This window comes from Poecile atricapillus, chromosome 6, assembly GCF_030490865.1.
Source record: "Poecile atricapillus isolate bPoeAtr1 chromosome 6, bPoeAtr1.hap1, whole genome shotgun sequence".
Classification (NCBI taxonomy): Eukaryota; Metazoa; Chordata; class Aves; order Passeriformes; family Paridae; genus Poecile; species Poecile atricapillus.
The window spans coordinates 20,098,192-20,242,370 of NC_081254.1; the positions used below are offsets into that span (position 1 = coordinate 20,098,192).

General features: G+C 41.4%; 6 protein-coding genes across 7 annotated transcripts; 1 reads left to right on the top strand and 5 right to left on the bottom strand.

Moving 5' to 3' along the window:
* Window positions 1-1,214: 1,214 nt before the first annotated feature.
* Window positions 1,215-60,453, bottom strand: ANTXRL (ANTXR like). The gene is made up of 18 exons (XM_058841611.1): window positions 59,908-60,453; window positions 48,589-48,660; window positions 48,387-48,458; window positions 46,181-46,262; window positions 46,045-46,078; window positions 44,067-44,146; window positions 43,886-43,954; window positions 43,607-43,687; window positions 43,443-43,503; window positions 36,787-36,885; window positions 34,441-34,510; window positions 33,315-33,393; window positions 29,346-29,441; window positions 28,665-28,703; window positions 25,405-25,503; window positions 24,211-24,378; window positions 22,958-23,038; window positions 1,215-6,273 (listed from the first exon to the last, which is right to left on the bottom strand). The coding sequence occupies exons 1-18, from the start codon at window positions 60,066-60,068 to the stop codon at window positions 6,043-6,045; spliced, it is 1,674 nt and encodes a 557-aa protein (XP_058697594.1). The 5' UTR covers window positions 60,069-60,453; the 3' UTR covers window positions 1,215-6,042.
* Window positions 60,454-63,851: 3,398 nt separating this feature from the next.
* LOC131580329 (basic proline-rich protein-like) lies at window positions 63,852-71,475 on the bottom strand. The gene is made up of 2 exons (XM_058841388.1): window positions 71,472-71,475; window positions 63,852-64,774 (listed from the first exon to the last, which is right to left on the bottom strand). The coding sequence occupies exons 1-2, from the start codon at window positions 71,473-71,475 to the stop codon at window positions 63,852-63,854; spliced, it is 927 nt and encodes a 308-aa protein (XP_058697371.1).
* Window positions 64,099-82,795, top strand: ZNF488 (zinc finger protein 488). Of its 2 annotated transcripts, none has more exons than XM_058841612.1 (4): window positions 64,099-64,191; window positions 75,159-75,381; window positions 79,250-79,478; window positions 81,451-82,795. In XM_058841612.1, exons 2-4 carry the CDS (start codon window positions 75,166-75,168, stop codon window positions 82,626-82,628), a joined length of 1,623 nt encoding a protein of 540 aa, XP_058697595.1. In that variant the 5' UTR covers window positions 64,099-64,191; window positions 75,159-75,165; the 3' UTR covers window positions 82,629-82,795. The 2 variants fall into 2 exon arrangements, with proteins under 2 accessions (XP_058697595.1, XP_058697596.1); XM_058841613.1 differs by having other exon boundaries at window positions 64,115-64,181; window positions 81,451-82,751.
* A 6,346-nt stretch (window positions 82,796-89,141) lies between these two features.
* On the bottom strand, window positions 89,142-104,227 carry RBP3 (retinol binding protein 3). The gene is made up of 4 exons (XM_058841677.1): window positions 101,180-104,227; window positions 94,236-94,426; window positions 91,299-91,441; window positions 89,142-89,470 (listed from the first exon to the last, which is right to left on the bottom strand). Exons 1-4 carry the CDS (start codon window positions 104,225-104,227, stop codon window positions 89,142-89,144), a joined length of 3,711 nt encoding a protein of 1,236 aa, XP_058697660.1.
* Window positions 104,228-111,690: 7,463 nt separating this feature from the next.
* Window positions 111,691-116,115, bottom strand: GDF2 (growth differentiation factor 2). The gene is made up of 2 exons (XM_058841412.1): window positions 115,425-116,115; window positions 111,691-113,761 (listed from the first exon to the last, which is right to left on the bottom strand). Exons 1-2 carry the CDS (start codon window positions 115,768-115,770, stop codon window positions 112,821-112,823), a joined length of 1,287 nt encoding a protein of 428 aa, XP_058697395.1. The 5' UTR covers window positions 115,771-116,115; the 3' UTR covers window positions 111,691-112,820.
* A 4,595-nt stretch (window positions 116,116-120,710) lies between these two features.
* On the bottom strand, window positions 120,711-132,176 carry GDF10 (growth differentiation factor 10). The gene is made up of 3 exons (XM_058841416.1): window positions 131,791-132,176; window positions 125,908-126,815; window positions 120,711-121,656 (listed from the first exon to the last, which is right to left on the bottom strand). Exons 1-3 carry the CDS (start codon window positions 132,086-132,088, stop codon window positions 121,465-121,467), a joined length of 1,398 nt encoding a protein of 465 aa, XP_058697399.1. The 5' UTR covers window positions 132,089-132,176; the 3' UTR covers window positions 120,711-121,464.
* Between the last annotated feature and the right edge of the window lie 12,003 nt (window positions 132,177-144,179).

Sequence of the window (144,179 nt, forward strand, 5' to 3'; positions counted from 1 at the left end):
TTGTCTCAGGCATGCGTAAATCCAAGCAGCCACAGCTGCAGCCAATGTAGGGTTTTGTTAATGCAGAATAAAAATGCCCAGAGCCTTGGCTGCAGGACCACTTTTGTTTATCTGATCTCTTCCAAGCCTGCTTTTTGAGTAAGAAGCAGATGGAAGAACAAAAAAGAGCGAAGGCCACAAAACCGTACTGGGTGACTATTGTCTTGCCAGCTTGGGGTGCAGAGTGAGAGCAAGCCAGGCTTTTTGTCAGAGCCCCTGCCTCCATGAGGGAATAGCACAGCTCCAGGCTGAGGATTTCAATCCCCATTAGCAGCACAGCCAGTTGGAGCTGCCCAGAGGGAAGTGAATGCCTGGCTCAGCCACCACGCAGCTCCCACTTGCTTTGCTGCAATGAGTTCATGTGGCTACCAAACCCCCAGAATTTGGTGTCCACCGTTTTTTGCAGATGAGGCTCACATGTGCTCAGGGGATTATGTGTGTGAAAAGACCAGCTTCCTTTCCCCTTGCAAACAGGGCTGTGGCTGCCATGCTGGGCACAGAGTGCAGAGCACAGCTCAGCAGCTTTGCAGCAGCCTTGATTACCCATAATTGTGGCCTGCTTGGGTTGGAGATTTTTGTGGCCTACCCCTGTTGACCTTCTTGCTTGCCCTATGTTCACCAGCCCTCTGCCCCCAGTCCTCCATCAGGCTGGAACAGATACAGAGGAAACATTTGAAGCAGGGAGGGATTGAAAATCTGTAGTTCTGTCTGAAGCCTGGTGACTCCAGTGTTTTCAGAGGTGTAGGATTTGCCATGGAATATCTCTTTGTTAAAGTCTTCAGCTCTGGCATTTTATCTTGCATGGATTTTACTTTATGTGTTCTATGACTCCTCTTTTAGATAGCAGCAATTAATTCAGGCTCTGCATCATGTGTTAATAAATGTCTGAGCCCTGACTCCAGTAAAATTTACTTAGCATTCCTACCTGGTTTCAAAAAACAATGGCTTACCTTTGAATCAGACAAAGATCAAAATTCTCAGCCTAGAAACATGAAACTGAGGCACAGAACATACTCTTGTCCCTAACTGAATTAGTAGCAAGTCGAGGGTGGTAATTCTGACAGCCCAACTCCACATTCTTCTCCTGACAATTATGTGGCTGAGCTGATTAGAAAGAAGATACAGAGAAGCTTATCACCTCCTAAAATGACCTGCAATGAAATTCGTTGTAGTGTTTAACCAGTAAGCACTTTTATTGTTGATTCTGAAGCCATTAAAGACTACATTATGTTGGATTACAAGATTTTGGCTACATCTCCCACATTTACATGCAGGCATTACATTTGCAAGGTTTTCTCAGAAAAACAGAGCATATGCCTAAAATGCATAAAGTTACATGATTATAACATGGAAGCAGCATGTCAGTTACAGAAATTTGTACCACATGTACCAGTAAAAAACCCACACCCCCAAGTAAAGCTTCTTTATCCCTCAAAAATCTTCCTGCTTCCTCTGTCCCTCATCTCCACGCCCCAGCTGTGGATCAGCCCACATCCCCACTGTTTCTGAAAACACTACATCTTTCTAAAAAAATGAAAAATTAAAAGATTGAGTACAGTACATTTTTCCCCATAAAAATGAAAACATTTCCTAAAACATTTCTCCCTCACTACCCTTCTCCTCATCTCCCAAATGAAAAATCTATCATAATCTACACATTTGTTCAAGCACTGTTATATGTTAGGAATCTCTATTGCATTATTCAAAGGTATATCAGTAACAAACTTCTAAAAAAGCTAAGATGACCCAAAAATTCCCCTTGCCCCAAAACTACAGAGAACTGAAAATGCTATACTGCATTATCACACTTGCATGCATGTATCCTGAGCCACCTCTATTTATTCACCTTGAGCCCCTTTTAATAAATAACTGTCCAGCAGTAACATCCAGAAGTGTGCTGTCTCCACCAAATTAAACTCTATATTTACAGAAGTAGGGCTGTTTTCTCAGTGAAATGTTTCTTTAAAAAAACCCAAACAAACCACAAAAAAAAAATAGTAACAACAATAAAAACAGCAAATGATTAAAGAGAGAAAGCATATTACTGATCATGTTGTCTGAAGACCAACAGGACTAAAAAGTATTAGGAGCACCAGGTGCACATGCATTTGAACTGGTACAGTTCATGAAATAATGTCATTCATTGTTATGCTTGCCCTTTCACATGAGAAGCTGATTCTTTTCTTTTTTTTTTTTCTATTTAGGACCGTCTGCTCTGCAGGCAATTCCCACAGATGGCAACACATGCACTGGGCCTGAAAGATGGCCATAAATATTCTTTGATCAATGTGGTTCTGTATCAGGTTTAAACACATAGAGTTTCCCTCCCTGCTGCTTTGCACCTTGTATCATTTCACATCTGTACTAAGTGCGAGATTAAGGTCTCCTGAATCCTCATTTTCCTCCAGGATTTGGGGAAGCATTAGATATTCACTTTTTGCAAGTGTCAAATGATGCTGTATATGGGAAAATACATGGGAATCATCCCACATGAGAACATTTCTTAACAGTGTAACTACTATAATCACAATTGACATATACAAGAATGCCAAAACAAACATTGAAACAACAAGCCTATTAGAGGGATTTTGTCCCTTCCTTTATTTTCTTACATTTCTCATCTGACGGACATGAATATTACTGCCTTGGTTTCAGTTGGTCTATTTTGATTTATACCAGGTAAGCATCAAGCTCAACAGATGATAAAATAGCAACTAGCTTCTCCTGCTGTGCTGTTCCAGTGCCTGAGATCACTGCAAATGGATACATTTCTATACAAATAAAAGGCCTTTCTGTAGCCAGCATATTCACAGCTCCCACCTTTGCAAAGGAAATTTCAGTCTTCCTCCTTTACCAGCAAACTAAACCTGCAGTGCTCCTGTCACAGAGGCTGCAGACAAAACTTGAGTTACACACCAAATATTCAATTTTTTTTACAGTGAGAATGCAGGAACCTCCACTTATGCAAAATCTAATTCTCAAACCCATGGTGGTTCCTGCTTTATCATACATGAATCCATTCACCTGGGATTTGGCAAAGCCTAAGCTGTTCCTATTCCTGCTACATTTGAAAATTGTGCAGAATTGTTAGTACATGTTATCTTTGCAAAACTGTCTATCCCAGCAAAGAAGAATATTCTCCTCAACTGCAAACAACAGGCATGTTGGATGTGTGACTGTGAGAAGCCCTGCCTAAGCCAACACCTCACTGACTGGTAGTGAGTCAAATTCCACCAACATTAACATGAGGGCAAACCGCCAACTCTACTCACCCCTCCCAAGATCTGTACAGGTGCAAGACAGACAAAATCTGGCTCCCAGGCTTTTTCATCAGCTAAAGTTAGTTCTGGACCCACCAAGTCACAGCTTCAATCTCACTGCTGCCTGCTGATAAGAGAGTTGGCATCTACAGAGCAGTGGTCTGTCACAACCCCATGAGAAGTTAAAGCTCTAATGCCCTGTTTTGTCCTGGCATGGGAATCAGTTTTATTGTCCTCTGCCATTTCAATTTCTAGTTAGCACTTGCTGGCTAATTATTCATATACAACCAAAGTGAGAAGCCGTTAAGTTCACTGTACATACACATTACAAATGGTCTTGCTAGACCCAGCAAGATAATTTCAGGGTTTCCACATTACCAGCATAATGTCCATCATTGATCTCTGCTTGTGAAGCACCTTCCCCCTGCCCTCTCACTACAGTCATCCAGTTCCTTTCACTGGGGTCAACAGCAGAGATCCACCAGAACTGCAGTGGAAAATAGGACTTGTTTTAGTTTCACCTTTCAACTGAAAGAAACAGAGATAGGTGATGACTCTGTGTCACACTGGCTGCAAAAGGCCTTTCCATTCACAGGAGTGCAACTCTAAAGCCATTTTTGTAGAGCAAGAGGAACCAAACAAAACCCTGCACAGTTCCCACACACAGGCACAGACACACACACACACACACACACTCTTCTTTCCCCTCCAAACAGAAATCTATTCTCATGAACCAAATTATGCAGACCCTATTCAAGTGTCTAAAAAGAATGAGGATAGGGTTGAGTGCATCCTAATTCTCCTTTCTGGTCACAACAAAGTCACAGGTCAGCAAAGTACTTGAGCACAAGGAAGTTTCTCTTGACCTGCAGGACATTTTAACACATGCAGAAGTGCTTTGCTGGCTCTGGCCTAAATTAGGAACAGCTCCAAGGCCAGCTGGCACTCACAACCGTGATTCCACTACCTGCACCAATATACATGAGGTAAGAGCTAAGCTCAAGAGAGCAGAGCAGTGCAAGAGGAGAAAGAGGCTCTGTGGTTCTTCTGAGTTATGTTTGACAGCCTCAGCTGCATACACACGGCATGTCACAGTGATCAGCATAGACTGATGAGAGCTTGGTGGTGTTCTGCAAGCGGGCCTTCCACTGGAAACATTAAGCTTGATTTCTGTTTGTACCAGTACAACTTTATATGCCTGTAACAATGGCATGAAAAGGTCTTAAATCTGGAGCAACTGCATGATACAGTTAGAGTTTTATCTTAGACTTATGTGCCAATAACTACGGTGAAGTGTTACACGCCCACGCAGAGATGGAGAAATATATATATGCTGTGTCATAATGCAACATATCATTATTTCTACAACTATCCAAAAACAGAGCCAGTGCCAAAGCAGACCGCCATAGGCTCCCTCTCCAATACAATAGGCAGTTGTGGAGAAAAAGCAAGCTCAGGTGTTATTTTGATTCACTAGGGAATGCTCTGGGCACAACCCACTCAGGTATTGCTTAGTGAACACTAATAATGGGTTGACCCACAGTCCCGCGTCATAAATTCCCACCTCTGTGTGGGCGCTCACACCGCTTTCTGGTGCCACCCAGAACTGAGGTCATGCGAGAGCAGCCAAGCATATAAAAGAGGGATAAAACTCATCCTCACTCTTCACACCATGCCTCAACTACAGGTAGACTGCAGGGTTACGTATTTGTGGCATCTGAACTGTCTAAAGAAACAGCTGCTGAAAGAGGAATTCATGTTTGAGCCACAAAAGGATTGAATTCTTCTTGGCAGTAAGATCAAAAGGAAATTCATCCAATCAAATAGCAATAGAATCAGTCCCTCAATGCTGCTGATATAAATAACACATTCTGTTTGCTTACTGCAGTGTGTACGCTCAAATTCCATGTATGTTTGCTTTGTTTTGGACTACTCTTTCTATAAATGAAAACTAAATACCAAGTCAAAATATTTTTCTCAAAATTCCTCTGAACATTGGACAAATATTAACCCAAACCTTTTACAAAGTCTGGATTTCTAGATAATCTCACCTTCAGTGGTTGTCCTATGCAACCACATCTAAACATATGCAGAGATGGCAGGTTCAAAACTGAGTTTTCCAGAGGAAAAAAATATCCCTCTTCTATATAGATTATTGAGCTAAATTATTGGCACACAGTCTCATGTTACCTCATTACTGTTACAGGCTTCTTAAAACTTCCATGGAAATTCCACCTGCAGAACCAAAGGCAGAAAGTTATCTCTGCAATTGTTGATCCATATAAACATCTGGATGCAGTACTGTTGGGGAAAGGAAAGCAATTTCCTCAATGAACTATGTTGAGCCAACTTGTAGGTGGCAGCTATCAAAGCCACTGATGCACGAGTACTGGCTAAAGTTATTAATGAATGATCTGACATAACAGGTCAGACAACTGTCCTATCTAAATAGATCTTCAAACGTATACACACAAAAGCTGCTACTGTATCTAGATGATCATTTTGGTTTGTTTCTGTTACCCATAGCTCTGAATCTTTCCACTGAATGTTAGCACGTGTGGTATAAATATATTCATACACTAAAATTGACACTTGGCAATTTTTTTTTCCCTTTTTTTCTTTTTTTTTTCTTCTTTTTGCTGACCAGCAACAAATTCTGATATCTTTAACTGTAAACCAATACTCAATAAATATGCTGTGTTCAGCAAAGAGACATGTTGTGTCGATCAGGTTTTGCTGCACTCTAAGCCATGGGCTGCGGTGGGGGGCGTGAAGGAGGAGGTCCAGGAGGGGCCCGGGACGGAGGTGGTCCAGGAGGTGGCTGCCTGGAAGGAGGTTGCAGAGACACAGGAGAGGAAGGATTCCTTGGAGCATTGTTGAGGGGAGCGTTGTCGCGCCATGGCACCTTCGCTGGTGGGCTGTAAGGGGCAGAGGTTCCGTCCGATTTCACACGGGTGAAGTTTATGCATCTTCCCTAGAGGTGAAGAAAAATTCATTATTCAATAGCAGGTATTCTGGCTCATCAGCAGCAAGTCAAAGGTACTATAAGCAGAGAGGCCAGGCTACATTTCATCCAGTATCACTGACTAGATACTGGGTCCTAGAAATTACATTCAAACCATTTTGTACTAAAGCTCATACCTTCTGTGCTTTTCAGAGCTGCTACCTGTAGAGAATAGCCTAGGACTGGCTTAAACCAAAAGGGACCACACTGGGACTGTGCTCACATGTGCTCTCTGCTCTGCTACTAGAGCAGAGCATGCCTGAAGTGACAGCTCCACCCAAGTCATGCTTGCCTTGCTGGGATACCTGACTGCAAAGTTGTGCTTGAAAAAAAAACTCAGAGAGGATTATACCAGAGCAACAACATTAGCCACAGACACAATCTGTAGCTCTCATTTTCAGTGATCCTAGCCTGGCTGATGTTTGTGCTTTGAGCATTACACTGGGATAGGACGTGTCTTCTGTGCTCCAGCAGAGATGTGGCTCCTCTCAGAAACAACAATGAGGTGTGGGACTTTCACAGAGAGCTCTCCAATGAACGTGATTCCAGGACGGATGCAGGATGCAGGCAGGCAGGATCTGATGGGAGCACTGTGTGTGGAAATTTTTAAACAGGAGTAGCTTGGTTTTAAAAAATATATCAAGCATTGGGGATGTCCTAGTCAACTAGGGGCTAAATGCAAATATGCCAGGGTTTTCTTTAGCCAAAATAAAGCTTTGCATAGGTTCCCACTAACCAAGTTCCAGATAGGAAGAAAAAGAGAGACAGACCCTGAAGACCAGCTAGCCTTTCCTGTGAGAAGCAGCCAGAGGCTCCTAGGTTAGAGGCAAAAGCTACGTGGCAACCTCAGTGAGGCACCTCAGATAGGCTGCATGATGGAACCAGCAAACTAAATTCAGCTCGAGGTTATGAGAACATCCCCATAGCAAATTCAGGAGAAGGATTCCAAATATAGAAAACTTATCTCAAAGCTAAGCAGCTGTAGATCATGATGCTCCCCAGCTACCAATGGCTGTGGCAGCAGGAATACAAAAACCCACACCAGTCACAGATTCTCTTGGCTCAGTGCTGCCTGGCATGAGAAAACTCTGAAGGTGTTTAGAGAACAAGCTGAGTTTCTGTGGCAAACTCAAAAATCACACTTTCCTCAGTAAACAAGGCAAAAGCCATCACAGCAAAACCACAACCGTTTTGTTGAGTGACTTCCAATGCCTACACCTTTGTTCATGAAAACTATTAATCTAAAAAGAGGGGGATTACTTAAGCCTATGGCTTCTCTGAAGAAAGGCAAACAGTTTCAAAAGAAGCTTGTTTAAGGGCCAGAGCTCAGAAGATGATTTTACAAATGTAAAACCCAAAGGATCCCACCCTATCACTTACTTGGAATGAATGGCTCTGGGCTTCCCGAGCTCAGCTGCAGACACGAGTTGTTTTTATGGACATGTTGTTGCCTGCACATGGGACACACTCAGTAGTTCTCTGTCCCAGCTTTCAGCACCACAGTTCACCACTACACTTAAACAGCAGCATCAATGAATAGCATAAAATTCTCTTCCTAAAAGTCCAGGCTTGCTAAGCCAGACTTGGGTTATGAACCATGTTCGTGGCAATACTGTACTGGGGCCAGAGCCTCTGCATGGAGGAAAAAGGCAAAAGCCAAGGTCTTGGTTACTTCTGCAAAGATAAGCCATTGGATCAAGAAAACCAAGTCAATTCTTTGCTCTACTCCACCACAGAACTCAAGTCCTCACCAGCACTGCAGCAAGCAGCCATCCTTGCCAGGTATTTGTGTTTTGCTGTGCTGCTTCTGCTCTGTATTCAGAGCCCACTGGGAAATCCAGCAGTATTTATGACATGGAATGAATGTTACAGATGTATTTAACAGCAGTACATCAAATTCATTTAAGAAAACTCAGCCTTAATAATAAATTAATAATAATAATAATAAAGTTATGAATTTAAAACAGCTAAATAATCACTCAGGTGAAAGAAAAATAAGAAAAAAAAAAGGTCAGAGGTGCTCAGATGAGATGCAGCATATGGGGAGGGAAAAATTTAGGGCAGAACAATCTCCCTCATAGTAAATGCAAAGCTGCAAATCCAACACTAGTGCTTTTGCCTACAAGCCTTTCCTACTCCTCTGTTGTGTCTCTCTCACAAACATCAATTCCAAATATATTCATAGTCTATAATCAAAGGGGATCCCATAAATCTGTTTGCATTACTTTCACTTCAGTTAAAGTGATAGGCGACGTCAAACTGCTGCCAGTTTCTGCCACACTCACTGATTTGTCAGACAGATGGGTAATTTAAAGGCCATGCGCTGCATTGTGTCATGAAAAATACGGTTGAGTTGGGAGAGTCTGACAGATAGAGGCTTGGATGATCGATGTATGTATTGTGACACTTCCCCACAAAAGATTACCAGTGTTAGCCTACAATCTCATATATCAAAGACTTCTGGTGAATACTGGAGCAAATCCTCCTGAGCACTTCAAGTAGCCATTGATAAAATGAGGCCGAGCTCTAAGCCAGTGTCAGAATTAACAGCTGAAAAGGGAAAGGGAAGAACAAATGATAATAAATCATAAGTGGTAGTTTGGACTTACTAAGTGTATTTTGTCAAAGATTTCTAGGTTGAAGAATTAAGCCCTCCACAACTCACAATTTCCTAATAACAGAGTGCCACTGTTATTCTACCTAACATGCACATTCCTCTGGGGTTAGCTTATAAAAAATCCGTGATTTTTCTCAAATAAACATACTAACCACAGGGTTTTTAATATTTTCTGTTTGAAAGAATTAAGTAATTTCCTCTCCAAAGGCTTCTAAAACTGGGAACATGGACAAAAATTAGGTATCCCACACACTTATCTCTGCTCCTCCTGCACAGAAGATTAACAGGGATTAAGAAGCCACTACCACCACTTTAGTAGTGGTAATGATCTATATTTTTCCAGAAGCAGGGAACGCCCCAAGTGTTTCAGGGAAGGTGTCAGAGTTGCAAGGTGCAGCAACACCAGGATGATCTCAGGCACAACAGCTGTGGGTAGCTGCTGTATTGTGTTCCAGGAGGCAGATGATCTGCGTGAGTCCAGTTCTGGCTGGCTGGGGCCCCGCTCCCCAAGCAGCCGCGCTCAGATGGAGCGACCCGCGCCGCGTACCGTCATTCAGGCACCAACTGAAGGTCAGCCATGTGCCATATGGAGCTACGCCCTTCCTTCAGCTCACATCTGCACCTTCTTCCCCATGCACAATTATTTTGCCTCCCCATATGTCCATCCACTTGTTAGGCTCTTGTTATGCTGCTTGCCAAATTGGCTTTTCAAAAAGTACAAATACTGAAGCAGTGGGATCTGCCCTTGTCCCGACTCCAGCTTTTATCCCAGTGTAACAATCACATGTGCAATTCAGGCACTTTGTACTTCTAGGCAAAGTCTCCTCGACCACCTAGGATGTGTTATTGTGTGTGGTTTAAGGGGCGGGGAGGAAGGGAGGAACCTCCTGAAAGCCACTGCATCATGTTGCTGGGCTACCTTCATCACAGTGCTCACTACATCATTCCCCAGCACCCATTTCCCCAAAATCTTTAGCTACTACTCAGCAAGTTTTCAATTGACAGAAATGATTGTTAAAAGAATCCAGGCAATTCAAAGAGTGCCATGGGGAAGTCTGTTCACCCATGATACTAGCAGCACTTCAGCAAAAAGAATTTAAAATATCCAGGCCATCTGCCAGTAGCTGTCCCTTTTCTCTCTTCAGTTTAATACATGCATTGGTGTTTAACAAAATTCAAATCCAGTTTCATCTGTGTGCATGTCAGTATTTGTGTACACAAAAGTATGCCTGTTTCTTATTTTTAGCTACATTAGTTGACCTAATAAAAGACATCCTTCCTGTTATAAGTTTTGCTTGATCTTCCATTCCCTCTTGGTTCGGCTTACAGTCCCAGTGCTACAATTTGGATTTGCAGAGGTGGGTATCTGACTGAAAAAGAGTTAGCTTCACTTAGTTTACTGAATTTTCTTGTCTTTGACCTTATAAGAATATGACACTTGCATTTTAGAATGGATTAAAATAAGTCCTTTAAAATTTGAGCGTGACCATTCAAAACACTAGACCACCAAATTTAAAATGAAGTTGCTTCCAGTAAGGAAGTATGAAATTATTATTTATTATTTTTAAATCTAAGTATTATTTAGGATCCTGAAATACAAAATGAACATAATTTCCTTGGTCTCTGTCTCCAGTTTTGATTATCTATGTCACTGGGATGAGTCTACCAGCTTGCTATGGACCTGGTTCATCAGCATGCAGCTTCACTTCCTAAACATCTCTCGATTGCTCACTACAAAAATGTACCTCTAAATCTTAAAAGGATAGACTCAGATTTTATGCTACTTACAAAACCACAGGATGGAGCATATTATAAAAAGTCATGATCACTTTAGCTAAGTGAAGGCTTTGATCCACACACCCAGAAAACAATGAGATATACACCTTTAAGCTCAGTGACTTCTGAAAAAATTGAATCTTGGCAAAATTAGGGATTACCCTAATGTTCTAATAAAGAACAAGATTGTACTAGCAGAAACACCTACACAGAATAACCTAAACCAGCCAATATAGGAAACTCATTTAGCAAATCTATTTGTCAGAGGTAGATTATGGATACAACACCTGTACAGTGAAAGAGATGAAGCAAGGTGGTACAGAGTCCCCAATATTTGAGTTCCCTGGGCAAGTGTCAGGATTAGCAGCTGGCTCCTCAGGAGCCAGGATCTGTGTGCATCAGCCTTTGCCAAAAGCTTCCTCACACTGCACTGCTTCACGCTGACTGTGCGCTCAACATGTCACGGCTCATTAAAACCTTCATGGATTTCCTGGGAATTGCACTGATTACCCTGCAGCATACAGGCTAGAAATTAGTGAGCTGCTGAAACAGTTTGTCACTTAAAACCCAAGGCTGCCTGGTTTTCAGGAACATACAAGTAACTTTTACTAACTCCTGTTCTTACATTTGGGACTCAGATTATCTTTTTCTTGTGTTGAAAAATAAAGCATTGGAAATGCCAGAGATTCCCATATAATCAGTTTGGTGACTGATCATGATTTCAGGTTAATAAATACGCAATATATAATTATTTTCTAATTATATTATTTAATGATTAAATTATAATCATCAAAAATAATTATATGGTGGTTATTTAATTAATAATTAACAATTATTTTATGAAATTGTCATTAATTTTTATATGTAGCCAGTTTTATATGTAGCCCAAGTAATCAGGGCTCAAATCAAAGCATTAAATATCAAGTTAAAATATTTGTTTCCATGATATACATGATTTGCCCGATATGACTCTCGTATATATATTCCACTTTAATAAGTCCTCTCTTGTAAATAACAATTTTCTGGGAAGCTATTTGGAAGTTCAGCAATGATGCCTATAATGCAAAACTATGAAGAGAGAAGAGAAAATGGGGTTGACTGAAGAGGGTTTTAAAAGTAAGGTCCAGTAAAATGGCAGTGTCCAGCAATGAGAATATAATTTTCTCCCTTTGTGTTGCTCTTAAAAAGGAAAATAAGTTCAGCCCATTCTTTTCCCAGTGTGTTATCTGGCCTCTAAGTAAACTCCTATCACTTTTGCTGCCTCCTTTCTATGATGGAGTTATTGGAGGGGAAGGAAATCACTGCAGTGTGGGCTGTGAATCACTCATCGTAACATTGGGGACCCTGTAATGCCCTTAGGCACATCAGATAAATTCAAATAGAAAATTACAAAATGATAATGCAAGTGCACAAGGATGATCCTAGCAGCAGCAGCAAACTGTTTACAGCACAGCATGAGCAGGGTGATGCTACCAAGAGGTGTAACCTACTGGGCTCACCCAAAGTGCTGCTCATTGCAGAAGGAATTAGACTGAGCTCTAAGGTGTGGGAGGTAACCCAACTTTAAACAGGACACATACCCTGACCCAGGAAGGTCAGTGATATTTAAAAGCAGCTGAGGCACATGACAATACTTCACAGAGTCCACAAAAACATTCTTATAAGTAAATCTCTGCTTTTTCTCTTTTTAGTAACCAAACAAAACCACCCACAAACCCTGGCTCACTGGAGCAGCACCATGGAGACACAGCAAGTTAATCCCTGCCTCACCAACTCTGACTCCCAAGTCCCAAAAGTGAGATCCTGCACATGGGCTGGGAGCTGAGCACATGGTGACAGTGACACACAGCCAAGCAATTCTTTGGGCTGCTGACACATTCAGGACAAAACCTATTGTTTTGGCCGAGGCATGGCTGACACTGCTGCCCAAAAAGCCCCTGTCATAGAGGCAGAGTGGGACCTGCCTTGTTTGTAAATAAGCTGGGAGAAAATATCCTTCAGGAGTTCAGTATGCCTTCAGACAGCCTGGCTCTGGGGGCCAGAGCTGAGAAAATAGGATTTATGGGGTGGGGAAGGGATAAGAGCACAGGAGCTCTTCTTTTGACACTAAATGTGTGATAATCCCATCCAGAGATCCTCCAGGAACTAAGGGAGATAGGTTGCTAGGGCAAACTCACAAACAAACCCACTGCATTCATTGTGCATAACAGCAGCAATAAAAGTCATCTTTCAGGTCACTTCTTGGCCAAAGGAAATGTCAACAGAAACCAAAAGTCTTCATTTTTCAGGTAAAACAAGTATGTCAAAATAAGTTTAATTCAGGCTTGAAACTTGTGTTCATTTCAAATAATCTTTGAGTTTCAGACAGAAAAGGTGATTCAAAACAAAACAAAACAAAAAAAGGTGTTTCAAAACAAAAACTGAAAATATTGACACTTTTCAAGTGTGTATTGTCAACTTCAGCTAATTCTACTCACATGAAAAAACATTTACAGACCGTCTAAAGGAACAGTTTTAAATCAAAATAAAGACAATAATAAGGAAAAGGGTGTTCAATTCTAGTAGGCAATTAAAACAGGAGCTGTTTTGCAGTAAGATTAATAGCTGCAGTATCCCAGGCTACTGTAATTTCTTTTACCACAATACTGAGAGCTGAATACAATCAAGTACTGATAGTTTTCCCAGACACACATCTGCAGACACTATTCCCCAGTTCACAGTCCCAGCTGTGCACAGCGCTGCTTGAAACAAGGATGAGGTTTCTGGAGCAGTCTGTTCAGCTAGGTCAAAGACCAGTGCATGAATACACTGAAGAAAAGGGGGCTACTTCCAATTTACCACTGGAGAAAGTGGACAGTAATGAGGAATCTGAGGGAGGAATAGCTCAGGAAATCAGACTTTTAAGCTAGGACCAATACCTTTCAGCAAAATAAGCTTTGCTGAATACCATCCCCACCCCCCAGCTCTCTCACGCCTGATACCACATTTTCAGCTTAGGCACACAAGGAAAGAGACCACCCCAGTATTGAAGACAGGGCCATTCAAATTATATGCATCACATTCCATTCAGCAGGAAACTGCATGCTGCTTCCAGCCCTGCCTCAGCAAGGAAATGCATCAATGGGCTACAGACATCTCCTGACAGAATGGCCAGAGTCACAAGATATCTTGCAGGAATGCACAAAACATCACATGTCTGGGACCTTGCCGAGGCTGTGGCTGAAGTAACACACAGTGCAGATCCACAGCAAAGCCTGTTGATCCTGAGCCCTAAGAAAGCTGAAGAGACAAAGGGAACAGAAAAGAGTAACACTGGGCATAACCAAAGTTAAGGTCTGTTAGATACACTTTACATTCAGTACCAATCTCAAAATGCTGTCATGCCAGACCAAATCCCACCCAAACCTCAGAAAAATACCTTAACCTAAACCTGCAGTCACATGTGATTTACTGCCTTCCTCTTTCCTGACAGCCTTTATGGATGAGGGTCCCAGAGTGGAGGAAGCGAGGAGAGCCACCGTCAGGTCATGTCATCTACTCAAGGTTATGCAGGGGAAAAAAATGGTATTTACAAGTTCAGGACTTGTGACTCACATCCCTTGCTTTAACCACAGCACCACACATTTCCACACTTGAATGCTGACCAGACTAGAATGTGGTTCAAGAAAAAAAAAACAGTGGTTGGTTTGCAAAAGATTTTCCTCTTTCCTTTGGTGTTTTCAGGGAAGAGGACGTTGCATTTGTCCATCTCCTAGAATGGGGAGGGCTTTGGAGCACAGCAACAAAAGCAACAAACATTTGCTGGATGCAACAGCCTCAGCCTTGAGGTGTTGGTGGCTTGCTGGGAGCAGCAAATTAGGCCACAAAGGACCATAACTGATCTTGCTCAAACTGCAATTAAGTGTCATCATGCTTTCCTGGGTGAATTATTTGACTGTCTCTCAGGAGCAAGCTGAGATTATTGTGTACACAATGTTATTCACCTGACTAGGGTACAGAATAATGATGGAAACTCAGAGATGCTGGTGAAAATGTTTATTATTTTTCCTTGCCTCAGCCAAAAATGGAAGATCCTGGCCCACCACATGGATAGGCTGCCTCTTTGTGTAGAGTCTGGAAACAGATACAACTATCACCAACGCTCCTCTGGGTAACTGGCCCTTAAATGGCTCTACTGCTACCTACAGCATGCAGAGAGTAAATCCACAGTTCCCAGCTTCCCCTGTGCTTATCTTACATGGGTTTTCTTCTTCTGGGATGGGACTAATACAGTTCATTATCAGTTCTGGCATATTGATAAAGCACAGAAAAACTTTTCCCCAAAAGCTCCTATGTTAAATTGAATGTCTTGGGACACAACCCCTTTATTTTAAGAATGAACACACTAGAAAAGCAACTCAAGTATCAAAGTCCTGACATGGAACTCTGTCTCGTTTCAGGTAGGCTGTCCTAACATGATGCAAACAGATCCCTGCTATGTTTCCCCTGTGCAGCTATCAAGTACCAGCTGTGCATCTTGAAATTACTCTTTTCCATGAGCACCTCATTGCCAGCTCTCTCCTAGGAACACTATTACACACCCTGCTCTCACCTCAGCAGAATCCCCCAACGGTAGAAAAACCCCCAAGTACACCTCCTCTCATTTTTCAAAGGTTTGCTCAACTCAGAGTGCCTGGCCACCAGCACTGCAAGAAGGCACACTGCTCTTGTTAGGCCACACTTCGAGGTTTCTGTATATCCCACTCCTTAATAAGCCAATGAAGACTGAGCTGTGGGCTTGGGCAATTAAATTCCCTAGAAGAAACCTGTAAAGGAGGAAGAAAGTAGTGATTTATTCACATGCCAAAAAAAAACCCCAAAACCAACCAACCTGGACCATTTTTAAATGCTGTAGAAACCCAAGTGTTGCCACAGAAAGCACAAGGCATTTGCAGTCCTGTTGCTCCTATCTGTGACTAAAACTGGCACATAAAGCTGGAATGTTCAAAGCAAGATTAGGTTGACCTTAAGACCTAACACATTCATACACATGAGTTGTTCTCTAGTGACTTTTGTTACTTGTATAGTGGGAGACCGTGATTTGGGTTTTTTCCTGGTACCACAACACAAATCACAATAGTTTCTACAAGAACAGAGACATCTGGAACTACAGCTCCTTTGAGAAGAGTAATAAGGCAATACATTTTGAACTTTAGTTATCTTTCCGTACAGTAACTTTAGTGTGAATAATAGATTGAATACATCCTCTTACACAGTATTTTTTATTTCTGCAGCTCCAACATCTTCAGAAGGTCACAGCATTACACATTCTGCATAATTACTAGAAGTATGCAATGTAAGCAGAGAGCTAAGGAAGGCTGGGTAGGTCACTTTCTGCAGTGCTACCCAACTCAAAGACAATAAGGGATGCACAGCTCCCAGCAAATCAACTGAAACAGTCAGATGACATCCAGCATTGATTCAAGGGTGCTGTTGAGAAACAAATGAACATATTGGCTGCAACATACCTGTCCATGTGCAAACTGAGGATCTGTACACGCAGTCCCAGTAAGTAACCACATGTGAATTTGTGCACTTCTTGAAGAAGCTGTGCCATCAGAACTGCCCTGTGGTAGTACTGTAAGGCCCAAGACAGTCTCAAGGCTTCAAATCAGGCCTTTGGACATGCTGTAGGATTGTGGAGCATCAGTGATGCCTGGAAAACTGTGATAGCAACACAAGAGCCTGTTCTCCCCATGCAGACATGCTGGAGTTGCAGTTAACAAGGGAAAAAAGCCACCAGGCCTTATCCCAAAGATATGTTCCCTATAAAAAAACCCTGAGAATCAGACCTGAAGAAGCTGTTCCTCTATCATAAATATCAGATAAATAGCAAAGAGGTACATATGTTTTAAGAGTAGCAGAAGAGTCCCCTTTCCACCTAAGAGAGTCTATTAAGTGCTCAAAGTTCCAGTAGGAACAGGGTCTCAGCCTCCTAGAATTTACTCTTCATCTCACTCACTGTACAACTGCAGTACAATGGAAGGGAAGTAACTTATGTAAGCTACAGCCAGTGCCTTATCCATGAGGCCAATCCTTCCTCACCCTGTTGTGTGCCAAGTAACACCAGCCCTGGGACTTACACTCATCCTTCACAAGAGCCTCTTGTTCCTGAGCATGCCTCTGGCTGCCAAAGACATGGACAGACTACTGGTTTGACCTGGGTGCAGACAGGCAGCATCCATCCCCAAAGTCTGAACTCCTCTTCCACCACAGAAATAACACAATCCTGGCACAAGTGAGAGCTAATGCAGTATATGGGCTTCTTGTAGGACAGGAAGTTCATTAGTCACTGATTACATGTTTCCAGCTGCAGCATTCAACACATCCTGGGAACTGTGCATTAGGACATTGGTCCCACACCAGAGAGAGGAAGCTGTTTTCCCCCATGGCACGACTGCTAAAGCAGGACTGATTCTTAGAGATACCTGCAGTTTTTTAAAAAAAGAAGAAAGTAGCAAAACGAGAGTTAAATATGTCACATTTTCATTGAAAGTGAAAAAGTGAGATCACCGACTGTGGCAAGAAATGTCCTCAACTCTTTAATTTTTCAGCAGCTTATAAAGGTGAAAAGCAAAGGGAGAACAGCCCGAGGACCAGGCAGCAGCTGCTGATGACTGAAGTCTGAGGGAGCTCAGTGCTGCTTTTCCAGCACCCCCAGTAGCTCTGCCCATTGTTACACAGGCGATTACAACACATCTCCAAGTAAGAGGCAGGGAAGCCTATTAAAAGCCATTACTGGGTCTTGAAGAGAAGTAATTAGAATAAGCTCCAATAGCACGGGTCCGTGGGCAGCCACCCTGGCGTGACAGGCGGGTGCTGCCATCACCGTGGGCTGCACTCAAGCTGCTGACCACCTGTAAGTAGCAGCTAGAGAGTAATTATTAGTCATTAATAATCCATAAACTTGGTGTCCCATGATTCATCTAGGGAGTCCTGGCACAACTCTAAACCTCACAGCTGTAACAAAGGGAAATACTGTGTTCTCATGACTGTTTTGTTATTAGGAAACAAGTAATCACTCAAAATTTGAGGGTAATCAGACCTTCTGAGCTTTAACAAACTTATCAGACTAAGAGTGATCACTCTGAAAAGGATGAACAGAATAAGGAACCCATATACTCCTCATTTCAAAGGCTGCTGTTCAAAATTCTAGCTGCTATGTCTTGTTCCAAGTCATACCAGAACTTAAGAGTGAGAACTTGAAAGGATCCAGAAGTTCTGGCTTCTAAAATGACCAGCAGCTCATAGATTGTGACAATTTTGGCTGCAAAGCAGCCTTTTAATCTCAGTTTTATGAAACAGAAAAAAGCAAAAAGGCTTTCTAGAGTTCTGTACAACTCTCCTAGTCCCCTTCCCCAGGAATGGGCTTTACACAGGGTAGTACTACAAAAGCATTTATTTTTTTCTAAGTAAAGTTCCAGGGCTATACAAGGGACTGGTGACAGCAAAATCCAGTCCACGCTCCCTGTTGCAGATGCAAAATTTTCAATGAAAATAATGAGATCAGGTTTTAAGTCTTTAAAGTAAATGATCAATTCTGCCTGAGAGGAAAAATGTTGGGTTTTTAGTCAAGGACTTTGGTAAACCAAGCCTCTAAGAATTTCCTGCATCAATCAGTTCGTGCTGAGAGGCGAAATGGAACGGAATTGCTGAAAGCAGCAACTAAGAGACCATTGGAAAACACCTCCCCTTCCTCTCTGTATTTACTGGGGCTTTCAACATTTAACTGCTGCCATTGGTAACAGCTCACTTTTGAACTATGAGGCCAAGGGAAGAGCTTGAAACTTACATTTTGCAGAGGCTATTAACAATCTGCCCTACCAGCTACTGTGGTTTGTTTGCATGAAATATTTCAAGATAGCCAGACACTAATGTTTCCCAAACTCCAACCTTCACAGCAGCTGCTGCAAACACAGAACCAAGCTCAGGAGGACACCAACAGAGTGATGAGAAAGTCTTCAAGGAAAACTGAGTATCTTGAGCAACATATAGCCCCATCCAGGCCATGTGGACACTGACCATCCTGTGGCTGGATGAGCAGTGGCCCCACCTCAGAGCTGTCAATGCCTTTCTTGAGCCAGAAGAGTGACTGCTGGTCCTCTAAGATTTCTGAGCCAGGGTGGGAAGACTAACAGCCTAGCTCTAGGGGATCCCCCACTGCAGCAGTAGCACAAATGCCTGTGAAAGCTTCACCTTTGCACATTGCAGAAGACCCAGCAACCCACCACAGAGCCACAAGTGCTTTTTCATCACTTCAATCCTCTACTGATGCTGTCTGAGAGCTCAGCAAAACTCCATGCCACAAATAACAGCCTAGCTGCTAATGATGGGGTAGAGTTAAGTGTGTTTATCCCTTGTTGTCCCATCCTGGTGCAACAGAAATTCCTGCTAGAGGTGACCTGAGGAAGTCAAGTGAACAGCATCCTGTGACCCTTCACTGAGGTACTTGCCAAACTAATAAGTTTCAGTGGTGGTGGTGTGATATGACCTTGAATGGAGACAGAAGAGGAGCTGTCTGTTAGAGCCAAGCAAAACACCATGGGCACATGGGAAGGAGCACCAGACCTCATGCTTGGATGGTTTCCTTTAAATAGACAGCTCCAAAAAGCTCCTGTGATTTTCATAAGGATTAATACAGTCCTATTAATACAATCCTGCCTAATACTGATGAATCACCCATCCTGAGATCCATTTCTTGAGAAGTTTATGGCAGACATTGAGCCATAGCAGGGGAACTCTCAGAGCTTCAGCCAGCTCTGCAGCAAGGCTATATATATATATATATATATATATATATATATATATATGTATATATATATATATATATATATATATATGTATGTGCCCAGAGCATGATGCTACCAGCAGCTCAGGTCCCGCAGCATGAGAGGAACAAGGTAAAGAGGCTGGGGACCAACCTATTGCTCCCAGAGACAGAAATCAGTCTGTCTCATCAAGGGGAAGGGCATGCAAACAAGAACTGAGAGAGAAAACAAGGAAGAAACCACAGAAGGAAATGGAAGGCAATGCCTAGGGCAGGAGACCAAGCAGGGCACAGGTAAGGAAAAGAGCAGGATGCAGAATGGCAATGGGACCATGATGAAGGAAGAAAAATAGAGGGATGGACAGCAGACCTGCTCACTCACAGGAAAGGACAACAGAAGCTCTTGCAGCTGTCAGTCTTGTATTACTGCACACATGCTTCAGCCTAAACTCCTAGTTCAAGGTTTTTACATACACTCTGGAATGGGCTTCCATACACGAAGACTCTAAAACATACGAGCAGTGCTATTTTTAACTTCACTTCATGATGTGAATGGGTAAGAAGTCATGATTTAAAAATCTGGGACAGCAGTACTGCTGTTGCTGTATAGTTTGCAGACAGGAAGAGAAGAGGCCTGTGTTGTGGAGAAAGACACTGAACAGCTCTCAAAAAGTGTAACAGACTTCTGCTTCTTTGTGACAAAGCCAGATATGTTGGTGAACACACCAAAACAAACAAAACTATCAAAAAGTTTTTCTACAAGTATTTTTCAGGCTTTTTGTAGGGGGAGAAAAACTCCCAATTCACAGTATTCATTTTCAAGTGATGAAGAAGCTACAATTTCCAAAAGAGTTTATAAAGATTGCTTAAATGTAAAATAAATTATATATATACACATATATAAAAATACTTTTTATCTTCCCTCTGTCCTAAAAGCTTAGTAAAAAAAAGTATTTCTCTCCCTGTCCTGTGGATATTCTCTTCTCCACAATAAGTATTTTCATTATGCAGAAAAAGGTGGTCTGCTATAATTTCGTCCAGTAGGTGCAAAAAGGAACTTATGCCCAAATGAAGCAGACAAAATGGAAAAAGGAAGCTTTTTTTTTAAAGTGGAAATAAACTGTAAAACAGAAATTCAGAAAAATGAAACTTAAGTGAATGTTGTTCCAGTGGGAAACAAACTCTATCTCTGGTAATCCCTGAAAATATAATGGAAATAACATGTTTGATTCTGAGAACTTCAGATTTAGGACTTTTCCAAGTTATGAATCCAAATGTCACTCCCAAAACAGAGTTAAATTGTGTTCCTTTTGCTTTCTAAGCTCTACGTTTTCCTGAACAACAAAGACAGCTATGAAGTGACCTTAAAAGAAAAGAAAAGGTGCACTTAGACCCCACCAAGAACTGCTTCCCCTGCTCCCCCACCCCAATCCCTCAAAACCACAAAAACCAAAGCAATCTCTCTCTCCAAGAGCACCACACAGTCCCTGGTCTCTGGATGGCAGAGTCTGGAAGAACACCACGTACCAAGGCATGGCAGGCTGAACATTCCTGTCTCCCCAACCCCAAGCTGAATGCTCTGACTGCCAGCACAGCTGGGCAAGGAGTGACCTTGTCCTGCCTGGGCTGAGGCGAGCAGAGCTGTGGCTCTGCTATCCAGGGCTCCGAGCTGTCCGTGCTGCTGCTCACTGCCAGCACTGACCTGCTCCCCCAGTTCTTCAGCCACAATGATGAGTGTGCACATGTGAGGATGCTCACATTTGCTTACCTGCACACACAGGTGGATTTACACACATCCCCAATAACCTAACTTACAAGGAGTCAATTGTCTACCGAGAGACTGCTACTAGAGAAGTTACCCAAAGAATAAAAAATAAACTTGTTCCTTTCTGTGCTAGCTTTCTCCATAAAATACAGGCCTGTGATTTTTTTTTTTTAAACAGCAGAAGTCTGTCTAGTTATTTTCTTGTTTCACTTTCAATATTCTTCAGCCTTAGTTCATTTCACAGGCCAGGGAACAGAGATGATTCTATGATTCCACTGGATCTGGCTCAATAGGATTCTTTCCACCCTATTTCCCAGATGTACATTTGATTTTTTTTTTATGTTACCCCTGGTACAATAATCCTTCAGCTTGCTGTTTTACATTGGCTCTTTTCAGCCCCTTGTTCTCCCTGCAGCAGAGCTGGAAGGCAAGGAACTGAGGATCCCTGTTCTGAGCCAGCCCCCTGCATGTTTCTTGACCACGTTGGCTAACAGAGGCTCTGTTGTGCTCTGCACTGATAGAAATGCCCCAGCCAAGGGAGTGAAAGGCAGAGGATAGATTCATATTATACAATGTTAGTGCTATCAAAATACAGCTGGACCTAAAGAGCCTATTCAGAAGCTCTAGATCGTGCTTAAAAAGTAAATAAGGTGTCTCAAGCACAGCTGCCTTGAAAATGCAGCTTTAGTGAAACATTTAAGACCATTTTACAAAGCAGTATATGAAGCTGGGTTTGTTCTCTTGGTTTCCTTATGTGCCAGAAGAAAAATGGAAGAGATGGAACTTTTAATACTGATGCAGCATGCTTGGTTAATGACTAGACAAATGACTTAACAATATTTTGCCAAAAGCACGAAACATGCAACTTACTGCCCTAGCTGATGCAAGTTTGAGCTACTTTTAAAGTCTGTCATTAGGTGTGAAAGCTACCCAGGCAAACAAGCCTGGGCACCTGCACCAGTCCTATCCCCAAAAAGGCACTTTATGGACCCTATTGCTGTAACTCCATAATCCCCTCACCTGAGAGCCAAGGTGATGAAATGTATGGACTCTGCCCTCAGGGGAGAGGAAGATGCTGTTGTGTCTGCTTAGTTCTCATGTTACGAAGAACCATTGCAGAAAGCAAAAGCTTGATGGTGAAACAGCTCAGAGCAGCAGCACTGAATTCTTAGGGAGCTGTTCCCTCAGAATAACAAAATACAGGCAACCATAACAGTGCCAGGCTCACATGGGGAAACAGAGCCCTGAACTAAGCTATTGCCAGTGACCCAGGGACAGCACACAGATATCTTTTGTGGCTCTGAAAAGCACAAACTCCCAGCTTCCTCCCAGGAGGAGTCTACTCCTGACCTACTTTTGGCCAAGAGACTTCATCAAGGCAGGAGATAGTCCTTGCCTATGCATAGGAGATGACTGAGAAATGTGTCTGCACACAACTCAACACCAACTGTTCTCCATTAACTTTGCTATGATTTGCTTTTTCATCATCTGTTCAGTTCACGATCTCTCAACAATCATTGAACTCCATTATTAAATCCAAGAAACATTAAAAATGTTTAGCTTTGTAGGGCAATGCGAAAAGAGACAAGCTTATTAAAAAAAAAAAAAAAAAAAAAGGATGGACTGATTGTGAGGAAAGAGCATTGCTGCTACTAACAGAAGTGGTGCCAGTGCATTTGAGATGCCTTACCTTATCCCCTGGCTGTGGTCTCATAAGAGAGACTTGGTCATATCCTCGTCGAACCAAAGCCCACAGTGCATCAAGTTTACCCTGCAAATATGGGAAAAAAAAAAAATAAAAAAAGAGACTAGATATGACAAAGAAATGTGGTGAAAATAGCATCAGATTAAACAACAGGTGGGCTGGTATAGCTTTTCTGTACTAAGCTGTCTGCACACACACTGGTCCTGCACCCTGGCCCCTGTACACTGTTTATCTGGACAACCAGATGATCCCCAGTGGGGTAACACCCAAGATGCAGAAAGCCAAATACCCAATATGCAGTGAGGATGAGAGTAGATTAATGTGAACAACTCCCTTAAGAAGCACAATTAGACAGGCATTACTTTAAAGCGCTAATCTTACTTTAGGTGTTACAAAAGGCAGAACAAAAATACAGTAGAGATGGGAAGAGAACTGAAGCATGGACAAACACCACAAGAATACCTGCCTAGGAAGGCTTTAAAGTTCACAGATGTTTTTCAGAAACATTCATGCACTGTTTAACTGATCTGTGAGTTAGCAGGGAAGGGAGGAACTCATCCCATAAAGCACTGTTTTGGGACACAGCCATAGATTCCTGGGATGAGCATGGTATGCTGCAGCTTTGACTGTGCTAGCCCTAGAGCTTCCTTCTCTGTAAGCAGAGAAAACAGCTCTTCCCTGCCTTTAGGGTTGTGTGAGGATACATACATTAAAAGACATTGAAAGACCAGATATTATCATGACATGGGAGAATTGAGGAGAAAAATATGGAGAGACTGAGTGACTTGGTCAAAAATCAAATACTACTGTGTTGTGGTTGAACTAGGGGGAAGCAAAGCTGGATCCCAAGCCCTTACCACAATGCAGTCAAAGCAAGAACAGTGTTTTATCTGATCCTTTTCCATGCTGCCTTGAGATGGCAGAAAACAGCATCTGCCCTCCCTAAGGTTTAAGGGATCTGCTGTTGCACCCCAGGCAAGGGTACTTGAAAAACAGCGTGAGATGAGGAAAGGAAGATCTCTGCTCATGCCCTCTACTCTTCTCAAAAAAATATGACAACACAGAGCCAAGTGAAGTACACAATCCAAAACCAGGCCAAGGTGAGGATTACTGGCCACTTTTCTAAACAGGTTCTCTTAGCTCTGCTGGAAGAAAGGCTGTGCTGAAAAAGTGTGATATAGTACTGTGACATGAGAGACTTAAAATAGAGAGGTAAAATGGAGAGTCCAACACATTACCTTGATTGGAGTGTACCATTTTCGCTGGGAAGGTGGTTTTCTCACATGGGGCTTCTTCGGCTTGGGTTCCCATGGCTCATACTCCTGTTCTGGCAATTTAATAATAGCATTTTTGGGTTTCTCCAATTTTGCTCCTTCCTCTGTTGACCCCTTGTCTCCCCAGCGCACCTGATGTCAGGAGAGCACACTGTAAGAAGACACTTCAGCAGTCCCCACCAGCAGGTCATTTCCACATGTATTAATCTGGTTCCCATCTACCATTCTGGTAGACCAAGTGCTACCAGGAATTAAACTTATAAAAGCACCAAACTCCCACTGTAATCAGAAATACACAATTAAGAATGAAATAGTCTCATTCAAAAACTGCTGGAACTACTAGCCTTTGCACATTCTAGTAATCGAAGGTGTTGTGGCAACTCACAGCATGTGGGGCAGATGAGAATCATTAAGATTGGTAAGAGCTCTAAGATGGATTGAGTTAACCCAGCACCACTAAACCATATCTCAGGTGCCACATCCACACACCTTTTCAACACTTCCAGGGATGGTGATTCCATCACTTCCATAGACAGCCTGTTCCAACTCCTAATCATCCTTCCAGTGAAGACATTTTTCCCAATATCTAATATCTTAATATCTGTCTTTGTTGTGTGACATAGCTCAAGCAGAAAAGTGACTCTGCATATAAAAACAATATAGGATCCATGGTGTCATGGTCAGCATACATTCTCAGCATCAAGGATAAAATTCTTCCAAGGAAAATGGTTAAGGATATTAAGACACAACAATTCATCTGCAGTCTTGCAGGAACTTGCTGAGAAGCCTCCCCTGCCATAGAAACCAGGCACTGCATAGACAGTACCCTCAAATATAAAACCAATGGAGCTTTGCCTGAATTTCCTCTGACAAGACAACCGGTTACAACTGCACCAAAGGGTTTGACTGGTGAGATTAAAACTTCTTTTGGTGTTTATCTCATTTTTTTCTCTGGCTCATAATGCTAGATTCATTTAATTATTCATGCAAATTATAGCAGCTTGATGCCTGTCACTTGGACAGCAGGTGCGAATTAAGTAGACAAGCCCTGATTAAATCTCAGCCTCTGGTTCTCTTCAAAAATCACATGAAAACGTAGTGGTACAATTTTCAGTTATTTGTGATGGGATTTATAACATTAAAGAATAAGCCAAATACCTCCATCCTCTTAATCCCACCAACACCTCGACCTCCATAATAAGATGCATCCACGGTTGGCCACTTCTTCTTTGGCAATCCATCTTCATCATCTGAGTCCTGTGGGAAAGACAGGGAGATATTAATGCTGTTCTCACATAAAAATCATAAACTGTGGAAAACAGCTGAACATCCTATGGTCCAATCCTTGGATATGTGGCTTTGTGTGTTATGCTTATTTGCTGACAAAAACTAAAAAAGGCTATTTTCTCTGCAGCTGCAATTTTAACTAGGGAAGCCAGAGAGGATTGCCTATTCCTCTGTCCAGCCTGCTTTTATTTAATAAAATATGCATTGAGCTCCAAAATCCCAACTGATTTGTAAGGAAAGGCAAAGTACAGATGAATTGTACATATACTGTCTTGCCACTGTGCTATGCAGAAAATGCAGTGATGAGTTAGCCCAAATAAATAATTTATTAGTTTCTCTTTTAGAACATAATGTCACCTAACAGAGGAAAAAAGAAAAAAAGCAACTACTGTTGAGTTTTCTAACATGTGCCTCAGACCCTTTTCTCATGTCAGCTGTAACCAATTATTCTACACTGTTTGATACTTTGTGGAGTCTGGCTCAAGCTTTACAGTTTGGAACAGGAGCATCTCACAATTATCAGGGAGATCAGAACCAGAGCAATCATAAAGAATAAAGATTATTTTTCTGGAACATGTGAGAGTCTGAATCAGGAATTAAATTCAGGTTAATTTTTCTGTTCTTGCCTAACTAAAAGCTAGCATATGGTTCTGGTTCAACAAGCCTGGGAATACATCTCCAGCTCTATCATCCTGAGCCAAGAGAAGTAACTGGGATTTCTCACACTCCATATCATTGCAGTAAGTTGAGGCACCTGAAGGTCACAGTCTGACACTCTCCAAGTACACATATAGCTGAGGAGAGGGTACAACAAGCCTCCTACAGTATTTTCTTCATTCCTCAAAACATTGTACCTCATGCTGCTATGAAGATGTGCTTGCTGCTCTTGGACTGGCCATGCACAGTGCTCTCTGCTACTGTTCCCCACTACAAGTATGTTTCTAGAAACACTACCTGAACTTACTTTTTTAATTAAAAAAAACCCCTAACAAACAAAAAATTGAATGCCAAATACTATAGAGACACAAATTACTGTTACATTGCTAGATGGCATTTTCACAAAATTACCCTACATGCTTCTATTGGAATGGAAAAGGAATTAAGAGCCCCAAAGACAATAACAGCTTTTTAAAACCGTGCTTTAATTTTTGTTTGTTTGTATTTACTTCTTAGGTTATGCCCTGGAGAAAGGTATTTCCAACAGTTATTCAGTGACATATGGTCTCAGCTACAGTTCAACAGGTCAGTTCCTAAAGCAAATTCTTTAGTAGGGCCAGGCAAGACTAGAGTTGACATTTGCATTAACTAGTAAGGGGAGTTTGAGTTTTTGGGGTTTTTATTGTTGTAGATTGGCTTTTTTGTGTTTGTTTTACTTTTTTTTTTTTCCTGTTATTTTGTTTTTATCCTAAATTGGGGAAATAAATATACAATGAATGTATTGTGGTTTGGTGTTGTTTCAGGAAGCTTTTTTTGGAGAGTGCAACGAATACAAAAATTTTATCCCATTTCATGCCACATTTAAAGCAGTACCCAGTGAAATGCATCAGCTTTTTAAATTAATTTATATTTTTTTCATATGAAAAATATTCATATGAAAATATGAATATGAAAATAGGTTTTCATTGTGAACATGAAAATTGTATAAGATACTCTGCCTCTTCCATGCAATGTAACACAGATTTCAAGTGTTCATGTCCAACAGCTCTTACTGCTGGCAAGCCTGCCTCTAGCAGGACAGAGTCAATAGCAACAGCTGATACTTTTCCACTTGATAAAGGATTTATACAAAATATCCCTGACACTGAACACACAGCAAAGCAACATTAGCAGCTACCACACAGAAACCTAATGTTGTGCTTTAGAACAAGCTTCACACACCTATATTCGGTTTAATAGTAGCAATACCACACTGTATCAGCTGAAGGGCAGGCCACCATACCTAGGGAGCCTAATACTAAATGTAATGAAATGCCTTACACAGTTACATTTATTACAATGCACGATTATTACAAACCATACTGGATAAAGACAAGGCCAAGAAAAGGGATGGGTAACATCTGTGTTCTGCATTACTCCTGGAGGCTTACATCAGTTCATTCTCTTTGATTGCATTTAAAATTGCAAAGTATCTGGAACTTCTGCAGGGGTGTGATGATGCTCTCTGAAACCTCCTTCAAGTGCAGCATGGCTGCACCTGCAGGCTTTGTGACAGCACTAATCACACTAACCCCAGCATGAATTCTGGTGTGCATTCTGAAGTTAACCTGTCACAGTGCTGCTGCTCAGGACAAGTAACAGGGTCACATACATCTTAGTGGTGGCCTCTAGCAACCTCAAAACAGCAGCTGTGGTTGCCTCCTTATATTCATGCCAAGTTACAGCAAGGTAACAGTAAACCATAAGCTTCTCTTCTGGGGTTTTCCAGAATTTATTTTCCCATTATTTAACTGTCTATGCCTAGGAAAGAAATAAAGGCAGGCTTTTCTCTGGAGGTGCTTTTATTTACTAGTATTGTTCTCATGAAAGTAGTGTGGTGAAACTAAACTGAGGTCAGGGTCAGTAAGTTACTGTCCCCAAAGGAGCTAAATACAATCCTGCCTCAAACAGCTCAAAACCTAAATGGAGAAAGGCTAACTGTCCTTCCAAAGGTCACTCTGCAGAAGAGCCACAGCCAGGGCAGGCTTTTGTCTCCTCTCCTGTAGCAAAGCCACAAGAATGTGGCCTTTGCTGTCCTTTTTTCTAGCTGCCAGATTTCCTTACTACCAATCTGGGCTAAACTCCTGCCGAGAACAATGGCAGCTTTACTGGAGGAGGGACAGCTGTCAGCACAGCTTGAGAAGCAAAGATTTGCTTACACACCTGTTTGATGCACAGCAGAAGGAACAAAATACCACAGGAACTGTTGGCCTGTGGATTTTTGAGTTATGCAACTGTTTTCCTGCTGGATGGAAGCAGTTTTGCTGTATGGATATAAAGAGGCCAGAAGGCAGAAATAACTGTCCTGACCCAGAGGACTTCCTCTCACAGCCTTTAAGGTGTCATTAAGACACCCACAGGACTGACATTCCTGGGCAGCACAGTACACCACAGTGGCTGCAGACAGCGCCACAGCTCAAAAATAGCACACTTACAGGCTCTGGAGGTGGTGGTGGAGGTGGCTCCTTGATCACCTGGAATAAACAAATAATGGAGAAATCTGAGACAATGGTAGGCTTCGTCCATCTCAATACTATGTCCTCCCTGCTTTCTTGCCTGTGTCACAAATGAGTCACTCTGCTTCATTTCCCCCCATTCAATCCTCTCATTAGCCCCATTGAAAATAAACCCAGATGAGATGAAAAATACCATATAATTACTAAGTTAGTGCAAAGTTATTCTCTCAAAGTATGCAGCTCCTCTGAATAAATGAAAGAAATCCCAACTAACAAAATACAAAAAACCCCCTGACTCTTGTCTTTAAAGAGGACCATAACAGCTTATGCACACATTAGTAAATCAATTCCATTACACTTTTATGCAGCAGATTTCAAAGCTGGTTTAAAAGAGGTCTCGATCCCTACAGAAACTTAAGTCACAGTCATGAGCTTATTTAAAATTCTTGTTCAATGTAAAAAATCACATAGGCCTTGAAACGATCAAAAACCCAGACAAGAAAAACTTCAACATGCACTTTAAGTAAATTGTTGAACCAGAGCTTCACAAATGTGGGTTTTTTTAAAGCAAGGTTAACCACCCACTCCAACACTTTAACTCTGTGCTTTGGAAGAGAATAGATGAAAACAAGTCAATAGAATAAAAAAACCTGTACTTACCACTGTGCAGCAAAGGGGCCAAAACCACCACAGAAGAGCCAGACCCAGCAGCAGAAAGAGAATAAGCAGAGCAATGAAAAGGATGGTCCCAGTCAGCTGCAAGCAAGATGATAATTTCTGAGTTACGTTTGTATGTCTCAAAGAAGACAGGAGTCCTGAAGTTACATATTTAGAGTCAGCTTTCCCTCACTACAAGGTCTCAGGTAGATTGTGCAGTCAATCAGTATTATCATTAGGATCACATCAGTATCTGAAGTCACAAAACCAGGGAAGCAGCTCCTCTTTGCAGTGTGCACATGTATAATTTATGCACTGATTTACGGAATGTTTATAGCCCACTAGATTCAAGAAGGTTAAACCTGTATAAAACCCATTCTGGACAAGTCCCTTAAAAGTCCCATACTGTCAGAATGGCATTGCAAGCTACATGTCCACAGACCCTCAGGTGTGCAGAGTAACCTTTCATTCCCAGAGATACAGAACATGCAAATGCTGATATTCAAAGAATGGGAATACTGGAATATTGGAGCTCAGACCTTAGGGGTAACAGTCCACATGTCAGTATCACAGAACAGAGCACAACTTGCTCAGTGCATCAGCTGTCAAAGCTGCCTCTTGACTCAAACCACTCACACAACCTTGGCCTAGGTGATTTTGCAAACCCACCAGTAATGCTGTTTGTTCTTGGTATGCTTCTTAGTGCTGCTTCGACTATTTTAAATGAGATAATGTAATCGTTATCTTAAGCATTTCTGATTCTTAAATTCACTGATCTCTCAGAAGAGAACAGTTAGACTCTGGGGATGCAGAACTAAGGGTCTATACCTTCAAAATCAAAGTTAAATTTTCTTTAAAATTACTAGAAAAAAATCCAAGTGTTAACACTTGAAATGAGCTTTTCAGAGCAACTGACAATCAAAGAGAATCACAGCTCTGATTTTTCTGTGCAAATCTTGATGGATCCTTTGCACTTGAAACATTTAATGTTAGTGCATTCAGAAAACATATTAATTCTCTATTGCTCTGATGAATCAGGTTTTTATATGCTGCTTTCTTCCTGCAGAACATACAGAGCATGTGGCTGTTGGAAAGTAAACATTTGGTTCACATGGGCAGTGGTGTGCCGAGACACACTCTACCATTGGACTGTACTGGGTTCTGTAATGAAATTAACTCTGGTGTTTCAGCTATTTATATATATATATATATATATATAACATATTCTGGGAAAAGAAGCCTCTTCAATGGTAGATTTTCAAATTTGAGAAGAGATTCAATTCACCAGCAATAGGGTATCAGGGAACAGGAAAAACTTAGTAGGAAACTAGAGGAAAGTCTGGGGCTAGAAGGACGTGAAAAGAGCTTGAAGAAAGAGGTCTGTCAATCAGGCTGAAGAAAGAGGAGTTGGCTAGAGAGGAAGCTGTAAGATATTTTCGAAGGATATGTGGGATAAAGGGATAGAAGCCAAATTTCCAAAGTGATTTCTATATGATAAAGTCTATGAAATTCACCTTATTAAATCTGAAACTACTTGCTGAATTTCTATGACACCAAAATTGATGCTTAGCCCCTTCTTACAACAGGGATTCCCTTCACCCTTCTAAGTGCATTTGTCTTCCCCTCAGGCAATGAAAAGGCTGAGGGTGGAAAGTACCAGCTGGTAAGAGCTTTGTAAAGTCTGGGTGAGATCCTGAATGACCGATTTAGGTGGTACCTAGCTCTCAGGCCTATCCCTAGATCTGTCAGGACTGACACAAACACAGCTCCTACTCCATGCTTTTAGGCAGGTAACCCAGAATCCCATATCTGTGTCACAGCATCACCATCCCTACATTGCTCTGTGGCTTTTTGTTAGAGATGTGACAAACAGATCTGTTTCAGGACATGCTATTTGGCTCACCTTCATTTGGCCAAGGAGCAGCTGGATTGCTCCAACATGTGCCAGACTCCCTGCTCAAACAAGTCCTGTTAGAGGACACAGTACCCAGCTGCAGTTCAGTGCAAAGCCCCCCTCTCTGGCCCTCCCATGGGCCCATGTACAACTAACGCATCTGGAAAGCAGACACTTGAAGAGAAATGAATTCCCAATAAAGTCAGTTTGCTGAGAAAAGGGTGAGTAAAAATCAAGCATAACTTTAATAAATATTGTTGCACTCCTTAAAAACAAACCCAAGCAAAGTAGCAATGCAGTACCACTGCTACTATTACTCCAAGCACACATTACCTCCTTGTTTTGTAGCCTTTGTTCCCAGGCATCAGTTTTCCCGTGCTAACTCCACATATAAATTGCTGAGACGTTTGCCAGCAGTAGCTCAGGAGCTGCTGGCAGCAAGAAGCTAAAGAGTCTTCTTTTAATGGTTTTAGTGATACAAAGCACCACAGTGAAGCTGGACTTTGAAAAGAAAATAGCAGACTTCATGCAGCTGAACAGAAATAAGCACAGGGATCACACAGAGGCTTTTGGATTATAGTGAAGATACTTACTGTACAGAAAAGACAGAAGGACCAGCTGGGGAGGAGAGCTGAGCAGGCCAGCTGACTGCCACCCACAGAAAAGGAAACAGGAGAGGAAAGGAAATGGAGGGACTCTCTAAAACGAGAAGAGTGAAATGCATGAAATTAAGACGAAGTTGGAAACTGAACTGCCAACCTCCTGCTTACAGGACATAACAGGAGCGAGACAGTATTTTCCTATCAGCTGCAAATCAGGCTTCCTGCCTCCTTCACATTCAATCTGCAAGAGGCTGGTCAAAAACTGTCAGATTGACATGACTGGAGATTGCATTCTTCTTTTTATCCTACGGCTACCAAAAGGAAAATCTTCCTCCATCCATGCTCTGGCCTTTAGGAACCCCGGTTAGGGTTGAGACTTCAGTCTTCATCAGAAATAGATTACATATGGGTAACTAAATGCACCAGTTAACACTTGTGTTTCACTGCAGACTTGAAAGGTTTTATTGTACCTGAGGTAAAAGAGTGGAATTAAATATGAAAAATATCAATCCTCAGTATGGAAAATTCAGAACAAAGTTTTAGAAAAACAGAAATAACCCCATAAAGAGACAAATATATCTCTGCTATATTGCATCCCTGCAACCCAGACTACTCCAGCATTCTGGTGTGATATTTCCCACCTTCATTGCTGCAAACATCAGAAAATTAGATTTACATGTTCCAGTTGCCTCTATCTGCATCCCTGCCCTTCTGCTCCCCAGCTGTCAAAATGGCCAACAATGATTACAAACCAATATGACAGCATTTGGCATAGGCTATAAAAGTCCTTTTGACACTAATAACAATGATACAAACTGCTATCAGGTACTTCAGCCAACTTGGTTTAGACCACAAACACAAGGTCACGTATTTAATTACTGCACTTGCTCACACCAGCTATGGGCACTGCCTGTTTTTACCCCAAGGCAAGGAAGACTCTTTATCAATTAGTCAGTTTCTTAATTTTCCTTATTTCATTCTAAAAATCAGATTTTGCTAAAAGATCACTTCTATCTTTTTGTTCCTGACACTCTACCTGGTCTTTTTGACCACGTGATGTGGGACAGACATCACTGTCCTTTCCAGATACAAGTCCTAACCTTTTATCCCATATCCCATCAGGGACCCCAACGCTGAACAGAGTGTTGCTCCCTGATACTCCTTCAATCATTTTTTCAGATCTCCTTCTGTTAAGATCTGAGTTTTGAGGCTCTGTCTCCTGCAGTAGGAATGGGCAGGGTACCTCTCATTCTAATTTTTTACTCAGAAAATCTATTATGATCTATCCATCATCAATAACAATTTGATCTTGAGTAGGGTTGGTTATTTTCCCAAGAGCTGCTGGGATCCAGTGAGTAGGGGTGACACAGATGCTGCAGAGAGGTCACACTCACTCCAGGAAGCTTTGCCTGAAGAACAACCATTTCTTTCCAAGGTCTCATGGTTCCTCTGTCAAGCCCCATTGGAATTACTTACACAATGTGTGCTGGTGATGCTGACAGAGCTGGAGATGAACGTTAGCCCGTTGTTCATGCTGACTTGTAGGAAAACCACCCTAGAGCACAAACCAGATATGTTTATTTTTAGTGTCATCCTTACACCCACTGTTACCTTTACTCTCTGTTTTATCCACTGGTTTATGAGCATGCATAACTAGCATATTCTGTTGACTCAGGGCGCTTTCAGGGCCTCAGACATTTACCTGCATTTGTCTCCCTGCTTGCCCACCAGCCACCCTTTTTATGTTACCTTAGTTGAACTGAGACATCTGCTTTTTATTAAAAAAACCCCATCCTACCTGGGGCAAAGGGCACTAGGACAGTGAGTTGTAACAGAATGCCAGACAATAGCAATACTACTGTAGATATCACAAGAAACTTTAAGACTTTTTAAATTTATTTAAAGAAACCCTTTTGTCAATGAATCAGAATGTGTTCTTTTGTATCCAAGCAAATCCAGAACACCTGCACTGAGATCAAGGAGGGTAAAAACACTGAAATGCCAAAGAAATTCAAGAATCTTCCCCAGACATTCTCCAATACCAGAGAAATGGGTCAAAGGAAGAAAAAAATTTAAATAAAAAGAATGACAAAACCCCACCAAATTAACTTCCTTCACCGACAAATACAAAAGGGAAGGGAGGCATTCACCTCTAGCCCCAGTACAGTATTTAAGCACCCAGAAGACTGCTTAGGGAAAAGACATGGCATTGTGCAAGTAACATATACAATAGCAGCAAAAGAATTCAAATCAAGCATCTCCTTTCCATCAAACTTAACAAGTTTGTCTTGAATTTAATTACCTTTTCATCTGAAACAACAGCATATAGGAATAGAGGAGGAATCACCGTTTTGTGATTCTATGATATGGGACCATATTTAAGCAAGAAGGCCTTTGGTTAAACTGTGCTGAAGACCCAACATTAAATAGAGCTATGCTGGCTCATACTAGGAAAGGATTTGGCACAAAGGAGATGGCTGCAATAGGACACATGCACCCAAATTTATTGACACTTTGGGCAAAATCCTGAGCCTTTGGCTCAGTAATGACATCTTCACCCAGAAGTCCACTCTCCTGACACATGCTGGGAAGCAATACTCACTGTCCAGCATCTTCTATCACCGGGGCAGGGCAAAGTAAGTACGTATCATGAACAAAAGTTGGCTTTTCATCTGAAAGAAAATTAATATAACTATCAGGGATAAAGAAAATAGATTGTTTCAAGCAGTCTACCCCCCTGAGAAGTGCTGACACCAATGACAGCCACAGATGAACTCAATATATCAGCAAGTACCAATATCCCCCAATGGTGCTGAGCACAAATCCAAATACTGGAATAACCATTCATATTGGTGTCAACATGATGCTATCAGGCTAGAGACACCACTATGAATTGGAAGTTTATCTCTGATGCTGACAGCAGTGATCAGCCATTTGGAATTCAGTTTTGAGCAGTATTCATCATGTCTATCTGAAAACTACATGCAACCTCTACTCACACTGAATAGTCCAATCCCTCGAGTTACTCAACGGCTCAAAAGTTTAGGGTTCAATTTTTGTCTACTCATGTTCAAACACACAGAGAAGAGAATCTAAGGCTGCACTGTCTGAGCCCAAGAAGAAGGAAGGACAGAGATGGGGTGGAGCTGAAATGGCGAAATACAGGGGGGGGAAAACCAAACCCAAGAGGTGGTTGGTCATTTACAGGAAACAGGCAGAGGGGCCATGACTGATGTTATCATGAGGATCTGCTCTGCACTAGCTGCTTCTCCTGGACCCAACCTCCCCTCTGTGGCGGCATCATCTGTAAACAGCCCACGTTTATAAGGGTTAGGTGCAGGCAGAGTCAAACACAAGGGCACACATCTTCCCACCTCCTTGCACTCCACTGCTCCATGATTCAGCAGTGTTAATCCTGTTGCTTTCAAAAGTCACATCCAGAAAGCCAAGTCCTATGAATACAGACAGGAGGCTCAGCACTCAGTAATCCTGCACTGCCACTCCACAAGTGTGTATGTTGAGGCACAAGAGCAGACACATTGCTCCAGTGACTACGTATTAGCTCTGAATGGCTAGCAAAACAACTGTGCTGCCTGGAGAAAGTGTGGTCTACAGGAGCCAAACCCAAGGAAATAAATGGCTGATAAAGGCTGCCATCTTATTTATATTTTTGAGGCTTGTTTACTCTTTTTTATCTAGGAAAAAAATTGACTCAAGCAACTACAGGTGTAAGAGTTGCTCCTTCATGCTTCACCCATTCTCAAGCAGACCTGATGACAGAACTCATTTCCCTTCCTTGGCAGAGATGAGGGCATGGAAATCAGTGATATGTTTTAGGGAGGGGGAAAAAAAGCCAGTACAGATCAGCATCTCATCAAAACATCTGCTGCAAATTTAACCCAAGGAAAACACAGCGTGGAGTTGGAATGGAATCAGACTAGTTTTCCTCCTGTGTATTTCCAGGCACAGGCCAGCACTCACTGTGTGAAGCCCACTCAAGGTGCTAATGATTTGGGTCAGGGAAGAAAAAGCAAAAAATTTGCCTAACTGATATACCACAAAAAACAAATCCTGGTTAAAGCGTATCTTTATAAGTGTAATAAATGCAAGACCACCAGTGCTGACTGACTGCGGCATCAACATAGACAACTGGGATGGGAAATGAAGGAGCAATTCATGTGTTCCCTCTTGTAAGTGAATTCGCTGCTAGGGAAGGCACCAGTCTGGCCACGACAGCATGTGAAAGCCTCTACTGTGCTCAGGTCACAAGGGTGGCATATATGAAAAAGGAGCAGAGCTCTCCCCACACCATATTTCACTCTGCCAGACACACACAGCTTCTCAGGAATGAGAGAGGACTGCTGAGAAACTGGACAGTCCATCTTTTTTTGGCCATTCAGTCCTTTGCCTGGCTGCTGAGACAGCAAACAAAAGACCCTGCTCAGCACAGCAATGACAGGGAGTTTCCATGTTACATGGTGATGGGACCAGCAGCTGGTGTCAGAGAGGAGCAGAGCGTGCCTGGGAGGTCTGCCTTTATGGCAATTGTATCCTGAACTGCTGAATAAAACTCTGAAAACAACATCAAGGGATCAAGATAGTAATATTTCTTTTTACTGGTGATGAATAAGGGAATAGGAAGCAGCTCTAAGTTTCCATCTTAAAACCTGGTCCCCAGTCCTCTCTTGCTGCATGCAGCACCCACATCCATCACTACAGTGATGCCAAGCTCACTGTGCCAGCAGCATGCCCCGGGTAAGCGCTCACTACACAATGCCCACAGCTCACTGCACTGAATAAGGATGAATTTCAAGTTTCTTTTAAATGCACTCCTCTGCCCCAGCTCCCTCTCACATTTGCTGCAAGGATTCCCCTTAACATGGATGAGAACTGGCCCATGAGGTGACAGCCACAGGGGTCACTGCAATCCACCAGCCTGCAAACTTACTGATAGTAAGGCTGTCATTGAGCTTGAAGCTGCAGAGTACCTGGTCGATATTTCTTGCATGATAAAAGCCGTTGCCTCTTACCACCACTTGAAAGGATTCTGTAAACAAAAATACAGAAGATTTACGATTTATTTATGAGAAATAACTCAAATACAGCATTTCTGTTCAGAGTGACCTGAATTAAAACATGACAGTTGCTGCTCTCTGCCCTATGCCTGAAATAAAACATCCACACAGACACTCCTCCCTCTGTTCAGCAGCAATGCCTAAGAGTGCTACGGTGGCATGAGTGCTTCAGAGTCTTCTCTTTGTCTCAAGTCAGCTCCCACCAGTGTAACACAGAACTGCAATGCCTTAAAGATGCCTCAGCAAAACTAAGTCTGACTTGACTGGTGTTATCTCATGGTTCCTCCATGGCTTTTGAGACACAGACACCTTTGCTAACCACCTGTACCAGTCCTTTCCTCTAATCTTCATGGCAGATGGCACTAGGATTTCAGCAGAACTCTGTTCAGGAAGATGCTGACAGAGAGGATTCCCCTCCTAAACCTCCTGTATTTCAGAGAGAAAGCTTTGCCTCTGGTACAAACCCTGGGAAAAAACAGTGCTCCTGCCCATGCAATAACTAAATTCATGCACAGCCCCACTAAAATCTGCTCTGCATGAGAATATCTAAGGACCCAGGCACCACCACTTTCTTTGTGCTCTTCACCCACATCCCTGCCCCAGCAGCTGAAATCATCAGTGACACAAAGAGAGACGTGTCACAACTTCCATTGCTTTAGTCCTGATAGGGGAAGCACCTGTGATTTTTGACATTATTGTGATAAGCCACTATGATTTGTTCATTCAAGCAGCAGAAGCCTCAGCAGGTTTGTTTGTTTTTTAAAAATATTCCAATAGTCTTTTTACTGACAAAGCAGTTTTGCATTTAAGTAAAGCAAGTCCAATAAGGGTGCTACCAAATGTACCAGCTTCAAAGGCCCACTGCTACTGGCACCACTGATCATGTTGCAGTGCATTGAGTTACTCATAAGCCTAGAAAGTAACTCTGTTTATTGCTAGGGAGATCAGTAATGCCTGGCTGAGCATCTATTAGAAGTAGAAATGTGCAGGAGAAGGGAAGGGATGGAGACAAGGAGAGGTAGGATTGCTGAGTTGATGCCTACCATGAAAGCACCTGGTGTCACCATACAGTTATCTGGCTTTGCCTTCTCAACTTCTCCCCAGCAAGCTTTTAAAGTTATTCCTTAGTAACCTACATAGTTTGCACTTCTCCTCAGAGCTCTAACAACACAACAGTTTGCTCTTCTCCCCATTTTACTGTGCACAGATGAAGTCCAACAGAGAGGCACAGCCCCCTTTCTGCTAGAGTGAGCCTGAATTGCCAAACTAGGAACAAGATGCACCAGGAAGAGAAGTGGCAAGGGAAACTTCCCTCTAGGACACAAAAAGTCATTGTGGTTGCTACCCTGACCACAGAGATAACATCTTTAATGCAGACAGGTGGAGGGACACGTTACAAATTTGTTCTGTCCCCCATACACTTTTGAAACTCCCTTTGATACTGTACACAAGCAGCCAGCTGACAGCTGAGATCACACAGCACATCAGACAGCTGTGCTAGCACACAGCAAGGGAAAGTAGAGGTTGCACTTTCACACTTGCACTTCCTACTTTAACCAAATCCTCCACAGGGCTCTCACACCAGCCTCTGAGCATTTGAGATCAGCTCAACACAAGGGGTATAACAACACAACGCAGAACCAATTAGTCTTCAAGCTTCACATCGAAAAAGATGAATGAATTATACAGTATTAGTGAGTAAAATCATGAACAGGTCTACATGCATCATCATTTTTACTTTGATGAACATTCTAAAAAGAAGAGCAAAACAATGTTGGTAGGATGGAGGGGAGCAGTATATGATTTTTTAGCGATATGAGATTTGGGTTTTAGCAACATTCCACATGTTATTTGCATGCCTTGGAGGAAGGAATCATTACTGGATAACACTACGTGAGGCCCAAAGGTGGCTGAAATACATTCAGCCTCATCTGCCTGCACTTCATTATCAAGCTAATACGAGGATGTGGAATGCTTTATTTTTCTGTACAAACAGCTTGTTTTTGTCAAAAACACTCTCATTCATTGCCATTATCACTGTATTGAGATCTAAAGCAACTCCAGGTGAATTGGACTAGGGCATTTACAAATCACAATCACACACTGGAATTCCACACTCTGGTTTTCATCATGGTAACTTGCTCTAGAGCAGGGCTCTGAACTGAAGCCACAATGTACATGGGAATCAAAGAAGATATTGTGGGAAGAGAAAAAGAAAGTATCTACTGGAGTTAATTTTGAAATTGAAAATATGCTTAGGTACCTTGCTAAAGAAAAATTATAAAATTTGAGATCTCAATGAGCACACCAAGAGCCAAATATACAAATCTAGCATCAGAACTTGGCCTCTTTTTAATGGGAAGGGCTATACATCCTTGTTCTCACTGGAGTAATGAGCATTTCTTTAAACAAATGAAAATGTACTGTAGGGCAGATTCATCTGCTTCTTACTCCAATGAGAATCTTGAGTTACTCTTAGTCAGATTCATGCCTTGAGCCATTCCACAGCTAACCCAGATGCTACACTGAGAATTATGAGCATCCCTTTTTTTGCCAGCAGAGCTGAGGGTCATGACCAGCCCTGAGGGCAACTGGGCCTCTGCCCATCCACCAGAACTACCTGCCTGGGACCACACACTGGCAGACTTGCTCGTAACCAGCCCACTTCACTTGGACACCCAGCCAAGACGATCATCTTTCCCCATCTCAATTTTATATTTCAAAAGAAGCTTGCTAAAACAAAATTGCACTTAAATTTTTATTCCCCTTCTCATGAATTAACGCCTTAAAAGGCAGCAGTCACAAAAGCTTAATTGGTGGCTGTTTCAGGGGCTTTAAAAAGATGCTGCAAGTAAGAAAATTTCAACGCAGGACCTCAAAGGTAAAAGCTACATGTAGAAGTTTACTCTTGTCAGGACAATTTAGCTCTCCTGCCCTTCTTTCCACTGTGACTGTCACTCTGCACAGCCAGTTGTGAACAAGTGACTAGGTAGTAACCTGCCCACCAACACAAGCTGAAAATACACCAGACTTGCAGGGAAATGAAAACAGCTATCCCTGGGTTTGTTGTTGCTGTTTAGAAGCCTGCCCCCTCGGTTGCTCTGGAGCATGAACACGTTCTGGGTGACGCTCTGTTGAAATGGCTAATTCCATTTAATTTTGCGCCCTGGCTCTGGCTGCGTCCTTTTCTTCCTTAGTTACTGTCAGATCATAGATTGCAGCTTTTGACAAGACAGCGAAGGGAAAAAGGTCAGCACTGAAATAACCGGGCGGCGCTGGCAGCGAGATGGTAGGTTGAAGCTGGTGTGCGCTGGCTGTGCTGTCGGCTCCGCTTCTCTGACTCTGATGAGAAGCTGACTGCTTGCATCCACACCTGGTAGTTGATGTGGCCAGTAGGATGCCACATCCAACAAAACCTTTCAATCACATCTGCGTACCATAAGCATAATCAAAGCAATGATGCTGTCAAACGGGATACGAGGCACCTCTGATTCTGCACTGATAGCCTGTTTACAGGCTGCATGTCTTGGTCACTTTAAATCAGAGGGAACAGGAAGGACCCAACTGCATTGCTCCACATTGGGGACAATGAATTTGCAGGGTCAAAAAGCATTAAACATCAGATAGCTGTCACAATATGACGAGATCAATTTGTAACTGGATTTGCCAGATAGCTTCGTCACAGAACGCCAGAGTCCCAACTGGAATTGTCAACACACAGAAATGGTTCCATTAGCATTTTACTAAACCTCTGGCAAGTCAAAAATGAAGCCATGATCACCAGCAATCACCAGCGCAGTAGTAACTATGAGAACACTTACAAGGAGTGGCTCAGACCCTGCTTTAAGCCCTGATCATAACTTGCTTCCACTGAGCCACACAAACCCTTCATGATCTCATAGCAAATTTGAAAATTTATTAGCAGTGCTAAATGAAAGCTAAACCAATTACCACCTCCTCAGGTAAGTTTCATACAAAAAGCTGTAATTTCAAGGCTGTAAACAGACAAGTATCTTTGCTGGAGAATGTGATAATATACTGCACTCTCTCCAAAGGTCGATTATTTTCCAACCTTAATTTTGAAATTAAAATTTCTATTGTGCATTTAAACAAACACTCCTAACCTAAAAGAGGAGGAACGGTGAATCTCTAGACAATGATGTGTTCTAATTTTCAGCCAGTGGGTACATCCACCATGCAAGTGTATATATATGTTAATGTAGGTTCCAGTGGCTATATATCTTGACAGAATAATACGTTATCAGTAAACTATATCAGTAATTACTTAAATTTAAAATGCATAAAAATTCTGACATTAATGCAAAAAAATAATGAAGCCTATGAAGTAAATGCTAAATGAAGCACATTAAAAAAATAAACCACATTACATATAGAGTAGCACTATAACTGTCCAGTGAGCTGAACTCAGGATCTGGATTCACACTACCATGAAGAAAGCTGTTTAATCCTGGGAGATTCTCTCCAGGAGGTAGTGGGGCACACAGCTAGATGAACCTCCAGCTATGTTGAAGTAAGTGGGATAATAAAGGATAATAAATCTAACCACAAATGTAAATATTTGTAGCCTCATGCTGTACAACCTCTTGAAAGAGGTAATTTCAGCTGTGGCTTGCAGGATAATAATAAATGCTATTGCAATTATTAGTGCTAAATACTTTAATACTTTAAATACAATGGTATACAAACAGTGTACATCATGTGGAGCTGCACCTTTGGCTTCCTCCCATTTTCAAGCTCTCTGCTGCTACAAACAAACCTTCAAGCACATGGAGATTGGGCATCACCAGCTTCACCATGTAGCAGCCCTTGCTTGGTCAACAGGGACAGAGAAACCTCAGAACACAAGTGAAAGGAGTGCTGGTACCTTGCTGAACCAGCAGCACTGCACAGAAACAGATTCTGCCCAATTTGTATTGGTCTTGTTTGAAAGCCACAAAGACAATGAAAAATTCTATGGGGCCAAGTAAGGTAACAATATTGTTTGGATGTTTGGTATTTTTTTAAGGGCAAACTATTTTTAAAGTGTACTTGTGGAATCTTAATCACATTTGTCATAAATTTTTTTACCTAGCAAGCTTAGCAAAAAATGCATACATTATCCTTTGGGGAAAAAAAAAGAAATTGTACTCTTTTTGCTGAAATATATCAATTTTGTTGAAAGAATTTTTTATGGTGAGAATTTATTTTCTCAAATATTCCATAAAATATTTTCAACATTCCATTTGAAAAACATTGTTTCAAATTCAACTTTCCAATATCCTTAACATTGCCCAAACAATTTCAAGAATACTACTGAAATCCCTCCTATTGGAACACTCACATTTTTTTTGTAGCTAAAAGCCTTTTTGTTGAACAGGACAGCTTGTAATAAGCTTTGCACAAAAAATTATCAGGTATACAATAACTAAGCAAAAATAGGAAAGTATCATTCTGAAATAAAAATCTTTAAATGTCAAAGCTTTAAAACATTTTTTCTAATAGCTCCACAATATTTTTAAAAGTCAAATCATTGCTTTAAATTTTACAGATGAGATTTTACATCTAGTCCACAATAACATACTTAGGAATAATTCAAAATTATGTTAAATTGAAAGATGCAGGGTAAGATCATATTGTGATTGACATGTGGAAATGAAGAGTGAACAACTTTCTTCTGTGATACTAAATTTTTCCCGAGTTTCATATTTTATCTTTTTTCAAGGTCAGCTTTCATGCATCATTGACATTTTTTATGTGCTCCTTTTTACAGTGTACAAGAAAATGAACATAAGACACTAACACTAGAGCTAAATAACCATGCTGAAAACTGTACCTTCCAGCAAGCTTATGGTGTCACTCTTACCCTGCTGCAATAGCCTCTAAAGTAAAAAAAAAAAAAAAAAATAGAGCAAGAGAATTGCTAACATAAACTAGAACAAATCCAAGTTAAATATTCTAGACACAAAAGGCATGAAATTATCAACAACTCCTCTGGGTATCCTTCATGTTTACTATAAAGAATAATGGCTCAAACAAGTAAAAAATCAACATTTTGGAAGACACAAGCAGTATCTTGGCCTATGCAGCAAATTATATTTGGTTCAATAAACCTTTAATTTCTGTGTTTTGCAAAAACTTTTTCTAACTGCTGACAAGTCCTAGCAGATCCCAGGAATGCAGTCTTTCCAGAAATTTGTGAGATATTGCCCTTAGACCCTAGAACATCTCTGTCAGTCTGGTTTTACATTACTTTTCTTGTCTCTCTCTCAGATTTTTTAAAAAGTGTTATCCACAATTTGCTGAGTGTTGCCTCTGTCAGCTCTCCAGACTGGTACTCGGCCATAGCAGCTACATGCTTATCATCAGAATGTTTTTCTCAAGCTGATAAGGAACATGTAGGGCTTTAGCCATGGCCTGAGAGGATGCTCTAGCATCCACAGGCTCCAGCTCCAATACGACATTAGGTGGTTATTGACATTTCATCAGTGTCATTCATTTGCCTCAACACACTGTTCTTGTGGAAACTTACCTCCTGCACAAACACTGGATGGTTCAGCCGCTAGGATCTCAATGCAAGACTTCTTCAGAATCTAAAAGATTTAGATAAGAGCATTTTTTGGTAACAGTTTTCATCTATGCTTTATTAATGCAGGAAAGGGCACCCTATACTGTGTTTCAGAATATCCAACTTACTGAATCAATGGTTCCTCTTAGGGCATAAAAGCCTCCCTTAACTGGAAAAACATGATCGATGCTGTCAGCAATCGTTGACAGCTGCAAAGAAAGACAATCATAAATCATGAGGAAAACAAAATTACAGTGAACAAAACCAGGCCCCTTCATACTTGCTAAAAGACATCACAGTGACACGAAATGATTTATGCCTCAAGTAATTAAATAAACGCCTTCATCTGATGCTGTTACTTGTGCAGTAGTAAAACAGAAAAACACAAGATAAAACAAGTAAGTTACCTGAGTTTCATTGAAATCTTTCACTCCAACACAATAAACAATAGCTCCAAAGTTTCTGGCTCTGTTGGCCTAAAAAACCCAAGAAGTGCCATTAAACACAAAGCCATATAATCAGCAGAGTCAGCAGTAAATGTGTACATGTTTGACATAAACTAGTTTGGATAAAGATAAAATTACTTACTTCTTGCTCTGCATAATAAAACTGAGCGTCTTGCAACTCTCCATCCGTCAGGGCAATAATCACGCTGGCAGTCCGAACTCCTGCATGGAGGACAGTTAACAACACATTGCATACACATGACACAGGACTCAGCAGTGGAAAAAGAAGTCTGGAATGAGGCAATCCTTTCTACTGACAAATAAATACAGACCCATAAGGCCAGGCTCTCAGCCTGACAGGCACAGACTTGCTGATGCACCAGCTGAAGGCCAGATGCAAGGCCTGCAAGGAGCCAAACCTGTGCACCTTCACGTCACAGGCACCACTGGAGGGGGAGTGCTGCTCTAACAAGATCCACACATCGACTTTTCTGTTCTGAATAAAACAGCAGCGACCAAGATTACAGCTTTTGCATGGAGAACTGACAAAATGGGTTCTCAGAGAAGGAGAGGTTTCCTCTCTTCTCTTGACAAACTTCTCTCTACATAAACATTGTCCAGAGACTGTGGTAAGAGATACCTCTGCAAAAAGAGCTTTCCTGCCATCTCACCTCTCCCTCCAGCAGGCTTTGAACCCCACTGAACATGGTAGGAAATGGACTTTTACAGGGAGGTCAGTCCTACAGTTCTCAAGCAACTAGAACCTACAGTGAAATTCACAGGAATTCTGAGCATGTGAAAACCTTAAGATCAGGTTCATTAGGAAAAAAGCATGTCTTGTGATGCAACATTTCATATCCCATCTAAACTTATGTGAAAAGGTTGCATAGACTGCAGAGATTTAACTATGTAATGCAGTATAGAATACAATGCTACCTAGAAAAATGCAACCTGTTAACAAAATTGAACTAAATTAACTGCAGTTCAGCCAACCATTCTGAGTCCATAGTTCTTAAGCAAAGTAACAAATACACATACATGCTACTTTCAGGCAAGTATTTGTTATTTTTCAAAATAATCTGTTACAATTTCAAGTGTCTTCCTACATACTGTCTGAAATTACAGACTGATCAGTTTTGACATGTTTCTTATGCCACACAGTCCTTCCCATGTCTTGTCAGACACAGACATAAATCTTAAAAAAATGACCTGCAACTTGGGGGAAAAATAGCTGAGATTCTCTTTTTTTTGTGCCCAGCACCCTTGAAAAATGCTAACAAAAACTGGAGATTTTATTTTATTTTCTTTTCAATGCTTGTTTCTTCCTTAGTAGTTTAGCTTCTAAATCCAGATCTCATCTACTCTTTTTCCTTCCCAATTCAATTTACAGTATACTTGATTAGTTCTTAGCTATATGCTACAAAGTAAAGCTGTTTTCAGCTGGACAATACAGGACTCCTAATCTTACTGGCAGAAATGCTGCAAGGTTGTGTAGAGATGCTGCTCCTACACTTTCAACCTATAAAAAGGCATCAGCCTGTTTCTCCATCTTCCAAAGAGACCATTAGCCCACAAATGAGAACAATCTCACACCAGGGTATGAACAAGGCAAGTCTTGTTAGATATCTAAGCCTTCTTTTGGCACTGACAAAATTCACAAACACACTTGCCTCTCCAAATTTAATGAAAAGGCACATTTTAGCAACTCAGAATCTGAACACAAATCATTTACACTGCTGCAAAACTCTTATTTGCACCTACACTGTTAAGAACAATGCTGTAGGATCACAAAGCAGGAGGGCTGAGTGCATCAGGACAGAAAGGACCAGGAAAATGTGGGCATTTCTGTCTCCTGGGTGCAAGATGGGCAGCTCTGGCTGCTATGGTTTGGTCTGCATTCTGCATTGGTCAGATCTGGGATCATACTGGTCTTCTCTGATCTCAATAAACCATGAATCATGCGTCTAGAAGTAGGGCTGTAGTCAAAATGGAATGCGGAATTGCATAACACCACCCCTTCTCCAATACTTCTTCCAGCGGGTTTACTGCAGGTCATAAAAAGAGCTATAATCCCTGTCTTTTCATGCAGATATACAACATGAAAGATACACAACACATACCTCCATAGGTTTCATGGTAAATTTGCTCATTTGCCTGCAATGAAGTGTAGAACATGGTTAGCTCTTAAGTATAGCAGCAGGAAGTAAGCAAAGTTCATATGTGTAAATCAAAGAAAGCAGGTACTGTGCTGCGTACCCTTTTGAATCCTTCATGCATGAATGTGTCTCCTCCAGGCAATTCTTCCTTAAGAATGTCGAGCCCTCGTCGTATGGCTTCCCTTTGGATTGGAAAAAGAACAAGCAAAATAAAAAAAAATAATAAATAAATAAAATCCCAGGAGAACATTTTATTAGAAGTTATTTTTTTCTTTTGTTGAGCTATTCCTGTACCACAGCTAGATTATGCATCCTGTCAATCAATTGCACACAGTGCATACACATCAGCAGGAACACTGGTTGAACCAAGATTTTTTCCAAATTCCCCAATTTATCAGCCAAACATCCATGGGGGCACAAAACCAGACACAGGGTACAGCAATAGGGTAACATATCTCAAAGATGGGATTTTGTCCCTGCTCTCTCACTCCCGTATATTCTCAGTCAAGATAAGATTAAATTAAAGCCAAAGCCAGATATTAAACTTTAATGAAGTGCAGAACAAAACACAGTTCAAAATCTTACGACCCTGTCACAAAAAAGAGACAAATTAAAACTTGGTATTGAATCAGTCATCAGGACAGTCTGGATTAGAATTTTTCCATTTTCAACACAGAGGCCAAAAGGTAAGAGAACAGGATGGGAATGAGGAGAATTTCCTATCCTGGACCAGGGACTCATCAACCTTCCTGGGGCATAGGTTACTCCTGGAAACAGAAGCACTTGCATGTCATGACCCCTGTTTCATAGCTTCTTACTCCCCAAATACCTATCAACCAAGAGCATTTCTCAGTGACATTAATAATTTAATTGATCACTGATCACCCTGATCCCTGACAAGGGTTTTCATTATATTAATGGAACACAAGGCACAAATATTGAACAGATAAGACACAGGCAGTTCAAACATCAGCTCCAGATGTGGTAGCCTTTCCCTAAGAGAAGAGTGAGAACCTTTCCAAGCTCCATTTTGCAACTGGGTATATTATGTGACACAACTACAATTGCAGAGAATACAGGAGGCTATATGGGATGAAGGTTAAAATCAGGAGCTCGGATTGGAAACGTTCTTAGCCCAAAAAAAGCATATTTTTACCCTTCTGAAGTATAAATTGAGCTAAAAAGGCACACAGTGATCCATACAGAGTACAGGATTTTAGGACAGGAAACATTGTTATATTAAATGCCATGTTCACCATACTGACAGGCAGTTCCTGTCTACTTTTCACCTTGCAAAGAACAAATTCACCCAGAGAAAAATAAGCAAGTTTGAGCTCTGCCACCAAGATATAGGATGGAGACCTGAAACAAAACTCAGGGGAGCAGCAGAAAGGCAAGAGCCCTGAAGGTTATTTGGCTTGGGATGAGTTCATTGAGTGCAAAATCTTTCTGCTCCAGGGTTCCCATTATTTTATGGGGTGCCTTGTATTATTGAGGCCCTTTCAGACAGCAACAGAGGGAAAGTGAAGGCTTTAAGCTGAAATGAAGGAAAATGCTTAGAAACATCCCAATGACAGGGATTTGTATGTGTAAGGAAAATTAAATTTAAAAAAATAACTTTTTGAGGGTTGGGGATTTTTTGTGTTGGGGTTGTGTCCAGTGGTGGTTTGGGGGGGTTTATTAACTCGTTTTTTAAAGAAAGAGAATTTGGTTGTGAAGTTGACAATCAGAATTTGGCTCCATTTTTTTCTTTTCTTATGAAGACTATCACTTGGCTTTTCAAACCACCCCTGACACCCTGACATGGGTGCTGTTTGCAGGCAGTCCAGCAGAGGGGTGCCACAGCCTGGTGAGGTCCTGCTCCAGCAGTGGGGACAAGCAGCTGCTGGTGTAAAGGTCAGGGCTTTGAGTCCCTTCCAATGGCCTGGGGATCTCACACTCACTCCTTTGCTCACCAGTTCAGGGTCTGAGATCTCTTCCACAAAAACTGTTCTTATTTGGGTGCTGGGGATAGCAAGCATGCTCAATGCTGGATCCTCAGCTGGAAATGCAGTTTCTCCCTGAAATACCACAGTAAAGAACAGACAGCCCAGTGCTGCCCTCCTCTTACAAAGCTGAAAAGAAAATTGAAATGGGACAGCCAAAGGCCTTCTAAGCCCTCCTCCAGCTGGGAAGGGAGGAGAGGATTTCAGTTGGTGCCACACCAAGGACCAAGACAGACCTCCAAACTCTGGGTGTGGGGCCACTCACTGTTTGAGAGGTGGGATAGAGGGTATTTCTGCAGGAATGCTGTGGGAGGTACTTGCCTGTTCTCTGTTAGCTTCATGATCGTAGTGCCTCGCGAAGAGAAAACAATGAAAGACATCCGCAACATTGGACTGAAAGAGAAGAACGAGCCAGATCCACGTCACACTCCTTATTTCAGCAGAAATTCATTTGCTAATAAGCACTGAATAAAAAAATAAATAATGTGCAGGAAATTAAAGTATCATTTTAAAAAAACTTTACCTTATGAACTTCTCAGCTAGGCTTTCCACAAAGGAGTAAATCTCAGTCCAATGATTTTTGACACTTCCAGATCTGCACACAAAACATGACTGATTACATTAAGCTTTCTTTGCAGTGAAATTCCTTGTTCCACTTCGAATTTTAAGCCTGGCTTACTCCAGAGGTTGTTAGGGACACAAATTACATAGAGTTGTGCTGAAAGCTGTAATAAGAACCATGATGACAAAACCCACTGACTCAAATACAAGCAGTAAGAGGTCTGGAATGGTTTACTGTAACATTTTGAAACAAACTCAGTAACCCTTCCATTTGCTTCCATTCCTTTTATAGCATAAAATATAAATATTTTCTTCTAGTTTAATTAATTTTATTTGACTTCATTAAATTATCTGTTATCAGATTATTTGATTTCCTAGAGCACAGCTCTGCCCTTGCACCACACAAAGTCTTGACTGATCTTCTATTCTCCCAGAATGCGTGGGAGAAGGTTTCCATGAATTACTGTTTGTTTCAAAAGAGAAACCTTTTTAAATAATTCTTAAGGGAAAGGCAGTACTCTTGCCTAATTTGCTGGACTAATGTTCTGGGCAGTCAAGCCCTGGCTCTGTTATGGATTTCTTGTGAAAACTTGGACAACTTTGTTACATGCAGAAGACTTAGACATCCATGAGACCACTTTCATTATATAAAATTAAATTACTGCCACTCCCTGGCTTTTTTCTGCCAAGTCCTAGCAGGGACCCTCACAGATCCTCAGACAGAGCCTTGCACACAGCAACCCTACAGTAAATTATAGATTTCTACCATGTTGATCTATAACAACACTTTAAGACATTAAAAAGGCTACAAAGCATGAAAGCCAATTGTTTTAAAAGCCCTCCCTAGGACTGCTGTGTTTATGAAGGAATGACCCATTTGTTTTGCTTGCTTGCTGAATTCATCTATCAGGTGTCTTAGGCAGATAAAAAGAAAGAAAGATAAATGAAACAATGGCACATACACAAAACCACAGGGGCTTAGATGCAAAACTAAAAAAAAGTTCAGAAATTCAACTTCTGTAAAGCAGTAGGATTCCTCTAACTGCTGTTAGGCATTTTTCTGTAGAAATTAGAAAACAATTATATTTTACAGTTCTCAGTTCTACTATTGGCTTTCCAAGTGATCTTATGCCAGTCACTCCTGCCCTTGTATGTCAGACACAGAAGCCCACGTGTGCAATGCAGGATGGCACTGCCTGCCTGCAGCAGGGCTGGTGGAGTAGAGAGGGGCAAAGATAAAGGGACAAGGAAGTCTCCTGAAGTGTATAAACTAGAATAAATTGGCTTGTGTAACCCTGTTCTTTCACGCTGCTCTTCTGGAGAACTGGTGATTCATTCACAGAACAAATTGGTTATCAAAGAATGAAGAAATTTCCAGGCAGCAAGGGATGACAACAAACCCCTGGGGACTTCTCAAACCAGAGCTCTGGATCCTCTCTAGTCCCCAGTTTACATGTGCTACACAACAACATGCTTATAATTTGTGAACATAACCAATGAAAGGTGCTGGCACTATTACCAAATTAACCCTATCAACACCTATAGATCTCCAGGATTCTTATGGAAGTCCCAAGCTGAATCTTTAAACATGATGAAGTCAAAAGATTTCCTTGAATCTATCCAAGATGCATTTAAAACTCCCAAACTTTAAAAAAATTCTTTCTTCCCCCTGAAGCTGACACTTTCAATTTCATTCTGAGTTTGCCATTTGACTTGAATTTAACTCCTGAAATTTTCAATGAAGTCAATTCCCCTCACAGAATAACCAGTTTCTTACTCGGAAAAGACTGACCTATTTTACATGAGGTATCAAATTTCTACTGCAGAGGCACTGATGCAATCCAGAAAAAATCAGAAAAAGCCATGAATTTTCTTTTGAACTGCAACAAACCAACATTTCCAGTACCTTCGTAGGACTGCCAGAACTCTTTTTTCTCCCTTCTTTTTTCCCCTGGAAGGCCAGCAAGAGAGTTGACTGTAATAAATCAATAGGTGCCCATCCCTGAAAAGCTAGGGAGGTCTGTGTCATGGATCAGTCCTCACAGGAAGCATGCTGTGCTCTCAGAGTTCTAGAGCTCTAGAAGCTCTACATCACAGAGCTGCAGCCCTGCAGAGCAGAGTTACAGCACAGCAGTGGGTGTCCTTCACCCCTAAGAGGAATTCTGTACCCACACGTTGCTTACCAGCTGGGAAGTGTCAGAAGTGTCCCAATTTATCAACAGGGAAAAGTCAAGGCCAGACAAAAACACTAGCAAGAAAATGTTAGTTTCAAAATCCCATAGAGGGAGTACCAGTGAAGTGCTCAGCATTTAATCACTTTCCCCACAGCACACTCCTCCAAGCCCAGGTGTCATCTCCCACCGCAAATGGTGCCAAAATGCCACCAAATCCTGTCAAACCCCTCATAAGCACCAGTGGGAGTGACCTGGCTTAGAGAAGAACCTGATTTTCCCTCCCTCTTCCCCGAGCTTCCCTCTAAATATCCCTGTTTGTAAAGCTATTTGTATAGGACTTTAATTTGCCATTTAATGTGTGTGTATCTATCTATCTACACACACTTTGGAGGCTTCCTGGGTTTGGCCTGATAGTTTTGTCATTTGCCCCAGAGGCAAATGGGCCTGACCTCATACCACCAGCAATGGCAATTTCAAAGGCAGATTAAACAAAAAATTACCACAATAAAATGTTTGCTAAATTATATACTAAGTTGTCAAATGTCATCAAATATGAGCTCTGCAACTGACAAACAGAACTGCCTCACACTATTGAAAATCCTGAGCCATTTCACTGCCTTTGGAATCTTCCACACTGCAGTAATCCCCATTACTATCAGCATAAACTAACTTGTTGCCCCTTGTGGCTGGACCAGACTAGGAGAATAAATGAAGCATGTCAAAGTCCAGCACTGTGCAGCAAAAGCACACACACACATCAGCAGCTGGGACAAGCCATGGGGAAGTGACACAGACAGGGAATCTTACATATCCTGTTGTGGAGGCTTGTTCCAGTAGGTCCACCACGACAGCACTGTGGCTGTCTGCAAAAAAAGAAAGCCTGTGTTGCAGCCAGATCCATCTTGCAGGCTCACACCTCTGACATTTCCTGCTTTCAGCCATCAGCTACCTGGTTCAGCCCCTCACATCAATCAAAGGCTGCCACCACCCTGCAGGATCCCAGCCTTCCTCCTTGCACTCTCCCTGCTGAAGAAGCCCAGCCAGCCTAGTGCTCTCTGCAGAGGAGGAGCATCACAAGACCTCCATGGATGGTGACCCAGAGCTGACAAGCAGTTTGTGCACCTCTCAGAATCAAGCAGGATGGTGAGGCTTTAGCCCTCAGAGGTGACATAATTCTCATGGTGAAGGAAAGTGCCCTGCAAGAAACAGCTGCTGTGGGCAGCTGGAATGTTCCAGAAAGCATCTCAGAGCCTGTTTCCGCTGCTGCTTTCACTGGGGTAAACCTAGAGTGGGACCAGAGAAGTAGCACAATTTCCCCAGGTTTATACCTATGCAAATGTCCCCAGAACTCAGCCCAAGTGAAGTTAACAAAAAGCCCCACAGAAGCCATTTGCCTTGCATGCTCCCTGCTCCATGAGCCCTGTTCCCATTACGCACAAGATAAAGAGAAAAGTCAGCAAACCACAAGACAGGAAAGAATGTCCTCCCAGCCACATCAGGACTGGGCTCGGAGGAGCAGCTGCTGCTGCAGCTCCTGCTTTCCTGAATTTTTCATAGCTACTGCTTGATGGGAGGGGAAAAGAGGAGGTCAGTGAGTATTTCTGGGGGTGGAAGGAAGTGATGTGATTCCAAGGCTTGATTCCACTCCTGCCAACTTTGGAGTGATTCCTTCTGGTTTAGCAGAGCTCTGTGTCAGCACAAAAACCCCGAGCATGTTAGTATTGTGCTACCCAGTCTGAAGTATTTCACTGATGTTTGTGAAGACAAAGAGCAAGATAGGTTGGAAACTTTGTCTTCCTCCCTGTCAAGTTCCCAGCAGCAATGGAGGCTGGAGCTTGGAGAAATGAAGCAGCAGCACAAGCCTGGCATAACGGGTACCACTCTCAGCCCAGTCACTTCTGCAGTTCAACAGCAGAAGGGCCAGTTGTGTCTGTCCTAGAGCACACGTGTTACACAGCTACTGCTGAATTCACTGTCAGGAGCCCGTATGATCAAGCCAGTGCAATATACAGCAGTCACCCAGCTTTGCAGTGAAACTTAAAACCCCAACACTACCCAAACACTAAGTATTTTATTACCATATTGTCATGGGTTAGTACACAGAGAAGGCAGCAGAACCCAGAGACTTTCATCCCTGCTGAAAGTAGCAGAGTGAAACCCCTTGAAAGCACAGAGCTGCCCCTTGTCCTGTTCCACACACACACACAGCCCATGCCCATTTGCCTCCATTACAGATTAGCTGAAGGCAGCAATTCCAGACATCCTGGAGCAGGTAAAAGAAACACTATTACTGATGCTGGGTTTAGCCTGAATATGGTGTCAGGGGAGTACAAGACCTCTTAAGTTTGTAGGTCCTTGTAAGTCTCTATCCCTTTGAGCTAATGGTGGCCCTGTACATGGTCCATTGCTCACAAACATGACACTGTTGTTATTTGGAGGGCTCTTTGTGGTCACAACCACATTGTAGACAGCAGAATTCTTGCACATGGCTAATAATGGCTCTGCAATAAAAGCAAACCCTGGGGCACCGAGTTTGTTGTGGTTCATCCGCCCCTCTGCTCCCTTCTGAGCCACCAGAGCATTCAAAGTGACAAGAATCCTCCTCTCCCAAACAATGCATCTTGCAGGCATGGAAGGGACCTTGACTGGGTGATTCATCCAGGCAAGGAAGGACTAGTTTCTATCATCTGCTCCAGAGGCAATTAGAAACATGGGCAGAGACAGCCATTCTGAGACAGTCCTTGCTTCAGAGTACTTGTAACATTAATGGACAAGACAAGGGCTGGAATGGGGAGGGGAAGATGCAGAGAAGTGACTGCAAAATGGGTTTTAATCCTAGACCAGCATCTGAGTATATGACCCAAAGCACTTGAATCCAAAAGGTTTCATGACCAAACCCACTAATTTCATAGCTAGCTTCAGTCCTATGGATAAAATCTGCAGCAATATTACAGATTTCTATGAAATCAAGCCTCAAAAGAAACACAGCCCTTTGATCCTACAGTCACCCATCTAATCCACAAATCCTATCCACCTGGTGCCATACTGTAGTTCTTGCTAAGTCCCTCACCAACAAGATGGCACAAAATGAAATTCAGAAACCATGCTCATACTGCACTTCAGATCTCCCTGTAAAGCTCCAGGGATGCTCTGAGCAGCATCAGGGCAAGAGGACCCACTCTGAGCATCCTGGTACTCTTCAGCACAACACGGGGAGCAAAGCAGGGCACACAGCCCCAGCCATGACGCAATAATCTTTAAAAGGTGCAAATGATAGACAGGAGCAGGGATATAAAACTCTTGAGCTGTTACTAGCTCACAGGAGTTGATTCATTTCTGCATTTGGGATTAGAAGATTCAGTCCTACTACACCTCATACAAATTCAGTTTACAACACTGAATTTGGCCTGCAAGCCCAGACAAAAGTAATGAAATTCTCAATCACTGAACACACAAATAAAAATCCTAGGTCAGTGGGAATCTTACGGTTTACTTCCTTGGCTCAAGCCCCAAATAAATCAGATTTAGTTACATGCATAAATAGACTGCAAATGACAAGCTGCCATGGCTTTTTCTTCCCATTAACTGTACATGTTTTATGTCAAATAATCATTACCCATTAGCTTTGCCTTGTGTTTCATAAAGAATTTTTTCTTGGACTGCACGAAGAAGAATTGGTTTTCCTGAATATCTTTTTTTTCCTGACAGAAGTCAAAGCTGGCAGAAAAATATCAGACAAAACACAAACAAATAAAACCCAGTTCAAATAACATAGGTATGTCTGAAACAGAATAAAAATTTGCTTTGGAACATTCCAAGCAATTATACCTGGTTAAAAGCAAATCATAGCATTGGCTGCAATTTAACCACAACAAAGAAAGATGCAAAGGCAAAATACCAACAGATTAAATTTTGAAAACAATAAAAAAAATATTGCTTACAGGAGATTATGAGGAGTGTCATGTAGATAATGTGGTCAAGTTATAAGCAAAGGAAGTCAGACAACAAAGGAGGAAGACAGACAACTACTTTTAAATACACACACAGGATCAATGCTATCAAAGGAACAAAGCTGATACTTTTGTTCAGACAGCAACTCCTCTCAGCTGACCTGCATCAGGTTCTCCATCTTCCAATGAACTGAAGTCTAGCTGCAGTAGGTAGATATCCTCACTTAGAAGAAACAGACTTTAGCAGTGGTTTAAAAGTCAGTCAATACCAACTTTTCAAATATAGTTAAGGTAGGTGATAGAACACGTGTTCAGACACATATTTTTGCCAGCAGTCTGATTTTCCAACCATAACAATGTTGTTTAGCCACTTGTCCCCTCCCCAGTCACTGTGCAAAACCAGCACACAGAATGGCACTGGACTGAGACAGCATGGTGAGAGAAGCTGCAGAATTCCCACAGGTCCAGCTCCATCCTAATGATCTTTAGCTGGGACTACAAGAGGCAGGAAAAGAAGCAGAGGGTGCAGCGAGACCCTAAAGCAAAAAAGTATTTGCTCTCACTAGTACTTGTAATTCATGAGTGCTAAATTCATTCAAATCACTGGCAAGGAAATCATTAGGGGGGGCAAATAATGTGTTTACCAAATGCTCTTTGTTTGCTTTAAATATAGCATATTGTGAAAAACAACATACATGGAGACCCAGCAATTCCCTTTAGTAGCTTTAAATTATAGAAGGTGATCTTAAATAGCAGCTCTGGAATGCTTTTGTTATGAAAGCTTTTGAAATCAGGAAGGATCAACCTGCTTCCCTCCTGACACTTCCCACACCCACGGCCATTTCAATGGCAAGTTGAGAAGGGGTACACAGACCCAAAAAACAAAATCAGGAAGGATACTGGACAGGGTAGCTACTTCCCACCTAACCAGAGGCTGTGCTCTTCCCTACCAGTGACATTCACCTCTGGAGCAAGGCTTATCAAGTTGAAAGAGAGGAAGCTCCAAAATGGATTACAAGTGAGAGATGGGGCACATTGTAGTGATGCCTCTACCAAAGTTGCTGGTGACATGGATGCTCTTGGGAACACAGGAGACAAAGTAAAATTGGTGTGAAAGGCAATATTGTTGCAGGCCTAAAGAGACAAAGAGGGACTATACAGAAGTTCAGGGGGAAGATGAGGACTGAAGAAAATGTAGTTAAGCCAAAATCCCCAATGTATCAGCTAAAACACAAGAAAACCAGCCAAGACTTTATCAATGTATTTCCACTGCTGTGATCTGCGCTGCAGGAAAAGGAAGCATTTTCCCAAGTCTGTACATCTCATTTTTCCTCAAAATCCAAATAACTTTTAGCAAACACACCAAATAGGAAAAATAAGAAAATGTTTTTATCTATCTCACAGTCAAAAAGAATCAAGAAATTGTTTCATATTTGGTAAATTACAACACAGCTCTGCAGCTCAGACCTGTCATGTCAAGCATTGCCAGCAGCAGATATTTATACTAAGTCCTTACTTTAAAGGGGTTTCTATTTGTTGCATTAATAAACAATCATAATGATGCTACCAGGCACTGTTATAATTAGGAAACACTAGAGGTCAGTCATCCTTTCTTCTCTTCAAGTGCAATTCAATATGATTACAAACAACAGCTGGATGTTAACAGCAAGGCAGGATGAAAGGGAGTTATTTACATTCCCAAGCACAAGTATGTAACTACAAGACCTGATGGTCAAGGAATCAAATCCCTAACAGGGCCTGTCCTCCACAGTTTGGGATGGGACAGAAACAAGTTCTTTATGCGCTGGGACAACCTAAGCAACCAAAGCAAGTGAAAACTACTCAACAATCCATTATGTCTGGCTTAAAAGTTTAAGAGCTTTTTACGTTGTTTAAAGGTAAAAATGAGCACTTTGCTATCACAAGTGACTTGATCTACATGCCATGGGAGAGGTGGGCGTGCCAACTGCAGGGTATACTGCCTTACGTCATGCAGAGTGACTTAGTTGTGAACAGAAGAATTTTTGTTGCTTCATTATGATATTTTAAAGTCTTCCACTATGCCTCCAAACAAGCTCAGGCCTGCACAACTCATAAAGCACAAGATAGAGACAGAGCAAGATGGCAGACTCTAGGCAGCCACCTCTGCAGACAGCAAATGTCCTGTTCTCCCAGCTTCAAGAGATTTCCTTATTTAAGCATCCCCAGAGACAAGGAGGTCACAATGTAGCTCTGGAATCCTAAGCCAATCAGCCAATTCTAAGGAGGATGATGGCTGGTCTCCCTCCCACACATGCTGCTTTTTCCTTTCATTATGCCAGCTTTTTGGGGCATCTAAGGTTTAGTGGCACTGCTCTGATACTGCTTATCCTATGGAGTTAACATGAAAGACTACAGTCAATTTCAGGCAGAGAAAAACTGTAAGAAAACAGCAAGTTTCTTTTTTTCTAATTGGCAGCACATATATTATACCAATAACTTCTCCAGAAGATGATCTTTTCCATCTGATGGTTGTTGCCTGCAGGATTAAATCCTCACAGACTTTGCCTGGCAGAATGAAAAGGAAAAATCATACCCCAATAAAGTCATTGCAGTAACACACACTGCATAAAGAAAAAGGTTTGTTATCTTCTTCCAGATTGCCTCCTACTGATGTGTGATTACATCTTTCTATTGGAAACCAAAGCAAAGCAGACTTAAAGTCATTTTGGTTCAGCCAGGCTGACTTTAGAGACAGGAGCTGTCATTCAGCTCACTGTAGGGCCACAGGATTAAGGCCTGGTGTTTTCACAAAACCAATACTTCAAATCCCAGGGTTAGACAACTAAGACTGAATGCATTTAACTCCAGACTGGCAGGACACCAACAAAGAGAGGCAATCCCCAAGCCATAGGGCTGCACTTTGTGGTGTGTATGGCTGGGTTTTTCTGGGGTTTCTCCCACTAGAAATTAGAGACAGAATTCTTCACAGATATATGTCAGCATGGATCCAATTCTAAAAAAAATTGTTCAGTGCATTTACAGATTTACCAGATGCTTCTGACTGGCTTCCTGCCTTCTCCCTACCTGAAATACCCTGACTGTCCTCAACATTAATGAATTCTCAATGCTATCAAGTTCCTTCCTGATGAAGTGTCCAAGACCCAGGGTCTATCCACTAAATCAGTCCTCCCTGCCTCCATAAAGCTCCCTGTGTTGTGGCAGATGTCACAGAATACAGCTGGGATAAATATACCTATAGCTCCCAAGATCTGGCACTCTAATATTACCTATATGGATTGCAATGCAATCTCATTGAGACCAAAAGCAGCTTTACCACCACATTGTTACAGACTTGGTAGGAGCAAGGACAGATTCTAAAACCAGTCAGGAGCCCAAGTAAGTCTTAGCACAGCTTTCTACCGAAGGGGAACTCTTTGGTGTAACTCTCAAAGGTCATAAAGACTTAGTTTGCAGTTGAAACTAAAGAGAATTTTCCCTCTGGAACCCAAATGCATGACTTTTTACTTCAACCAGGATCAGGTCCAGCATCCAGTGGACCACTGTAGTGAATGGACAGCACCTGAAACAAAATGAAAGACCTGTGACTTGCTAAAAGAAAAGACATTATTTCAGGTCCAGAGTACTAGAGAGGAACTCGCTTAGATGATCAGCTTCCTACTGTTTGAAGATCAGTATCTCTGAGCAAATTTCTCCCTTCTCTGCTTTTACTTCCTCAAATACAATATGAATGGTAACAGCACAGCCAATAAAGGGCTTTCTGAAATACAGATGAAAAGTAGCATAGGGGCACAGTGTGGAGATTGCTAGGGGTACTCAATGTCACTGTAACAAAGAAATTGTACTATGGAAGACAGAGAAGCTTTACTGCTATCACCAACATTCATTGTTACAAGGAATTCAGTGTGGGAAACGGGCATAATGACAGTGCCAGTCACTTCCAGGAAGCCTGGCAGAAATGAATTTGAGAACTAATACTAGCCCCTCACAGAGCCCTTTCTAGACACAAAGGTTAGTTCAGGAATAAGTTTTAAGCAAAAGAAAAACAATGACCACATGTGTGGTGTATTAGTGTATCTTTTAGAAAGGCAGAATGCCTTTGATCCTCAGCTTCTTTTGCTCTAAATACAGAATCATTATTTAATGATACATTTTCCCTTCTTGAATACAGAAATATGCATCTTGAGTGATAGTGACTTTTTGCCTCTTGCAGGCTGTACAGAGGGCCTTATGGATTGATTTGTTCTCCCAACTGGGAAATAGAAAAATGAAGGCTTTATACCTGGCTTGAGGGCAAGAATCACAGTCTTCCCTCTTCCATAATACCCTGTCACATAGGTAACCCAGGATGATAAAGATAACACAGACATCACACTGTGGTACACTAACAATTTACTCCTTGAGTTAATCCCTTGGCTTTAACCCTCTGTCAAGCCAGAGCAGGAGACCAGAAGAAAGAGAAATTTGTACCTTCTGAAAAACACCTATGGGTGCACCAGTTTACCACTTCTTTGCTAGTGCTTGCTAAAACATGCCTACACATGTGAGCTTAATCATAACCCCCCCATACCTGAATTCAGCTGACATAGTATTAAAAAGAAGTATTTGACAACCTATTTTAATAGATGTAACTCAAACACAGGTTTAGAGATCTCCAAAGAAGCTGAGCAAAAATAAGTTTCATAAAACCTTGTTCTTATAAGTAAACTTGTAAAAACACAACCACTCCATACAAGCACTCTGGTCTTAACTTTAGGTGAGTCTGTATTGTCCTAGCACAGCAAAGTCCCACAGGTGACATCTCTGCACACAGCCCAAGTCATGACACAAAACTCCAGGAACGATGGAGAGACACTGACCAACATCCCCTGAAATCCAACACTCACAGCCCACACCCCACATACTACAACCTGAAAGCAACCCAATTTCCCAGGTTTGCATACACAACTAACTCAGCATAAAGGACACTGCTCCCCTAAATACTCCATTTGGGAAATGTGCAAGTTTTGGGGAGCAAAAATACGGAACGAAGCCCACATGTCATGTTTGGCATCAGGAGAAGTCGTCCGGGAAGACGGGGGAAAGAAACAACATCCCTGGTACTGCAAGGAGTCACTGAAGGGTGAATAAACGTTTTTAAATACGACTGTCACTTACTTATCCAGGACGAAGTAGAGATCAAAGGCACCGTGACAGGAGCGCTGCTCTTCTTGCTCTTCCTCCTCCTCCGGCCGGGCGCAGCAGATTAGGCTCCCCATTGCCAGCAAAAAGCAGCACAAAAACGCCGCTTTCTCCACACTGCTCCAGCAACTCGCCATCTTTTCCCTTTCCTTAATTCTTCCTCCTCCCCCAATCTCTCTCTCTCTCTCTCTGCAAATCTCTCACAGGCACTTCAGAAGCACCGAGAGCAGAGAGGGGGGAAAAAAACCAACAAATTAAATCAAAACAAACAAATAAAAAAGTCACTAACTTCAGGCTCTCAGCTCAGCCCTGAGAGCTCAAGGCAGCCCGGCCCGCGGGGCGCCGGAGCGCTGGCTCCGGGCAGGGGGCTGAGCCCAGGCGGACGCTCCCCGGAGCCCAGAGCCCATTCCCTGCAGCCCCGGCGGCTGCCCCGAGCGCCTCGGCCCCGGCCCGCCGGCAGAGAACAGGCTCCTCTCGCACGGGCCAAAGGCAGGAAGGGGCAGAGGGAGGGGAGCGGGAGGAGGGAGACAGGATCTTATGGGGGCAAGCTGAACTGGGGCTTTCCTGTTCCGGGATACCGAGATGGCAAAGGCTGCTGCTGGCGAGGGACCGACGTTAGGGACGCTGCCCGGCTCCGCCGGGGCACAGGGCGGGCATTCCTCCCTCCTTCCCCCTCGGACTGCCCTCGGGGCAGGACAGCGGGGAGCTGGGCAGGGGATCCCGCCGCGGGGCAGGGAAGCCGGCCGGGGGCCGGGGCAGCCCAGCTCCGTTCCGGAGCATCGCTGCGCGTCCCGCTAAGCCTCTCTCCCGCAGGCTGGGGAGCGGCTGGAGCCCGGAGGTGTTAGAGCTGAGGGGTGGCAGCGCCCAAGGCAGAAAGAAGTTGCGGTAGGAGATGGGCGTCATGACAAAGACCTGTGACAAAGCAGAGGTGGGGGGACAACGCGAGGGGGCACTTAAGAAAAATCTGTTTGCAGCTAAGTGCAATTAAAAAAAATATTGCTTGGAGGCGGGGGTAGGGGCAGGTTTTCACGGTCCTCTCGTGCCACAGCAAATTGTTTCTCTTCGTGGAAATCTTGGTTTACTCACACTGGAGCCTGAACACATCCTGCAGGCGATGAGTAATGATGAAACGAAATCTCTTAATGGAGGCTTTGCACAGTAGCATAATCACTCCCTGCCTGATACACACAGGTTACAAAGCGCTGCCCTAAAGAGATTGCTCAGCTCATATGGATGCTGTCTCCAAAGTTTGAATAATTAGTGTCTTCCAGCCGCTTCCCCTTCCCCCACACTCTTTGCAGCCCCTAATTAATGGAAAGAGCCACGGGGAGGGATGCGAGCAGAGTCACTTTGCATGACAGAGTTGGGGCTAGACGTTTCTCTCTCGGGGCGAGGCCCCCATCGCGAGCCATGGAGGAGGGAATCCATCCCCTGTGGGGTGCTGGCGCTCTGTCCCACCGAGCACAGCCCCCCAACACCCAGCGCTTTGCCGGGGCCTCCTCACCCGGGAGGCCGAGCCATAACGCTGCAGCCGGGAGTCGCTTCTACGTGCCAGCAGCAAAAAGTGACACCTCCTGCCACCGACAAAGGTGGTACCCGCGGGGGCACGGCCACCCGGGCGGGCTCGGGACGTGGGACGCGTGCATTGTTTCCCCACCGCACACGGCAGCTGTCTCCCGGCCCCTGCCCGCTGCTCCCTGAGGGTGCGGCTCCGTGGGGAATGGTGGGATGCTCCACGCAGCCTGCGGGCCCTTCCCCTCCGCGCACGGAGCACACGCGTGGACACGGCGCGCCCGCCGCTCCCCTTCGGAGCCCTGCCCTCGCCAGCGGCCCTGGCGTGCTGGGTGCGGTGTGGGCTGCCGCCCGCCAGTCTGAAATACGGTTTGCACTTCGGGGAAAGCATCTCGATTTCAGTTGCCTACTTCTGTGCTGGACCGAGTTCAGACATAGCCAACCGCGGCGGCGGTCGGGGACTTATCAAAGAAAGATTAGAGGGTCCACCGGTTTTCAGCCGCTTGCCTGCTTTAACTATGCGCAGCTAAAAGCTGAATGCGCTGCTTGAGCTCACCACTTGAAAGGTTTTTTGAGCACTGGCCAGTTGAGACCCAGAGATTACTTAGATCATGGAGAAATAGAAAAAAACCCCACATCCTCCCTGGCGACATTCACAAAAAATGAACAAGCGGCTGCTGAGCAGCAGGAGTGCCCCGATTCCTCCCGCGCCGCCCGGCCTTGGCCTCGCCGGTGCCCGCTAGTGTCTGCAGCCCGCCTGGTTCCCTCGCCACCCCCTGCCCGAGGCAGCCGTCCTTCCCCGCACGCACCGCGGCCTTCCAAAACCAAAGGAAAATGCTGATAGCGTCATATTCCCTCGGTGCCTCGTGAATATCAGTATCATAAAATAACGCGGCAGACTTCAAGGGAGTCTCAAAGCAAAGTAAGGCATTGCCGAGAAAAATAAAAAATCACTATTTTTCGATAATGTGCACTGCCCTTCTCTGAGCTCTGACATGTCCCCTGACTCTGCAGAGACACGGTCTGCTCACCTGGCTCCTCCAAAGGGCCCGGCGAGGGGGACACGTTTTAAGGCTAGGTGGGCGTATGCGACAGCAAGGGCACGGCTGGGTGCTGCCACGGTGAGTGCTGGGCAGAAACCCCCGGGCAATGTGGGGCTGCTTTGCCCCTTCCCTGCTCCTCCAGCCGCTGCGCGGAGGGCCGGGAGCGGCGGGGGCTTGCCGGCCGCCTCTGCAGAGCCAGAGCCTCATGTTTTAAACAAAACAGGTTTTCCCGTCGGCTTGAGCCCCTCCTGTGGCTGTCACAGCCCGGACAGCCTGTCAGGTCCCAAGCCCGAGCGAGGTTTGTGTGCTGTCAGGAGGGAGCGGGCAAGGCCGGTGACCGTGCGCCCGGAATCATTTGGTCGGGAATTGCTCGAAGGAAAATCACACCAAGCACCAGGAGAGCCACCGTAAGGTGAGGATCTCACCCTCCCTGGGGCACAGGTTACTTCAGCTCACCGTCTCACAGTGGTTCAAGCTCAGTAAGACAGGTGACCACGTCTAATTGTGCCTTCTTACATCTTCTGTCGTCGCTATTTGCATAAAAGCTGCAAAAAAGATAAACTCTTGTGGTATGAAGTGCAATGGGAATTGTGCATCCCAGTGTCCTGACACCTGAATCCCAAATCGGCCGGTGTTTCCCAAGCGGTATTAGGAGATGCCCCCGGCACAGCCGTTCCTGGGCGGGCCGTAGGATGCAGAGTTTCCAGGGCTGCTGGGCAGCTACCAAACCCCGCTGCCCTCAACGATGTTGTTCGTTCGGCCCTTGCTGAATTTTAAAAGAGAACAGGAACTCTTGAGTTCATCCTCTATAATCCCTGTATCACAGAACACAGCGAGAGTGGTTTGCTCTCATTATTGGTATGAGATTACTCTTTAATTGCAGCGAAAATCCATCCTTTCAAAAGCATTAAAGGGTTGACGTTTCTTTTTCTGATACAAGCCCATATTCAGATTACATGGACACTAATCAAATAACTCGGGTTATTTCATTTGTCAACACGTTCATAAAAATTTTCTACCAGGCGTTAAAGGCATTTATATGGAACGACATCTTTCAAAAGCAATGTCGCTAGTCCAGATTTAGGGTATATTTGATTATGACAAGACGTTTGATGGTTTTATTTTACATACCAGTTGTGCCACAAATTGTTTCATACCTCAAAGTCCTAATTTTTATCCTGCGAGTATTTTCTGTGAGCAGTAGTTTTCATTTTACGCGGCTCTTGTCAATACCTGCAGCTCCTGGAAGAGCCTTCTATTCAAAAGCGTTGTCAGATGATCTAAAGGACAAGTGGGAAGGCGGCTTTGGACATGGTTTTGTTTTGTTTATTTCGGCGTGCGAGTGTGTGGTTTTCCCTCCCAACTTTAAAAGAAACTCCTCGGTTTACGGTGCCGTTTCAAGGGGGAATCCTCGTGGCTGCTCTCCCTGCTGTCCGCAGCCGCTGCGGGATGCTTTCTGCCTCGGCTTGTGCTGCGGCCCCCGCGGGCGGGGTGGCGGCGGCTCCCGGGGGAGGGGGCCGCCTGGCTGGCGGCGGGGGTCGGGGGCAGGAGCTGCGGTAGGCGTTTCCCGGGGTCTGCTCTGGGCGGGGAGCCGCGGCGGGGGAGGAGGGTGCCGGCGTGCTGGGGCGGCGCGGCGGCGGGGGCTGCGGAGCGGCTCCTGGGGGCCGGGCGGCCCCGGCGCTGGGGTGAGCTGAGGTGAGCTAAGGTGAGGGCTCCGCGGGCGCTTGTCCGTGGAGGGATCCTGGGAGAGGGAAGGGGCGCGGCGGGGCCCCCGGCGCCGCAGATCCCCCGTCCGCGGGGAGCCTGCAGCGGGACCCCCAGGTGAGCGGGCGAGGGGCCGGGCGGGGGTCTCGGGGCGGCCGCTGCCCCTGCAGAGCTCGGCGAAGCGGCAGCAGCGCCCTCCGTCCCGCCCGCTCGGCTGCGCTCCCGGAGCCGCGGAGCGCTGCGCTCGCTGCCGGGGCAGCGCGGGCCGGGCCGGGCCGGGCCGGGGCCTGCGCCGGGTCCCCGAGCCCGGCCGGGACCTGCCGGGACCTGCCGGGACCCGCCGGGACCGGGGCCGGGCTGCCCAGGCTGCGGCAGTGGCCGGAGCCGGGTGAGGGCACTGACTTGTGCCTTACCCTGGCCGAGGTAGCGCCGCTTCGGGCCCCGGGCAGAGTGCCCCGAGCGGCGGGTGCGAGGCAGCGCTGCCGGGGGGCGATGCCGAGGCGCAGGGGGAGGCGGGTCCCCCTCGGCAGCCCCGCCAGCAGCAGCCCTTTTCCTCCCTCCCGGCTCTCTGCTCTCGCCCAGAACTCTCGAGCATCAGTTGCTCTTTTTATTGGTTACAGCTCTCCTCATCCTTCCAACTTCGACAGGTGATCAGAGCATCGTGGCTGTTTTAGGTACCTACTTAGGGTCTAATTGCTTTTATGAAATTGATGAACTTTGTTTGGAATAGCTCACATTGTTATTCTCCGTTTGTATGTACTCCTTTTATCATGGATATCCATGCAGTAGAAATTTCTTAAGTTAGGAGCTGCTATTGCTGTCACTTTAAAATGTCACATTGATCTTTAAATTTGCAAATCTTTACATTACAAGGTTTCTGCGGGAATTCAGTACACTGAAAACGTTTGAAGCATATTGATGATACTTTTCTGAGAACTGACAGCTATTAGTTGAAAGAAATGTCAATAGAAACTTGATGGAAGATAAGATTTTTAAATACTTTTAGTATTTTTAGTGTAGTTGCTTTCAAATAAAAAGCAGTCGCAGTCATGCATGAAATTCAGAATTTAATAATAAATTATGTCTCAGGAGTTTTCCCTTTTCTTTGGCTTTTAAAAATGCAAAATGTAGCACTTGACAGCTTTTGTTACCGTGCATTAAATATAATTGGTACTAGAGAGAGGAATAGAGGAATTTCTTTTGGCACTAGGGTGATTAAATTTATGTTTTTTAATGTATAAAACTCCACCAAAGCATAAGCTGTTCTTTGAGAATGCAATTATTTTTTTTTTGTATTTAACCATTTTCCAGTATTTCAAAGCAAAGTAGATCTGCCTTATGAGACTCTAATATAGATATCGTTTTATAGAGAAAATAGTTTTGTAGCCATAGAAATACTAATGTAAAGTCAAAATATTTAGATCCTGATAGCTGAACATCATATGACTAGGTGAAAAAGTACAAAAATAAATTATGTGTAAGAATTACAGAGTGTACCAAAGATTTTGCAAAAGAAATTAGTTGGGTAAATCCTAGTATTTACAGATGGATATTTTCATGTCTGTTATGCTGTGATTTTGTTAATATAATTTTCCTGCAGCACAGTCTTATGTTACCTGCAATTGCTATTGATAAATACCAGGTCAAAGAATAAAATATTTTGTTGGGAAACAGACTATTTTAGGTAAGACCTATTTTAATTTACAAAATCACTTTCAATTAAAAGGTTTATTGGCTTCATTGTAGCAAAAAATAACTTATTTATGTTGCTTTCCACAATTTCACCTTGCACAGTGTCCTTCAGCTCTGTCACTTGCTCTCATTAGAGTTGACATCATGTAGTAAGTGTAGCACAAATGTAAATAAGATTAATGTAAGTTAATGCCACTTAGTGCTGTTGAAGAAATCTTCAGCATCAGCCATGTGGAAGTAACTGATCTTTGTTTAAACATATTTATTTTTAAATAGAAATGATGAACATGCAAAATCACAAGAAAATAAACAGGTGTACGTATGGCTATGTGTACAGTTGGGAATTCATGTGTGTGTACATATATGTTTCCATCTTTATGTACGTGCTTACACACCACATGCATATGCTTTTCTGTCAGAAAGAAACATTTGAACAGATATTACTTTTTTTCAAAGCTGATGAAATCAATACCAGGACTCTTAAATAGGAGCATATCTTAACATATCTTTAAAGATAATGCAACTTTAAAAAAATTCTGAAAAAAGAGACATGAATTTGAATTGTATGAAGAGGGAAGACAAATATTTATAACTGTTTCCACAGGTTACACAGTTTGGTTCAGTCTGCTTGTGCTTGATTCATGCTGTTTGTGTTTGGATCATGTTTGGTTGGCTGTTGTTTTTCCATTTTCTGTGGCTACATACAGGGAATGGTGGTTTTGTCTGCATGGATGCCTGGGTGCAGGAACAAATGCACAGATCTATGTGAGAACAAATGTGTTAGCAGATTGCTGTGGTCAGGGCTGCTGTTTATGCGAATCAAGGATTTTGCTGAAAGTAGGTACACACATCTGTGTGACAAGTAACTTTCTTACACTGTGTGACAGATGAATAGCTGCCTTCTTTGTTCCCCCTTCCATGGAATATTATTTTCTTTCTGTTCTTTTTGGATGTCCCTGTAAAATTCAAACTTCCTGTGATGTTTTGGAGCATTATGTCAATTGCTGAATGGTGAACAATGCCAGAGCAGCAGGTGCAAAACCAGACCAAGTCTTTGAGGTGACCATCAGCACAATTCAGGTCTGGAATATGAAATACTGTGAGCTCTGAACTGAAATGTATCCATACAGTGTACAGCATGTACAGCTGTGAAAACAGTTGAAATTACATATTCATAACATTTGCAGTCCGATAATCCTCAATCCTGGCTGAAGAATTAAAACACGCTCCTTTTATCCTACAGAAATCCATTTATTTTCTTTATCCTACAGAAACCCTATTTTTTAGGTCTTAGGCCTTGAAACCACAGGGTGAAGTGGTTGATAAATGCACTGCTTCATTAAATAGAACAGTTGTAAGCCAGTGAAGAGTCAGCCCTTCATGCAAAAATAAAGTCTTTGAAAGCCAGTAGACTATGGAGCTGTAAGCATCTCCTCTTTATGCACAGGTGGATTATCTGATTTATGAGTGACTTGTACAACCCAGTACCATCCAACAGGGTCCATTAGATCAGATGCAGTGCCAGATAGAAGCATTCATTCTGTCCTTGGGGCCAACCCAACTGGAAAGGAATATTGACACTTAATACATCATGAAGCCAAATTCCTAGGCCCAGTCTGAACCACTGGGATTGCAGAAAATAAATGTACTTTATCCTTTCCAATGGATGCAGCATGGTATTACTGTTGCTTATTGTCCAGTTTGAAATACCAAGAGTTCTCCCAGTGTCTGCACTGCATTTCTTGTAGTCGAGCACTGGAAGGGATGGAACAGAGACCTCAGTGGCCCTGTTGTTCATGTTCTGCCAGATTCAAACCCTCCAGCTAAATCTAAGAAGGCTTCACGTGGAACTGTGCAGATACTGTTGCATCCCAACAAGGCAGTATTAACCAGGCTTTCCAGCTGTGTGGGACAACCCATTCCTTTCCTACCTACCACATTTCTGGGGTTCAGTGTGGAAATTCCAAAAACCATAGGGAAGTTTGATGCTGGGCTGCCATTTGAGAGCAGTGGGGTGAGAGTATGTGACTCTGCTGGGACTTGTTCAAATCTCAGTTATTTTCTCATCAAACTAGATGTGATGCTCAATCCCAGACATTTTGTTCCTGGACATCAGGTAAAGACTGGAAATTGCATCCTTGTGGTGGTATTGGAGATGTGATGTAGTCTTCATCTGCTTTGGAGAGGGAGGTCTGTGTGTCTGTGTGGCAGCTACCATGCATCAGGAGAGAAGCCATTTCAACTTCCCCTTTCTCAGAGAAAATAAGAAGAAACCTGAAAGCTTTTCCTTTGGTTTCCACTTCCAAACGGTTCCCATATGTCACAAGACTTGTTGAAAGCAAATGTGGAGCTTGAGGTATTTGTTCATTTCCAATCAGGGATTTTAGCTCTGTCTTCTTCATTATTCCCACCGCAGTTTGAGAGATTGTTCATAATAAAAAGATTTGGCAGTTTCATGATTCACTAGGCTGGGTATCCAGCCAAGATATAATGATGGTTCATCAAAAGCTGTCAGCTTACATTGCATGTACTGAGGATTTCAGATGATGGAAGACAATCTGAAGACCACAGAGCCTTAAAATAATAAGAATTGGAGAACTGCTTCCTGAAGGTATCATGATGGTACAGTAACAAAGAGGTGAGCACCCCATAAACTTGAAGGTCTCTAATTCACAGTAAAACCTCTATAAGAGCCCAGTTTCTAAAAGCTGAAAGCAGACACCAAGCTCCACACCCTGAGCTGCGACCTGATCATTCCAGAGAAATCTAGGCAGTGAGTTTCCCTATTTCTACTCATTATTTTTAGGTACATGTCAGGTTAGAGTTGTGTAGCTGCTGTACCGCTAAGTATGATGAAAGAAAGCTGAGGAAGCCTGGAATACCAAGGGAACACGATTTCCATGCATCAGGCTAGTTCAGTCCCGATTTTAGTCCACTCTCTTTAGATTCCATTCATTTCTGCAGTCAACAAATTCCTCCTTGATGCATAGTTGATTTTCCTTCTGCTTCTTCCCAGATGCCTAGCTCAGGTAAGCACATCAGGCAAGCTTGACTGAATCATGCCGGGAGAACAGGGGATATGTTAGATGAGCAGTACATCAAGAGCTGTGAGGAACTGAGAACAGAAGTACTCAAAATATGTCCCAGCTGTAGCCCTGGACTGCAAAAAAAAAGTAAAAAAATTCCAGTCTCCATAGGTTTTATTATCATTCTCTCATTTATCTCATCAGTGCTAATTGGGCTGTTCTTAATGCATGAATGTGATGTGGCTCACTGGCAGGAAAGGGACCTCTGGATCAGTCACCCTCTTGCTTCTCTGCAGGATCACTGCTGGGATCCAAGTTTGTGACCAGGAAAAATGGGAAGATGAAAGAGTGTAGTCAAAGCTCAGAAATTCAGGGTGTACTGTCTTATGTCCATCTCAAAAATGGACAGGTTGCTAAACCTGAGAATCAGAAATGAGTGACATATGGGTAGTTTTTCTTGAAATCCAGGGAAATTCTTTCCTTTCCAAGGTAATCCAAGACCTTTGCATACTCTGCTAGGGTATAATATCTGTCTGAGGGGTAGCCAGATGACTTTATCCCAGAAAGGCTAGGAATGGCAACACATAGTTGTATCTCCAAGTATTTTTGTATAATTTTGTATAATTTTCTTCACGTGTGCGGGATTTTCAGAAGTGAAGGTGCAAAGAAATAATTTTGTGCTCAGAAAGTCCTGACCTGCACCCAAGCTGAAGCACATAAGCTCTGTCTTGCAGTAGCAGTGAGCTAAAAGAAATTACTTGTTTAGACTTTTCATGCTTTTAAAGGACTTCTCAGCTTGTGATTGAATTTAGGAAACAGGGTTTCATTTCAGGATTTATTTCATGGGTTCTGGGACTATTTTTTAAAACAAGAATTCTCCATACTTTTATTTGATTTCCTGTCAGTTTCCTTCAGTTTTAGTTTTGATTTTCCTTTAGTTTAGTTTTGATTTTTCTCCTTTGCAGTTCACAACTTAAATAAAGGGAAAACCTAGCACATAAGAAAAACAATTGTATAAAACCCAAGGATAGATTTTTTCCACTTTTTTATTTTGTATTCCCTTGAAATTTCCTTCATGTGTTAAGAATCTTCAGTTCCTTAAAACAGCAGAAAATAATAAATGCTGCAGACAGAACCACTCTGTCTGCATCAGCTCAATTTCTTTATTATCTGTAGTTTATTGTGCATGACACTGCACGTCTGATCATGGATTCCTCAGACCGACAGACCTTCTATTGAAATCAAAGGCAGTTTTGGCAGCAGCCACAGGACTGCACTGGCATAGTCACAGGTTATGTGCTCCGGGGAAAATGCCATCACACTTTGGAGCAGAAAGGAGTAAGTTGAAAGGTGAAGGAAATGATGGCTGCAGTATTTAATATTTCTGTTTCTTTTTTTCTTTCCGTTTTGTTGACATGGGAAATGCAGAGCTGTAGTGTTTATATTAACCCCTGCTCTGGAGAAAGTCTGGAGTAGATACAGAAATGGTTGGGAAGATTGTGGGATGATGCTTTCCAGGATCAAACACTTTCAATTATTTTAAAAGAGTAACTTCTGTGCCTTTTTTTTTTTCCAATTAGGATAATTGCTTTGAAAATTATATAACTGTATGCAAATTAATCTGCAGTTAAAATGGAAGTAAAGGTGAAATAGAAGTAGCTATTGACAGTTTTAAAAATCAAATTAATTTTAGAGAAACATTTTTATTATCTGCTTCTATTTTTGATTGTGAAGAGCTGAACTAGCTAAATAAGTTCTGGCTGAAAGGGTTCTCCTTTTGCAGATGTGATTAATTTGTTTTCCTCCCACTTGCATAGTTGATCACAATACTAAGTAGAGCTACCAGTGCCTTTATGGCCACTAAGAAGCTCCAAATGATGCCACAATTCAGTGTGGTTACTGTGGCAAGGAGAATCAGGTCGAATCCTCTGAAAAAAAAATGCAGGGGAGACTTTCCTCAAATCGGTGTTCCTACATTTGGGAACTTCCAGACATTTCTTAGAAGAGCTTGCAGTGACATCTGAAGGCCATGCAGTAGAAAACCAGGGATCTGAAAATTCCTTTATTTTCCTCTCTGGTAACGTTTTTCTCATGAGGTACAGGAGCTATGTAAACATATTTTAGGATGGCAGAAGTTGTAACCTAATTAGTTAGTGGGATGCTATACAAGTGCTAGGAAATGGGGAGAGACTAGGAGAAGGCTATCTTTATAGTTCCAGCTTGGAAGAACACTCAGGAAACCAAAAGTTGACTAGCAATTTGCGTGCTGCTCTGGAGGCAAGCAGGCTGGGAGCATTTGCTGTGAGCATCATTCTGTTTCATGTGCTTTTTGGTGGAACATCCAGAATTGCATAATCCATAGGGAGCTGCCTGCCCATAGGTCCTTGTTCTTTGACAGATCTGTCACACTTCTCAGAAATCAAGATGCAAAATCCATCACTCAGGGACATGGTATATGTGTATCAGATACTCTCTGGGGGATGAAGAGTCCATTAAACAGCAAGTCCCTAAACTCATCCATATGAAGAATGCACATCTGTGACAGATAGAATATGGAGAGTACCCATCGTCTAACAGGTGATCTGAGTCTAATGTGCTACTAAAGCATTATAAATATTCATTTTATTTCAGCCTCTCAGAGACCTCTGTGGGTGATCCCAGAGGGATAGGAACTGCTTATGCAGAACCTGAGTGGGAGCAGCAAGATCGTGGTGTATGAGGGGGATCATGGGAAGCAATGGCACTCCCAGCACTGGCAGTTTGAGGCAAGCATATCATTGCCTGCATGATGTAGGGCTGAAGAGCTGACCTTCACAGTGAAGCTTATGGTAGAGTTCTCTGAACTTTGCTACATAGCAGGAGAGTGAATGAAGTCATATGTACAACAGCTAGTGAATCTGTAGGAAATGAAGGCACAGCAGATTTATTGCTCATTAAAGGAGGTAGCCAAAATGTGGAAATCAGTGTCATTGAGACAAGAGTAATCAGTTGGGTGAAGTCATGGAGAATTCTCTGTTATAAGAATTTTCTCTCTTCATTCACTGGGGAGAATGTGAGTGATTCACTTACTTCAGCCTGTCAAATTAAAATGGCAGGCATTCTAGCATACCTTCTCCATTTCTCATCATGACTCCATTTGTAGATTCTTAATAAATTTGACTACTAGATTATTGACTTCTTTGACTACAAAGACTGTTGGTTCACAAAAAGTGAGATTTCCATTGAAACCAGGTTTTATAATTAAACAAGGGGTCATGGTTTGGTGTAGAATTCTCATCCAGGCTCAAGTCTGAAGTTCCTGAAAACTTAAAGAAGTTTTATGAAAAAAACTCTCAAGCATCTTGACTGTGGCTGAAATTTTTGCTTTAGAATATAACCAGATGAAAAACATGTAGAGGTTCAATTTACATCCAGATTGAGGGGTATTTAAGATTTTTCAGATTTATATTCTGGCCTACTTACACATTTTTTTTAATTTTTTTTTTCCCTGGCTAATTTCTGCTATCTGTTTTGGGTGTTGTGGGTGCTGCTGCTGTATTTCAGCAGTTCTGAGATTTCTGGTGGTGGTTTCAAGGTATGAGGTATGCACTGACTCTTACACAGCCACCTTCTGCACTGGAAGGTGCCACAGTGCAGTCAACTCCTGCTGACCCTCTCTGAGAACCCAGCAGATGCTCTCTGGCAGCAGTGGGTCCTGAGGGTACCCTCTTTCATGCTGCATCTGCTGGGTTGCACAATCCAGCCATAATATTACAGTCATGCCTGAAGTTTTTGTAGGTATTTATCTCTCCTTTTTACCTCTTACTCCTGTTGTCCATGGTCCTTTGACCTCCCTTCAGCTCATCTGTTTGGTTTCCTTTGCTCCACCAGAGAGTGGAGAAAATAAATCCATTGAATTTTTTTCTGTCATGTCTCAAGCTTCAGTCTTTACTTTTGAGGAAATCAGTATTTCAGTTTTCTGTGGTAAGGGCGGCAGCTACCAGAGAACCCCCTACTATCCCTCACCTGGGCAGGAGGCAGGACTTGTTCCAGTACTGCCCTGGATGAATCTGCACCTTGGAATGGAGACCCCTGAACACGGGCAGGTCAGAAAACCCACAGGATGCAGCCAGTCCCTTTGCAGAGGTAGCAGCTCATTTTTGAAAGCAGTACATTCATGTTTAATCACCATTATCCCTCAGCTGATGAACTTGGCTTAGTAACAGAAGCTGAAATCTTGTGAATGCAGAGGGAAGAGCTTTCTCATTCTGTAGAAAAAGATTCACCCTTTTTCTTCCAATGATGTTGCAGAGTATTCTCACTGTACACTCTAAGTACCAGCAGCATATCTTCAGCAAACACTGTAAAAAGCCAACCACTGGAGATTTAAATTATCCTCCCTACCTGACATAACCCTGACCAGACCCTATCAAACCCTGTACCTGGAGGCACCGAACCTCCTGTTTGAGCAGAGGGTGGTAGAGAGAATGAGCCACTCCTGAGAGAAACGATTCCTGCCCGGCGGGGCGCTCAGAAGCTGCGGCGGTACAGCGCACCGACAGCACCGGGGCTGGGGGATGTCCTGCTTGCCTTTGCCATGGGACACTGTGTTATGCTGAGATGTGACACTAGATGGTGCATTCGCCAAATGATTGGAAGAGATGGCTCATCCCAGTGCCCAAACCTTTTGGGGTGAGGCTGACGGTAACTGTCCCATCTGCTGTGTAATCACAGTGCGTCCTTCTCACAGCTTTTCACACAAGTGACCCTGCCATGCCAGAGACAAATTCTGTGCTTCCACAGCTGCCAGGGTGGCACTTTGGGACTTTGGCGCTTACGCTTGTAGGTTTGGGGGATTTTTTTTCTGATCACATATTAAGCTAACAAGTCAATTAGAAACAAGCAAACTTTAATGTCATATTGACTTCAAGGGATGCTTGGGGTTGGATAGAGGACGTATGTTATCCCACTCTTTGCCTTGGTTGTCTGGTTTAGGTCTGCATCCTTCTGATGCTTACTACGTACTAAATGTCTGACCATGTATTTTAATATTTTTAGGGTAGGGTCTTAGACCTTGACTACAAGGAATAAATTATACTGAATTAACTACACTGATTTAGAAACTGATTTAGTTAAATCAATGCAACTCTCCTGAGCACTTTATACCACTTCAGTTTAAGTCATGAGTCAGTGAATAACAAATCAATTCTGTTGGCAGAGAGTGAGAAAGATTAGACTGGATCTTCAGCCCTTCTGTCTCAGTATTTATTAGGCTGAGGCCTCTTCAGGGCTTGTTGCTGTTCTCTTTAATTTTCTCTGCCTAATGGACCTGATCCAGCTCATGACGGCATAAATGAGGGGTTTTCTATGACCTCCAGCTGGGAGCTGGAGATGGCAATATCTTTATTAGAAACTTAGAGAGGCTTAGAATGGCAAATAACTCAAGCCTGTCTTCTCCTTGCTGCATACTGAGTTCTCAGATTGTGGCTCATATTGCAGAAGTTGCATCTGCAATGACAAATCTATTATTCTACATTCAGGGCTGCAAAATGTATCCTCTGAAGACCGGAATTGTCTACTAACATTGTGCTAGGAGTATGATAAGAGTCATAAGCTGATTTGATTTTCTCAACAACAGCTGATAACTTACACTTTGAGGCTCTCATTTTGAGCTAACAAAATTATTCTTTTCAGGAATTTCCACAAATTCTGTGCATTCTGGTTGGATATACTCAGGACTCAGGTTATTCCTGGTTTTGTAGCAACTTAACCAGAAACTAGACTGATGTTTCACTTAAGTGAAAAAAACCCCAGCTTTTTCAAAATGTGTTTCAAAAAATCTTGCTTTATTTTGTTGTCATTCTCTTTCTATTTCTTCAAACTTCTACAAACTATCAATAATAAGAAGGATATCTGAGAATATGCTTAAGAATATGCTGAGTTGTACTCACTGAAAATTTTTGTTCCCGAATTATTGTTCCCAAATCTTCTTACTCTTGTCTGTAGAAAGCAGCAGTTGAACTCTTGGACTGTCTGCCTGTTCTAGGAAGAGTAATTCAGTTGTTTACAAACCTAAGATTTTGGTTTAGTGCAAAGTAATCTTTCTTGTTCTGAACTGGATGTTGATAGAGCTGTAAACTCTGTAACCAACTGTGTCCTGGTATACTCTTACAATTCACCTGCACCTCCTGGAAATCTTTGTATTTCAATTAGTGATGCCACTTTCTATTTCCATCTCTATGCCCATTATGATTTCTTGTGTTTTTTACAGGTTTATAATGGAACTTACCTCTTTGCCTAAATTCCTTTGGACAAGTGACAACAAGCTTCTGCATCACCATTTTCCAGACATATTGGCTACTGTTCATACCACACAGGACATCCCTGAAGAAGTTGTTTTTGGACCATGCATGCTCCAGAACACCCTGCTGGACACTGTAGCTTTCATTGCTCTCAAGTGTTCAGAGAGACGGAACATCCACTATGTATTTAAGGTATGAGGAAAATATGAGTGTTTAATGTTAGACCCTTCAAAAAGAGTTACACCATCCCTGAGGAGGTAACTTTGCAAGGGGTAGGTTTTTGTTTTGTTCAGCACAAGTAACAGCTCCTTCAAAGAGAATGGGCCAGTGCATTTCTGATTTATGAGCTGTAGACTGGAAGGACCTGAGGAAAACTGTTTCCTTTTTAGGAAGAATACATAGTCCCACTTCTATGCTGATGATTGACGACCTGCTTCATTTCTGACTTGGAATAGGAGGGAAGAGGGACAAATAGTTTAGTAACCTCTAGTTCAGGTTTAGTCAGGACAAAGGAGGTTTATCAGGAGGTATGACAGCCCTGTGAGAACAGAGGAAGAATACTGGCATTGCACTGATTCATGCAGGTGGTACATTCACAGCATTTATTTACAGATCTAGGCAACTGCTACCCCAGTGTGTTCAGTTGTCCTTAAAAGTGCAACCACCGTGGCAGTCAGGCAACTAGCCCAGACACACCTTGGGTAGCCACAGCTTAACTGCTATTAGTACATAGACCTCCTAAAGTTACCTTAAATCTGTATGTCTGTGTTACAGCTACACTTTGCAATCACTGTAGGGAAGGCAGAAACCCTGGGATTGTAATGGACTGTTAACTCTCAAGCTCTAGTTCCCCAAATGTTTTTATTACATAGCCACTGTTTGTCATGCTGACCACTTACCCCGGCTTTCTGGGTCTTGGAGTGCCTTTCAGTCACTGTTGGTCTAGATGAGGCCAGAGTGGTGTCTTACAATGTGATGAAGGCAAATTTCCCACATTCTGTGGCATGGATGGATCTTGAGAGATGCAGGTTTGCCTAAAATTTCTGTGCTCTGGAGGAGAGAAATCCCAAGGCATATTTGTAATATGATAGAGACAGTTGTTGGGAGATAACCTGTTCTACACTTCTGCTTTAAACAATTTAAGAGAGAGAAGAAGAGGCTTTATCTGACTGTTTTGAGTCTCTGGCACAAGTTTGCTCTCTTGGACAGTGTTATGAGTACTCCAGGAGACCAACAAACTCTTTGTAGAGGAACCTGCCCTGAAATGAGACTTTATTTTTGGGATATTTCTGTATTTCTCCTGGGAGTTTTGAATTACTGTAGAGAGAGCCTGAAAGGTTTTATGCATTGGAAGAGCCCTCTAGAGGGATGGCTTTAGTGTTTGTCTACACTTGAGCTAAGTAATTTCTATGCAGCAATGAAATTGGATGCCTGAGTTGGCTCAGATCTCTGTCTTCTGGCAATAAATACATGAAATTCTGTGCAAGTAGCTGTTTCAGATGCAATTGGTAGTCCCATATCCTGTTAACTACTCATAATTAAAAGTAAACCTTCCAGAAATCAGGATCTGCCATTAGGCTCCTAACTCTGTGTAGTAATTAATTAAAAATTCAATCATGATGCTATGTTGTCATCACAGCACTGAAGTGCAAAACAGAAACAGGTTTTGCTCTGCTGGGTATAGCACAAACAGAATACACACAGGAATGATTTGGCATGATTTGGATTCATTGCAACTGAGGTTTCTGTTCATCCTAGTTCATCAGAACTCCTGCAAGACTTTGGGGAATAATATTTCTAACAAGGATCTCATAATCTTGGGCTTTTTTTCTTTAGACCAAAGGGGGACTTCATAATTATTTTTTCCCCCTCATTTTCTTGGAGACCTTAATTTGAGCTCCTTGGCCCAATTTGTACACTTGGGCAAAGAAGATGCCTTGGCAGCCATTGGCACGGGTAGTTCTTTCCAGCTGATTCCTCTGCCCCTTCCATCTTCTTGGTGGTTTCAAGGAAGTGCTTTATTTTTTCTCTTCTCTTCCAGTGTTTCCCAAGGGAGCCACATTCCTCCACAGCTATAACTGAGATGTTGGGCTGTGAAGGCCTTACCTCATATATGGGTGCAAAGGATCCATCTTGGGGACTGACATCTCCCAGAGGGGGCAGATTTGCTGGGTTTATAGTGTCTCTAAACAGATGGAAGAACTAAAGCTGGTTCATGCTTCTAGTAGGTAGCACCCAGATATTATCTTAACATCTGGTACTCCTCCTCACCTACTTGAAGCTGGCTGAGCTCTTTTCCTGGAGTCCTGCTTTCTGGTGCAGCTGTGCTCCCTTTGACTTTGCTTAGAGCACCGGGTGGCTGCTTGGTATTTCTGAAACACAGCAACTAAAATATGACAGCCTCTGTCATAGCTATTAGTTACAGCCACTGTGTGTGGGTGGGTGTTCTTGTGTTCCTGTCAGACACTTGTATTTCTCAATCATTGTTAATTACCGTGGCATTTAGAGAGAACCAGTTTCAGGGCATGCTAATTTATTTTCTCTCTTACACTAAGTAACTCTTATCCTAATGGTCTCTTAATGTTTCATTCTTGTATCCAAGCTACTAATGTGATCAAACTTTTCACTGTAGGTAATAGTCAGTTAAAACCAGAGAAATAATTAGCCAAAGTATTGTTTCTGGTACCAAACACCAATGAATGGCTGCCCTGCAATTAGTGGAAAACTAAGAGATATACATTGCTTGGGGTGAAATTTAGATCATACTTGTCATTAGACATTTTTCATTTGCAAACTTCTTCCTTTCTAAACAATGACTTAGTGCTTCAAAAATTAGGTTTTTGCATATAAATGTTGCCCTTGATCACCCTGCATTTTAGCCTTCAAGCTATGAAAACTTTCCCCATCTTTCAAATATTGCAGAGGACACAGATCTGCCATGGTAAACACCAAGGAAAAACCTATAAAGAAATAAATCATTCTCTATTCAGTGTAATAAAGTAAGACTGGAGTCACATACTGAGTGAGGAAGACAATGCCAAATGTTTTGTACTTACATTATTTCATTGTCAACCTGTGATTAATGACTCAGTGGAGTAAAAATGATATGTGATTTAGGACTATGCTGTAATATACACACAATGGAAATTTAATTTCAGCAATAGACTTAATATTATTTTTTAAAATTTTTAGTGCCTGACGTAACAGCCTGAGAAATGTTTTTAAACTTCATTTGTTTCATATATCTGCATGCACACAAATTGAAATTAAATCAACCCTTGCAACTCTCAGAAATTATTTAACAAAAATATTGATCTGATGAGGTTTTTCTGTTTAACTACTTTGAAATTAATTTAATTAAACTAGCAAAGGTAAAAAAGGAATATATAATTTCATTTCTGAAAAAGGAAAGAGATCATATGAGTGCTTCTTAGTTGTATATATTAAAACCAGTATTTTATGTAATCTAGCCAAATAGGCAGATGTTTACTTGGGGTATTGAATCAAATAACCATGAATTTTCTTACACTCCCTGATCCATACCCTCCTATATCAGTGGAAAAACTCCACATGTGACTGTCCTGAGTGTATGTTTGTTCCCAATTCCACACTGCGCTGATCCAGGGGTCTGCACATCTCTCAGTCCCCAAGTGACAGCACTCACACATCTCCTGACTCATATCCCAAGGACTGAGACCTCTTTTTAGAGAGGATCACACCTCGTGTACCTCTGATCCCCACCTGGCACAGTCCCATGGGATGGTCCACACAAGTCAGGGCTAGAGACTGACCAGCATACCCTGGCTTCCCCATGGGAGGTTCCACATGAGCATTGGGGTCTTCTCCCTCCCTCCCAGCTGTATTCCCAGAGCTCTCAGCCCCCACACTGGGGAAGCCTTCTCCCTTTGGATTTGGTGACACTAGCAGATGTATTGGGCCCACAGCTTTGTCATATGTGCTCAGTGCCAGGCAGAAAATAGGCTTGGTTCTTGGATTGGATGAAAATCTTCCTTTGGGCCTCGAGACCTGTAACTTCCCTTCTTTTTCTCCTGTCTCACAGGTGGATGTTACATCTGTGCACAGTCCCACAGGACTGCCTTGGATGAGACTTGTACAAGCAGCTGCCAATAGCAAGGAGCAGAACTTGGAAGCTTACTTAGAAAACAGTCAGTTATACTATCGCCCCACCAGGAAAATCAGTAAAAATGAGGAACTGCTTGTCTGGTATGATGAGGAGCTTTCCAGCCTCTTGGGTTTCAATGAGATAAAAGCTCAGAGTCCCCAGAATGGTAAGTACCAAATTGCTGACTGCAGGGGTCACTGAGGACAGAAGTGAGTCTGCATCTTCTTTAGTGTGTGATTGTCTTGTAATAATACAAACCCATGTCTAAATCCTTAGCTGGCCTGCTAAGAGAAAAGACCTTCTGCTTTGAGGTTTGAGCTGGAGGCACAGAGGAAGAACCAATTTGCAGCTCTTTATGCCATTCTCATTGTTACTTTCTAGCAGAGTATGGTGCACTATAGACTCATGCTGCAATTTTTGAGCTTTGCAATGGAAATCTATGCACTTCGATAACGTGGAATCCTAAAAGTCTAGAGTATCAGTTGGAAATAGGCCTTTTTTAGATCATTGAGAAATCAGGTATAGGCTAGTGTTCAGCTTTAGTCTTGTAAATGAGCAGATCTTTAAAAATACATAACAAACCTAAGTACTGAATACAGCAGAGTCTGCCTATTTAGTACGGGACACAGTGGAAATGAGGAAAATTGCAAGCTTTAATTTCTGAGATATTGTTGGAAATTCATTGCTCCAAAAGAAATTGACCTGGAAGTCATTACAAAACTAAAAATCCAGATCACAGAGATAAGCAAGTCAGTCAGGTCCATACCAAGTTTGACTCCAGCTGTCATTTGCTCCAAATTTTACCTAATTAGACTGGAGAAAAACCCTCTCTGCACTCCCTTCAGCTGATTTAAACAAGCCTATATAGACTGGTTGGTAAAGGTATAGGTTGGTAAAGATATCTGTTAGCTTACCAACCTATACTTTTACTAACATACAAATTCATATGGTAATGTGCTTGTCTGTAAATTAGTATTAAATTAATACAGACACATTCATAGCAGGAACTGACTAAATCATTCCAGCTGGTTTCAGTGTATTCTGTTAGTTTCTGTGTAGAAACACACTGCCAGCACTTTGGATTTACCAGGGAAGAGTGTTACTTGCACAAGAAACACCATATCTAGACTCAAGACTTTAATCTCTTAAAGGTATAATGTTCCACCCATTTCAGCAGCCTTATTTTCTTATAAAAAATTCAGCTTCTGTAGTTCATAAAGTGATCTAAGCTGTGCTGAGTCCCAAGTTAGGAATTTTTAGGAAAGTTAGGAATTTTTAGGAAGTTTCCTATGTATCCCAGCCCTCAGGTGCTGTCTGGTATCACTTGCATTTAAAAACTGCTGTGTTTTGAAATAATATAGCGTAGTTTACAAAGGTTAAGATGTACCATATTTGTGTTGATTGCTGAATTTTGTATCATCTGTTCATGGGCAATCAAGCATCCCAGTGAACCAGAGGTGCAGTAGGTCTGAAGACCACAAGGAAAGAGTGTTCCTTATTCCTCCTGCCCATCATTGGCATTGTTTCAATTTGAACATCATTTTCTGTGCCACAGACATGTGTGCCTTAAGGCATATAACAGCTTGCCAAATGAGCATGAGTAAGGGCTTCAGGCATTAAGTCAGATGATTTTTGAACAGTATTAAACTTCCAGAGTATCCTAAAAATAGAGGGTCATGAAAAAGATCTTTGAATCCTGGTCTAAAACTCATTATTGCTTGGATATATAGTATTTAATGTTCATCCTGCATTAAAGCCAGTGACTTAGTTAAGAAATGAAGACCAAAATCTGGGTTTAGACTTCAAATCATTATAAAGTCTAAATGGTTTTATCTAGATCATGGTGTACTGGCCATTTTATGTACTTTCATGTAATATAATTACATTTTATGTAATAAAATCTAGGCTTGAGAGTCTAAATGGAATAATTTCTGCCAGTAGCACGGAAGCATGAAAGCAAATAAGACTGAATCATTTTGCATAGCAGGAAGGGACCTGATTCTGCACTGGCATTCGTTTTACCATGTGTAACCTTGTGTGACACAAAAGGTGTTTTTGGTTTTTTGTGTCCATGACAACATCAGGATCTACATGATTCCACCTTTGCAAAACTCATCACTTGTTGTCTGTTTCCACAGAGTTGAGATGCCAAGAATGCAGCCGAGTCTTCAAATGTGAGCATTCCTATCTGTCCCATGTCCGCTTCCTCTGTGTCCCAGAGAAGAGCGCTCTGCTGTGGAGAAACTTCCAGAACCCTAAAACTGAAAAGAGCAACTTGGCTGAGCAGACCACAAATTTCCACAGTCTGGCAAGGGACTTGGAAGTCAAAATGGCAGCTTGTAAAGGTGATGCACATGGTCTTACTGGAGAAAGGAGAGCAAAATCTGAAGAGGCTGAGAACAACAGGAACAGGAAAACAGTGCTGTTGGAGAAAACAAATAATTTGACTGAGGAACGTAACTGTGGGGACAAGGAAGAGGTTGGGGGAGAGCATGCATTGGCTGGTTCTTTCTGGAAGCTTAGTTCAGGGAGGCAGTCAGCTAGGAAGGATGCTTTAGAGCAGAAGCAGAGTGCTTTCACTGAGGTCAGGAAGATGAAAGAGAAGCTGAGGAATGAGAGGCTGCAGGAGCCAGAACAGGAGGATGTCACGGTCCCACTTGCTAAAGAGCAGGTATCAAAGGAAGTGTTGCTGAACTCCTCTGGTAGTGCATTCTCCTTTGTTTGGCCCACCAGAGCTCGAGGAGAACAGAAGAGTGCTTTCAGCAAACCCAGTAAGTGTGTAACAGAAAGAGCTGCAGTAAATTCTTCTCATCCCATGAGTGAGTCAGCAAAGAGCCTGGGGGAGCTGTCTGGCTTCATTGCCACTGCAGACATCATGTGCTGCAGCACTCTTCTCAGTTCCAAGTTCTTTGTCAGTGATTTGTGTAATGCTCAGATGCTGCAGACAAGCATCACTCGGAGCAATGTTTTCCCATATACCTCAGAACCATGGCCCAAGCAAGCAGGAGGACAGTTACAAAACACCACCACCACTTCCTCCTCCACCTCCTCCTCCTCCTCCTCTTCCTTGACTCTTCTTCCCCCCACCTTCACATCCTTTGGAGTGGCTGCCCAGAACTGGTGTGCCAAATGCAACCTGTCCTTTCGCATGACATCTGATTTAGTCTTCCACATGCGGTCACATCACAAAAAAGAATACTCCTCAAGTGAATCCCAGTGCAAGAGGAGACGAGAGGAGAAGCTGACATGTCCCATTTGCCATGAGTACTTCCGAGAACGCCATCATTTATCCCGGCACATGACTTCTCATAATTAGAGCTGTGCAGACAGATGTCACCAAGGGACCGGGCAGGTTGGATGAAGAAGGGAATGATAGTTCACTTAAATCCATTTCTTTTTGAGTTTACATTAATTTCTTTCAGGAAATCACTGTTTACAATAATTTATAATAGATGCTTTGTGAAAAAAATGTAAAATGTTTACAAGAGTCTGAGTGGGTTTTAAGTTTTGAAAACTCAACCTAGCCCCTGTCAACCTATTTTTGAGGAAATAAAATAGTGAAATGAATCCACATGCAGTGTTAATTTGCAGAGTAGGGAACAAAGTTATAGATTTGCAAACAGAATTGTCTTTGCTTATACTTGTTTTGCTGGTGTCTGTGCAGTACAATATAAATACAGAAATAACAACCACCTCATTGAATAAGGAACCTTTAAGCATTAGAAACATCAGAGCTTATACACTAAAAGAAAATAAGTTGCTATTTCTAGCAGCATTGGTGGACTCTTACCCCTTTATGCTAGCTGAATCAGCTTTCTTACCAAATTTTTGAGTTAAGAACTGACATTTTACCATCTCCTTGGCTTTGAAAGGGACCTGAATTTAAGACTGTTTGAAATCTGGGATTGTTAACAACTGGCTGGCATGCTGCCAAAGAAGATGGTGCTTGTAAAGCAGAATATCCAAGTTCTGTTCTAGGCTCTGCTGCTTTTGAAATATCTTTTACACAGTGAAATCAGCGTGGGTCTGTATCAAAATGTGAGCTGTTGTCAACCTTATTGTCTAGGCAGGAAGCAAATATTCTAAGATCTGTGTGACTTCAGTAGGCATACAGATCTGATGGGAGTAGAGTTTAGCCTGTGGTTTTCAGGTTTTGGATATACCTGAAGGTATAAAGGAAGCAGTTAGGGTATCTGAGTTACGATTAGCTACTGATTGAGAAAATCTGCACACTTTAATTGTGGATGATAGGCTCTGTACTGATAACTGCTAGAAGAGAAACACAGAATGATACAGGCGTACATGAATTGCACTGCTTTAGACCAGCTTTATCCTCTGGTTTCTACATGGGCCAATTCCAACTTTCCAAAAAAGAAAGTGGCATATTCTTTCTCTTGCCTGTCCATGAGACATTTTTCTCTTGTCTACTTTGTTTTGAGCTTTGCTGAGTCTCAGCAGCAGATAAATTCGTACTGCTCAGGGTGGGAGGAAACACTGTCTCTTGTTACTGCAGCCCATCTAATTAGCCTTCCATTACTTCTTAAATCCATTTAGGGACTTGATTTTGATAGTTTACGACACTGTGTTCTTCAAGCAGTCATTCCTTCTGGTGTTGTATAGTGTTTTTTCAGGTTGTCTGATGTTTTTTTGGCCTGTCTCTGAACCTCACCTGCCTCATCAAGGGCTATTATTCCCTTTCAGACAGACAATGATCAGAAACCATTCATTTCACAGCTGAGGGTAAAGGACATTTCAATATGCTCTTTATGTTCCACCATACTGATGATATACTCCAGTGGTTTTTGAATACTGGACAGAATTTTGAGTTACCATGACAATGCCTAGACTCATAATGCAAGTATCAGCTAGTAAACATGTCTGAATGGTAAAAGAGAGAACTGACAGTCTTAGGCTGTCAGCTGAAACCAACATAACACACTGTCACCTCTTGGGAGATTTCTGTAAGTCAGGAGATTGTATTCTTCCCAATATGTTGCTGCTGAACATTAATACATGGCTGTTTCCTATTAATATAAACATTTTTCTTATTGCAGGCCAACCACTGGCTGTGCACTCCAGCTTTATTTTTGAAACATAAAGTGATAAAACTGTTACATTATGCCTTTGAGTTCAGGAGACAGTTCTGGTTGGATTGTAACACAGTTTTTCAAGGTCAGTGGTAGAAGCTCTTTCACTTGAATCATTAAAAACCAAAATGAACAAAGACTTTGAAACATGGAGCACAGGGAACAACCTTGCATTGAGTAGGGGATGGTGTGGTTTCCTTGTAATCTTTCCATCTCTATTTTTTGTCCAATAACATTTACTGTGTAAGGAATATATTTATGGCAAAGTTTAATGGGCCAAATTTCACTCCACCTGGGTGCCAGCCAGTTTACTGTGAAGTCAGTGTCCATAAAGTGTAATGAAGGACTCTGTGGTGTAACTGCATTCATATGTGGTCAGGGTTATATTTCCCATTAGTAGTTAAGGCCAGATTGTGATCTCATTTATTCCAGTGAAAATCCAGAATCATTTCATGTTTCTACTCCTGATTTATATTAATTACTTTAAGATCAGCCTGGCCCAGTATAAATAAGACTAAGGATTTTTTGGTACCATAACTGCAAAATGTTCTCTTCTGTACTTTTTTCTGTTACTGAAAGATGCCGTGTTTTCTTAACAGTTTTATGATTAGAAACCTAGCTTCAGATTTCTTCTGGAAAAAGACAGGACTAACTGCATAATGCTCCCCAGTATTATTTTGGCATATCACTTCAACATTACCCTGCTCCAAATGCCTGTTTTTCCAGTGCACTACACCTGGTGTATAATTTAGATTGGAATGAAGCAGTACCAAATTTTACTGGTTACATGGTCTCACTGATGTTGTGTTGGACAAAGTGTAGAAAATCAACCACTGAAAAACAGATGCTGAGTCTCAAAACTCTTCAAATTGTGTTTTAGACCTACAGCCTGAGAATTCTCACCAGTAATCCAACTTCCTCACTTTGCTTATGGAATGAGGCTTAAGCAGGCAGCAAGGTTACAGGGAGAGATAGCTTCCCTTTATGTCATGGAGTTGTTTTCTTTGGGAAAAAAGAAAAGGCGAGAACTCTTACCCAGTTTCCTTGTGGACATATCTCAGCCACAGCAATTTATATACTGTGATGCCAAGCAATGTAGGAATGCCTTCTGTGCACAGAGAGAGTTATGAGGAGAAACAGTTACAAAAACTGTCAGAACTGATTCAAATTGCAAAAATGAGGAGAGATTTTTAATAAGCTTTATTTCTGGTACTTTCCTCACCTCCTCCAGCTCAGGGGCAGTGCACTGTGGTCCTGGTCTATAAAGACTGAGAATTTCCCTCTTGCAACATGGAAATCACACTGCAGGCAGTGTGTGCAGTGCTGTCCTTGTTTTCTTTGTAGGTGGCCATCAGCATAAAGATTGCATTAACAAGTTTCTTATTATTCTGAGGTAAAGGGGTTTGTGAACTAAGATTTATTTAGACACACAACAAACCATACAGCCAAACAATATGACATCTTGTTGCCTGCTGCATCTGAGCTGGTATCGGTGCAAAACCACACAGATGCCAACAGAACCAGAACTTGATTCCCTATGTGTAAAACCAGCTCTTGTGTAAAGCTCCTTGTGCAGGCACAGTGAAAGTCTTTTATGTGTCTCAGACTTAACTGTCTCATCTAAACTGGGTTACATAAACCAGGGGGCTTATCCAAAATTTTTGCAGATTTTATTTCTTTAAATGAAAATAGTCATATTAAAGCTAAGTGAACCAAATATTGAACAGGCAGAAGGAAGCCTAACGAGACAAAGAAAAACAAACTTCCTATAATTGAGTCATGCTGGAAGCTTATTTCCCCTTATGTCTAGAAGTCTGAAAATTTAAATTGGTGCAGATGAAACCCTGCTGGAAGAAAAGCACTCCACTAGAAACAGGGGTTCGTGAAGAAATGAAGGACTGCATTCTGTCCCTGTGAAACAATGTGATTTTATAGCAGGCATCTCTGTCTTTTCTACATGTAGAAATGCTAGAGAAGGGGGAAAAATAACTTTGCTTTTAAAACAAGAGGAGACAATTTGCAGTGAGCTGACTGGTTCTTTTCCTGTCTTTGCTAGCAACTAACTGTTCATTTTGATCAAACCACTGTTTCTTATGACATGTGTTTCTGGATCAGTGGAAAAGGACACAACACAGTGCTGTCAAGCTTAGCTGTGCAGGCTGTGTTTCTGCAATGGATAATGAGTTTACCAATAGGAAATGCCAGATTATGATATTTGCTCACTCACTGATCATTGATCCCTGAATTTTTTCTGATGAAGATGTGTTTTTCCGTCAAAATGACACTTAGATGTGCTTTTGAGAAATATATGTTTACTTGTTTTTTATGGGGTTATTTTTTACTAATCAGGGCAGTCTGTACGCTTCCTTGGATCTACAGGGCACAGTTTGGAAATCACTGAACTAAGGCGGCACAAAAGAAATAAAAGCTGGCTGTCATTTCTTGGTTAGAGTTCTGTGAATGCTGGAAGGAGAAGGATGAAACTGCTAGGTAGTCTGATACAATAACTCCTTTCTTCCTACCTTTAAAAGGAGCATGATTAGGATTAAAATCCAGGAAGTTATACTAGGTGGGATGATAAGAAAATGGTGCTATAAACTCTAGAATGTCCATGTCAGCTCTGGAACCAGATGAGAGAAGAGTGGCAGTTTCATCGTGTTTCTTGTTGTATTCTGGAAGGGCATTTCTCAAATTGCTTATCCCTCCCTAAAAACCTTCTTTCTTATTTAAACCACAAACCATGGACTTTCCAAAACTAATCTGCATTTGTGCTTTTGTGATTTTCAGGCCTTTCAATGCAGTGTAATTTTCTACACAATTACTGACTGTAGTTCTGTGAGGTCTAAACTCATTGAGTTGAGCATAACTATGACATAGCAGTTTGTGAAGACAGGAAAAATTGCTTTTAACACACTGGCCTTTGTTAAGCCTGGCAATTTCAATATTAATTAGCCAGTACTATGAAATAGCAAATAATATTTTGTCAAGTAATAAAATTTCTCAAGGTTGCATAATAATTTTCCACGAAACCAATGATTTTAGTGAATTTGCAGCATTATTGATTTAAAATGGACTCACCAGCAATTGCATCTTCATAGTTTGTTTTTCCAAATGGATTCCAATTTCTAGGCATATTTATTATGCATATGTATTTCCCATATTACTCTGGGAAGAATTGATTTGCTATTTGTGCCCATATAGTATAGCATTTTGTCCTTGAATGGATGGCTAAAGTTTCTAAATATTTGGCTTAACAATTAATATTGTTTGTACATGACAGCACAACTGATTGTTTTTAGGAAAACAAAGCAGTTTATCTGGATCATTGAGATATTAAAGAGGCTTAAAAGACATTAGAAGAAATACATTAGTGTTTTCTCATTCATTGACTACTCCAGTTTTTTTCCACATTAAGAATATTTAATATTCTTCGTGCATATGTCACTTTACATGAAATTCTGTATGGGTTTTAAATCATTAAAGTATTTTCCACAACACTGAGAAGTTTAACGAGTGTATAAAAATCAGAACACGAAAATGTCTCAAAAGAGTTCAGGTTAGCAATCACACTGAGTGTAGTTGGTAAGACAAGTAATAAAAAAGATGGAAAATCTATTTCATTCTTAAAATTTTTTTCCTGTAAAAACGTGAAGTTGAGTGTTTAACACAATTTATATATAAAAAAAAATAAATGTCAGGAACTTACAAATGAGCAAATGAACACCAATGCGTAACTGCTGTAGACTCTAACTGAATTTTGGGGGACCGTTTCCCTAATTTAATTACCTTACAGCTGGCATTTGGAGATGAGAAAATCTGAGATCTGGATTAAAGTTATACATATTTCTAAATAATTACGAAGATATATGTTTAACAACGAATTGTAGGAAAGACAAAGAATGTTGTGCATTAAGCTCATGTCAATATCTGTGTGAGTTATCCTGGAATACACTATCACTTCATATGTAGCTTGATAGCAGGGTGCAAAGGATATTTGTCAGCTTTTTTTTTTTTTTTTTTTTTTTTTTTTTTTTTTTTTTCCTTTTTGGGGTGGGGGTATGGCAGAGGAATCTAATTTTAGCCTTAAGTAAAAACATACAATTCTTTTCCTTGAGTCTGTTGATCTGGGCACTGGGTCAATGTACTGCCTTGGTCTTGCTTATCCACCCCTCTGACAGACACTGAGAGAAGCAGGCATGTTCTTTTCTAATACCAGGAGTCTCAGCAACCCTGACAGACTGGGAATGGTTACTTTTGATACATCTAAATGAGGAAATGGGGAAGAGACTTAATTTAGCTCTTGCACTTTGGAAAACAGGGTCTTCCAACTACTGTTGATTTTTAAAGATGTATAAATAGGAATGTACACAATTTACAGAGAAGAAGAACCTTTTCTGTCTTCAAAGTTGTTCACATGCTTTCAATACTTATGACTGGGATTTTCTATGGGATGAAAGGAAATCTGTGACTCATAAATCAATTTAAAAAAACTGACACACTGAACAGAGGAATCCAGAAACCTCAGTGAATTACTGAAGTATTTCAACCATGCACAGAAAGAGCTGGGTTACACAGCATGGGGAAAAATGCCAGCATGTTGGAAAGGAGTCACTTCGAGCTATGCACAGGGACCCAATCACTGACCATAGAGATTGAAATGAAGCTCCCACTTCTTTCTAGGGTTTACATCTGGGTAGCTAGCTTTCATTCCATAAAAACTAGGGATGTGTTCCTCCACTGGGCTATCTAGAGCTGTGTAGGTGAGCACTGAGCATCTCCTTTGCTTTGATGAGTGCTGTTTCAGCTGGTGTTTCTATGTGAGGAGGGACTCCTTTCCCTTCCCAGGAGGTGCTGTCTGCAGAGATGACTGATCTGGAGGTGGGGATGACCATGTAGAAGTTGGTTTCATCTACCTGGTATGTCTGTGGGGAATGGCAGCCACCACTGGTCTGCTCCCCAATGATGAGAGCTCTGCCCAGTCTCTTCATTATGTATACAAACTCTTCAGCAGCCCCAGCTGTCACAGCACTGGTAAGGATTACCAGCCCCTTCTGAGAGCCATACCTCTCCCCTGTAAGGCAGGAAAACACACATCAGAGATTAATCCATTTTCAGAGATTATTTGTACCATAGAGCAAAGAGAAGCCAAGATAGAAGCTTTGCTTCCTACCTGCTATTACCAACCTGAGAAGTTTGGAAATTTACTTTATGCCTATGATAGTATTAAAGTACTTTTAACACTAGTACAGAGTATATGCTGTAAAAACAGGCTGTCTCCCTGTGTGGTGCTCTTGTGCCATCAGTTTCAGGTTATGAGTTGCATAAGGAGAGAAGCCAGCTCACAATTACTACTGTTAGGTCTTCTGTGGCTTTGATTTTTGCAGGAGCTCCAGATCTCATCAGACTAGCAGAACAGACAGTTGAGAAAAATGACATTTTTCACCATTGCAGCAGGAGTAGTCAAAGTCATCCGGAAGCATCTTCAGTTTCACCCTCATCCCTGTTCTAGGAACATGGCTATCATAGACCTCGACCTGCAACTGTGCAGGCATTACTTTATGAAATTACAATTATAGTGGTTTCCCACCACTTTTTTTATACTTTGTAAATGGAAGCTATCCATGGCCTTTGTCCCAAACCCTTCAACAAATACCCCTTTATTATTAGAATCTGAGCCAAGTATCTCATTTTCTTACATAAAACAGCTGACAGGAAGAGGAAGGGCTTTGAACCTTATTTTCAATATATCTGGACATTCTAGATACTTTTTGAGAGTTTAGTTGCTTTGAAAAAGTCACCAGTGGGTAATAACTAGGACTTGATAACTTGAAAACTAAACTGCTCTAAAAATGTCAATGTATGAGTAAGTAATAGAATGACATATAATTCTCGTGGTAAATTCTAAGAGAGGGGCCCAATAGCATGGTAATTAATTTTCACACCATCTTTGGTTTTCTCATTTCACTATAAACATAATAACCATTAGAAGGCTCTTTTCACAGTAGATATATATATAATACAGGACCAGATCCAGCTCCTTTGAAGTTAATATGAGTCTGCCTGTTCTCTTTGATGGGAACTGGAATGTGTCCATAGAAATCGTATCTGTAAGCACAACCCACCTCTGACTGCCTGGGAAAATAGATGGACCCTGCAGACTGGTACGAAGTTTAACCATTTCAGCATGATCCAGGCCAACAACTGCAGACAACATTAACTTTTTTGCTACTGTCTTGGCTTAAGAGGGGAAAATAATTAAACCACATGTTTAGGACTTAGCACTCTAACTGCAGTTCATAAACACTGAAGAGCTCTGGTTTTTCACGTTGCAGCATCCTTTCAACTTCCACAAACTGGGGCAGGGTTTATGTGGGGTATGTGTGACACATTACCAAATGCTTCAAACTCACCCAGATATACAAAATATAGTGTTTTTTCTTTTCTGTGGAAAAACTGGGGCATTACAGTGTTTTCATCTAATGATGTAGAGGATTACACAGGCAGGTAGTAGGAAACAGCATATAAAAGTGTATGGAAGTGTTGGAAGAGATGTTACTAGAGGTCTAGTCAGCACTGGATTCATTTTTAATTTTGGCAGCTTTTAAAAGCAACAGGTTACAGCTGCTGTACACAGTATTTGGCTAAACTTCTGGAGACCAATTTAGAGACCTCTGTGCCTAACATACCCCATTTCTAGGAGTGATAAACTGTTGTTTGTAGATGGCATTGAGTGACATGGCTGAAATGCACATTTTTTGTTTCTATGTTCTCTGCGCAGCTTGAGCTGTCCATGGCAGGTGCTTTCACCAAATGAGTTACAGGACTTAATGGCTCAATTTAAAATGATAAGGAGAGACATCTGAAATGAAAAGCTGCTCTGAAAAGAAATTGTCATTTACCTTTGAGCTGTGGCTGGGTCCATATCTCCTTTACTGAGTCACTGGGTCTGTCATAAACTTTGTCCAAGAGAATAGGGTGTCCTTCATCAAAGAAATATGAGCACAGGATTGCTATGGGTGTAGTGGAGCCTCCAATATTGTACCTTTACAAAAATGAAAAAATATTAAGGAAACAAGTGAAAATTTGTCAGGCAGTAAATCTCCCTTCCAAGTATTGTTCCATAATACTAGTCCCAAAAAGGCTTATGGCATTTTGATATATTTACATTCATTCTTCCCTATCAGCATTTGCACATCTATCAGATAAACAAAATCCTGTCTAAGAGTGTTGGACTGTTATTGCCCACAACTAACTTCAAAAGCAAACACAAAACTTAGATTTTTTTTCCCTTGACGTTAACTAGAAAAAAATCAGTAAGAAAGCAAAGACTCTGAACCTGCAGAGAAACATCAGATTCTTGTTATTGTCCTTTGAGTAACCCATTCTATTTCTGATATAGGCAGCAAGGAGTGAATTCCTAAACCCTAATACATAAAATTTAGATTCCAATTAAAGCAACATATGTTTGTAGAACTTTTGAGTTCTTTTTTTGCTACACAAAATGAGAAAACTTAGTGGTTTAAATGAGGGGTTTTTTTGTGCCTAAAGATTGTGCTAGTTGCTTCATTTAGCACAGTCATAATTGAAAACTTTGGTTGCAGTTTAATTCCATAGCAGTCTCTGAAGATTAATTTTACTGAAGAGTCTGTCTTTGGAGAACTGCTGCTATGAACACACACAATTAAGTACCAAAATATTTTTTCCTGTCACTTTTCAGTAATACTAGAGCACATACAGCTCTAGAAATATTTGTACTTCACTTACTGATAGTGAGGATTCAGTACTTTCCTGCAGGTGATTTTAGGAGTGCCTAGCACAGTCATTCCAGCAAAATCCTGATGGAAGATGAGTTTATTCAGTTCAATCTATAGCTAAGATTTTTCACCTCCAGAAAAGGATCCGACAATCCAGGAGGCCTCTCTTCTGAAGAGTGAAGCTACATCTTCTTCAGCATTTGTGAGCTGTATGATTGACACTGTGAGTGGCTAGAAGTTAAATAAATATCTTCAGCATGTCCCTGGCAGTGCTGTGCTGCCAAAGCTGCTGCTGCTGCTGCACAGCCCCCGAGACAGCTCAGCCCAGCTTCCCACGGGTGCCATCCTGGCTCAAGTTGGTGGCAGGCAGGGCAATGCTGGAATGCTCTTCCTGGGACTCCCTTGCAGACAGTGAAACTGCAGTAACTTTAGTCAGTAACAATGACTGAGCAATGACTGAGCAGTTGCCAGAGTTTTAACTTTTGGATGCTAGTACTCCTTCTTACATGTGTCTTATGTGACCTTAGGGAGGCCTTTTATTTTATTAGTATCTCCTATCAATGATGTGAGAGTTAAAAATACGAAGTTAATGAGTGTCACAGCTGTTCTATGAAGGGAAACTATTAAGGTGAGAGACATTTTGCATTATGGTTAATCCCATGCAAAATCGAAATTATCCAAATATGAAGTTCATGAGTGGCCCAGCTGTTTCATGGAGGAGAACTTGTAAAATGAGTAACATTATTCACTACAGTTAATCCCATACAAAATTTAAATCATCAGTCTTAAAATTGTAAGATTGGCTAACAGAGAATTTCAAAAGGTTTGTTTGGGGTTCTCTTTTATATGCCTTCAGGACTGGGTCTTTTATGTGCACTCAAAGGACTGAAAATACATTAAATATTAAAAAAATAAACCAAAACCAAACAACACATGAAAGGAGCTATAATGATACCATCTGGTACCTGAGACATGATTTCATCTTTGCTGTTTTAGTGCCCCCAGCCCTGAAAGTTTTAGTTTGGGAGAAAACTGAGGAAAGAAAGAGGATAGTCCCAATCCCCTCTCAAGTCAACTGGAAGGTGCTTTTGCTGAATTCAAGTTCAGCCATGGGTGTCTTATGTTGGTCGCTGCCTTGCCTCTTCTGTGTGAGCACAGAAGAGACAGAGAAGTCTGTCTCTGCTCTCATCAATGTGCTCAACTTTTCCTCCCTCTGCTGAAAATCCCACAAGAATATTAAGAATATTATGAGCCCCATGATAACAATAGAGCCAAGTGGTTCTAACATTAAAACCAAGTCCTCACAAAGTCCTTCCTTTCTTTGGTTTATATTTGTAATGTTCTGGGCTCACTCAAACACAAGCTCTGGACCACAACAAGGGAATTACTTCCCTAAATGTTGTATAGGAAATGTACATTTTTATATTAATCTGCTTTGATAGTTGGTGACAAATGGATGACATGTTATGGCTCATAGGATTTGGAGCACTGTTGACACACTGGAGTGTTCAACAGAATTCTAAGCAGAGAGCAGGTGTATGATGCTGCAGCTTGGTGCAGCAGGGTCCAGCAGTGCTGCAGTACCTCTGTGCACAAGGCCCATTCTGTACAGACATGATTGCCCAGAATTATTTAGCACTGCAGATATAGCAATGAAATGCAACACAGCCTTAAACATCATCTGTCTTTTTGACTGTTGAATCACTTGGCCACTACATGAAGTGAAAAGATTTTTATATATATATATATATATATATATATATATATATATATATATGGCACATGGAGAATTAGATTAGAAAGAAATTAGAGAAATAAAACACATGTAACATCCAGAATTGCATTCTGAAAACTGTTCCCTAAATTTGCCTATTTAGTTCTAAACATCTCAAGTGATGATACAACTTATCTTGAGATATACTTCCAGACTGTTATTATTTTCCTTGGATGTTTTCCTTTTCTCATTTAATCTTAGCAATGTTAGCCTGTAAACAGGACAGCAAGCCATGTAAAGCTAATTCACTGTTACAAATAAAATGCTGCTTTGAAAGAGCTTTGGTTATTTGCCATTCAAAGGTTTACCTCATGTCTATGATTAATGCATCCGTGTGAACAATTTTCTTCCAAACATGCTCTATCATTAGGTCGGACACCTGGGTTAGAAGTTCACTGTCTCCAAACATATCAAATCTCAGATAGCCGATGTTGTTTTCAAATACATTTGTGTGGAATGAAAATTTAATCAAATCTTCAAATACTTCTGGCGGAGGGATCTGAAACAGTACAGAAAAACAAAACAAATGATTTGCTGGCACTCATAGCTTGACACAAAATTATGTGGGTCATGTTTAATCCAGGTGGGACACGCATGAGGAATGTGACCAAGTTTGAAAAGCATAAAAAATTTTACAATATTTCTGCACATGAAACATAGGTTAGCATTGCCTGATGCATTTTTGTGCAGTATAAAGTGAATTAATAACATTCCCAGAATATGGATCAGGTATCTATTTCCCAGAGCTCAGTTTGTTTTTCAAAAACACATGAATTTCCTTGAAGCAAAGAGGCTACAAGAAGAATCCCAGCCTGCAGCATAGATGCCAGTCCTGGACCTGCCACCCAAGCCCACATGTTGCCTTTATGAGTTGTATCTAAACACAGTGTCTGGGACTTTCATAATCTCTTGATTAGCCTCATCAGACAAACAGCTGCTGGCTCAGGTGCGAGTGGCCCCAGCCCCTCTTAATGACCCAGTCCCTGTGACAGTGAGGAACCTGATGTGCTGGGCATGTGCTAGGATACTCATGAAGTAGATATGCTAAATCTCTTATATGGTGGCCATGTGCCTGGAGCCTCACGTGTTGGGTTGCGTTTTATTTAATTTTGCTTAGCTTATGTTATTAAACAGCAGATATTATTTTAGCAGCAACGAGTAGCCAAATAATAAAATTATTCTAGTAACACCTGTATGCATTGAGACATAGCCAGCTCCTATTGCCAAACTTCTATTTTGTATGTGGTATCTGAAAATAGAACAGTCTCTTCCAGCTTGAGATAAGAATTTAGAACTCGTACGACTTAAATGACCTTCAGCCATTTGGTCTTTCCTCCTCACGGTTGCTGTGAAATTGGTGTTATACCTTCTTTTTAATCAGTTGCCCTCTGCCATAGCTCATACCCAGACAATCCATGCTTTTACACTCAAAAGAACAAGGAGTCAGCAGTGAGCCATGTGCTAGAGGTGCTCTTCCAGTCTACAACATGCCACAGAACTGGGCAGGCACTTGGGCTTTCTGCAGCTACAGAGAAGTAAAGTAATCTCCTGACCCCTATATAGTGCTCTGGCCTGGAGCTGTGCTCCTGCCAAAAGCAGGTCTGCCACAGCAGAAAGAGTTTCTTCCAAGGTGTGTGAATGCAGCTGTGCTTGACACAGCTCAAGGTTACCTACAGGAAAATTACCCACTGTGTGACACTTCATCATTTAGTCCCTGATGTATGCCAAAATTACCAAAATTTCAATCATTAATTTAAAAGCCCTGTTGGACACTAGCTGTTGACCTGATGATAAGAGCAAACTCTTTTCTGTACCCCTTTTTATCACCATACCTTGTGAAAATAACCCTTACATTTGGACTGTAAACACATCAGTCCAGCTCTGCTGAGTTTGTAATTTCCAATCCACTTCCCAGTGACAGCAATGCTACTTTATCTGCCCACTGTACTTTGATTAACAAATCACAATTTTGAAAAATATATCCGGCATGCATTGGTTGTTCTGACAGAACTTAAGTGTAGTGCAGAGTTACTGGTCCCTCTGCCAGGAGGAAAATAAAAACATCCCTCATTAGTAACATCTACAAATAAAACTGATATTCTACTCACAGCCACTTACTAATGATATTTTAACTGAACACACAAATGTCTTTTCTTTGTCTCCAGTGATAACTGCTAAAAGCATACCCATAAACATGTTAAGAATAATAACTGATAATTTTTTTCTTGACTTGTTCTTTTACTATGATGCATCACATTTTTGTTCCCTGAGGACTTCAGTTTTGCTAACTCTTGAAAATTCATTATAAATTTCAAGGTGGGCAGGTTTCTCTTAAAGCTTGAGGTCTCAAGGGGTGAAATAAATGTGCAAGGATATAAATGAAAGCTCCTCATGGCTGCAGGAAAAGGCATGAAAATGTATCTATTCTAAAACTTCTAAGATTGCAAATCAGATGAAAAGCACTCAGAATGTAATTTTGGGGTGCCAGGGAAAGTGTCTGAACCTGTCAGCAAAAGAGGTGAGGAGCCTGTGACTGACATTAGAGAGTGCCCTGCAAAACAGCAGGCTCTGACACTGACACTGAAGCGTGGGCCACGTGCTGCAGGTACCTAAGGAGGTAAGTCAAGCTTCAGGAGGCAAGCACATGCTCTCCTTTGGAAGGCAGGGCTCTGTTTGCTGGCCAAGGACAAGCTGGGACAGGATGCAGCTGAAAGTAAGATCTGCTGCTTAGTCAGACAATGTTTACATACAAATGACTTGCTGTTAAATATAAACCCTCAGGTGCACACTACAAGCAATGTAGCTACACTAAAGGACCTCCAAGCTAACTCCACTTTAAGCCAAGGAAAAATGTTTTTTTATTAACTATTTAGGGTCTGCAGTCTTTTTCTGCAGACTCCTTCCACAGGTAAGTGACCTAAGTAAAACACATGATGTCACAGAAAAGAGAACCTTAAAATGCTGCCCTGGGACTTGTGCACGAAGTTTGATCTCTGATTCTGCCATTGACACAAACCCCAGCCATGGGCAAATCACTTTTCTAAATGTGCCTCTCTTCCCTCTTTTCTCTCCTTTTATCTCTCCCTTAAGTAGTTTGTCTGTTTAGATGGAACCTGTTTTTTCACAGCTATTTTTGTGCTGACCATTGTAAGATAACTCTGATTTCCATTAAGGTCACTAGTGCTGTCAACAGCTGGCTGGTAAAATATGATCAGCCAATACCTTTTCAATACCACTGCAAACGCTGAGATTAGTTTAAGAACCATGAGATCTTGAGGGCTGACTGGCAGGGTTGCACATTTCTTAGAACATTTGGGTTCCTTGTGCACCCCCACAGGCTGGAATGGAGCTGTTCCTCCTAGTAGGTCCTCCAGCTCAAGGACTGAGCAGGATCAGCTATAAGCCTGACAACTCATTCTCACTTGCTCTTAACAACACACATTTTACTGGATTTCCAGGCAATCCACCCTAGTACGTCACCAGCCTTACTATTAGAAAGATGTTTTTAAGATCTAGTGTAAACAGTCAAAGTTCACTATTTTGTACTGTTTAAATGCATTACTTCTTGGCCTGTTTACTATGGACAAGGGAAGAGATTATTCTTTTAATATTTGAAACAGTCTCTTAAATATCTGAAGACTGTTTTCACGTCTCCTCTCAGTTTTCTTCTCTCTGGAATAAACAACTGAAATAGTTTAAACGTTTTGAAGGCTACTTTTATTCAGTGTTCTCTTTACTCCTGTCCCTCTTTTCTGCTGTCTCCATACTTGAGCTACATCCTGCCAGAAAACCATTGCCCAAAACTGTGCATATTATACTCTAGATGAATTTTCTTTAGAGCTAAATGTAGCAGATTTCATGTCTTCCTGATTATATTCTTCCTTATGCATTCCAGTTTGATGATGATGAGTATTTACTGCAACAGCTTGACCCTATTGACTTGTACTCGGCTTATGAACTTTGAAGAACCCATTTACATTTTTACAGGACTCCCCCTAAACAAGCTAACTTTCCTCCCAGAGTTGTGCAGTGAACTACTATCACCCAAGAAACAAGCAAGCAAAGACTGCAAAAGGTGAAAAGCCAATGAGAGTTAAACATGAGACATTTTTCTCTTGCATAAACTTGCATAGTACCACTGACTTTACTGTGGTTATGCTGATATAAATCAACATCATATGGGCCTACAACAATTGTTTTTCCACATGATAGCAATAGATGTAGCAATTTGATTATTTATCTTGACACTTGGAGGCTGCCCATTTTGATTTCACTCAATGAAGGGATATAAGCAAACCAACCTTCTTTCTGGTGAAGCACATCTAACTATTGCCTCCTTCAGCAAGTAGAATACTCTCCTATATATACATATTATTCATCTGGAAACAGAAAGACTTGACATGCAGGAGCAATTTCTCTTTATAAAGGATTAGTTTTTGCCTTTTATTCTGATCATCATTTTCAGCTGCTTATCTAAACCATCATTACAAAAATTCTCCTAGATGTAAAGACTGCATTAAAAGTATTTGGTCATTAAGAAGGGGCCAAAATAATCACTCAGGGAGACCCCTCACCACTTAAAATGGACATAACACTTATGCCAAAATAAGGCAGCTATTCTTCCATAGGTAGACAGTCACAAACACAAATGTTTCAGTTTGTAGAATAAGGTTTGACTGGAGAAGGAGAGAGACAGAAGAATAAGAAGCAGGGATTATTAAACTGCAGGTCAGCAAGTTTACAGAGCTCTGCCTTATAAGCAAAATGTTATTTTCTGGATCACAAAATATATAGACAAAATTTGACTCAAGGAAGTTTGACTTTGGAAAGTGGCATTTACGCAGCTGACAACTCTGACTAGCTGTGACCTTGCTGCTGCTTAGAGGAGACAGTCACTCCCCTGTACAATGTTCCAGCAGCTATTCTGGTGCAGCATATGCAAAGGTCTGCATGCATTTCACTCGTCTGTCTCCTGTGTCCCATCCCATCCTTCCTGTAGTTATTCATCATCACTTTTAGTTAATTGTGTTGGATCTGCTTTAACATCAATGTCGTTAACAGTAAATTTCTACTTTCAAGGGAGAGGGTGGCTTGGAAGGTAGGTATCACAAGAGAAAAACTAGCTCTTAGGTTTTTAAGGAATAAATGTGATGTAGATCAAGTCAGCCACCATGTCCATGTATCGAGCAGCTGAATTTTAATTTTTTTTTAAATTTACAAATGCAGCTAGTGCCATCATATATGCTTCACTGTACACTACAGGTATTTGCTCTCTGGGGTATACTGAAATGTTCCACAGATAGCATCTCTTCTATGGCTGCAAAAGCAAAACAAGAGATGAAGGTGCTCTTGCTGCCTAGGGCTCTGTGGAATGGGTGAATTTCTTTTTACCTCCATCTCAAGGAAAATCCTTTAAGGACTTCAGTGTCTTCATTAACATCTTAATGCTCTCTTGTCCATTTGACTCACATTTTCTTCCAGCAATATGAGGGAATGCTTCTGCCTCTGGAAACCATTTTAGTCTCATAAGACATAAGAGACGTGATTCTCTGCTCTTTATACATTATTTCACCTTGGAGAAATCTCACATTTGTCCTGATTTTCATCCACACTGATGTGATTTCCTTCTTATGGATGTATCTCTGACCTCTTCGAATAATTTTGCCTGACAAAGAACTATGGTAAAACAGAGGCATTGAATAATATAACGGCATTTCTTCACTAGCTCTATCAGGATCAGAATTTTGTGTATGTGACAAATAAGATACTTATCCTCTATGTCCTGTTCTCAACGTTTAAGGTCTGAATAAAGTAAGATCTGAACAAGTAAAAACCACCAACAATATAAATTCATAGCCTTCAGTGAACAGAGTGACTAATTTGCAGGATTTTTCCATTCTGTAGAATGGGGAGAAGCTTTGATGTGTCACTACTGGTATGTTGACAATAACTGAGCACGGAACTCTGTCAAAAGCATTGAAATATCTTTAGAGTGAAGTTTTCTACACTCAACCAAGTTAGGAGACAGAGTGCTGGAATAGAAAACTCCTTTAATTAATTATTTCTATTTAATCTTAGAGGCAAGAATGGGGCCAGCATCTCTTGGTTAACAAACTTGAAAAAAAAATCTGCCCTGGCAATGCTTTGACTTTGTCCTTGACCTTAGTATTTGTGATAATACCACAAAGGTCACAGCCACTTTAAATCATGCATGCCAAAAATTTCAGAATGTAGAAGTCCACGGATTTCCTCCCCCAGGAAACATTTAATAGTTACCTGACACTTGGTCTACTCTGGTTCATTGCAAAGGCAAATGCATTCTCTTTAAAAAGTAATTTTATGAGTCCCTGGAGAAAATACGTCTCTGATAGCCATGCTAGTGCAGTAGCCAGAAAGCAGCTAACTCCATCCAAGAAAGGGATCAGGTTATCCTAACCCTCCATTTAATTTGAAGATGGAATTTTAACAAGTGCTCCTGGGAGCTCCCTCCAGCACAACAATGAACAAGAAAGATTGCCAAGGCAGACCAGTGTATAAACACTCAGACTCAGAACAAAGCACAGACTGTTATGCAAACCACACAGCAAGGGCAAAAGTAGATTATTAAAAATCAATTTCTCCCTGGGGTCACCTAACTTCCACCCAGATACTTCCAAAGTATTTCTAGGTCACTGGGAAAGTGATGCTGAGCTTGAGATACAATTAGAACAACTTTTCACTGCCACTACCAAAAGAGCTGCTGATTCTTCTGGTGTAATAGATGTCAGCTGCTACAATTTTATATAAAGTCCATCAACGAGCACATGGCTGCATGTTTAGTGAGTTGTATGCATTTACTCTAGTCCAACTAAACTTCCATCAAATTACAACCTGGGTTTGAAACCAGAGGGTTTCTGAATTAATTACAGCTGGAAAAGCTGCATCATTGAAAGAGGAGGGATTACAGAAACAATGAGATATCTTCCTTCTAACCCTGAAGCCCTGCATTTTTGCTTGTGGCGTATGGCAATGATATTCACAGCCTGAAGGCTGTTTCCAAAATCTATGCATCCAGAACTACCATCTAATTCCACAAACTACTACCCTAAGTGTCAGAGCTCAGCCCATGAAACCTACTCAGGCAGTGGCTTCTCCTCTGGGTACAAGTAAATCTGGATGGGTTTATGGTATAGGCTAGAAAAAAGGTAAGGTGTCTGACTTAATGCTCCCATTCCAGCTGGCATCTCTATAGCTGAGTATGAGAGAACTGTACCTGTTTTGGCATGATCCCTGGGATGCTGTCCTTGGCATGTTCAGGGATGTAGAGTAATTTCAGGTGTTCATCATAAGAAAGAGCTTTTAAGATGGCAGTCACCCTCCTGGCAAGTTCTTCCTCCGTATGGATTATTTTATAATTTTCTTCGTTGATGTTCTTTGTGAGGTTGGATGCTATGAGAGTCCCAATGTCCACAAAGGCATAATTATCTGCCACAAGCTTGCCTACAGTTTGCAGTATCTGTGGCACCTGGGCACGCAGGTTGGCAATGTGCTGAGCCACAGCCATGGCTTCACTGGCCTGGATTGTGATGTGTGGCTCCACCCCAGACACACTCCATACTTTCCCAGTGACTGGGCTGAGCACCACTTGGCTGGGGATGGAGGCATATAGGGAACTGTTACCCACACGATAAATGCCCACTGAGAGGGCTCCACCGACTGTGGGCTCACCAATAACTGTGGCGCGATGTAGATCCTTCATAGAGCGAGTGAAAGCTTCAGCTGCTGACCCACTCATATGGCTTGTTAGGATGTAGATGTCCTTGAGGGAGCCGTATCTCTTGCCAGCAAGCTGAGGGAGAGTCCACACCTCTGTGCTGCGGGAAGTACTACGATCAAAGACAGTGTAGAGGTGTTTCCGAGGCTCAGGCTCAAAGAAGTAGGAACAAAGTATTGGGATGGCAGTGGAATAGCCACCTGTGTTGTACCTCATGTCAATAATCATGGCATCCGTGTCCACCAGCTTGTTCCATACCATCTGCAACAGCTGTGGCCCAATGGCCTTCACTGTTTCTGCCTCAGCCATCATATCAAAGCGAAGGTAACCCAGGTTCCCTGGCAATACCTCAATTTTGAAGAGTGCCTCAATGATGTAGCTCAGCTCCTCAGGGCTGGGAATCACATTGGGAAGCTGCTCTTCTGGTGTTGGTTCCACATGGCTGTGGAAGACATGAAGCCGATGGTCTCCAGAGGCCTCCTGCAAGTCACTGGTGAGCTGGGAAGCCAAAGTCTCAGAATCTATGGCTGATCGATAACCTCCTTGGGCCCGTTTGGTGCTGAGCATAGCACTGGCCTTACCAGCCACTTCCGGGATGGCATAGTGAGCCTCTAGGAGTTGCCCGGTACTCTCCAGAAGTACTCCCATGTTCTTGTGGAAGGCTAGCACTTCTTCAGCCTTCTCCAGTGCATCCTCCGCCAACACTATGGCATCAGGAACAACTCCTCCACCCATCCAGCTTTCCCCATGGTTGTCAATGAAGGTGATAACAGGAACCGTGATAGTCAGGCCACGAGTTATTCCTGGCCCAGGCTGCAGCAGAGGGAAGGTCCGGGTGTGTGAGAGGCTTCCTGCTGTGATCTCACCGATCAGTGTGGCACGGCCCAGGGACTGCATGAGGTAAGCAAACTCCTCAGCAGCTGTAGCAGTGTGGTGGCTGGTGAGCAGGTAGATGCCACGCTTAGCCCCATAGGACTGGCCCAGCAATTCTGCCTGGCTGTTGTGCTCCTGTGTATGGTTGGTGCATCTGTCATAAGTTGTGAAGAGATGGACAGGACCAGCAGCAGGGTCTTGAAAATAGGAGAGTAGCACAGGCACAGCAGAGGAGGAAGGGCCTCCAGGATTGTAACGCAGGTCCATGATCAAGTTCTCTGTATTTTGAAGGGGTTCCCACACCTTGTGTACAATGTAAGGCCCCAGCTTTGCAAGCACAGAGGCATCTGCAAACTCATCAAAGCGCATGTAGCCAACATTGCCTGGCAACACCGACACCTTAAAGACAGTATCCACCAAGGCATGCAGCAGCTCCTCATTGTCAGGTAAGTCAGCTGCCATTCCAACTGGCTTGTCAGCAGGGGGATCAGCAGCTTCACCTGGCATCATGACTCGGACCATCAGGCGGGGGTCTTCAGATAAGGCCTGCAACTCAGTGTTGAGTTTGGTGGCCAAGTCCTCGGATGACTGCACAGAAGAGAAGTCAGAGGTGGCGAGGCGCCGCAGTAGCACAGGCACTCTCTCCACTAAGCTGTAATAGTCCTTTAATATGTTTTTCAGGTGGCTAACTGTGCCAGGCACTGCTCTGCGGACTGCCAGGATGTCCAAGGATTTCTGCAAGGCTTGCTCTGCCTCAGTAGCCACACATGGCATCACCCCACTCACTTCCCAGCTCTGTCCACCCCCACTCAAGGGGCTCACAGATCGTGACACAGGAACCATCATATAGAAATTGGAAGGACCGATACGCAGCTTCTGGATGTCCAGTGAACCCCCAGCTGTCTTCTCTCCAACAGTGATAGCTCTGTTCATGTGCTTGAGAATGTAAGCCACATCTTCAGCCACTCCTGTGGTGTGACGGCTGATCAGAACAATGACATCCTTGTCTCTGCCGTACCTCTGTCCCAACACCTTTGGCAGTGTCCATATCTCTGTGGTGGTGTTGGAGGGACGATTGTATACAGTCTCAACATGCAGCCTCTTGTCTTGTTCACACAAGTATGAGATGATGAAGGGGAGGCCAGAAATCTGTCCCCCAGTGCTGTGACGAAGATCTATCACCAGGGCAGATGTCTCTATCAGTGTCTTCCAGACCTTGTCCACCAGAAAAGCTCCAACTTTCTGCACAACCTCCGCTCCTATGATATAATCAATCCTCAGGTAGCCAACATTGCCCTCCAGCTTGTCATACATGATCACATGTTCAATAAGACTCAGGAGTTGCTCACGAGTAGGGGAACCCTCAGCTTCTTGTTTGGGAACTGCATGTGGTAATGGCTCATAGGAAATCACAAGTCTTGGGTCATTCAGAGCACCCTGCACTCCAGCTGTCAAGACACTGGCCAGCATTTTTGGATCTGAGATGTCCAGGATCTCTCCACTCTTGATTGCTTGTTCAATGGCTTCTTGCATTCCCACTAGGTTTTCAGGATAGCAGTAATTGTCCAGAAGGACTTTAGCCATGTCCAGCACTAGAGCTGGCTGAAAGATTTCCTCGGCAGATATGATGCACGTGATCAGTGCTGAAAACAGCAAGAAATGTGTCCTGATCATTTTGTCTTTGTATGGAATAGAAAAGAAGTCAGAAGCTCTCATTGATCAAGATGAACATAGCTCTCCAGTGACTCTGGACTCTGAATCGCACTGAAATTCCTGTGTTGAATCCAGGTGCACTGAACAGATCTTTATCTGCATTAAACCTTTAATCTCATTAAAACGGAGTGCATCATCCAAAGTCCACCAATAGATGAAGTTCAGCTCCTTACTACTTCACAGGCCTCTTATGAAACACTAATAAACTTCAATCATCAAGGAAGATATTTCTAGCAGTTAATTGTTTCTAAAGGTAATGCTTTGCCTGTTGCAAACTGGTCCTGGCTGATCCTGAAAGTGGATTGCTTAAATGTAACACTGATTTTAACCACAGTAAGAACAGCACTCATCCTGCCTTTTACCATTATTTATGAAGAGCTTATACCAGGAGATTCTTCAGTGACTAAGTTGTATCAATATTTAACATCCTTTACAAAGTTGTTGACAATACATTGTCTTTGGTATTTTTCAGTTTGAGCTGCAAAGGACTGTTCTTACATTCTGTGACTAAGGGCTCCAAACATGGAACTCCAGACACTTAGCACAGCTCATAAAATCCAAGGTAATGACAGCCTTTTAATTTTTGTGCTGAGAATTGCCAGCATTTTAAACAGGACTTTCAAACACATTTGCCTCAACATAATACAGCTAAATCTGAGATGACTTTAATCTTCACAATTTGCACTCAATTAGGATTTACTTGTAATACTGTTGGGTAACATATGGTCATGTCTGATGACAGCTCCCAGCCAATAGACTTCAGGCTCAACATACCAAAATAGAATGTGGGGGGGTTGTTTTCTTCTGCTCACAATGTATTTGAGACCCTATTGTATTAAGAGTTTGAAAGAGGATCAGAATATGCGGGATGCAGGCTGTACCCTCTCTGAGCTCCAGTATGACATGCCAAAGACATAAAGGAACAGATTCCTGGCTTCAAGTTTGAAATGAATTGCTACCACAGCCACTCTGTTTGCTGGAGGTAGCTACAAGAATATACTGAAATCTGGGAAGAGCACATTTTTGTACTCCTGTCAAAATCTCGCAACATATAAATGCACGTGGAGGAAGGAGTCTAAAGATGGTCTAAGCCTGTCTGGATGCACTCTGTTGGTCATGTGTGAGTGGCCTGAATGAAGCCTGACACTCCTTACTTTCAACTTACTGTTCGAAGGATGTTACAGATGTTATATACAAGGTGCTAACAGCCACCTCATCTTACTCGCAAAGTAACAGACATAGATGAATTGCCATGAAGACAACAGAAAGGAGACAAGAACAGACTGCAACTGAATATTTTTAATCAGTGTGCCAGATATCAGCTTCCATAACTAAAGGAGGTCTATCTATCACTGCTAAACTCTTTACAAGTTTTTCCATAGTATTTAAGGAATTATTTCCACAGATGAACAATATTCTTCTCCAGTGAGGCCTTACCTATAGAGGTTAAAAATCACAAAATAGCACTTTCCTGCCTGTGACTGTTGTATAATTGAAAAGAAAAAAACCTTTTTCCTATTTTCCTGACATTTATTTTGCCTTTTATCACAGTCTACAAAGATTTTCGCATCAGAAGTGCTGGAAACTGTAGTTGAACTTATGAAGCAAAGATACTGAGAAATATATACAGGATTATTACTAGATAAGGCAAAGCCCCAGAGCTCAATTTCTTTCTCAAGTTATGCACATTCATTCTCATTACCACATAAAAACAAAACCATCTTCACAATGTAAATGTAAAATTAATATTTTTTTCCAACATGCACAGTTTTAAATGCTAGGACAGGGGGAAAAACTATCCTCACTGGATCTGTTCAGTAATCTATTTCTATTGAAATTCAATATGAATATTCAGTATGGATTTTTGAATTCAATATGACATGACATTCACTGCTACCTTGGTAATTCTTTATAATGATGTTGGAAGGCAAGAATCTTTTCTGTGTGGTATGAATTCCTCAAGATTTGGAGAACTATTTGCTTACTCGTTTTGAGGCACATATAGCTTAAACTTGTATCAAATATATTGTTTAATGCAAGTCTGTTCATTGAACTCTGAATAACCAGATCCAAAATGCAACTTTACCATCTATTCTAATTTATAATATAACTCAAGCCAAATTCTTATTTTGATTTTAGTTTTGAGCAGAACTAAATAGCTAAGGCCTAGTTTTAGCTTTTATAGCTCATAAAACTTTATGATCCTTTAAAATCTGTCCACAAGTATTTCATTTTCTGACTTCCTGTGGGTATGAACTTCCCACATACTCTGAAAAGTGGTATTTTTTTATCTGTCCCAGACTAGTCTGCATACAGAGTCTGCATTACTCAGATCACGTGCTAAAAATATTCCATAGGCGCAAGATTAAATGTTTTGCTGTACATTATTTGCTTTTTATATTCTGCTCCAATATTCCCCAGTTCTCATGTGCAGCTGCTGATCCTATTATTCCCTCATCAGATTAATGTAGGTATTTGGTCACTGACAAGCCGCAGTAGCGAGAGGCTCATCTGAAGGTGGCAGCAAGAGCACCTTTTTCACTGGCAGAGATGCCAACAGGATAAATGTGAAATTTGGAATAAACTGCTTTTGGTTTTAGTAAAGTCTTCTAATACAGCCATATTTTAAATTATAGGTATGAATTAGAATTAATTTAAAGGTGATAGCTGGCTTCCAAATACTGAGAGACAGAATTTATTAGCTCAAGCACAGGACTACACTAATGAAATATTTAATGCATCCAGGACTTCAATAAGTATTTCTAGACAAACCTTCACCGCCTTTTATAGACGTACAAGTCTGGGTCAGTACTACTTCATAGCTGTCTGTGACTGGATTGCATAGGTATGGTCTAAGACTGTCTATTCTGTTCTGTCCTTGTACTGTTTGGTACAAAGGAAACCTTGTTCCTGAGTAAGCTTTCAAGGTCCTCGAGAAATAAAAACAATAAATAATATCGCCACTAGATTCCTTTCTAAAATGCCAAAAGAAGTAATGTTAGATTTTTGTCACAAGGTTTTCCAGTTTTTATGCCATACAAACCTATATAGATTAATATTAAAGTTGGAAGCTTTCTTTGACATTATTTTGATATTGAGATATTTCCTTTTTATGAAAATGGAAATTTTATTCTGAGTTGCTTATCAATTACATTTATAATAAGAAAAAACTTAAATCCCAAATGTGTTAGATTTTGGTTTTCTGTTAACCTTCCCTTCCCTTCCCTTCCCTTCCCTTCCCTTCCCTTCCCTTCCCTTCCCTTCCCTTCCCTTCCCTTCCCTTCCCTTCCCTTCCCTTCCCTTCCCTTCCCTTCCCTTCCCTTCCCTTCCCTTCCCTTCCCTTCCCTTCCCTTCCCTTCCCTTCCCTTCCCTTTTTACAGTCATCAAGAAAAAGAGAAGAAAAAGAATGAGAAGATGATTTATATTTTTAATGTAAGATTGAGTGGGGGTAGAAAAATTGTATTCCCATTTTGAAATCTCTCTAATTCAGCCAGGAACAGGTGGAGAGTCATCATAGTTTATGGACCACAGCTGCGATAAACTCATATTGACCAGCTCTGCTGAACAGATGAACTACTATATTCTAGATAAGATTCAGGAGGTCATCAAGAATATGCATTTAAAATATACAACCTGACCTAGTTCAGAAACATACTTTTGAACGTGCAGTCCCTGAAGAATTGTTATGTGTTTGCATTATATTGTCTGTATTCTCTACATTCTACATTTTGGATAGATTTACATGTTTGTTCAGCATGGTACACCTGAGTTAGCCAACCATAAAAAATATTGAATATTAAATACTCTATCAAGCCCTCGTACCCTGGGGTTATATTTGAAACAGTGAGAAGTCCAGTCACCCACAGCAGGCTTTGTTTAGTGGCCATCACAGATGGCTGCCCCCAAACCGATCTGATTCCTGCAGGTGGTTCTGCTGACGGCCCTGACGACTCGTCCTGGCTCTCCTGCCTGCCCTTTAGCTGGGCCCTTTATCTGGGCAGCTGGAAAGGACCGGGTTTCTCCGCGGCTGCTGGACCAGAAGCTTTGTTTGCCAGCCCAGTCCGAGGGGCCAGGCCGCCGGGACGCTCCCCCTGCCCCCTCGGTGCTCTGGGCCGCTGTCAAGGCGTTTGTGAGGGCTGATGGTGGGTGCGCCAGGCTCCGGCCAAATCAAACACCTCAGCAAGGGGGTGAGCACGGCGAGTCCCCTTTGCCAGCGCTACACTGAAGCGATTTTCCTGTCAGGCTTTCAGCCGAATTATGACTGATGGTCCAGCAGAAGCGTTAAGGAGGATGACAGAGAAGAAACAGGTGCAGCTTAGAAGGACAACATGTTTCGGAGGGTGCGGGGAGGCAGAAGCCAGGGAAGACGGTGCAGTGGGCTAGCTTGGAGACACAGAGAGGGTGAAAGAGGCTGTGGGCAGCCCAGAGCGAGATGGCAGGAGACACCTGTATGCCGAGAGGCTTTAAGATGGGAGGGAGAGTAAGAAAATGTGTGGGAGCGTCAGTGGTGTGGGGAACACGGGGGGCGCCGCAGCCCGGAGACGGCCCGGAAGGAGCACGGACCGCAGACAGCCCGGCCCGGCCCGGCCCCGAGGCAGCGCTTGCAGAAAGCGCTGATGGCCGAGGGCGGGCCAAACACGGCTCCGAGGCCGCCCGGGCGCTCCAGTGAGGGCCGGGGCGGCGCGGAGCAGGCGTGCCCCTCAGGCAGGCACAGCGTCCCGACTGGCAGCCTGACAGCAGCGCTCCGAGCCCCCGGGGACTGCTGAGGGACCTGCCCTGTTTCTGACCTCTGAACACACTACAGATGGTACGCTGGGGAGTTAACACGGGAGAAGGGAAGTGCCCCGTTAGCTGTTCAGAGCAGCCAGAGAAGATTCAAAGTAATCCCGCAGTCCGAGGGCAGACACTGCTCACTTACTACGTTGGCTTTGCCAGCTTGGTATGTGTTCCTACCTATACCTTGCAACTCTTTACAGTAACAAACCGATTCAGTGCTGCCTGTGAGGAGTTACAGCAAGGTACTGATATTTCCTGGAGTTCACAGCCTGTGGAGATGGGGACCTCCATGGTGCACGGCCATGCATCTGTGTGCATTACCTGTGTGGTAGAGGCCAGGCCCTGAAGGGGCTGGAATCAGCTGTGCTGGGAGAGTATTAACCATGCTGGGCAGAGCTGTGTCAGAAATGATGGGTTTCTTTGAGGGGCCATCTAAAATCTTTTATTCTGAACATCAGGAGTTGTTAATTTAGCTTAACATTTCTGTATTGACAGGATCTTTACAGTATAAAGGTATCTGAGCAGATACTAGCCAAACACCTCCAGATTCCCATAAGGCTATTGTCTCTTCACCTGTAGAAAAGAATAGTGAAAATTGAGACATTTTTATTTTTAGTGACTGCTGGTTCTGTATTAGGTTGTGTCAGCTGCTCTTTTGTGTTGGGACATGGCATGGAGGAGTGGGTGAGATCAGAAAATATTGTGTCTGCTGTGTACACAGTCAAGGTGGGAAGCTATGTAAAAGTAGCACCAGTTGTATCTTCTGACCACTTTCCACCAGGTGGTTTATCTATTCACACTGAAGTGCTACAGGTTAGCCTTAAAATTGGCTGTGGAGTCAGCTGGTGACTCTGATGTTACAGGATTGTTACACAGATGGGTAACAGGCCTGAGAAGGAGGACAGACATCAGCCTTGTGTTTATGTTGAACAAATAAGTTTTTATCTTAACTGTTTAGCTGTTTAACTTTGAACACCGCACCCAGCCTGCTCCTCAGTAACTGCTGGTCAACATTCATAATCCAGTGATGAGAGAGGGGATTCTCAGTGTCCAGTGGGACCCAGCTTGAAGCAGGGGAAAGATGCTTACCTGTTCTTCACAGCCTGTGGACTCTCTAGAACCATCATGACCACCTGGCTGACTTGTTGCATCCCAAAGCATTTGAAACCTGAGAGATCTCAAACAATTATTTCAAATTAAATGTGCAAAACTACACAAATCAAGCTGCTAAATGTAAAGCCAAACATCAATTTGACATGCTCTTCAGCCAAGCTGAAGATGGTAACAGCTGTAGTCACTACTGGGTTCTCATTTTTCTTGACCCTGTTCATTACCCTATGGAAAGATTCATGTTTCGTTTCACTACCATGCCAACCAAAATGCTAAGCCAGTGGACATAGGATTGTTAAAGCTGGCTGGAAGTTCAATTGATTTTTTTCATTGAAATATAAAAGCAACTTCTAGTCCAGTTTTGTGATGGGATCTGTAGGTCTTCTCTGGAATTCTGATAGCACATCTAGAAGCTGAGGTTTTGAGCCAAAAATGGTTTGAGGTAATTTTTTTCCCTAGCCAAATAAGGGAAGTTAAGATCAGTGTTTGACTGCAAAATGTAACACCCTACCCCCAGCTCCCCCCCTGGTTCTTGAGAATTTCTCTCTGAAGGTTTTTCCCCTTCCCCATTTTTTTCATTTAATTATGGACAAAGTCCTGTATTCAGTGAAGTCAAAATATAACTGTGACCTTGTGTTTAGATAACTGGAGGGCACTTAGCTACAATTACATTGACATGAAGGTGAATAAGTCTTCTAATGTGATTACACCAAGTGTATGTTTGGTTGTTTCTGTCACTTAAGAGAACTTTTGCAAAATATTGGGAGCTTAGGAGAGAGGAACAAAATAAGGAGAGAATACAGGGGATCTGGCAGGAGGAAGACGTAACAATCACTGTAAAGTGACAGAAGCCAGTGGTAAAATAATTACTGCTGTAATCATCCCCAACTGCTGTGGGAAGCTTTAGAGGTTAATGGCATGCAGCTAGGGATGTATGGAGTTTGCATGGACCCAGACCTCAGATCTGATCCAATTGCAGAGCAGTTCTAAAGAAAAAGACTATAAATCAGTTCAAAAATTCTAGTGAATTGTGCTTTATGCTCATGGTTTGTGATCTAACCAGCAGTTCTTGATGGAATTACAACTGCCCTGCTCCCACTCACCTGCTCTTTGCTCTGTATTAGGTTAACAATAGTAAATAAACCATGTATTGGATTTCAAGCTGACCTGTTCATGCCAAATCAATTCGTCTTGCCCACAGGCTGTCCTAATTAAAAACATATGTATTGATTTAAATTCTGTTGCTTCCGTACATTAGGGTACAGTTTAGATTTTTTGCCTCATCAATATTCTTCACCTTTTTGAATCGATGTGTAGTTTGTTAAGGATTTGGTTCAAAAGAGTTCTCAGGTAGATATGTGAAGGAGTAGTGTGTGTCCTGTGTGTCAGGTAGGTGGTGAAGGAGTAGAAGTGAGGTGCACTATGGTGATGTTGTATAGCATGTACACCTGTCACCTGCAAACAATGGAAGACAGTTTGTCCTTTTACAGGCAAAACTTCCATTAGCATCAAAGGAAATTTACTTTAATTGCAGAAAAGATTGGGTCCTTGTTTAGTGAAAATACAACTGAAGTCAGAAGAATGATAGTATGATGGTATATTTCTCATACAGCAATTCAATATGACACAGATAGAAGTTTCCCATTTTCCCCAGATTCTAAGGAGTGAAATAATTTTGTATGTAAAATAGATATGTAAATAGAGTTCCTCCTAAGAAGAAATTTTAAAAAAATCAGAACCTCATGCCAGACTCTGAACCACAGATTTAGGCCTCTAAATAAGCAGCCTGGGCTTTTCAAAAGTGCTGAGCTCTGCCAACCCCCACTGCTCTTAGGATACAGCTTCTAAGGCTGGACATCATTTGGCTGCATGTTCTTGCAAAGAAATACTAAGAATATGCAGTGGGTCAGAGTGGCTCCTTATCTTTGTGCGGCGATAAGGGCTGCTGCTCCTCCTAGGAAACAGTGTCTTAGAAGCGGAAGGCTGCACTTCTTATCATTCAAGTATGTGCCAGAAAGGGGTAAAAATAGGGACGTTGAGGATAAGAAAGTTGAAACTAAGGCACCTGCTACCCACAGAAGGAAACTTTGGAATGAAGTAAGTGAGAGTCTCTTCTGTTTTGAATACTGCAAATCTTCACTTACAGGAACAAATAATTTGCCTGTAAAAGTCTCTGAGATTACTGATATGAGAAAAGGCTTCCTGGATTTAGATTCCTGACTTTATCATGCAGACAACATTCCATTTACTGAGTTTTACCGAAGTTGAAAATGTCAGAGTTGACTGAGAGAATTAGATTTCAAGAGCTCTTAAACTTTACAGGACATCCTAAACCCCTATTGAAAATCCTCTAGTTTGTGATCTAAATACAGTCAATTAAACAGAAAGTTTGAAATAAGGCATTGACTGACTGTCACCAGATAATGCATAGTTCATTCAATCTCACAATATTTTAATCCAGTATTCATTTTGCCATGATATATAATGCAGGCTATTTACAATGATTGCCATTCTTTAAATGCCAATTTTCCCTTAAAACAAGCAGCAACAACAACCAGCCCCATACCCTGCTCCATACATGCTTTGCAATGGTCTTAATTTGCATCAATATTGTACAGATTTACACAGGACAGAAAAACTCCTGTTCTTACAGATTCTGCCTTGTATACTACCTGCAGCCACATTCTGCCACTTTCATCCCTTCATAGTTATATATCAAAGTGGGTACACCAGCATCATCCTTGTAAAGAATGGAGATTGAATCCAGTTTGGTTGGAACACAACAGGCCTTGGAGGCTTTTTTTGGATTTTGGAGATGCACCAGAGTTTGGACAATAGCATGTTTAGTTGGGGTGACATTATCTGTCAGAGGGAAGAAGCAGCCTCCTTTACACTCAAAAGCCTCATAATCTTTTGGTGCAATGATCCAGGAATCCCAGCCAATCTCTTCAAAGTTCACATGGAGGGAAGTTCTCCTGCAGTGGTTGGCTCCAACGCTTCTCTTGCTTCTGGAGGAATGCAGGTGGGATCCAGTGATGGCCTTTTCCTCTCCCAGCTGTTCCTCTTCAGATGAGGTGTTGTTCTTCCCTAGTTTCTTGAGCACGCTTTCCTGTTCATGAACAATCATCTCGCGGAGCTCCACTTTGGTCTCTTTTGTCCCATTGCTGCGGTCATTGGAGAACACTATTAACAGGGGCAGATTTTTAGTGTCAGGTGTAACACTGACATCCAGCTTACCACAGGTAAAACCACTCAGAGCTTTAGTCTCTATAACAACCTCTAGCTTATTTTTAGTCTCCAGTTTGTCTGCCCTGACCCATCTTTTCACAGCGCTGGACACTTCAAACATCTTCCAACCACATTCCTGGATATTGTGGGAGACAAGGGAAGATTTGGTACTTTCTGTGTTTTCCCAGTGACCATCATCTAGAACATCATAAATTACCATGTTGCCTTCCAGCCTAGAGAGAGACCCAGCTTCCCTGTGACAGGAGATATAAATTCTCAGTTCAGCTCTGGTGATTTCCTCATAATGTGGAATAGAGATGTTGAAGAACAAAATGTGTTTCTGAAATGAGTTTTCTTCTGGTGAATCTAAAGAAACAACATCTGCAATAGGAAATTAAAACATGTGGTTACAGTGCTTCTGTGACTGTCCAAGTAACTTGATTTTGAAAGACTTTAAAGGATATATTTTGGGGATAAAAGAAGAGCATGGTAACAGCCTTAAAAAAAAAGAATCCTGTCTTCTGGCCAAGTTTCAAGGACAGAGAGTGAAAAGAGGAAATGGAAGTCCCTAGTGTTGGTAGTATTTTACTGTGATTGCATAGCCAGGTGAATGTGTGAAGGGAAGCATAAAGAAGCTGCCTAGAACAAACTATGGATGATGGTGGGCAGTATTATGTACATAAATAAGGCATTTGTAGAGTTTTTAGATTTAGCAATTTGCTAAGATATTTTTACACAAAGCACTTGTAAAAGTACCAATGATTTCCTACTCTTATAATCGTGCATGGGATGAACTGCTTTAATATATACGTGTCTGTATATATGTGTCTTTAAGAACTGGCTGTGCTGAGGCTTTTGTTGTTGTCTTCAGATAAGTTTGAAAGCAGCTTAGACTGGGAGTTTGGGGAAACACAAAAGTTTCTGAAAGTCCTGAATTGAAGCTCTAGTGTCTATCTGAACTGGGACTTAGTGATAAACAGCCTTTCATGCCCACATCCCAGACTATTCCAGGCTGAACTCCCTGAGTTTGTGTGGATTTGTTCACCCTTGTTAGTTGTCTATAAATCTTTGTGCAGTACCAGCAACTCTGCCATGGGAGGGGCAGATATTTGGCTGGAAGATCAGATAGGTAGTGGTTAAAAGTCATCCCTGATGTTTAATGCTCAATGTAAACTAACTGCTTAATCATGATTGGATTTTAGGGCAATTTTAATTGGCTGTTGCTGCTATTTCTTCAGATCATTTACCCACTAAAGTAGTCAGAGGGGAGAGTGAGATATGGAAACTCTAATTGAGGTCCTATTTTTGAGATTTTTATTTCAGGACTAGGGACACTAATTTGGGAATTTGGAATTCTCCCTAGTGCTGTTACCTGTGTATGTCTATTTTTCATATAAACAGAAACTTCATTTCTCCCTGTTTCATTTTTATAATTAGGAGTGCACTTACTACTAGCTTTTTTACTGCCTGATGGATCTTTTAGAAGTCTGTTTAATGTTTCATAGACAGAGATCTTGAATTTTTTCTGTTCATGACTTAGCATTTTCATATAAATCTTTGTCTAATCCAGAATTTTGGAGGAGCAGTGCTGTTCCTTGCTTGGAGCCAGTGACAAATTTCCCAGTTGGTTGTTGTTGTTTTTAAATATGTACAGAGCCCATCAGAAAGAAAAGCTCTCTAGCATCAGTCTCAATTATAGGTGATCAAATGTTTGCATGCTAACATAAAAACTCAGTTCCAAATATCTAGGATTGACTAACATGCTTCATGTAAACCTTGTTATTTGGTGCATCATCTTCAATCATCTGAGAAGTGAATATTGTACAGTGAAAATATCAAATAAGAAAACGAAAGGTAACTGCATTTTTTAAAGACTGAAAGAAACTATGGGGTAAGAATTAAATCCAAAATTTTAATGTTTAATTTCTAAAGAATCTGTGGAAATTAGGAACTCTGTTTCCTCTGAACTTCAAAAGAATCTGACTATTTACTATTCATGTACTTCTTTAAAAACTGTAATCCACAAATTGAGGACTTTTCCTACCTTCAGTACTGAAGCTCCTTACAATATTGGATGCAGGGATGGAGGACTTGTCTGCAGCATATCTGTTGTATAAATCAATCATGAACTGTGGTGGTTCTTCTTTGGTCTTCACTTGTGAGGGGACTCTTGACAAATTCAAACTCCGTAGTAAATCCATCTTCATATTCTCCAAGAAAGATTTAAAGTTGAAATGGGTCTCATCTTCTACTTCCCCAGGATCATGAAAGTGTGCATCAGACTTTCCCATAGCTGATAGCCTGCTCCAGTCTTCCAAAGGCTTGCCTCTTGTCAAACAAGCAATGATGTTAAAAACAGACAGTGCAGCTAATACACCAAAACAATGCATTTCTTCTATATTTAGTTTCTGGTGGAGAGACAGGAGGACAAGGGTATTTTAGCTGATTGCCAGTCTTGTTTCAATACAGACAGAGGAAAGAAGATGTAAGGCAAACAACTGGAATGCACTTTGCAAATCACTTTCTTGTGTTCTTTTTGCAGTCTGCCTCAAACCCCAGCCTCTTGTCAGTTGTCAAGCAGATTGGTCGTACACTTGTCCTTATCAGAGTCATTGATGCCATGCTTCAGCTTCTGTTATCTAGCAAAGCTCTTAGTTAATGAAGATTCTGTAAACATCTGACAAACACATGTGGCTGGTGGGAAGGACATTGTATATTGTAAAGAATCCACATTTCACTTTAGGGTCATCTTTGCTTAATTACATTCTTCTATCATTTCCTTGCCAACACAGAGAGAAGCTTTCTTAGGGATGCAGAAGTTTACACTGTTTTCAGCAAGTCTGGAAAATACAGATCTAGAACAAAATGACTCTATTAGCTACTAGCAAATAATACCTCACAAATATTTTATACATTCCCTTCACATACAATCAGAAAATGCCCATTACTTTGATGGAGACCTATGATTCTGCAAGACATGATCTCATGACATTACAAGCAACCTTAAAACTTCTCTTCGTTTATCAGCCAAGGGCTATTGTTTGTACACAGTGAAATATCTGTTTTGTGTCAAGTGCTTCATGTTGTTTGCAGGCTTTTCCATTTTCAGTTTGATTCCTTTGTGTATGGGAATTTAGGCTTGTTTTTATAGTATCTTATGTAATATATTTCATAGATTTATGATGGTCAATCCAGTCCAAAAACAACCAGCCATTTTTTCAGCAACCTCAAAATGAAGACAGAACTAGGCCTTCCAAGACCACAGGGAAAGTTAAAAATCCTTTTGAAGATACAGATTATCTCTGAAGATATTGTGTGCATTAGAAGAACAGGCCAAGGCAAAATAATCTCTCATAATGCGGAAAAAACCCCAGGTTTATTTATTTTAATGAATGTATTAATGATTTAATCTAATGATACATAACTTCTTTTTCTGTTCTATTAATGCATCATTTTTTCTAAGAATTCAATTCATGATGTAGGCATCCCAAAAACTGAAGAGTATTACGAGCTTTCACATTAACAAAAATCTCATTGCAAACATGTGGTCAAGATTTTGCCGTTTTTGGCCATTCCTCTTGTTTTTTTTAGCAGTAGATACGCAGCATTTAAAGTGATCTGAGACTTCTGCAATGCTTGCTTATTGTCTGCTCAAGTGATAACTTGAATCCAAGATCCTGGTTAATTATGATCCTATGACATAAAGTTAAAAAGGATTATTTAGCATTGATCCTGATCTCCTGCATAGCAAGACTTATATTTACTCAGGCCCTTTGTGTTTCCTACCTATATGCAGAGTCCAATTACTTTTGTTTGGCTAAACATAACTTCTTTAGTGCCAACAGACTTTTTCTGAATATGTCAAAGAATCAAAAATTTCTTCACTTTTTGTAGCTAAAAGATTATCAGCTATAGCTACAAAACTCTTCATGCCACATTCATTATTTCATTGTGCCCAACATTATCTTCTAGACAGGAATTCTTGTAACTTTCTGGCTACTTTAAGGAATCCCATAGCAGTGGCATTTTTTCCCTATTAAAGTTCTTGCACAGTGTAATCAAGTTACTTCTCAGTTTTCTTTCTGATAAACAGATTGTTCCTTTTACTAACAAAAGACATTTTCTCTCCGTGTTTTGGTTTCTTTCTTTTTTGTGTCTCTTTCAAAATTTGAATGTCTTCTTGAAAAGGTGAACCCTAAGGCCATACATAGTTTTCTAGTGGTAGTCCACCAGTGCCACATGCAGAAATAAAATATCCTTTCTTTATGTGGTTCGCTGCTCCAATGTCTATCTTTCCAAAACTTTCACTGGCTGCCATTATATAGCATCATACTGGATGCTCAAACTGCATCACAGATACATGGCAGCCACAAATTTTTTTGTATGAACTTCAAGGGTCTTGCAGTACAAGCAGTCTTGTACTCAGTAGGAACAGCTTCTATTCTGTGTACCTAGGTACCTGAAGTTCTGCATCTGTCTACTTTAAAATTAATTTTAATTACATGAAATGCAGTTAGATCAAACGATCTATATAAATACCTCTCTCCTCCTGCAAATGCTTTGGGGGTTGCTATATACAGACTCTAAGTTCATACATGAAGGTGTCAAATAGTGTCAGGCCAAGTGTCAGCTTTGCAGAAACTTTACAATGAACAGTTTAACTCAGTGGAAATTCCTTTTGAAAGCTGTTCTTTGAGGTTTGGCAGTGAGACAGATTTTAATTAATGTGATACACATTACTTACACAAACACATTAATATTGTCCAGTGGTTCATTTTAATTATGCAGCCTCGTGCAAGTGAATTGAATACTCCACAAAAACCTAGGTACATTGTAGCTTTTGCTTTTGTCCCTGGCAATTAAACAGTGGCCTGAAAGAATGAAATTGAATTTGTTTTAGAAAAAAGGTTTTAACACTTTGCTGGCTAGTATCAGCTGTTTTCATGTTTTATCTGTCTTTACTCATACCATTTTCTTTTAGGATTAGTTAGTGGAATTATCTTGACCTGTTTTATCTCTAGTAACTTTCTCTAGAAACTCAAGCATTGAGCAGAATGGTTTATAAGATGTTCAAAGAAATAAAAAGTTCTGTTGGAACCAAGACAGTAGGGGTATCAGCTCTGGCAGCAGCTGTCTCCATTTGTGCCATTTCAAGTGCAAAGTTTCTCTTTCCAAAGGAAGATTAGACATCCAAATACCAAAGATCCAAAATGGAGTAACTTAAACCACGAAAAGTGGTTGAAAACATTTTTTGCATTGAACAATTGACCAGTACAGCTAAACTCTAAATGAAATAAGCTTTACCAATAAGAGGTGTGTATGACTTGTGTAGTGAAGGTATGTTTTGAGAGCAATGACACTTAAAGGTGTAATATATATAGTTTTGCCAACAGAACTTTAAATGCAGTCTTAACATCTTAGAGTTTTGTAGGTATCCTTATGAGTAGCAGTAGCATTTTTCCTTATGTCCTATAGACCTTAGATCACAATGTGGTATCTCTTGCCATAATAGCTTGCATCATTAAAAAGAATGTTTTTATCCAAGGACTAATTCAAGATATGGCAAATACTCCTTAAGGAAAAAAAAATGCTATAGATGAGAATATAAGCACACTAAGTTAATATGTCAGGCTGTTAAGAGCTAGTGATAAATGAGAGCAAGACTAGACCTACATAAAAAGATAGATTTTTATAGAGAACAGAAATAATGTGGATTTAAGATGCTTTGAAAAATGTTAGGCTTATGGCTGTTCTATAGGAATTATGACTTTCTGACAAACTTTAAATGTTTCTTTATATATTAGCATTACTCTGTCAATTGTAGTTCAGTTTCTCATGACTTATAAAAACACAAAATTGTAATTTTTTTAAGGCAGATCTCTAAAAGCAACATTATACAAAGCTTTTTCCCAAGGTGTACCTTACTGTAGTAATTTACAAAGTACAAAAGTACTTTGGGAAGAAGAAATGCAAACTTGATCAGTGATCTTTTGTCAGGTGTAGCTGGTAGTCACGACAGGGCACCATAGAGCTATTTACTTCTTAGTCAGAGCTTTCTAGGAGGAATTAGGAAGAACTGCTGTGAGACTAACCTTGCAAAGCTTCCCGTGCATGCTGAATCTTGCTTTTATGCCCGTTAGCAGGAACTACCACATTTACACACCTCTGTTGTCTGAGAATCTGCACCACCTGAGCATAGAAAATTGGTGGCAGAAGATACCTAGAACCTTAGTAGGATCGGAGCCTTCTAGTTACTTGTTCATCAGAAGGAAGTATGTGTAATATCCTTCCCTTAAACAAAGCAGCTATTAATAGGATAAGGTAGTGCCTAAGGTTAGACTGTTTCTTGAGGAGGAAGCACTCCATGTCTTATAATCTGTGATACCTTGCAGACTTCAGATGTTTCTTCCACTCTTGGTTTCTTTATGCTATTGTACAGCAGGTGGGTGAAAATGAAATGTGGCAAGTATGTCCTAGAACATGGGGACACTAAGAGGATTGACAGACACCATGATGGGAACACCAACCCTTAAAAGACTGCTGCAGTTAAAAGGCTACCATAAATGTATCAACAGGGGATTGTGTAGGAGTTAGAGGGATGCAGAGACTTTATTTCTATAAAGACTTCCAATGGAACCACTGCCAAATGTTTCCCATTTTGATGTTCATTGTTTGAAAAGAAAGTTAATGAAAGTTCTGGAAAGAGTTCAGAAGAGAGCTGTGAGAAATTGTTTTAAGGCTTAGAATAAGAAATCAATCTATTTAAATCTTAGCCAAAATGTAACTTGACCCTACTCTCTATACTAAAAATACACAGTGAAAGTATCTTGGATAATAGATAAAAGGGATCTAATGAAATAGGTTACAGTGAGATCCATTGAATTGAAGCTAAAGCTCATCAAATTCAGTCTAGGATTAAGCCACTGCATATGAACAAAGAGCACTAACTTTTGGAACAACTACTTGTAGTCCAGTAGAGATATTCTATCACATGAAATCTTTAAAGCCAAATTTATGCATGTTTTTGAAAGATATTCCCAAGCTTAAAACAGAAGTTCCATAATGCATGGTGCAGAAACTGCTGAGCAAGGTTCTTTGATCTGTGCTATGCAGGAGGTCGGTCTGGATGATCATAGTATTTCCTTCTGTCTTTAATCTATTGAAGTGCATTATGACAAGCTTAACATGTATTTACTAGTTTCCATCTAATTAACAGAATGCAGGAGAGTGCATTTATAGATAGACAATCAAATATTTTTAGATACTACTGTACCTTTAATTTATTAGCTTTTGTTAAAAGCATGTAACAATCTAAAGGATATAAAGCATAATTTACAAAAATATAAATCTTGGTTATTTTATTTTTAGTATTTCAACATATTACTATATTGTATGTGTTATTCCGAGAATATGTTTAACAACCTGAAATTATCCAGCAAACCAAAAATGTGGGATATTACATGTCTGTTGTAGAACAAATTATATATTAAGGAAGGGTAACCAAAAAAGACTATATTAACATATTGTTTATATGAAAACTTATGCAGTGAACTATACTTGCATCCCAAAGAAAATATACATTTTAAGCCCTTTATTACAGCATTTTTCAGTATAAATATGCATATTAAGAGTATGAGTGTTTTAGGCAAAAATTTTTGATTTGTGTACAAAAGTGAAATTCTAAAATAAGCCTGCCTTTGCAAGTTCACTTCCCATGTTCTTGGTTAACTGCAGAGATAAAATAGTCAGAAAATAACATAAAAACATATTTTAGTCCTTTGATTATGGAAAAGTTTACACTTAAATTTCTCTCTAAACACCAGGTATCTTGGCTAGGTGGGTTAGGAAGGTATTTGTAGAAGTACTGAATTCCTGGAAGATGAATATGAAAGACAAATGATGACAGTATGACCTATCCTCCGAGGTGAGCATGTGCTTTGTTTTAGTCTCTCTGCGTACTTTCTGTAGAGGAACTGGAGACTTGCATTGGTTCATCAACACAAGTGGATTCATTTCTCCTTTACAACTTCCCAGAGCAGTCAGGCAGGATTTGTGGGCCTTGTTAAAGGTGTGTTTGTATGAACTTATCGGCAGGCACAAGTTTCAACTGACATATTGGGATATACCTTTAAAACAACATTTTTGTTCTCATCTAAGAACAGGACACTGAGTGAGCTCATTTTGTCAGGAACGCAGCAGGGTTCTGGGATGCCAGGAATGATTCCTACTGCTTTTACAATGCTCTGAATTGTAGCATGATTTGATGGCCGGACAATCTAGAACAGAAAAAGAAATAGTTATGGTTTCATTAATAAGTAATCACTTTCCTAGGTCAACTTGGAAAATGACAATAACTATGTAGTTTTTTGTTTCTCAAGAAAGCAAGTATGTCACTGTTTGAATCACAGGGCCATGCAGCACAGCCAGTCTCACACTTCCAACTTTCCTGAGCTGGACATATCCAACAGATATTTAGTGTTCCTTAGGCTACCTTCATAGATACCAGAGGAGGGCACTGGTGGCACAGTCAGCAGCCAGAGGCCTGAAGAAAAGTGTCCCTGAATGTACCTTCTACATATTGGAGGCAGACATGCAGGAGAAGAAGCCTGAGCTGGGGCATAGTTCTCAGTTACTAGATGCTATGTTTTGTTTTCTTAACCTCTTGTCCGACTTAGCAAATTTGCTACTCTAAGTACTTCCAAAATTACTGTCCCTATGTTCCAAAAGAACTTTTCCTCATGTATGCTAACCTGCAATTAGTTACCTTTTCCTGGAGTAATCACTCTCTCTTAAAAAAAGAGCAGGGTACTCCAGAAGAAGCATCCACAGGAGAGTTAGTATAGAATAGTCAAAAACCATGACAGAGCCTTTCTGATCATAACTGCATGACAAATAGTTAATATCTGTGGTCTTTGCTTCCCTTTGCCTTCATCGCCAGATTTTTGTGGTTTTTTTTTCTTCCTATGGGCTAGCCTCAAATGGGAAAGAGAAAAAACAGGCTGAGGGGCTGGGAAAAGTAGGAAGTGAGGATTCACAGCAGCTTTGCATCTATAACCTGTTCAGGGCCACAAAAAACATGGTTTTCCATTCCAACATGAAAAGTTACGTAGTCCATGGATAGAACAAAGGAGCTGTGTTTAGGATAATTCTGTTTTGAAACATTTGCATTAAGTGTAACATATCAGCAAATCAGATTCAAACCTTAACTGCCATTAAGGCTTTCAGATCTTCCTTAACTAAACCATTATAAAGAGTAACTGTGAAATCTATCCTTGACCCTTCAAGACAGCATCCCTATAGCCTAGTTCCAACAAGTGACCAATCCTGCACAGTGCCTTTCTGTAATTAGCATATGTTAGCATAATTAGCAACAGCTTGCTCTCTCTTGCCCTCCCTCATCTTTAGATTTCAAAACTGTCCACAGACAAGCAGCAGTGAGGTGGTCTCAGCTGCTATGTGAAGTAAAAATCATTTTCTACCCATGTTGGCCATGTCAGCATATGTGGGCAGCAAGAGAGAGACAGGAAGTTTCATGTCTGCAACTGCTGAGCATAGAAATTCAGAGAATTAGAGCTTCTAGAATCAAGATTTTAATTTAGCCTTTATGAAAAACCTCCTGAACTGTTCCTAGCACTTGTGTTATTTTATGCTGTTATTTGAAACAATCACAGATCTCAATGTGCTACTGAAATGGCATTTATTGTCTCTGGGCAGTGGATAGCCATCATTGCCCTCACAGCCAGTTACTAACTTACAGGGCTCTTGGCTATGAACCTGCAGAAGATCCTCAAAGGATCTTATGCTATGCAGCCCCTTAATATCTGCAAGTGAACAAAGTCTATCTAGACTGAGCAGCTGTTTCCCAGGACAACAACACTAATTATGTTTCTAATGCCTGAAAGTGGGTACACTATGCACAGAAGTGCTTAGAAAGGAAAATGCTTATGATAGAGTGATACCCTGTATGGAATCTGGCTGCCTGAGCCCTGTAATCACAGCAGAGCCAGACAGCACACCCATCCCACGTACAATGAGGCTCTGCATTTTTCCAGCCCTTCTGGAAACCTGGCATCAGTGTTCAGTGATCATGGGCTAGGCTTCACATTTGACTTTGTCCCAATGTGCTAAAGTAGAAAGTTTGAAATAATTAGTTGAATGCCCAGTAATAATGGCCCTGAGGAAGTACTAATGTTTTAAATGCTGGCTGCTAAGTTATATACAGCACATCAGGTTCTATGACATGCAGGACTGGAATTTATTTGGCAAATGCAGCATTGCAGCCAGCCATACATGTAACCTAGTCTTCCTCACACTCCATGGAATAAGAAATTCAGCAGGAAGGTAAGTGAACTTACCATGAGAAGATTTGTAGCTAAGCTGTTGGGTATCTATCTAAATCAAGACTTGCATTTATTAAAGTGGATGTGCAGAATGATGTACTTTTACTTAAGAAAAAAAGTAAATCTACAATGTGATGATACCCAATATGCCAGGCATGTAATTCTGTCTCCACATTTCTTAAGGGGTACCTTGGAAATAAGGTGTCTGTTGTCCATCATAGGTTGACCATATAGATGAAGTCTTTATGAAGAGCTTTAATATGACCTTTGATACTTTCCTGACTTAGAGCATATATGAAAGAACAAATTTCTCTCAGTAATATTTAGCAAGTCTTATGCTCTGAACTAAATCTTCATTCATGCTTGTGTCCTCTCTCTCTTCCTTTTGAAACAGACATTAAAAAAAGCTACACCTTTGAATCTGTTTCTGTTTTTCCCCTCTTAAAAATACAAAGCTAACAAGCAGTAGACCTCTTCCAAAGCAAACCAAATCAATCTGGTATCAAACCCAGAATTCCTAAATCTGTGTATCTGTGATTTAGTTTCTCTGTTTTTTCAGTTGGTTTTTTGTTTTACTTATTTTGGTTTTTTTGCATCAAGACACTAATGAAAGGGAATCCTTGTTAGTTATCAAGTATTTGCCTGTATTTCTAGATAAGTAAGTAAGCAATATAAGCTTATTTAACTATTCAAGCTAGAAATTGATCCTCTCTTCTGACCCTACCAGCTTTTTTGTAGTGCTGTTTTGCTCGCAAGAAGCCAGGTGTATTAAATGCATCTTTTTTTTTGAAGGGTGGGGTTGTTGGTTGGTTGGGCTTTCTTTAAAAAAAAAATTATGTTGTTGTGTGAATGGTGCATTAGACTGTAGATCTATGGCAAAGGACCCATATTCCCAGGCTGTCTTTCATTTTGGATAAGCTAAATGGTGATTATGTTGCCTGATCAGTTTGTATTACAACAACAAAGTGAAGTTGTATGTGAGTCTGTGCAAGCTTTAATTTTTGCCAGACCATGTATCAATTTATGTACACCAGGTTCAGCATTGGCCGGCTACACAAGAACATGGGGTCTGATTTGTACACCCAATCACCAAGTCTGGATTTCCACTGTTCTTGGACTTAAAATTAGCCTCCATGTCTTCCTGAAATTATACCACTTGTTTCAACACAAACATACATCAATCTCCCTGGATGTAAAGTAGGGCAGACCCCTTTTTCAGAGCCTTGAAATTCTGTGCTGTAAAGCACTATCCTTTATTTATGTGCCAAATGACCACATAAAAAAATGTCAGTTGAACTAATAATCAGGCCATTTGTAGGCAGAATTGCAAAATAATTACAGTTTTTAAATTTGCATGTTATGCAGTGCTTCAGGTCTTCCCCTCTGCCATTACTTGAAAGCCTTATAAAATCCTTAAAATTCTTGTCCAACAGAGGATTACCAGCCTTTCTACTTCTTGCCATAGAGCAGAGTGGGAGTGAGACAAATACTTGACACTCCACTGGCAAATTTCACACTGGTTCTATAGGAGGAATTCAGTATGCTTACTTTAGGGTGCTAGAGCCGGTTTTGTGGCATTTTTAGAGACATAAGGTAAATCAACTTCTTTGTTCCAGGAGGATTTTCTAACATATTTAGAATTTAGACACACATATATCATCTTAATCAGTATTTTTGTTTTCAAAAGTGACAAGCAGTTTCCTGAAGTTAAAAATACCTCAGTGTAACTACACTTCATTTTTCTTCAACTTGAATCAGAAATATGAAAATCATACCAGAATATCAGAAATATGCTGATAGAGTAGCTTGTTTTAATATTAGCATATAAAACTTCATACTTCTGCCACTACACTACAATAGAGTATTTGGATGATTTAGTGTGTATAACCATATTTTCATAAGCTACAAAGTCTTTATGGTATGGTTTAAATATATTAGATGAGAAATTGTAAGATAAACCTGAGATATTTTTCCTATTCTTCAGATTGCACATGAAGAAAACTGGGAATCTTTTTGCACTCTGATTACTAAGTTGATGGAAACAATATTTAGATTCTTTACGTCAAGGCAACAAAACACAATGAAGAAAGTAAAAATCGAAAGGAAATTCTAACTGAAGAAGTAGCTGGATAAGCAGAACAGTAGGCCTAGTGTTTGCAAGCTGACAGGAGTAAAAAGGCGTACTACCTTGGGCATTGGAAATTCACATGCACCTGCACAGTAGTAAGCGTCAAATGATTTGGGAGATATGATCCATTCATTCCAGCCAATATCAGCAAAGTCAACTTTCATGTATCTTCTTGAACAAATCCTTGGCTCGTTCCATTGTTTTCGCCTTGCTTTCTTCATTGTTTTCTCATCAAAATTTAGCACCTGAGACTTTTTAAGTGTTTGTGCATTTTCTTGCCCTTTTCTCCTCCGATCTTTGCGTGAGGCTTTTGGTTTCAAGGATCTGTAGGCATTCTCCCATATGTCATGTTTGTTGTATTTGTTGTTGCTATAATCGACTTCTGGCAACTCATTGTTCTGAATAGAGCTAGCGAGGTAAGTATCCCTCCTAACTCGAGTATCAGTAGAAGCATTAGGGGATAGATTTGGGTCCCCGTCATTGGGAGGGAATGGATCATAACGCTGTAGGGTGCCTGCCACACTGTTAGGTTCAGAGATAGCAAGATCATTGGCATAAACTAGTATATAAGGTAAATGGCTGGCAACCTGTTCGGGGAAGCCCTGGTGTTTCTCCCCAGAATCAAGCTCAGCACAGAGAATGAGCTCTCCAGCTCGTTTTGATTCTTTTACGATGTGTGAAATGTCCTTTGCATGCCAAGCCCCTCGCCTTTGAAGAAGCACAGTGAAGTTCCCTTTCACTAGTCCATAGGCAGAATTGTGGTGAATGCTTTGGAAAACTAGGTTGAGCGGCAGGACTGGAGGCAGGTGAAGGAGGCGGCAGGATGAGTTCTTGGACCGTTTACAAAACACTTCCCGGTGCCGAGGGCGTTTGTCTGCATAGAAGTGAAAAGTGGCAGCAAGGATCATTTCTGAATCCTGCATGGATGTCAGATTGAAGCAGTACAAGGGCTTCTGGGCCAAGAATTCTGCAAGAAATCAAGGAAAACATGGATATATATTTGAGACCAGAAATGATAGTCAAATCTTATTTCCATTTAAGTGAATTAACAAGTTTTACTTTTCAATTACATCAAATCATTTATTATAGTGAGCTTGTCACTTCAGCTTAAAACTATGGTGAATAAGAAGAGGAAAAAATCTATTTAATAGCAATATTACAATAACACTGACATGTCCAACATACTGGGCATCTTTTGTACATACAAGGGATAAAATTCTTTCAAGAGATTTTTAGTTCTAGACTGCCTTTCATTCTAGGCAGGCAAGAAAAGCAATCCTTGATTGTATTTCATTTATAACACAGGCTCAGAGAAGCTGTCCGATTTACCTGTGGCTCAGAGAAATACCTTGCTGAAACCAGTACTGGGAGAAAATTGGTTTACAATAAATATTTAAGATTGTCTAATCTAAAGCTGACTGCAGATTCCTGAAAGATGTCTGGGTGCTAACTCTGTGGGCAGCAGGTCATCATCTGCAAGTAGTGCAAACAAGACATTTCACAAGGGGTCTGGCAGTAAGCAGTGTGACACATTTTGGGGGTCATTACTCCTCTGATCAATCCTCCTTTCCAGTATACATCATGTAGGAGTTTTGTTTAAAGCACTGTAAAACACATTTGGTTTCTAAGGCTTGTGTTTAAATGTGTGCTAAGTTAGTGACAAATGCTATTGAACAGGAGCTGACTCTTAAAATTCAAACTCTGTTTGAAACAGCTTTTTAGCTAGCTGAACAGTGTGCTCAGCTTACATATTTTCCCTCCTTTTGAGGAAGATGAGCAGTTTTACACTAATAACTGCTTGCACCATGTTTATTTAAACAGTAGAAACCTCTCTTAGTGTGTTAAAATGTAATCCCATCCCAGCATAAAAAGACTATACCTTAATAGTCTATCATTGTGAAAAGTTGCCTTTGTTTTTTTACTAGCTCAACGGTATATGGGAAAGTGGTGGCAGAACCAAGAAGTGATTCCTGTTATCCCAAGCTCAAACACTACTTAGAATGCACCAAATGATTACTGTTAGTAAATTCGCATCTTTAATTAAACCAAGTGGACCAACCCTCTGGCAGCCCTGTTTGCTGTACCTGAAAATTCTCTGGCAGAAGGAAGTAAAAAACTACCCCAAACCAAACAAAACCCAACAAATGCAACAGCCAGGCTTCCCAGAAACACTTAGGTTTGTTTTTCAGTGCATTATGGATGACAAGCCACAGAAATTTTGGCAACAATAGAAAGGCAGTATCATTAATTGCCACCTGTTGGAACATTCTTCCTTAAAAGTGGTTTCATTTGAAAGAAGGAAATTAATACTGCCACACCTTACTAAATTGTTTGTTACTATCTCCCAGTTAATGCTGGATAGAACCATGATTTGGACTAAAAGAACAGCAGATGAGCATGATCATTAATTGCAAATCCACACAGGCAGTCTTGGGGTACAAATGTTTAAATATGCAATTTCCTTCTACACCATCTATATTTTGTTCTTCATACAGTGAAGTGGAACAGCTTGCACTGATGTGATAAGAATCTATTTGTTTCTGTCAGTTCAGGACAGGATTCCTATTGGTAAACTTTTAATCACCACTAGTCATATGTAAAGGTGCTCATACTATGAAAAAACTTAAGGGTTTAGATTTTATTCAAGTCTTTGAAGCACAGTTTCACAAGGCTACTAGCTGACTTGTCGGGCCAAGGAAGAGAGTAGAACACCAGGCTTTATTATTGCAGAAGGCATGTTTCTAAAAAGAAGTCTATCTACTGGTTTTCTCCACCCAAGCTGCGTACAGTTGAATTTTTAAGTACTTCTTTTAGTAGTAGAATGCTCCAAGCACTACCAACTCTGTAGTTACTGCTATGATGCACAAGCATTGTTGGGATAAAGACATTTCAAACACAAGTGTCTTAGGATTTCAGAAGGGAAAGTAACTTGTAATGATAGATCAGAGAAAGGGAGGCTGAATTATCTAAAATAATTCTGTACTCTAGAGTGAAACACATCTTTCAAAAGTCACATTTCTTTGTAAAACATAATAAGAATCTATGAATCTGCAGCTACTGAAAATCCAGAAGCCAGGAAGCACAGACTTGTTAGGAATTTAGAAGATTTGGGTTTTGGATGGAGCATATTTTGTATTGCCATATTGCAAAAGTTCACTCAGGCTTTTACCAACTTGTCAACCACGCATTATCAGTTTTGATTTAGTTTTCTTGCACATATACGTTATAATACAATCTTAATTAAATGGCTGCTATTTTCTCCTTTTCATTAAGGTCTTTGCTTTGTTTAGCATGGAGGATGTGTCGTGTTCAGGGAATGAGTCCGAGCTGCAAGAGTCAATTTATGGGGGAGTTTCATGGTTAGGCAGTAAATTGCTGCCATGAAGACTTTCCCATCAATCAGCAATTTAGGTGAAGTTGGGCAATAACTTAATATTTCACATTTAGTCACAAACCAATTATGACTTGACTAAGTTCAGCCAGTTGGTGCTGTTTTCTAAAGCTACAAAGTTCCCTAAAAACTGGAAAGCACCTAAAGAAATAAGAAACCTTAGAAATTAGTTCTTATACTATTTCTCAGCTCCTTATTAAAAAAAAAAAATGAACCCCTGTGCACACATGTAGGGGTGAGCTGACAGGAGATGATCAGATGTTTGTGAAGGACTCTTTCTGAAGGGGTGCATACTGCTAGAGGAACAAAACCAAAAAGCTGTATTTGGGCAACATGCAAACAGCACATGCATTTAAAATTCAAGTGCCTCACAATGAATATGGGAAAATATTACACATTCCATAGCTCAGTCAATACCACCTATACTCTCTAAGGAGCAGGAAGGATGGCAATACAACTGGGTGGTTGAGGAGAACTCAGTAATACATTTGGCAAAGGACAAATGTCTGGACCAATATTTTGTATCGCTGGAGCCTTCATCTTGACAACTGTAAATAACCCTGATGCTTGAGTGTCACATAACAAACAGCTTTAAGCAGCACCACAGGAACAGACACTTATAGATTTTCGGAAAGGTATGTGATAAAAGAAGTAAGTCCATTGCTTGGGATAATGAAAATTATTGTGTGTGTAGTCTGTTTTGCTTATTTCAATAGGACTGCAATATTATCCATGTTTTATAAATAGTGGACGTTCCAGGTCTTGTTAGAAAAAAACATGCCAATTTCCTCTTTCAGAAGGAAATATTACAATTTCTCAGAGCAGATAAACATGGTGGCAGATAAGGTTCTTCTCCCTTATCTTGCATCATTCTATGGTACATTTTAGAGTTTTTATCACTACCTTGATGAATGCAGTTCAAAGTAACAGTGCAGAGGAGCTTCTTTATTTGGGAAAGATGGGATCCAGTAAAGACAGTACATAGATAAGACACAGGGGACAAGAGTTTTGAACATAGATATGCCTTATTTCCATTGCAGGGAAAGCCAAGTTAATTTTGGGCCTCTTTGCCTTGGTTGCATGATCAGACAAATGAGTGAAATAATATTGATTTGTATTATTTGTATTATTGCTGACTGTGTCAGCACAGTCTACCTGTGGGTAGAAAACACCACTATTTTAGTGTTTTAAAACAGAATTACAACTTAGGCTACTCAGATGCAAGTAGTGTGTGCATCAGATTATTTGAAAAATTAAAAAAAAGAATATAGTGCAATTCTTGCCTTGTCCCCAAATCCCTCTTTTAGTCCAGAGCTTTATTTGGGTGGCAGCCAGTATTAGCTGCTCAGTTCACAGAAAAATAAAAGTGAAATGGAAAACCATCCACAGTGGAACTTCCTTCCTAACCCCTATTGTAGCAACTGCTAGCTAATATTCTAGAGCATGACAATTTATTTTTCTCCCAAATGTATGCAATTGCTTTACATCATAACTAACTCTTAGATTTTTAGACATTTTCTTTAGCCATTTACTCTTCCATGGAGTTTCCTCCACATTGAATATGATTACTTTTTAGTCTTACAGTTGACAGGACAGAAATTAAATTGGGGCGCACAAAAAAATCTGAATTATTGTGCAATATTATAGTAAGCATTCCCTAAAACATTGTATGCTGCATTGTACTCTATACACGAGACTTAAGTGGAGGAGAAATAGATTAATGCAAAATCTGCTTTTGTGATTTTCAATCCATCAGATTTGTCTAAATAGAATAATGAATATTTCTGACAAGATAGTAACAACTAGATTCTGGAAACTGATACAGTTCTTATTTTAAGAACTAAGATCTTAGTTGCAGTCTGTAAGTGTTAACCAAAGAAGTAAGTTTTTTTCCAGAAAAGAGAGTTAGCGTTTCCTTTGCAAAGGATAGTAAATGTATGCACTATTAACCAGGCAAACCTCCTTTTTATTATTTGACATAATATTGGGATAATGAAAATATAGTTTTGACACAACACATGTTTCTCCACCCTCATAATCAAGCCAAGTAAAACTGGGGAGAGGGAGGTCGGGTACCTGTCTTCCCAGGTTTAGGCAGTGCAAGGAATTTAAGATGCCGAGCAGTTTTAGGCGGTCCTGTAGGCGGCACTCTTCCTAGCAGGAACTTCTGAGGCTGCGAGAAGAGCCGGGGAGAGGACCAGTGCCTGGAGCACTCGCTACTAGGTTTATGCTACAAGCATTTCTGAAAAGATCTTTCGGCCCTGTGCGATATGCGCTAGGGACGGCGCTTCTTTTGCCGCTGGTTTGCATCCACAGCAAAGGAGACCTTCCCAGGGGAGATACTCTCCGGGGAGTCAGGGAAGGTGGGAAGCCGTCCGCAAAGCGAGGGGCGACAGACACCCTGTTCGTGTAGGTAGCAGGGGACCCCCTAGCATTCACCCAGAGTGACACCCCCCGCAGTCAATGACAACCTCGACGCAAACCCGTCACTTTTAAGCGAAAGAGGAGCGAGGGGGCTCCAGCGGTGCTCCCCGCGCCCGGCCCGTCTTACCCGGCCTGGCTTTGAAGCTGCGGACCGTGTTGCCGTCGCCGGGCCGGCTCCCTTCCCGGTTGTACTTCTCGTAGAGCTTAAGCATGTGGACAGCTACCATGTCCTGAGCGATGCTGCCCAGCCCAGGGGGCGGCGAAGAGCCACCGCGGGGGTCGCGGCCGGGGGCGGACAAGTCCGGGTCGGCCGGCGGCCGGACGGGGCAGGCGGGCGGGCAGCCGGCGGCCTCCCCCGCAGGCGAGCGGCAGCCCCCATGGCCCAGGGCCCACAGCAGGAGGCAGCAGGTCAGGCGGGCGGCCATCGGGGGATGATGCTGCGGGCGGGCGGCCGGGCGCGGAGCGGCGGCGGCTGGGTCGCTGCCTGCGTCTGGGTCTCCCGGTTGGCCCTGCCGCACCGGGGCGAGGGGGCGGCGGGGCCAGGGAGGAGGAGGGAGGGTGGGGGCGGCCCCCCCCCCGCCGCTGATGCCGCCTCCGCCGGGCCAATCCCCGGGCCCGGGGGCGAGGAGCTGCGGGCCGGGGGCGGCGGAGCGGGGGCAGCTCCAGGGGTCCGGGTGCGGGGGGACCGCGGGAGGGGACGTTGCATTTCTGCAACGTGGGGCATCCACGCTCCCTAAAGCGTAGAGGGAAAAGGATCTGAATTAATTAGCGGCCAGCTGCTGATGAGAGACGCATGTCACCGCTGCGGCATCGAGCGCTGCGGCAGGACGGCACCTTGGCTGCCTGCTCCAGCCGGGAGGCGGGGGTGGGGGCATGAAAATAATTTCTGAAAGATAGAAGCAACAGATACCAAACTGGGCGGGCAAGCGGTGAGGGGACGGAAGGGTGAGTGAATGGCAGGGACAGCATGACAAGGGAAGGGTGCGCATATACATGCCGAAAGTGGAAGGGTCTTCGCTGTTTCATCTTTGCTGGTAGAACTGATAGTGCTGTGTTGTAAAGGCAACGCTGTGAATCGTGTTTATTTCAAGAACCCCGGAGAAAAGAAAAGTCCTCGTGGGTCCTAGTCTAGAAGAGCTAGTGTGAGCTAGCCAGGAGTGCAACAAGGGTCACTGATAATTCCAAGCAGATACTTAAATGGTCGGGGTTAAAGGGGCTGTGCATGGGTAAACTTTCGTCATTGGGCTATTTCTATGTGTAATTTGAAGGAGGAGAATACTGATGTGAATTTCTGAAGGATTTACATGGCTTAGGTCAGAGGGGGTTGATTTAAAAGTGAATGGTGCATGTTGCACTTATTCATCATGTGACACAGGTAGTTCTGAATCACAGTCATCCAGTGGGTATAAATGCTGGTGTAATGCATAGCAGTTTTAAAGACAACCTATAAGAAGAGGGGTATATTTTAAGGGAATTTTAAAATTCTGCCTCCTTTTTAAAAGCTTTTTCACTGGTAGCCAAGACAGTTACTTTTTCTTGGAGTGTATACAATGCAATAACTGAAAAATTGTTGGAAAAGGTACTCTTGCTGTGTATAACACAACACTTTTGTGGGTTTTTTTTTAACCTTGTAGTGTTAAGTCTGAGCAGATACTATTGAAAGCCTCGGAACCACAAGTTTGTAGTTTTTGGATTGTGGCAAAGGAAGACTTGATTCATTTTTAACGTTAGCACTAGGCCTTATTGCTCTATGCCCTTTGAATATGTGAAACAAACAATTTGCAAATACAAATTTGCCCAAATGTACATTGCTAAAGTATCAAACCTTCTATTAATTAATCTTTGCTTATAAGTAAGCCAAACTACCCTTTGATGCTTTTTTTTTTTTTTCTCCATGGTAGCATGCTCATGACCTCCACTGGGGGTGTGAGCGAACCTTTTGTTGTTTGTGGTTTTTGTCTGTACTGTTTCTATACAATCAAGGTCCTGTGAAAAGGAGGAAGAGGCAGCAGGAGGTAGAAACAAGCTGGGCTATTTTGGACCAATGTCCCATTAAAATGTTCTCCCTCTCCTTAACTCACTCCAAACTTCTATTCAGGCGTACACTTTGTATCAGTCTTTAACCTGCACTAAAACCTGTAGGACACTGATACTTTGACATTGTTGGGAAAGAATTGAAGAATCAACCAGGGATGGCTAATATTTCTTGCCTTATTTTATTGCAGAACAGCAGGAATTCAAAGTCTTTAAAGCTCTGGTACTTTGACTCTTTTATGCAGCTGAGATGATGAAATAAAAATGTGTTTGGTAAAGGAATTCAAATTAGCACTGGGTCACATAATTCCCCTGTTCTGAATATGGCCAATCAATGGCATCTCTAAGGCATCTAGAGGCAAGAGCTATGCAATTTCTGCTCATGCAGAATAATATTCCTAGCGTGGAAATTTCTGCTAATTAAAGCTCTTGCCAAGTAGAGTCTTTTTTTCTTTTTCTTTTTTTTTTTTTTTTTTTTTTTCTTTTCTTCTTCCCTTCTTCTTCTTAAATAGCTTAAGTCAAAGCTTTGCAAGCCAGGACTTGGAGAAAGTCTCCTTATAGTTAGAACAATGCAGTCAATATTTTAAACTGCGGATCTAAGTTTCCTACTGAAATCATTGTAATATAAATAGTGTTACATACCCTTAATAACAGCTTATATGTGAAAAAGAAACCAAATAATGTTTTCTTATGGAATTAGTGATAGCTGTACAAAGGAGCTATTGTGATGTGTGCTTGTATTTTGTTGCAGGAAATACACAGGAAATATAGAGCACCAGGAGTAGTATCTATTCTTTTTGTTCTATGGTAAAATAAATTATTAACTCCCTTTAGGATTATATCTATGTATATTAAAATAATTTTGCCTGACTCTTTTATTTTTAATAATAAAGTCAGCAGCAGGGGTAGTAAAGCTTAAAACTTCAGGGAAGTTAATGAAACATAAATTATTATTAGATTTGGACTTCAGTCCAAATTTCTGGTTATTTCTTATTGTAGGGCAGCTCATTCATTTTTCACTCAGAAAAAATACCTCACTATGTGTAATGCTAGGCAATTAGCTAGGACCATTCCTTAACTATATAACTTAGAAGTTAACTGAGTGAAATGCAGTGGTCTGCAGGTTCTCATAGAATTTGGTGGCAGAACTCCAAACAAAGCCTTTTCACATTCCTTCCAAAATCACATGGTATGACAAGGATGTTATATGGTCAATGATGTATGGTCACTAAAATGGGCTTTTGTGTTTAGTTCAGTTTTCCTAAACAATAATGAAATTAGTTTAATACCCCAGAAGGAACAAAAACATAATGGTGTTTAGGTATTAGAGGAAGCAGAATGCTCAGAGCTGATCCAGAGCTCTGGAATGCTCTTAATGTTGAGAGAAGAGTTTGGTATATCAGACAGGGAAAGCTTTGCCTATTGTTGGCAGGGAAAGCTTTTCCTCTTAAGAAGCATCACTGATTCTCTCAGTCCATCCCATCAACTCAAGAACAACCTCTCACCTTGGATTTCCATTCTGGATTCATGATCTTACATGTTCCAGTCTGTCACAAGAATAACCTTTCCCCCTGACAGGCTCCCCATCCTTCATCCTTAGCAACAAAAGTTTATTTTGTCTGTCTTGCTAAGAAGCAAAAATTGTCTCTGTTCACATCCTACCACACTACCAATGATCATCATTACAGAAACAAAGGAATTAGGATGCACAGATTAAGTGTAAGCTGTCCCATCCTACTGCAAATGTCCAAAATTGGTTTTATGCTCTGTGGTCTGGTGGTGTCTGTGGCTTTTCACTGGCTACAAGAAACCTCTATCAACTGGCTAGATGTGCAGTGGATGAATTTCACTCACTGAGGGTGGTGGTGTGAAGTAGAGAGCACCTTTCTGTTCCAGTTCCACTGGCAATGCTAGCACTGTTCAGCCTCAGGATTAGCATTTTGTAAGTCTGGGGTTAGTTTCAGTTTCTCTTTAAACAATTGGCATGTGCCAAGAATGGGGGTATTAATCCCATATCCCCATCAGTAATGAAAATGTCGTATCTGTCGCTTTTCTGGTTTTATCTAACTGACAGTTCAGGATTTTTTCTTCCATATTGGAAGACTTTTAGAATATGTTTTTTTGACAGATCTCAGGAGGCAAAGTTGTGTGTTTGTATCTTGAAGTCCACCGTTTATGCTTGTAAAGAGGATGGTATGGGAAATTATCAGACAAGGATTTCCTGTTCTGTTGCTACCCAGAAGTCACCAGCCTCTGTGGGAGGATTTTCTCTATACATAGATTACCAAGTGCAAAGATACCAGCTGGTATTTACAGAAGTAGTAATTCTGTGATGTTACTAGGTTACTGACCTGAAACGAAGACCATGTTTGGGTATTGGGGTTTTTTTGGTTTTGTTTTGTTTTGTTTTTTTACAACAGGCACTTTAAACTTTGCAGTGGCCCATGCACCACCATGTAGAGTCAGTTCGGAAGAAAAATTTTCCCCATTAAGGGAAGTGTTGCCCTGAGAATCAGACCTTTCAATATTGTTTTCATAATTTCTAGCGACTTTCCCAGGAAAGTAACTATAAACATAGGTGTTTACACATTCCATTAAAGATATGCCTTTTGATGGACGTCTCTCATGGCCAGTGTGGTTGGGAAGGTGGTAACCTAACTATCCAATCCCTGGTCGTTATTGAAAACCTATAAATACTGAAAGAACAAATAAACTTCAGTTCTTATTTCACCACACTTCGAGCTGCATCCGTGTGAATCATTTCATGTCCGACAGTGACAGGCAAGAAACTTTTCCAGTGGAAATTCTAGCAGTAACTCATGTCTGTTGAAAAGCTGTTTCATCCAGATTGGCTATTCTGCCTTCGAGCTCACCTAAACTGTAGTAGCTCTTGTTACTGTTTGAGATCTCTCCTTACTGTGATAGGGTGCATCACAAGTTCCTGGCCGTTGTGCTGCTGGGATACCTTTCTTCTGTGGGAGAGGGAAGCTACAGACCATGCAGGAGAATGAGAGCAGAAGGTAATCAGACCATTCAGATTGTGGCTGAAGCAAAAGTAGACAACTTGACAGAGGAAAATGGCTGGCGGTTGTGGTGTTTAAATCCATTTTCGTGTTCAAAACCGGTTTTTAAGCAGCTCTAGGCACTGATGTTTAAGTTTCAGCCTGCAACCTCTAGGGCTTTGGATTTGTAGTCCTTTTAGCCAGTTTGTTTCCTAGGCAGCAAAGACTCTCACTGAGGTGAGCGTTCAATACAGGTTCAGAGTTCCGCCTGTTGCACTCTGGCTGGATCCATGTTGGATGAGCCCCTCTAAGCACTAGTGCTTGTCAAGATAAGAAGTGGGAATGGGCTATGGAACAGACAGACTTGGTGAGGCAGCAACATGCCCTTGTATCCCCTGCACCAGTACTGGCACGGCCAGCTGTGATCTGCATCTTCAGACTCCTGTTTACAAGTGGAATTTGAAGGCTGTGGAAAGAGGGTGGGGGAAAGGCAGCAGCAGCTGGGAACCATCGATGACCACAGCTGGTTTTGCAAAGATCTTCTTGCAGATTGAGTTGGGATGCTTCCAGGATTTTCTCGGTCCAAGTAACGCTGCAGACAAGAGGAGGAAGTGCTGTGCTGGTCGCACGGGTGGGTTTGCGCACTTGGTGGTCGGGCTGAGCCAGGTCTCGGGGCAGTGTCACGGACACGGTGACCAGCTCAGGCAGGCGTGTCCTGAAGACAGTGCCAGCCCCAGGGGGACCCTGCGCTTGGGGTGACAGCCCCATGTCCTGGTGGTGTGTTCCCAGCCAACAGCTCTGCTGGGAGGCTTCCATGTCTCCAGCTTGAACAGTCACAGCCTTTTCAGCCTTGGCTGAACTGCTGCCAACATGTGCTTTGTGGGAGAACCTGGCCCAGTGAGTCCTTGGTGCTCACAAGTCTCCCCTGAGCTAAAACAGCTGTATTCAGGATCCATGCTTTCTTAATTGAAAGTAATAGACAAGTCACAAGAATTATATTTTCATTAACATTTAAGGTTTACATGTTATTTTTATGTCAAATTTGTTTGGTTTGGATGCCCAACAGCTTTAAATTCAGCTCCTTTTTTCTTTGAACCACAAAGTTGCTTTACAAGAATAAGTGATTTACATGCTCTTCCCATAATGGGCAACGCTGCAATAATGAAGAAAAGCAACTAGGAGTGTAGTAAAGCCTGACTCAGATCAGTGATGTCCCAGAGATGTAACTGAATATTGGTTTAGGTTTGGAAAATATGAGGTGCTGTGGGACAGAAGATATTTGCATGGAGCTGATCCTGCCCAGAGGTAGTGTGAAGAATGCAATGATCTCCTGGAGAACCCTAGTTCCTAGAAATCCTTTAGTTTTATTATGTTTTATTAGTATAATAATATATATATATATATACACACACACAAGCGCACACACACACACATATATATATATAACATAATATATATGTATAAAAATATAATATATATTATATATATATAATTATAAATTATTATATTTTATTATGGAAAGAATTCTACTAATAAAAAGGAATTTAATAATATAAGTGACAGATATGTTGTGAAATTTCCTCCTTGTAAAAACTTACCAAGCATATGTGTTTGACCCAGATACACTAAATCTATATTGAATTTTAAACTCTTCCTAGTCTATATGAGATACCAAAACATTTTCTTACCAATTCTACTTGACTACAAGGTCTTTGCTCCACCATCAGCCCCATGAGAATGTGTGCTCTTGCTATTGCACTTGTGTAGATCCATGCAGTCATTTTTCCCCTCAACCTTTCAAATACTGCCAGACACATACTTTTGGGTGTATTCTTTCCCTGGGCAGGTGTTTGGAATGTGAAGACATCTTCTTCAGGGCAGATGACAAGCGATTGAGAGGTTTTGACAAGTTTCCAAGCATGTGTTTTTAAAAAAAAACAAAACAAAAAACTGCTGCAGAAAACACATAGTTACAGGCAAAAGAGTAAATGCTGCACATGTTATTTTGACTGTGATTCCAACAGCCCCCTTGTTGTTTTTTTTTTGTATATCAGACTGTTTTTACAAGAGTAGAGGATACTTTTGTGGTTTTGCTCTGAGTGGCCATGATGGTTTATATCAAGGCAAGATCTGAGGTTAAAGGTAGTATTTTGTATTAGATAACTAGCATAGGCAGGCTGAAAGTTTGTTTTTTTTAATTTTTCAGCTGTATTTGTGAGTCTTATGAGAGCTATTTTTTCTGTCTGCCTTGCTTCTGAATCCATGAAGCCTCTTCTCTTGTTTCTCTTGTAAGCAGTTACCTTCATTTTCAGGTAATTCAACAATGCAGAAGAATATATTTCTCTCTATTATCTCCAGATATATCTCTTTTTTTCATATTTCCTTGATCTACCAGTCTCTCATTTCTTGTATTCAGAATTTTTGAGGGGAGAGACCAACACCTCTCTCCTTTTTCTGAGAAAATCCTATTCTGTCCTGCAGCCTCCAGAAGAAATGTACATGAGTGGATGAGTGCAGAACACCGCTACTTGATGATTACACTGTTAGCTGTCTCATTTGAAAGAGTTACTTAGGTTATCATCCCATATTATATTCAGTGTGTTTAAAAAACCCAACAACTAACACAGAAGGTATGCCAGAGCTTAAAGAGGGGTTTTCATTCTAATTTTCTTAGACAGAATTCCTGATGGTAAAGAGTCCACGTATTGTATGAAACTGACTCCACAGATCACTGCTGTGTAGTTGGGGTCCATGTGGGTATTTTGTTGTGAAAGAATACTAAGGAGATGTTTTCTGTTTTTCTGTTATATTAAGTTGTGGACCAAAATTTAATGTCACTATATTAACTTTGGAATTGCACCCAAGATGAATTTGGCCCTGTCAGTTGTTAAATTCTTGCTATGATTGATCTCAGCTTGCTTAGAAAGGGAGCATGCCAGACTAGCAACCACAGAAATCATCAGTTGAAACTCCACCAAAATTCTCATTCCCTGTAAATTGAAAAATTAAGCTTTGAAATAAGATGCTTTGTTCATCAATCTCACACTAACTTTTCGTTAACATTATATAACTCAACTATCTCAAACTATTAGGAGGATGACAGAACAGTTTGAAGTATCTGAGTGGAGAAAAATAGGAATATTATTCTAAGTAAGTTATTGTACTAGTTCTTGGCATTTTGCGTTATCTAATCTGTGATAGTCTCAGTTGTAAATTTCATTGCCCTTCATCCCCATTGATTATAGATATATATAGATATAGATAAAATAAAGCCTATTCTTGGCAGATTTCTTACATGAATCTAAAACCATCTGTCATGGAATCATAGGATGTTTTGGGTTGAACATGCCTTTAAGATCCTATCTGTAGGAAAAAATAATAACAGTTGCCCAGCTCTTCCTCCCAAACTCTATGCAGAGGGATTTTTTTTCCACAGAAAGAAGAAATACCAGAAATTCCTTAAAACTCACTTGGAATTGCTTTATAGAAAATAAATGAAAAAAGTTTTTAGATAAATATTGAAACAGAGGAATCAGGATGCTAACACTATGTTTATTTTTTTTTTCATTACTGAGATGTATGATTGCATATGACTTCAATAAATTTCTCCTCTGAAAAGTTATTCTTCCTATGTAACTTTTTTAGATTATCAGGACATCAGTGGAAAAAATAGAACAAACAGATACTTAAAAATCTGCCATCACTAAGTGACAGGTGAGTCTGTATTGGATTAAAAAGGCATTGATCTAATGACATGCCAATTCATTTATTCATCCATAATGTCATTGTACATTCATGCTTCTTTACATCTTTACATGCTAGTGATTTCCACATCAAATATCTATTTCCACTTTGTATACCAGCACCAGTAAATTTCTGTAAGCTAATGGTACTGCATTCCTGGTGGGGATGGGGATGGGCATACTTTATTAACTCATGCTAATATGATATCAGTCATATCAATATGATTTTCAGAAAGGCATAACCTCTCAATTCTTAACATGTATAGGCATATAACCCATGATATGTTTCCCATTTTTTTAAATCTCTAATGTCCAAAAATATGAAATGCAGGGGACAAGTTATTTTACTTGAAATTACTGCTTTTTAGGGGGGGAAGCTAGGATGAAAATACCTCATGCATTAATAGTGTTATTAGCTTTTTTTTTGGTATTTTTTTGGTCCTATATTCCAAATTTTTTTACATTCATGAGACCATAATGCCTCTGAAATTTCATAAATACAGTGTTTCAGGAGCAGCATGGAGTAGATGTGCCAAATCTGCTGATTTCCTGTCACTGAAAAGGTTTGTGGAACCTTTTGTCTGAAAGACCCTGAAGCGATAGAAGAGACATGTGCTCTTAGAGCTTTTCGTGAACACGAAAGATAAATTTCTGTAATGAAGTATGAGGTAAAATTGAGCCTTCTATGGGACAGGAGTAGGATGACCTGGTGTTCTGCCTATTTCTTCTATATCACTTGAAAATGGAAAAAAATAGTCTTATCCAGCCTTGGATTTATAAAACGAAAGGGTGATACATTACCAGCCTCGGTAGTGAACCTTGACAAAGATGTTTGCAAAGAAGTGAATTTGCAAAGTAAATTTCCGTTTCAGCATTTCTTACTGTAATGAGATGGTAGCAGTAGGAATTATAGACAGTTCCTGTGTGGTGTGATTGTGCCCAACAGAATCACATTAAGTATTTTGTGAATTCCAGACTTTCAGTGAGATCTGTTTCTACTGGTGCAGTTATGACCGTGTTACTTTTAGAAAGATGTCAGCAGCTCTGCTGATCAAATAACATGTTAACTCTGATTTCAGATATTTGTCTCGTTTGTTCTTTCATCATGAGCTTCTTTAGAAGGATTCTGAAGAACAAATTATTTGCATGAAAAGAAGGGGTCTCAAAACTACTAAATTTATAAACAGTTCTAAAGTAAATTAAATATCTTGTTTAAAATATTATATAAGTAATTTCTGATTGATAGTGACAGTATTACGGACCCTTTCCTCAAACCTTCCCATCAGACAGGTGTCAGATTAGCCTGGTTAGTTCCAAATCACTTAAATAGGCCATTAGCTGCAGTTGTTCGGCAGCACATCACCTTCAGGGGATTTCCGGAGATGGAGTTTCCTTCAGTGCCATTTCAAACAGTAGAAAGAACTCTCTGCTTAACAAAGGGGTACTGAAGCCCTCATCAGCTTTTGCTAGGTGCATTTTCAAGGTGTGGTACAGCTTCCTTTATGAAAATAAAAGATCACATGTAGTTACTTGTTGGTTTTTCTCTCTGTTTGTTTTATATAGAAACTTCAAACAAATAAGAAAGTTCTATACCCAGAAAAATAATTCAATTTCTTTATTAATATTTTAAAATATTTTAAAGACAAATGGAAGACATATATGAACTTTGTTGCTCAGTATACCATTCTGATCCTAAGATGATACAGCACAACCTGCATAGGTTAGAAGATATATTCTAGACCTTATTATGAACATTTTAGTGTCTCCCAGAGCCCTCTTAGAGAAGCAGGCATTAGCTAATAAAGCATCAAGATGGGCAAAGACTGCATTTGGCTTCTGGCTTCACCAAGGTCTAGCCTCTGTGGTTCTGCTCAGTGAGACAGATGTAAAGCAATGAAGAATGTATTCTGAAATTGGAAAGGGCTGCAGCAGGCAGTAAAAGTTTGTAGTCAAACAAAGCTCTAAGCTTCTACTTTGTGTTTTTGGTGGGTCAGGCTCCTTCCATAGGAACTGAAAGCAGCCATGGTGCCACAATGTCCCAGAGCTGGGAGTCAGAGATCTAGTAAAGTGGCTCAGCAGGGTTGCTCTGGAGCAGAGGCAGCTTCCAGCATCCATGTCTTTAGTGAGGAGTGTCAAGTTTTTATAAGCATTGTTACATTTTTATAGTTTAATGGGTTTTACTATTAAAGTATAACAAAGCATGTTAAAAATTTGCCATGGCTCATTTCCACAATCAGTAGCAAGTCCTTGCTATCTGCAGTGTGGGCCCCTAGGAAATATTAAATAACAAAGACTATCTTAATACATCTTTCTTATCCACTTTAATCATCTCGGCCTCTTTCTAGTTAAACAAAGTCGTGATTTGAGACATGTTTTATGCAGCTTCAAAGCTCTCAGCATAGTGGCTGGACTGGAATTGACACCTCTGGGTTGACTTCTCCAGGAAAAGAAGATGGTAGTTTGTATAAGTACTGCAGATGAGAGATCATTAGAAAATGTGTTTTGAATTACACTGTTGTAGAAACTAAGGAGTACTGGATTAAAGAGTAGGGTAAAGCGTTTCAGTAAAGAAGCAGTAAAGAAAAGAATAGAGTAAAAAAGCTAATATGAATAGTTGCCGACACTGAAAGTTTGACAGAATGAAGATCTATATATTAGTTTTAAAAGGCAGTGCTGGCATATTCAGGTTTAAGAACATGAAGGTAGATCTAGGCTGCAGTCCAAAGGAAGCTTAGTGTGGCAGCAAAATTTGCTCTGTCTGCAGGCCATGAGATCTATAAATCGCTAAATCACCAACTGTTGTGAAATTGAGATGAGCAGTACTCCCAAGGATGGCAGTGTTGCAGAGAACATGGAAGGACACTGCACTATCCACAGCTGACAGGGACTTCAACAATGTCTGAAATACTCATGTATTTCAGCAAGTACTGCAAGGACAATGGGAAATACGATAAAGAATATAGAAAACAGTTCCTTAGGGTGGATGAGGGGCAGCACTGACTTTTTCCTGTTTGTGGATGTAGGATAGAGTGCTCTGTAACGATCTTTGTTTGAATCTCTTTCTGCATTTAAAAAAGCTCATAAGTATGGTAATTCAGTTAAAATCTCATGTGGGAATTTTAAATGCCTTTTATTTCTATTAAACTGAAACCTGTAAGGCAACTTAAATTTAATGGAGCATCTATGTACTTGTATTTTAAAAAGGTATTTTGATAACTAAAGATGCAGATGTTTCTGTACCTTCCTGCATTTTCAGAAGGAAGTGGTATATATATTAGGAATTTTAGAAAATCTTACTAGGCACTAATCAAAATTGTTTCATGTATCATTATATAATAAATATGATAAAACTGGGTTCCTTGTGAGCTTTAGGATCAAAGAGCTTTGGAAAAGGAAAGTATCTTATTATTATTTACTGCCTTCACTTAATTTGCTCATATGTTTTATAAGTTCTTGAAAGCCACTGCAGGGTTATGGCAACATGACCCAGACCTGGAATAAATCCTCTGATGATGATGCATTCAGAAGGGATGTATTTACCACAAGGCATTCCAGTGCTTGTCAGTGGTCCCTTGTCCCTGAAGATGTTTTGTTACTACATTCATCTTCCTGCTAACAGTCTGCATTTAATATCACTCACACTCGTGATTCAGAGAACACAAGTTCATAATGGTTTTTTTTTTGTCATTGACAAATAAACTCCACTCATTCTTTTCTCCTTAGTCACAGAGAAGAAA

Bases quoted from the DNA above. Each gene is read 5' to 3' on its own strand.
- RBP3 (XM_058841677.1), bottom strand. From the start codon at position 104,227: ATGATCAGGACACATTTCTTGCTGTTTTCAGCACTGATCACGTGCATC. The intron at 94,427-101,179 runs GTACAGTTCTCT...GTACTGTTTCAG, and splicing joins CAGGGATCATGCCAAAACAG to ATCCCTCCGCCAGAAGTATT. The intron at 91,442-94,235 runs GTAAACCTTTGA...ATTTTTGTAAAG, and splicing joins GCATTAATCATAGACATGAG to GTACAATATTGGAGGCTCCA.
- GDF2 (XM_058841412.1), bottom strand. From the start codon at position 115,770: ATGCATTGTTTTGGTGTATTAGCTGCACTGTCTGTTTTTAACATCATT. The intron at 113,762-115,424 runs GTAGGAAAAGTC...TTCCTATTGCAG, and splicing joins AAGGAGCTTCAGTACTGAAG to ATGTTGTTTCTTTAGATTCA.
- ANTXRL (XM_058841611.1), bottom strand. From the start codon at position 60,068: ATGGCGAGTTGCTGGAGCAGTGTGGAGAAAGCGGCGTTTTTGTGCTGC. The intron at 46,263-48,386 runs GCAAGTACCTCC...TCCAATCCAAAG, and splicing joins ATGAAGCTAACAGAGAACAG to GGAAGCCATACGACGAGGGC. The intron at 34,511-36,786 runs GTAAGTTTGCAG...ATTTTCTTTCAG, and splicing joins CAATGACAGCCTTACTATCA to ATGAAAAGCCAACTTTTGTT.
- GDF10 (XM_058841416.1), bottom strand. From the start codon at position 132,088: ATGGCCGCCCGCCTGACCTGCTGCCTCCTGCTGTGGGCCCTGGGCCAT. The intron at 126,816-131,790 runs GTAAGACGGGCC...GATTTCTTGCAG, and splicing joins CAGCTTCAAAGCCAGGCCGG to AATTCTTGGCCCAGAAGCCC. The intron at 121,657-125,907 runs GTAGTACGCCTT...TTTCTGTTCTAG, and splicing joins GTGAATTTCCAATGCCCAAG to ATTGTCCGGCCATCAAATCA.
- ZNF488 (XM_058841612.1), top strand. From the start codon at position 75,166: ATGGAACTTACCTCTTTGCCTAAATTCCTTTGGACAAGTGACAACAAG. The intron at 75,382-79,249 runs GTATGAGGAAAA...CCTGTCTCACAG, and splicing joins ACATCCACTATGTATTTAAG to GTGGATGTTACATCTGTGCA. The intron at 79,479-81,450 runs GTAAGTACCAAA...CTGTTTCCACAG, and splicing joins AGCTCAGAGTCCCCAGAATG to AGTTGAGATGCCAAGAATGC.